The sequence below is a fragment of the Zea mays genome, chromosome 5 (assembly GCF_902167145.1).
Source record: "Zea mays cultivar B73 chromosome 5, Zm-B73-REFERENCE-NAM-5.0, whole genome shotgun sequence".
NCBI classification, from domain to species: Eukaryota; Viridiplantae; Streptophyta; class Magnoliopsida; order Poales; family Poaceae; genus Zea; species Zea mays.
In genome coordinates this window covers 183,424,442-183,568,620 of record NC_050100.1, presented here as the reverse complement: position 1 = coordinate 183,568,620, position 144,179 = coordinate 183,424,442, and the positions used below count along the sequence as shown (strand labels likewise).

General features: G+C 46.7%; 3 protein-coding genes, 3 long non-coding RNA genes, 1 other non-coding gene and 3 pseudogenes across 9 annotated transcripts; 6 read left to right on the top strand and 4 right to left on the bottom strand.

The window, feature by feature from the left end:
• Window positions 1-36,385: 36,385 nt before the first annotated feature.
• LOC103627369 (uncharacterized) lies at window positions 36,386-37,597 on the bottom strand. The gene is made up of 3 exons (XR_002262064.1): window positions 37,483-37,597; window positions 36,595-36,649; window positions 36,386-36,484 (listed from the first exon to the last, which is right to left on the bottom strand). It is a non-coding gene; the product is annotated as an uncharacterized lncRNA (long non-coding RNA).
• Window positions 37,598-38,607: 1,010 nt separating this feature from the next.
• LOC109939149 (uncharacterized) lies at window positions 38,608-43,791 on the bottom strand. Its single transcript, XR_002262474.1, has 2 exons — window positions 43,720-43,791; window positions 38,608-39,124 (listed from the first exon to the last, which is right to left on the bottom strand). It is a non-coding gene; the product is annotated as an uncharacterized lncRNA (long non-coding RNA).
• Window positions 43,792-44,213: 422 nt separating this feature from the next.
• LOC103627367 (uncharacterized) lies at window positions 44,214-45,019 on the bottom strand. Its single transcript, XR_002262473.2, has 3 exons — window positions 44,895-45,019; window positions 44,660-44,781; window positions 44,214-44,549 (listed from the first exon to the last, which is right to left on the bottom strand). It is a non-coding gene; the product is annotated as an uncharacterized lncRNA (long non-coding RNA).
• Window positions 45,020-51,393: 6,374 nt separating this feature from the next.
• Window positions 51,394-55,541, top strand: LOC103627366 (ARM-repeat/Tetratricopeptide repeat (TPR)-like protein). 2 transcript variants are annotated; one of them, XM_008647661.2, is made up of 4 exons: window positions 51,394-51,933; window positions 52,819-53,854; window positions 54,070-54,943; window positions 55,130-55,541. In XM_008647661.2, the coding sequence occupies exons 2-3, from the start codon at window positions 52,886-52,888 to the stop codon at window positions 54,934-54,936; spliced, it is 1,836 nt and encodes a 611-aa protein (XP_008645883.1). In that variant the 5' UTR covers window positions 51,394-51,933; window positions 52,819-52,885; the 3' UTR covers window positions 54,937-54,943; window positions 55,130-55,541. The 2 variants fall into 2 exon arrangements, with proteins under 2 accessions (XP_008645883.1, XP_020394169.1); XM_020538580.2 differs by having other exon boundaries at window positions 51,471-53,854.
• A 572-nt stretch (window positions 55,542-56,113) lies between these two features.
• Window positions 56,114-63,494, top strand: LOC103627365 (DUF3336 - patatin - DnaJ superfamily pseudogene; annotated as a pseudogene). The gene is made up of 8 exons (NR_161176.1): window positions 56,114-56,802; window positions 57,364-58,227; window positions 58,565-58,708; window positions 58,824-61,342; window positions 61,413-61,532; window positions 61,773-62,149; window positions 62,262-62,460; window positions 63,062-63,494. The product of NR_161176.1 is annotated as a DUF3336 - patatin - DnaJ superfamily pseudogene (transcript).
• A 1,369-nt stretch (window positions 63,495-64,863) lies between these two features.
• LOC100277951 (uncharacterized) lies at window positions 64,864-65,708 on the top strand. Its single transcript, NM_001366020.1, has 2 exons — window positions 64,864-65,181; window positions 65,310-65,708. Exons 1-2 carry the CDS (start codon window positions 64,952-64,954, stop codon window positions 65,437-65,439), a joined length of 360 nt encoding a protein of 119 aa, NP_001352949.1. The 5' UTR covers window positions 64,864-64,951; the 3' UTR covers window positions 65,440-65,708.
• Window positions 65,709-72,270: 6,562 nt separating this feature from the next.
• On the bottom strand, window positions 72,271-72,467 carry LOC111589461 (U2 spliceosomal RNA). Its single transcript, XR_004849868.1, has one exon. It is a non-coding gene; the product is annotated as a U2 spliceosomal RNA (small nuclear RNA).
• A 53-nt stretch (window positions 72,468-72,520) lies between these two features.
• Window positions 72,521-121,294, top strand: LOC103628734 (UDP-glycosyltransferase 73B5-like; annotated as a pseudogene).
• Window positions 121,295-124,365: 3,071 nt separating this feature from the next.
• LOC100273588 (uncharacterized) lies at window positions 124,366-126,823 on the top strand. Its single transcript, NM_001148005.2, has 2 exons — window positions 124,366-124,782; window positions 124,874-126,823. Exons 1-2 carry the CDS (start codon window positions 124,458-124,460, stop codon window positions 126,289-126,291), a joined length of 1,743 nt encoding a protein of 580 aa, NP_001141477.2. The 5' UTR covers window positions 124,366-124,457; the 3' UTR covers window positions 126,292-126,823.
• Window positions 126,824-127,502: 679 nt separating this feature from the next.
• On the top strand, window positions 127,503-131,414 carry LOC103628733 (uncharacterized; annotated as a pseudogene).
• Window positions 131,415-144,179: the final 12,765 nt, after the last annotated feature.

Below are 144,179 nucleotides of genomic sequence, written 5' to 3'. Positions count from 1 at the left end.
ATCATAGCAAATCTTCCAAGTTCGCCCTCCACCAACTCCATTTTGGTGAGCAAGGTAGCGTCATTTCCCTCATGAGAGATCTTGAGGGTATCCCAGATTTGCTTGGCGTTGTCCAAGCCACTCACTTTGTTATATTCATCCCTGCACAATGAAGCTAGGAGAACAGTAGTAGCTTGTGCATTCTTATGGATTTGCTCATTAATGAATACAGGACTATCCGAACTATTAAAGTGCATTCCACTATCTACAATCTCCCATATACTAGGATGGAGAGAAAATAGGTGACTACGCATTTTGTGGCTCCAAAATCCGTAGTCCTCCCCATCAAAGTGTGGGGGCTTGCCGAGTGGAATGGAAAGCAAATGTGAATTTGAACTTTGCGGAATACGCGAATAATCAAAAGAAAAGTTTGAGTTAACCATCTTTTGTTTGTCGTGGTCGTCGTCCTTTTGGGAAGAAGAGGACTCATCGCTGTCGTAGTAGACGATCTCCTTGATGCGTCTTGTCTTCTTCTTCTTCCCATCTTTTCGCTTGTGGCCCGAGCCCGAGTCATTGGACTTGTCATCCCTTGGCTCGTTGACGAAGGACTCCTTCTCCTTGTCGTTGATCACAATTCCCTTCCCCTTAGGATCCATCTCTTCGGGCGGTTAGTCCCTTTCTTGAAGAGAACGGCTTTGATACCAATTGAGAGCACCTAGAGGGGGGGGTGAATAGGTGATCCTGAATAAACTTAAACTTATAGCCACAAAACTTGATTAGGCGTTAGCACAGTTTATGCCAAGTGGCTAGAGAGAACTCAAAACACGATAACCACAAGAAAGCGATCACAGAGTTGACACAGTGGTTATCCCGTGGTTCGGCCAAGTACAAAACTTGCCTACTCCACGTTGTGGCGTCCCAACGGACGAGAGTTGCACTCAACTCCTCTCAAGTGATCCAATGATCAACTTGAATACCACGGTGTTTTTTCTTTCCTTTGATCTTTTCCCGTTTGCGAGGAATCTCCACAACTTGGAGTCTCTCGCCCTTACAATTGAGTTCACAAAGAAATACGGAGTAAGGTGGGAATGAGCAACGCACACAAGACTCGAAAATCAGAGTAACAACACGCACACAAGTCGCAACAAGAGCTCGCACTGCAACACAAAGAGTTCACAACTCCACAAGAGCTCTATATGCTATCACAATGAAACGAATGCGTGAGATTGATGTCTTGGTGCTTAGAAGAGTTGTAGGAATGCTTGGTGTACTCCTCCATGCGCCTAGGGGTCCCTTTTATAGCCCCAAGGCAGCTAGGAGCCGTTGAGAACACAACTGGAAGGCTATCCTTGCCTTCTGTCGTCGGGCGCACCGGACAGTCCGGTGCACACCGGACACTGTCCGGTGCCCGATTTGTTTCCATAATAGGCGCAGCCGACCGTTGCAGACCGTTGCAGATCTGGAGCACCGGACAGTCCGGTGCTTCCTTCCGACCGTTGGCTCGGCCACGTGTCGCGCGCCGATCGCGCGGCCGACCGTTGGCCCGGCCGACCGTTGGCTCACCGGACAGTCCGGTGCACACCGGACAGTCCGGTGAATTTTAGCCGAAGTCGCCGGAGAAAAACCCGAGAGCGGCCTCTTCGGCCGAGGCGGCCTGGCGCACCGGACACTGTCCGGTGCACCACCGGACAGTCCGGTGCCCTAGACCGAAGCAGCTCCTTGGCTGCACACAGCCAAGTCTTCTCTTCTCTTCTTCTTTCTGTTTCTAACACTTAGACAAATATATTAGTACACAAAACCAATGTACTAAGACTTAGAAACATACCTTTGCTCTAGATTTGCACTTTGTTCATCCATTGCATAAATTCACATTTAAGCACTTGAGTTGGCACTCAATCACCAAAATACTTAGAAATGGCCCAAGGGCACATTTCCCTTTCACTTCTCCAATCGCCATGGTTCGTATAGCGGCCGTCGGAACATCTTCTTCATCTACATCATCACAGTCAACAACTTGCTCTCTTGGAGAGCCATTAGTCTCATCAAATACAACGTTGCTAGAGACTTCAACCAAACCCGATGATTTGTTGAAGACTCTATACGCCTTTGTATTTGAGTCATAACCTAACAAAAACCCTTCTACAGCTTTGGGAGCAAACTTAGAATTTCTACCCTTCTTTACTAGAATGTAGCACTTGCTCCCAAATACACGAAAGTAAGATACATTGGGTTTGTTACCGGTTAGTAGCTCATACGAAGTCTTCTTGAGGAGGCGATGAAGGTAGATCCTGTTGATGGCGTGGCAAGCCGTGTTCACGGCTTCCGACCAGAAACACTCGGGGGTCTTGAATTCTCCAAGCATTGTCCTCGCCATATCGATTAGCGTCCTGTTCTTCCTCTCTACCACACCATTTTGCTGTGGTGTGTAGGGAGCGGAGAACTCGTGCTTGATTCCTTCCTCCTCAAGGAACTCCTCCACTTGAAGATTCTTGAACTCGGACCCGTTGTCACTCCTTATCTTCTTCACCTTGAGCTCAAACTCATTTTGAGCTCTCCTTAGGAAGCGCTTGTGGGTCCCTTGGGTTTCAGACTTATCCTGCAAAAAGAACACCCAAGTGAAGCGGGAAAAGTCATCAACAATAACTAGACCATACTTACTTCCCCCTATGCTCAGATAGGCGACGGGTCCGAAGAGGTCCATATGCAGCAGCTCCAGGGGTCTTGAAGTGGTCATCACATTCTTGCTGTGATGCGCTCCTCCCACCTGTTTACCTGCTTGACAAGCTGCACAAGGTCTATCTTTTTCGAATTGTACGTTAGTCAAACCTATCACGTGTTCTCCCTTTAGAAGCTTGTGAAGGTTCTTCATCCCCACATGTGCTAAGCGGCGATGCCACAGCCAGCCCATGCTAGTCTTAGCAATTAAGCATGCATCTAGACTGGCCTCTTCTTTTGCAAAATCAACTAAGTAGAGCTTGTCGTCTAATACACCCTTAAAAGCTAGTGAACCATCACTTCTTCTAAAGACAGACACATCTACATTTGTAAATAGACAGTTATATCCCATATGACATAATTGACTAACAGATAGCAAATTATATTCAAGACCCTCCACTAAAAACACATTAGAGATAGAATGCTCATTGGAGATTGCAATTTTACCTAGCCCTTTTACCTTGCCTTGATTCCCATCACCGAATATAATTGAATCTTGGGAATCCTTATTCTTGACGTAGGAGGTGAACATCTTCTTATCCCCCGTCATATGGTTTGTGCATCCGCTGTCGATAATCCAGCTTGAACCCCCGGATGCATAAACCTGCAAGGCAAATTTAGGCTTGGGACTTATGTACCCAACTCTTGTTGGGTCCTACAAGGTTAGTCACAATTGTCTTAGGGACCCAAATGCAAGTTTTATCACCCTTGCATTTTGCCCCTAATTTCCTAGCAATCACCTTTCTATCCTTTCTACAAATTGCAAAGGAAGCATTCAAAGCATGATATATTGTAGAAGGTTCATTTACTTTCCTAGGAACATTAACAACATTTCTCCTAGGCATATTATGAACAGCATTTCTCCTACCAACATTTCTATCATGCACATAAGAAGAGCTAGAAGCAAACATGGCATGAGAATCAAAGGCATTATATGCATTACAACTCCTATAAGCATTTCTAGGTTGTCTTCTATCATAGTACATAAAGGCATGGTTCTTTTGCACACTACTAGCCATAGGGGCCTTCCCTTTCTCCTTGGCGGAGATGGGAGCCTTATGGCTTGTCAAGTTCTTGGCTTCCCTTTTGTAGCCAAGTCCATCCTTAATTGAGGAATGTCTACCAATCGTATAGGCATCCCTTGCAAATTTTAATTTATCAAATTTGCTTTTGCTAGTCTTAAGTTGGGCATTAAGACTAGACACTTCATCATTCAATTTAGAAATTGAAACTAGGTGTTCACTACAAGCATCAACATTAAAATCTTTACACCTAGTGCAAATCATAACATGTTCTACACAAGAGTTAGATTTACTAGCCACTTCTAGTTTAGCATTTAAATCATTATTAACACCTTTTAAAGTAGCAATGGTTTTATGACAAGAAGATAATTCACTAGAAAGCACTTCATTTCTTTTAACTTCTAAAGCATAAGATTTTTGAGCCTCTACAAATTTGTCATGCTCTTCATATAAAAGATCCTCTTGTTTTTCTAAGAGTCTATCCTTTTCATTCAAGGCATCAATCAATTCATTAATCTTTTCTATTTTAGTTCTATCCAATCCCTTGAACAAACTAGAGTAATCTATTTCTTCATCACTGGACTCATCATCACTAGAAGAATCATAAGTGACATTGTTTTGATTGCATACCTTCTTCTCCCTTGCCATAAGGCATGTGTGACGCTCGTTGGGGAAGAGGAATGACTTGTTGAAGGCGGTGGCGGCGAGTCCTTCATTGTCAGAGTCGGAGGAGGAGCAATCCGAATCCCATTCCTTTCCGATATGTGCCTCGCCCTTGGCCTTCTTGTAATGCTTCTTCTTCTCCCTTTTGTTCCCCTTTTCCTGGTCACTTTCATTATCGGGACAGTTAGCAATGAAATGACCAATCTTACCACATTTGAAGCACGAGCGCTTCTCCTTTGTCTTGGTCTTGCTTGGTTGTCCCTTGCGACCTTTAAGCGCCGTCTTGAAGCGCTTAATGATGAGGGCCATCTCCTCATTATTTAGCCCGGCCGCCTCAACTTGCGCCACCTTGCTTGGTAGCGCCTCCTTGCTCCTCGTTGCCTTGAGAGCAAGGGGTTGCGGGTCGTTGATCGGACCATTCAAGGCGTCGTCCACGTATCTTGCCTCCTTGATCATCATTCGCCCGCTAACGAATTTCCCAAGTATTTCTTCGGGCGACATCTTGGTGTACCTAGGATTTTCACGAATATTGTTCACCAAATGAGGATCAAGAACAGTAAAGGACCTTAGCATTAGGCGGACGACGTCGTGATCCGTCCATCGCGTGCTTCCGTAGCTCCTTATTTTGTTGATAAGGGTCTTGAGCCGGTTGTATGTTTGAGTTGGCTCCTCGCCCCTTATCATTGCGAACCGTCCAAGTTCGCCCTCCACCAACTCCATCTTGGTGAGTAAGGTGACATCGTTCCCCTCATGAGAGATCTTGAGGGTGTCCCAGATCTGCTTGGCATTGTCCAAGCCGCTCACCTTATGGTACTCGTCCCTACACAAAGAGGCTAGCAACACAGTAGTAGCTTGTGCATTTTTATGAATCTGTTCATTAATAAACATGGGACTATCCGTACTATCAAAGTGCATTCCACTTTCTACAATCTCCCATATGCTAGGATGGAGAGAGAACAAGTGACTACGCATTTTGTGACTCCAAAATCCGTAGTCTTCTCCATCAAAATGAGGAGGTTTACCAAGTGGAATAGATAATAAATGAGCATTAGTACTTTGAGGAATACGAGAGTAATCAAAAGAAAAGTTCGAATTGACCGGTTTCTTTCTCTCGTATTCGTTGTGGTCGTCGTCCTTTTGGGAGGAAGTAGACTCATCGCTGTCGTAGTAGACGATCTCCTTGATGCGTCTTGTCTTCTTCTTCTTCCCATCTTTGCGTCTGTGGCCCGAGCCCGAGTCGTTGGACTTGTCATCCCTTGGCTCGTTGACGAAGGACTCCTTCTCCTTGTCGTTGATCACGATTCCCTTCCCTTTAGGATCCATCTCTTCGGGCGGTTAGTCCCTTTGTGAAGAGAACGGCTCCGATACCAATTGAGAGCACCTAGAGGGGGGGGGTGAATAGGTGATCCTGTGAAAACTTAAACTTATAGCCACAAAAACTTGTTAAGTGTTAGCACAATAATTGCCAAGTGGCTAGAGAGGAGTCTCAACAAAACACAATACCACAAGAGATCAAACACAGAGATGACACAGTGGTTTATCCCGTGGTTCGGCCAAGACCAACGCTTGCCTACTCCACGTTGTGGCGTCCCAATGGACGAGGGTTGCAATCAACCCCTCTCAAGCGGTCCAAAGACCAACTTGAATACCACGGTGTTTTGCTTTGCCTTTCAATATCCCGTTTGCGAGGAATCTCCACAACTTGGAGCCTCTCGCCCTTACACTTAAGATTCACAAAGAAATACGGAGTAAGGAAGAAACTAGCAACGCACACAAGACTCAAAATCAGAGCAACAGCACGCACACAAGTCGCAACAAGAGCTCGCAACACAACTCAATGAGTTCACAACTCAACAAGAGCTCTAGATGCTATCACAATGAACCAAATGCGTGGAATCGATGTCTTGGTGCTTAGGAATGTTGTAGGAATGCTTGGTGTTCTCCTCCATGCGCCTAGGGGTCCCTTTTATAGCCCCAAGGCAGCTAGGAGCCGTTGAGAACAAATCCAGAAGGCCATCCTTGCCTTCTGTCGTCGGGCGCACCGGACAGTCCGGTGCACACCGGACACTGTCCGGTGCCCGATCTCCTTCCTAAAATGGCGCAGCCGACCGTTGCAGATCTGGGAGCCGTTGGCGCACCGGACATGTCCGATGCACACCGGACAGTCCGGTGCCCCCTTCCGACCGTTGGCTCGGCCACGTGTCCCGCGCAGATCGCGCGGCCGACCGTTGGCCCGGCCGACCGTTGGCTCACCGGACAGTCCGGTGTACACCGGACAGTCCAGTGAATTTTAGCCGTACGCCGTCGGCGAATTCCCGAGAGCAGCTACTTCGCCCGAGGCAACCAGGCGCACCGGACACTGTCCGGTGCACCACCGGACACTGTCCGGTGCTCCAGACCGAAACAGCCTCTTGGCTGTACACAGCCAACTCTTCTCTTCTCTTCTTCTTTCTGTTTCTGATACTTAGACAAGTATATTAGTACACAAAACCAATGTACTAAGACTTAGAGACATACCTTTGCTCTTGATTTGCACTTTGTCCATCCATGGGCATAGATTTACATTTAAACACTTGTGTTGGCACTCAATCACCAAAATACTTAGAAATGGCCCAAGGGCACATTTCCCTTTCAACCTTCGGTCCACTCACTTCCCTTTCGGGATCCAAACCTTCTTGGTGCTTTTCATGGTTGAAATTATCTCCTTTGGCACCCAGATGCGTTTGGCCCCCTTTCCTTTGTTGGCTTGCTTGTTGGCCTTGATTGCTATCACCTTTCCGTTCTTTTTCTTCTTGATCAAATATGGTGTAGCATCCTTTTTGTTCACCTTTTTTATGTAGGTGTTGGAGATTTTGCTTGTTGGCTTTTGCTTGAGCTTTCGCCTTTGTTTATCCCCGATCATCGCCTTGCATTGGAAAGACTTGTGGCCTTCCATGTGGCATAGTCTACAAATCACAGTTTCTCCCTCCATAGGCTTGTTCACTCCCGCAGTGGTGTTATCCTGTGAAGGTCGGATTTGTTTGGCTTTGCCTTTCTTGTCATACAAAGCCTTGCCAAGGCGAGCCACTTCTTGCTTTAATTGTTCATTTTCCTTTGCAACCTCATCCGAACATGTCTTTACAACAATATTCTCAACAACGACTTGGTTGCAGGGGTTAGAATCATCAATTAAATCAAAGCAGGAAGTAGAAGCATCTTTCTTAATTATTTCAGGTATTTCAACTAAAGATGCTGCTGGGGTGCTACCAATATTTTCTAGCTTAGTAGTTAGCTCATTATTGTGTATGCTAAGAATTTCCATTTTCTCTAGCAAATTTTCAATAGCTTCTTGGGAGCTAGCTAACTTAGCCTTAAGTTTTTCATTCTTTTTAATAAGGCTATCATCGGTAGCAGTGGATGGAGCACTAGATTCTAATAGCTCAATTTTAGTTGACAGCTCACTATTTAAGTTTGCAAAAGTTTCAAATTTTTCTAGCAAACCTTTGTAATCATTTTGAGAGCTAACCAACTTATTTTTCAAAGTTTTAAGTTGAGCTTTTTGCTTAGTGCAAACATCCTGGAAAAATTCTACGGCTTCCGCAAGCTCATCTAGAGAGGGCTTTCCCTCACCTTCATCATTACTACTACTTTCATCACTAGAGGATGGAATGCTTTTGTTACCTCTTGCCATAAGGCATTTGTGTGATGACCGTGATGATCGTGACGAGGACCGGTGGCTGCGTGTCCTTGGAGGTTCATCTTCACTTGAAGAATCATCCCAAGTTCTAACACTTGTTAGCGCCTTGCCTTTGCTCCTCTCCTTTTTGGGTTTGGCCATATTTGGACAGTTGTCCCTGAAGTGACCCTTCTCCCCACATGCGAAGCATCCTCTCTTCCTTTGCTTTTTCCTGTCAATGTTAAAGAGAAGATCCTCGACCTGCAGGGGCACACCCATTAGATTAATCTTGCGGATCATCCCCGTTACCTTTCCGACGCGTCGGATCGTTTCTTCGTCCTCGGAGGATGATGTGCATGGTTGATTATCTTCATCATCATCACTTTCTTCTTCTTCCTCTTCTTCACTTGAGGAACTTGGAGTGGGAGCCTTCTTTTTGCCCTTCCTTTCATCACATGCAAAAGCATATAGTCTTGAGGAAGTTGGCTCCTCTCCCCGACTCATTTTTCGCGACATCTCAAAGGCCGCGATTTTCCCAATCACAATGGTCGGGGTCATGTTGCTTAAGTCCTCCATGTTGTGAAGGATGGTGATGATGCTCCCATATCTTTGTTGTGGTAGCAGGGAGATAATCTTCCTCACAATGTCCGCATCACCTAGCTTATTAATGCCAATAGAATTGAGCTCATTGATAATTAGATTCAAGCGAGAATACATGTCTCTAACAAGCTCATCATCTTTCATAGCAAAAGAATTATACTCATTTAAGACTAGGCAATGTTTTTGCTCACGGACATTGGATGTGCCGTCATGGAGCTCATGCAATTTTAGCCAAATCTCATTAGCAGTTTTCAGGGTAAATACTTGATTGAAAATATCCATGCTAAGAGATTCATACAAGCAATTTTTGGCTCTAGCATTTAAATGAATTTCTTTTTCTTCACTCGTGGTGGGTTTCTCGGGATTCTTGAGGGGTTTCATCCCGTCACGAGTGACTCTCCAAACACCTAGATCAACGGCCTCTAGGTAACAAGCCATTCTAGCACTATAATATGGGAAGTTAGTGTCGTCGAAGTGTGGTGGCCTATGGGTATCCATCCCTTCCTCTAAAAAGCGTCGGCTCTTTTAGCGGTGAAGCTAAAGCGTTTCAAATGAGCCAAACCGGGTTCTGATACCACTTGTAGGAAACGGGTGACGCCTAAGAGGGGGGGGGGGGTTGAATTAGGACTTCCAAAACTTTTACTAAACTAGGCCACAATTAAATCCCTAGAGCAAAACCTTTGCAAGTAATCAAACTAGAGTGTGCAAACTAGGTTTTGTCTAAGTGTTGCTATCTCTACCGCAAAGGTTAAGTTTCAATCTACACTAAACAAGTATGACTACAAGATTGAAACTTAAATGCTTAATATAAATATGGAAAGTAAAGAGCTAGGTAGAGAAGCAAACTCTCGTGGATGACGCCGGTATTTTTACCGAGGTATCCGGAACCACGCAAGGTCCCGACTAATCCTCGTTGGTGCCCCTACGCAAAGGGAAGCCCACGCGAGGGCCAAGCACCTCGGTCGAGTAACTCCGTAGAGAGCCGTGGGCCTTCTCCACGCGCAAGTGGTGCTCCGCTTCCGTCTCCTCTCGGACGCTCCCCGCCGTCTCCACTATCGAGCTTCCGGCCAAAACGCCGCGGGCCTCGTTCCCTCCGGTACACGGTGGCGGCCGTGACACAAACGCGGTTGTCACGGTCTCGCAAGACTCTCGCCCCACTCGGTACAATTACAACGACTCACGCAAGAGCCGAGGGGTTGTGTGGTTTTACAAAACTCACTCAACTAACTAGGATTCACCTAGAGCAAGCGCTAATGCGGTCTAACTAACCTAAGCACTTCACAAAGCACCTACGCTAATCACTGAGTGATTCTATTAAGCAATTGGGTGTTTGAGCACTTGGAAATGTCTACAATATGCCTTGGTATGTTTCTTGGGCTCCCACACTTGAGAATGGCCGAATGGGGTGGTATTTATAGCCTCCACACCCCCAACTAGCCGTTGGACAGAAAGCAGCAGCTTTCTGTCGTCGGGTGCACCGGACAGTCCGGTGCACCACCAGACATTGCACAGTAGATGTCCGGTGCACGCCACGTCAGCCGACCGTTGGCGCCTGTAGCAGTCGACCGTTGGATCCGACCGTTGTCGTCTGCCCGTTGGCACACCGGACAGTCCGGTGCACACCGGACAGTCCGGTGCTACAGCCAGAGAGCGCCTGTCTTTGGCCTCTCTGCGCAGACTGTCCGGTGCCTCACCGGACAGTCCGGTGCACACCGGACACCAATGTCCGGTGCGCCACCAGGCGCTGGCTGACAGCCCTTATCTTGGATTTCTTCGCTGATTTCTTCGGACTTCTTTGTTCTTGAGTATTGGACTCCTATGCATCTTTTTATGTCTTCTTTTGAGGTGTTGCATCCTCATTGCCTTGGTCCAATTCTCTTCGCATCCTGTGAACTACAAACACAAACACTAGAAAACTTATTAGTTCACGGATTGTGTTGTTCATCAAACACCAAAACTCAATTAGCCAAATGGCCCGGGGTCCATTTTCCTTACACACATGTTGCACACAAATTAATGGTCTTTCAATATCCATCGATCATATATTAACATCATCAGTAACATAATGTTTGCAATACATCGAACTAGTCCATAGGTTGCAATATCACATTACATAACACAAAAGCTAGTATTACAATAACTCAATTCCTTCACGTTGTTGTACGCAACATACGCAACAAAAGCTCCAAAAGAAATGCAAGACCGAAGAACCATGTCCACGGTTGGTTGTAACATGATCTGATACTAACATTGTCCATTTCCTGAAAAAATATAACCATGTGTAAGAAACTTATGAATCAATTGCCGGGAACAAGAGGTACTGGTACATTGCAGTAACCAAAAAACTGAACTCCAAATGAAATAAAAAATGCAGCAACCATAGCCCATGATAAAATTTGAAAGTTCATAACTATAAAATGAAATTATAGCTTGCTTCATAGCACACACACCATAACTATAAACTGAAATTATAGCTTGCAGCATAGTAGCAGTACACAGCCATAGAGGATAGAGCATGATATAATACCAAAAGTGTAGCTCATAATTCAAAAAAAAAACATCCAGCAGGCAGCATCAATCATCCATAAACATTATAGCTTGTTGCACAGCACACACACAGAACCATAAGTCCATAACTCCATAAGACCATAGCCATAAGAGTATAAAGACCATAAGCTTGCTGTCTTGCTGCACACACACACTCGGCACTTCAGTTCAGTCTGCACTCAGCAATCAGACCTTCAGAAGTTCAGATCACCTGTCCTGTCCACACTCACACGCCATTCTGCATAACACACACACTCACAGTCTCACACTGCATAACACACACACACACTCACACGCCAGATCACCTGTCTTGTCCACAAGACAGCACACCAGATCACCAATTCACCAGCATTGCATAACACACAGTCACACTCACATAGTCACACGCCAAATCCATTACTGCTTGCTGACTTGATCCACTCCAATGCTCCTTGCTGGTTGCCTGACTTTTTATTGCAGGATCTTTTTATTGCAAAAATAAATAAAAGTTGTAGTAGTAGTAGAGTCAAATACTAAGATGATTCCAACTTCCAAGTGGTACACAGTAGTAGTAGAGTCAAAGTTACCAAGCTAGGGCCATTAAGAGTAGTAGAGTCAAATACCTAGCTTGGCGTTTTATTTGCTGAAGCTTGGCAAACAGATATGGTTAAAAGCAGATATGGTTATTTGCTAACTTATTTGCATGACTGTACTACTATTTTGAAAACGCCAAACCATATCTGCCTATATCTGTTTGGCGTTCAAATAAGCTTAGCAAATAAGTCAGCAAAGAAAACACCATGGAGATATGGTTAGTAGTAGTAGAGTCAAAGATCCGGTTCTACACTATATCAGGAAAGAAAATGCCAAACAGATATGGTTAAAAACAGCAAATAAGTCACCAAGCTAGGGCCATTAAGAGTAGTAGTAGAGTCAAATACCTGAAATGTTAGGTGATGTGTTAGGTGTTGCTGATGCCTTGTTGATGACCTTCAGCTATCAAAGTTAGGATCCGTCAGCAGCTACTCATTAATCAAAAAAGAAAGATATCAAAGTTTCGTTTATTACTTTCTTGTATGGCCATGCAAGCGACATCATGTAAGCAGTAGCCATAGTTTGCATATCATCGTAGGGACGAGCCAACACTGCATCTCTTTTCAGGACACAAGTCACAACAACTTCACAAAATTGCCTTCCAATGGGCAGATCTGCAACTATGGTACTCGGATTAGTTGAAACTATTATTCCTTTGGCCACAGGTTGATCCGATCTCAACAAAGCATATAATATGGCTTCTCTTCCAACCTGATACAAGCGATAAACACAAAATTAGAAGCATGATAAGGATAATACTGGTTAGAAGGATGAAAGTATTACCAAAGAATTATGTTTAGAATGAGAAGCATCATTAGTGCCTGGTGCAGTGCTTGGTGCAATTGTGTCCTCATCATTACAATCTGAAAGGATCACGATGCCCAAGAGGGGGGTGAATTGGGCTTTTCTAAAAATCAACACTAATTAAAACCTAAGCAAGAGCTAAACAAGAGCCCAACTTCACCCCAACAACTAGCACTAAGAAAATAATACTAGAAATGTAACAAAGCTAAGATAATACTTCAAATACTTGCTAAACAAATACACAATGTAAAGTGCTTAAATTAAGTGCGGAATGTAAAGCAAAGTTTAGAAGGCTCCTCCAATTTTTTCCGAGGTATCGAAGAGTCGGCACTCTCCACTAGTCCTTGTTGGAGCACCCGCGCAAGGGTATCGCTCCCCCTTGATCCTCGCAAGAACCAAGTGCTCACTACGAGATGATCCTTTGCCACTCCGGCGCGGTGGATCCCTCGAGACCGCTTACAAACTTGAGCCGGGTCACCAACAAGATCTTCACGGTGATCACCGAGCTCCCAACGCCACCAAGCCGTCTAGGTGATGCCGATCACCAAGAGTAACAAGCCATAGACTTTCGCTTGACCAAGAGAAGCCTAATGCAAGTGGTGTGTGCTCTAGGTGGCTCTCACTAGCGCTAATGAGGAACAAGCGCGGATTATGATTCTCTAATCTCCTCACTAGGCTTTTGGTGCTTGCAATGCTCTACCAAAGTGCTGGAATAAATGTGGAGTGCAAGACATTGAATATGGTGGGTGGAGGGGGTATAAATAGCCCTCACCCACCAACTAGCCGTTACAGGCAATGTGCTGCGCGATGGCGCACCGGACAGTCCGGTGCGCCACCGGTGCGCCAACGGTGCGCCACCGGTGCGCCAACGGTCACTTCCAACGGCTAGTTCTGACACAGAGCCGTTGGACTCATGGTGCACCGGACAGTGAACAGTCCACTGTCCGGTGCACACCGGACAGTCCGGTGCGGTGTCCGGTGTGCCACTAAAATTCATCTCCGAAGGCTGCGCTCTCGGGTTTCTGCGACTGGGAAAACTCTGCTGAGGACCAGCCTGGCCCCACCTGGCAGAGGGTGCACCGGACAGTCCGGTGCCCCAAAGCCAGAAACCCTACCTCTTGTTTTTCAGCTGATTTTCAAATCGGTTTTCGCTCTAACTTGTGTGTGAGTTCTAGAGTGACACCTAGCACTGTATATGAGTGTGATTGTGCACCAACACTACACTAGAACTCTCTTGGTCAAACTACTCATCGACAACCCCTCTTTATAGTACGGCTAAAAGAGAATAAAAGACCTAACTAAATCGCGAGTGTCCACATCTCCTTGACACTCGGACTCCGTAGACCTTCACCTTTTGTTCCGTCGTTTTAGCCGTCGCTTCGAGTTCTTATCTCCGGGATTGCTTTCACATTGTAGTGCTTTTACCTGTCATGCGACCTAACTTACCATTTGTCTCTGCAAAACACACGTTAGTCACATATAATATTACGTTGTCATTAATCACTAAAACCAACCAGGGGCCTAGATGCTTTCAATCTCCCCCTTTTTGGTGATTGATGACAACCCTACAAGTTTTGTGAGAGTAGTTTGTTTTGAAGATTCTGTCAATAGAAAGAATGATTAGTTATACTCAGTAATCTTTGACAGAAGGAATGTGTACCATAATAATAAGAGTGAGCGCATACACATCATAAGATTCTTGTTAATATAAAAGTGAAGTCAAATTAATGAAACAAGAGCTAGAAGACTGGTGATAAAATATAAGGTGAAAATATAATACACACAGTCAATCATACGCAACGAGAGTATATAACGAGTTTGTGAGCCAAAAACACATCAAGCTAGTACAGAGAGTAGCAGGCACACATATTACATCAAAATGACTCTGACTCTCTACTAACTCTCTAACTCCCCCTAGCTCTCACAACTCATATCTCTCCCCCTTTGGCGTCAAACACCAAAAGGGACCTGAACCTAAACACCTGAAGCAGGAGGAGGCGGCGGGGGCGCATCCGGTCGAGGTCGAGGTAGCAGAGCGAACGCCGACGGAGGGTCAGAGTCAATCTCGGATCCAGGATCTGCGGTAGAAGCTGGAGCTGGTACTGACTCGGACAGAGGCCGCGCTGCAGGAGCTACCGGAGCAGAAGCGGTCACAGATACTGCCACAGCGGTAGTGGTAACAGCAGATGCTGGTGGCACTGGCGGCTGCGGACAAACAGAGCTGAGAACCGGAGAAGTGAACGCCAAAGTGACCGGCCGGAGCGGAGAGGTACCAACAGGGGGGGCCAGACAAAATCGATGGCACCACTGGAGCGTGAAGCGGAGGAGTGAGTGGAGGAGCGAGACCGGGAGGCGAGACGACGAGCACGGAAAGCAATCTGATCTGATGGAACATCCGGCTGATCTCCAAGTGCTGCCTGCGCAGCGGCTGCTGCAGCTGCTGCTGCTGCACGAGCCTCTCTGTCCGAACGCCGCTTCTTGCGGCCTTCCTGCTGCTCCAAAAAGACAGTCTTGCCCTTCACCTGCCTGAAGGGGCGACGAGGGTCCTCGTCATCGCCACCCCCTGACGCTGACGCATTCTTCGTGCGCGGCATCCTGAACTAATGTCTGCAAATGAGATAGAGAGACTAAGCACAGAGCAAAAGTGACCGATAGATTTAGCAAAGAGTGAGATGTCTATCTGGAAAGCTCACACGAGAGGTGACGATCCAGGCAGGACGGGAGACGGCACACGGTCACACAAGGTCACTAAAATGACAGAAGAGGTGAGCACGTATTAGTCACATAGTCATAAGCATATGAAATGTGAATAAATACATACACAGAGAGATATGGCACGGAACGGGACGATCAAGAAGTCAAATAGTGACATAGGATGATTGGAATTTGAATTGAGGCATGAAACGATATGGGATTGAGCCGATACTTCACGAATAGGTTTATATAGGTCAATATGAGTGAAGTGTGTGCTTGGTTTGAATTTAGGCGAAGAAATAGGGTTTTGGGCACTCGGCTCGGAAACGATCGCGCAAAACGGGAATTTTGGTGAAATTTAAGCCTGGGATCTCAGATTGGCGTGAAATTTGGCAAGTAGGTTACTGGAAGTGTGGTCAAGGTGCCTGAAAAATTTGGGTTCAATTGGAGCAAGTTTGGCTGGTTTGGGCATTTCACCGAGCACATGGTGTGCGGGGAGTTAGGGTTTTAGGAATATGGCCATTTGAGGTAGGAATACCCTCCCGAAGGAGCCAAGGACCTGCAGGGATATGAAATAGGGACAAGAGAACACAATCCACCAACTGGATGCATGGGATTTCACAGAAATTTGAAACGGGTACACAGGGGTGGTGCACAGCCAAAGAGACAGAGAGGAAGGGAGAGGGGAACTTAGGGGGAAGAGGTGAGCCTTCTCACCGAGAGGGAGAGGGCGAGCCCGGACACACGATCGCCGGAGCACGGAGGTCGCCGAAGAGAGGAGGTCGTCGGCGGGCGCTGGGAAATCGCCAGAGACAGAGGAGGAGACAGAGCGCGCGGCCAGGAAAAGAATGCCTCTGGCCCGGTCGGGCTGGAGGCCTTTTTTTAAAACGCGAGATGGGCGCACCGGACAGTCTACAGTGCCTGTCCGGTGCACACCGGACAGCGCACAGTAGCTGTCCGGTGAACCACCGGACACCGCACAGAGAAAATGGATTTTAGCGCGCGGCTGCCGGTGCACCGGACATTGCACAGTGCAGTGTCCGGTGCACACCGGACTGTCCGGTGAGCCCAGACAGAGGGGAGTTTGGAAAATTTTGAATTTTTCTATCTAACTCCTAACCAAACCAAATCCCAACTTATAATCACACAAAATAACACTTGTTGGGACAGGTATTGGCACCCTCATATACTTTTCAAAATATTTTGCCATAGGCTAGATAATTTTTAGAGAAAATAGGCAAATGGTGAAATTTGCATTTGGACTTGCACTAGGGGTTATCAAGAGTGATTTGAGTTTTGAATACTCCCCCTAAGTGCAGTACCTCATGCATATTTCAAGAACCAATAATTGCATGAAAAGTAAGAATTTAAGTGTTAAAAGCTTAAAAACTAAGACTTGTCAGGTTTGACCCGAGTTAAGCTTTTTCACTCGCTTTATTGGCGGTTATCTCAACTAGGTTAGACAAGTCCTAGATGCAATACAAGGAATTTAAATATGCAATGCACGCTTGACAACACCATTTGACATTTCACATAAAATTTCTGAGATCAAGAATATTTAGTTCATTTCTCAACATGCAAAAGCGGGTCTTATCAAGTGGCTTAGTGAAAATATCCGCTAATTGATCTTCCGACCTCACTCCTTCTAAAATGATATCTCCTTTAGCAACATGATCTCTAAGGAAGTGATGACGGATATCAATGTGCTTGGTGCGAGAGTGTTGTACAGGATTATTAGCAATTTTAACAGCACTCTCATTATCACACAACAAAGGTACCTTTTCAAGGACTACGCCATAGTCTAGAAGAGTTTGTTTCATATATAAAATCTGTGTGCAACAAGCACCTGCGGCAATGTATTCCGCTTCGGCAGTTGACAAGGCAACACTATTTTGCTTTTTGGATGTCCATGAAACTAGTGATCTACCAAGCAGATGGCATCCCCCAAAAGTACTTTTCCTATCAATTTTGCAACCGGCATAATCCGAATCGGAATAGCCAATTAAATCAAAAGTAGCTCCTTTGGGATACCACAGACCAACGCTTGTGGTGTGCCTGAGATACCTAAGAATCCTCTTAACAGCGCGAAGATGAGCTTTCTTAGGATTAGATTGGAATCTAGTACACATGCAAACACTGAACATAATATCGGGCCTAGATGCGGTAAGGTACAATAAACTACCAATCATAGAACGGTAGAGAGTTTGATTAACCGGGTTACCTCCCTCATCTAAGTCGAGATGTCCATTTGTAGGCATGGGGGTCTTGATTGGTTTGCACTTCTCCATGTTGAATCTTTTCAACAAGTCTTTGGTATACTTCTCTTGTGAGAGAAAGTTACCATCTTTCATTTGCTTGACTTGGAAGCCGAGGAAGTATGTTAGCTCACCAATCATTGACATCTCGAACTCCTTCGACATCAACTCACCAAATTCCTTGCAATGATAGTCATTTGTCGAGCCAAAGATTATATCATCAACATATACTTGACAAATGAAAATATCACCGTTATGTTTCTTTGTGAAGAGAGTTGTGTCGACGGTCCCGATTTTGAAGCCCTTTTCGATGAGGAAGTCGCGAAGACGATCATACCAAGCCCTTGGAGCTTGCTTTAGCCCATAAAGCGCCTTGGACAACCTGTAAGCATGGTTAGGATATCTAGGGTCTTCAAATCCAGGCGGTTGCTCAACATATACAAGTTCATTTATGAAGCCATTTAAAAATGCACTTTTTACATCCATTTGATAAAGTTTTATATCATAGCATGATGCATATGCAAGTAGGATACGGATGGCTTCCAGTCGAGCAACCGGTGCAAAGGTCTCTCCAAAATCTAAGCCTTCAACTTGAGAGAATCCCTTTGCAACAAGTCTTGCCTTGTTTCTTACAATCACACCTTGATCATCTTGTTTGTTTCTGAACACCCACTTTGTTCCAATGATTCTTGCATCTTGTGGGGTTTTCTCCAGGGTCCAAACTTCGTTGCGGGTGAAGTTGTTAAGTTCTTCATGCATGGCATTCACCCAGTCCGGATCCTGTAGCGCCTCATCTATACAAGTAGGCTCAACACAAGAAACAAAAGAGTGATGTTCAATAAAATTAGCATGTTTATGTGATCGAGTAATAACCCCTTGTGAAGGACTCCCGATGATTTGGTTTTGAGGATGAGCTTGAAGTAGTGATGAGTTCCTCCTGTCAACCACTTGGGAAGAAGATCCTGGAGCATCAACATCTTCGGCTTGTACCCTTGCTTGTTCATGAGAGACAAATGTATCTTCATTTGCATGCCTCTCATCTTTTTCATCATCTTGTGGTACATTTGATGAAGAAGGCTTGTCAATGATTTGCACCTCTTCTTCATCTTCTTTTGGTTTGATAGCTCCAATAGGCATGTTCTTCATTGCTTCCCTAAGTGGCTCATCACCTACATCATCAAGATTTTCAAGTGCTCCTTGGGAGCCATTAGTCTCATCAAATTCCACATCATATGTTTCTTCTACCACGCCAGTGGCATGGTTGAATACTCGATATGCTTTGGACTTTAATGAATAACCCAAAAGAAAACCAATATCACAACGTCTTTGAAACTTCCCTAGATGATGGCGTTTTTTGTAGATGTAGCATTTGCACCCAAACACCCGGAAGAAAGAGACGTCTGGCTTTTTCCCATTTAGCAGTTCATAAGGAGTCTTTGCAAGTAGCCGGTGAGGAAATAGCCTGTTTGATGCATAGCAAGCAGTGTTGACAGCTTCGGCCCAAAACCTCTCCGGTGTGTTATACTCATCAATCATTGTTCTTGCAAGAGTGATCAAGGTCCTATTTTTCCTTTCAACAACTCCATTTTGTTGAGGTGTATATGTGGCAGATACTTCATGCTTGATCCCAATTTCATCACAGTACTCATGAATGTTGGTGTTGTCAAATTCTTTGCCATTGTCACTTCTAATCTTCTTAATCTTGCAATCAAATTCATTTTGTGCTTTCTTGGCAAACTTCTTGAATATAGATGCAACTTCAGATTTGTCATGGAGAAAGAACACCCAAGTGTATCTTGAGAAGTCATCAACAATCACTAGACAGTAGAGGTTGCCACCGGCACTGACATAATTTGTAGGTCCAAATAAATCCATATGAAGTAGTTCCAGTGGCCTTGATGTTGACATGAAAGCTTTAGTGGGATGTGTATTAGCAACCTGCTTTCCAGCTTGACATGCACTGCATGGCTTGTCTTTTTCAAATACCACATCCTTTAATCCTCTAACCATATCTTTCTTTAATACCTTCTTGAGTGTGCTCATCCCAACATGTGCAAGCCTCCTATGCCAAAGCCAACCAAGAGAAGCTTTGGTGAAGAGGCAAGTTCTTAAGTCTGCATCTTCTGAAGTGAAATCCACTAAGTAGAGGTTGTTGTATCTAAATCCCTTGAATACCATTGATTCATCATCCATTTTTGTTACAATAACCTCTGATGGAGTGAATAAGCATTGAAGTCCAAGTTCACAGAGTTGTCCCACTGATAATAAATTGAAGCTCAAAGGTGCAACTAAGAGAACATTTGATATTGATAAGTCATTTGAGATTGCCACCTTGCCAAGTCCTTGCACTTTTCCTTTTGAGTTGTCTCCAAATGTGATTTTATCTTGACCATCAACATTCTCATCTAATGAGGTGAACATCCGTGGGTTGCCTGTCATATGTTGTGTGCATCCACTGTCAATAACCCAATGGCTCCCACCGGTCTTGTAGTTCACCTACATTCACAGACAATTCAAGCTTGAGTTTTGAGAGCCCTATATTGCATAGGACCAGTGACTCTCTCAATTAAGGACTTTGCCACCCAGATTTGTCTAGGTCTATTCTTATTTGGTGGACCTAGGAATGTAACCTTAATCTTTCCATTTGCAACCTTTCTTAGAACATAGTGAGCATTGAAAGCAAATGGTCTTGAGTGCTTAGGCAAGGGAGTTGGTGGTTTAGCTTTGCAGTTGTGGGCAAAATGACCTTCATTTCCACACTCAAAGCATTTGATAGGCTTGTGAGTCTGCTTTGGCTTGTATTGAGTGATGGCTTTCTTTTGCACAAAAGCATTGTATCCAATACCACTCTTGTTATTTTTCATAACAGTGTTCATAAGCAGCTCATTTTGGAGGTATTGACCCTTGTTGAACTTTTGCACACTTGTTGCAAGATGTTCATTTTCACTTTTTAGTTTCTTGACCTCATTCTTAAGCCTTTGATTATCCACTGCCAACTCATTGTTGAAATCATTGTTCTCAATAGCAACTTTTCCTCTAGTAGTTGCATCAGTCAAATAATTCTTCAATTTTTGGTTGTCTAAAGTCAGGACTTCAACTTTTTCAGTCAATTCAACATGTAGACTAGTTTGCTCTTCTTGAATCAAATCATCACATGAGGTTGCTACATCAAGCTTAACAACAGGGTTAATAGCCTCATGTGTTTTGCAAGATAAAAGTTCATTTTCAACAAGAAGATTGTCATGATCAAATTTAATTTGAGTATAGTCTTCCTTGATCTTAACTAGTCTATTTTGCAACTCCCTATTAGCTTCATTTAATTTGTCATATTTCTCCTTAGCATCTTTTAGGGAGTTTGTGAGCTCATTTACAGTTGATGACATAGTTTTATTTTCTTCTTTTATTTCATCACTAGCCTTTATAACTATGTCATACTTGGCATTTAAAGATTCATTTTCATTTTTCAGCCTATCACATTTAGCTTTTGACTTTCTAATGATTTGAGTATATTCTTTAAGTAAGTCAGCTAACTCATCATATGAAGGTGAAGCAAATTCTTCATCACTATCACTATCACTATCATCATCAATATTAATATCATTTTGTACCTTTCGTTCACCCCTAGCCATGAGGCATAGGTGAGAAGTGGATGATGGCGATGGTGGTGGTGAAGAGAAGTCCCCGGCGATGGCCGCAACTTTTTCATCATCCTCTTCTTCACTTGAAGAAGATCCACTTGATGATTCGATGTCGGTGAGCCAATCGCCAACAATATAGGCCTTTCCATTCTTCTTCTTGTGGAACCTCTTTTGCTTCCCATCCTTCCTCTTGAAAAATTTCTTTTCCTTCTTTTCATCATCGTTGTCATCTTCCTTCTTGCCCTTGAACTTGTTCTTCTTGGGCTTGTTGCATTGATGAGCAAGATGACCAAGCTCTCCACAGTTGTAGCAGTCCATCTCAGAAATAGGCTTTCTTTTGTTGGAAAAGAACTTCTTCTTTCTTGAATCAAATTTGATACCTTCTCTATTTAGCTTTTTCAACATCTTGGTGGTCTTCCTTACCATCAAGGCAATGTTTGCATCAAGGTCATCATCACTTGAGGACTCTTCCTCAACTTGTATTTTTGCTTTTCCTTTTCTTTCATGATTTGCTTTGAGAGCCAAATCCTTTCTTTTGGAAGATGATTCTTCTTTGTTGATGTGCATGTACATTTCATGGGCATTGATCTTTCCCAAAATTTGTGTAGGTGTGGTAACTGAAAGATCCATTTGATGTAGCACAGTGACAATGTGTCCATATTTGTCTATTGGGAGGACACTGAGAATCTTCCTCACAACATCCGGTTGTGAGATTTGAGTAAGCCCCAATCCATTGACTTCCTCTACAAGAATATTAAGTCGTGAGTACATAGCGTTTGCATTTTCATTAGCAAGCATTTCAAAAGAATTTAACTTTCGCATAGCTATGTGATATCTTTCCTCACGTTCACTTCTAGTTCCTTCGTGTAGAGCACAAATGTCCATCCACAAATCATGAGCATTTTTATGATTCCGAACTCTATTGAACACATCTTTGCAAAGGCCTCTAAAAAGGGTGTTTTTGGCCTTCGCATTCCATTTCTCATAATTGAACTCATCACCTACAAGATTTGTGGGATCTCTAGGTTGGGGAAACCCTTGTGTGGCGGCTTTATAGACACCAATGTCTATAGCCTCTAAGTATGCTTCCATACGAATTTTCCAATAAGGAAAATCGTCACCATCAAAAACGGGAGGAGGTCCATCCCCACCGGACATCGTAACTCTAGCGGTTAAGCTAATCTATGAGCAACAAGGCTTTGATACCAATTGAAAGGATCACGATGCCCAAGAGGGGGGGTGAATTGGGCTTTTCTAAAAATCAACACTAATTAAAACCTAAGCAAGAGCTAAACAAGAGCCCAACTTCACCCCAACAACTAGCACTAAGAAAATAATACTAGAAATGTAACAAAGCTAAGATAATACTTCAAATACTTGCTAAACAAATACACAATGTAAAGTGCTTAAATTAAGTGCGGAATGTAAAGCAAAGTTTAGAAGACTCCTCCAATTTTTTCCGAGGTATCGAAGAGTCGGCACTCTCCACTAGTCCTCGTTGGAGCACCCGCGCAAGGGTATCGCTCCCCCTTGATCCTCGCAAGAACCAAGTGCTCACTACGAGATGATCCTTTGCCACTCCGGCGCGGTGGATCCCTCGAGACCGCTTACAAACTTGAGCCGGGTCACCAACAAGATCTTCACGGTGATCACCGAGCTCCCAACGCCACCAAGCCGTCTAGGTGATGCCGATCACCAAGAGTAACAAGCCATAGACTTTCGCTTGACCAAGAGAAGCCTAATGCAAGTGGTGTGTGCTCTAGGTGGCTCTCACTAGCGCTAATGAGGAACAAGCGCGGATTATGATTCTCTAATCTCCTCACTAGGCTTTTGGTGCTTGCAATGCTCTACCAAAGTGCTGGAATAAATGTGGAGTGCAAGACATTGAATATGGTGGGTGGAGGGGGTATAAATAGCCCTCACCCACCAACTAGCCGTTACAGGCAATGTGCTGCGCGATGGCGCACCGGACAGTCCGGTGCGCCACCGGTGCGCCAACGGTGCGCCACCGGTGCGCCAACGGTCACTTCCAACGGCTAGTTCTGACACAGAGCCGTTGGACTCATGGTGCACCGGACAGTGAACAGTCCACTGTCCGGTGCACACCGGACAGTCCGGTGCGGTGTCCGGCGTGCCACTAAAATTCATCTCCGAAGGCTGCGCTCTCGGGTTTCTGCGACTGGGAAAACTCTGCTGAGGACCAGCCTGGCCCCACCTGGCAGAGGGTGCACCGGACAGTCCGGTGCACACCGGACAGTCCGGTGCCCCAAAGCCAGAAACCCTACCTCTTGTTTTTCAGCTGATTTTCAAATCGGTTTTCGCTCTAACTTGTGTGTGAGTTCTAGAGTGACACCTAGCACTGTATATGAGTGTGATTGTGCACCAACACTACACTAGAACTCTCTTGGTCAAACTACTCATCGACAACCCCTCTTTATAGTACGGCTAAAAGAGAATAAAAGACCTAACTAAATCGCGAGTGTCCACATCTCCTTGACACTCGGACTCCGTAGACCTTCACCTTTTGTTCCGTCGTTTTAGCCGTCGCTTCGAGTTCTTATCTCCGGGATTGCTTTCACATTGTAGTGCTTTTACCTGTCATGCGACCTAACTTACCATTTGTCTCTGCAAAACACACGTTAGTCACATATAATATTACGTTGTCATTAATCACTAAAACCAACCAGGGGCCTAGATGCTTTCACAATCGTCATCTCCATATGCATTATCTTCATCACCATGTTCTAACCTTGAATTCTGTTACAAACATTTGGTGAATTATGAGTAAATCGGAAGATAAACATTACTTTGTGTAACAACAAAGAAAATTTATACCACATTTTGACGTGATGTGGAACCATGCTGTGACATGGGCTCTTCACTTGCCCTGTCTAGTTGTGCCCTTTCCTCAATTTCTGCCTGCAATTGAAGTATGCGTTTTTCTAGAGCAGCCTTGTCCTTTTCAGCTTTGGTACGAGCCAGAATCTCCATTTGTAGTCTTGTTGGTGCATAACCCTTCAACCCATGGGTGCCAATATCTTGAGGAGTTGGGCCTAAACCCACAACACGGATATATCCTTTTGGCTCTTTCTCTCCACAAACAAGAGCAAATGCATCACCTTCCTGAATTGTTCTCTCCTTTAACTCTGGATATACTTGGACAATATCTTTAAGTTTATTCTATGAAATAAACACATGTTATTTATTCTGTCTAAATAGTATTACTAACACTTAGGAAAAAGACTTACGATAATTGGCTCTGCCTGAATTGAAGGAACACCATTTTTTCTTGTATGGGTTTTGATAAAGTTTTCATCTCTTCGTGGGGGGCGTCCTAGTTTCATAGCCTAGAAATGGTTAAGACAAAAGTCTGAGTAGTACTAGACAGATTGCTCATATCAAAAAATCGGAGTTCGATAATTAGTACTACTGGACATATTGCACATACTACTAGACAAATTGCACATACCAAAAATATGAGTACAATAATTAGTAAGACAGATTAAACATACCAATTTATGCTCTGAACATGCAAAGCTCACACTACCAGATGTATGGAGCAATTGTACCTTTTGCCGGCTTACTTTTCCAGCTTTCGAACGAGCCTAGGACATAGCAGAAGTGTTTAAGAACTGAAAATATACATGTTGACAGCTACACTTTGCACATATAAAGATGTTTGTTACCTGAAATTCAGAAGTCAACCAATATTCATAGAGAAATTTCCAATCAGCGTCAGTAACCCTTTTATCTGGACATTCTTCAATTTCATCTAGAGACAAATCAGGATCAAAATGCAACTCCTTTATGGTTGACTTGAATTCTTTCCATTTTCTCCCAGCAGTACGCATAACCCAGTTTAAAGCAGCAGCATCAATATCAAAATATGACTTTATATCATCCCACAACTCATATTTCTTCTCAACATCAATAAGCCTCCAATCCTTGCAAGCAATTGATATTTTCTTTCTAACTTGACAGCCAATAACACTAGAAAGTTGCCTAGCATTTTCACCAATAGGTTGACCATAACCATTGAGTAAAATTTTTAGTTTTGGCATGTCAGGTGTCCTTGAGAATATGTCATCCTTCTTAGTTATGCCCCTTCCTTTCCTATTCTTTGTACCATTGTTTACATTAATGTTTTGATGACCTGAAGCAGTAATTGATTTAAGTCTATAGCCCATTATATATTAGTACTACTATTAAAGTAAAATGAAAACAATTACCTCCATAGTTATTGAGCAAGTCTCCATCTAGCTGCAAATCATCAAACACTCTTTCCTCCTCAATCTGAGCCCTATTTCTTTCAGGTCTTGGGCGCAAGTTTGGTCCTTCAATTCTTGCAGTATTTGTGTCATGAATTTTCTGCAAGCAAACAGTATTACTAAGAACTTGCTGCGCCATTATAGGGATGTTTAGAGCTGCCATTATAGGGATGTTTAGAGCTACCAACTTCCTAGGCTGCCATTACTAAGATTCTTGCAACATACCTTTTGTTTTTTCCTAGGCTGAACTTGCTGCGCCATTATAGGGATGTTTAGAGCTGCCAACTTCCTTTTGTTTTTTTCAATATTTTCAATCCTTTGCTGTGCATAAGCATTGCATGAGATAGAATTATTGTTTCCTCTTGCGCTTGACATTTTGTTTCCTGAGAAATTGATAATGAGATCAGTCACCATCTAAGTTTCGTCAAAATGATAAAATAAGCAAAATGATAAAATAAGCATAAAGGCAGTAATAACAAACTTACTTTCTAGACTTATTTCCCTGTTTTATTCCACTAACAATTACACCATCTATATCTGTTCTAGCACATGGAACTCGTCCAGCAACCACACTTACACACACATTTGGGTTTAGATCAGCCACCACCTCTGCAACATCATTAACATGACCTAGAATTTCATTTTCAGCATCTTGACTTCCATACAAATCTCGAGATTTTGGCTGAACAACAGCAACCCATTCAGTATCAATAGGATCAGCAACATAGAAAACTTGAGCTGCTTGTGATGCTAATATGAAAGGTTCATCTGATATGTTTTGACCAGTATTGAATAAATGTTTGAAATTAACTGTGGTGATCCCAAATTGATCTGTTCTAACCCATTTGTTGTGCACACGGTTATCAACCCAATCACACTTGAAAAGCATAACATTTCCGTTGTGGTGATAGTTCAATTCCAGAATTTCTTTTATGATACCATAGTAGATGATTTTATCTACTATTTGATTGTCATTATTTCCTCTTTCAAAACATGTTGTATCTGCAACTAGAGCTACACCACTACTTTGGACAGGCCTATTTTCATCATAGGACTGTGTATGGAAGGCAAACCCATTTACTGTGTAGCTGTTATACTGATGTGCAATCATCATTGGTCCCTTAGCTAAAATTTTGATCTCTTCTGGAGCTTCCTCACATATTTCTTCAACCTGATATTATTAGTACTTTAATAGAGTAAAAGCTTTCTTCTATCATATTCTAAATGTACAGGTTTGCTTACTACTTACATGCAACCTAAACCAGTCATGAAATGTTTTATGCTGCATGCGGTTGATCTCACGTTTGTTTCTAACACCAATTGAGGAGAGATAAAGAGCATGTTTGCTGAAAAGGACATAGTTGGAAAGGACACATTAGCATATTTGAAAAAGGACATAATTATGTGCTTGAGGAGAGAAAACTTACTCTAAGTATGGTTCTATATTAGCATAGTTGAACAGGACATATCTATGTGCTTGCAGCCATGTCTTGTAATCAAGATTGACAATACACTTGCCTGCCAATCCTCGACCAATATTTTGAAAGAAAGGAGTTGTAACAACATTCTTTGTTTGGAGTCTAACATGATTTCTAACTCTATGGTTAAATTGAGCCTCATCTTGTAAATACCGAGAACAAAATGTGAGAGCCTCATCAAACATATAACCCTCCATAATTGATCCTTCCGGGTGACATTTTGTATGAACATGGCCCTTACATTTTTTTTAAGAAACCTATACATATATACAACAACACTCATCAAATAATTAAATATATAGGCAGTTGTTTTCTATGTTGCAATATTCATAAGAAAATTACCTCTCAACAGGCCACATGCTGCGAAAGTGAATTGGACCTGCCACCATCGCTTGGGCAGGAAGATGTACCATCAAATGTACATTAATAGTAAAAAATGATGGAGGGAAAATAGTCTCTAGAAGGCTCAAGATCTCAGCTATTTCAGACTGTAGCTTTTGCATGTCGCTTATTCGAATGATAGGGGAGTACAATTTCTTAAAGAAGTTGCTTAAACGAATCAAAACAGCACTGACTTCATTAGGGAGAACTCTCCTCACAGCAAGTGGCAGTAAGTCTTGTAGAAGAACGTGGCTACCATGGCTGTTAAGACCAATTATCTTTTTCTCGTTAACAAAAACATTACGTCGTATATCAGCTGCATAGCCATCAGGAAACTTGACCCCTTTTAATACTTGACAAAATAATTTCTTCTCAGCATGACTCATTGAGTAGGGTGCAGGAGGTAAATAAAATTGGTTATGTTCTAGTTCAACTGGATGAAGATCACTTCTAATTCCTAAATCTTGAAGATCCAAGTGAGCATTCAAATCATCCTTAGATTTTCCAGCAATGTCCAATAAAGTGTTAATTATGTTGTCACATACATTCTTCTCTATGTGCATGGCATCAAAATTATATCGGACCATCAAATCCTTCCAATATGGAAGGATGAACCAAATAGTTCTCCTTTTCAAAAAGACTAATGGTTCACCGTCCTTACGTTTCTGATATTTTGTGGGCTTACGAGATGGGTCCTTGCCATAAACTGTTTTTAGATCTTTGGTGCATTCCAAAATTTCCTCTCCTAAAAGAGGAACAGGTGTCGGACTTAGCTCTTCGCCACCAAATGAATCAACATCAAACCTAAATGGGTGTTCTGGATGCAAGAACCTGCGGTGTCCCATGTAACAAGACTTGCAACCATTTCCAAGTCTAAGGGAATAGAGCAAGGAGTGGCAGTCGGGACACGCTGCTTCACCAGATGTGACAAATCCGGATACACTACCTAGACCAGGGAAATCAGTGATGGTCCAAAGTATTGCAGCACGCAATTGAAAGTATTCACCCTTCGAAGCATCATAAGTTCTCACACCATTAACAAACATATCAAGTAGGTCATAAACAAGTGGCTGAAAATATACATCCATATCACTTCCAGCAGAAGATCGGCCAGGAATCAGCACAGACAAGATAAAATTTGTATCCTTCATGCACATTGAAGGTGGAAAGTTGAATGGAATCAGAATGCCTGGCCAAATACTATAACTAAGTTTCATAGTCCTATAGGGATTGAAACCATCGGTAGCAAATGCTAGACTGATATTTCGGCTATCAGCAGCAAATTCGGGATGTTTTTTATCAAAATCCTTCCATAGGGGGGAATCTGCAGGATGCCTAAGCAAACCATCATTTATTCGATGTTCATCATGCCACCTTGTGAGACTTGCAGTTTTGGAGGACACAAATAATCTTTGAAGTCTTTTCTTGATAGGAAAGTAACGAAGAACTTTCTTAGGAATTTTGTACTCACGCTTTCCGTCCAAACTCATCTTTTCTGATTTCCAGCGTGAAACATTACATTTCGGACATGAATTAGAGTTTTCATGCTCCTTCCAGTAAAGAATGCAATCGTTCTCGCATGCATGGATAGAAGTGTACCCAACTCCCACTGATTTCACTAATTTCTTAGCTTCATGAAAGTTTCTAGGAAGTGCTGAACCCTTAGGCAACGCATCAACAAGTAGATCAACCAACAAATTAAAACTTCTATCCGTCCATCCTCCAAGAAGTTTTATGTGAAGTAAACGAACTAGAAATCGTAGCTTTGAGTACTTATTGCAACCTGGGTACAATTCTTGACTGTTGTCTGCTGCTAGCCTGTAGTAAACGGGTGACGCCTAAGAGGGGGGGGGTGAATTAGGACTTCTAAAACTTTTACTAAACTTGGCCACAATTAAATTCCTAGAGCAAAACCTGTGCAAGAATCAAAATTAGAATGTGCAAACTAGGTTTTGTCTAAGTGTTGCTATCTCTACCGCAAAGGCTAAGTTTCAATCTACACTAAATAAGTATGACAACAAGATTGAAACTTAAATGCTTAATATAAATGCGGAATGTAAAGAGCTAAGAAGAGAAGCAAACTCTCGTGGATGACGCCGGTATTTTTACCGAGGTATCCGGAACCGCGCAAGGTCCCGACTAATCCTCGTTGGTGCCCCTACGCAAAGGGAAGCCCACGCGAGGGCCAAGCACCTCGGTCGAGTAACTCCGTAGAGAGCCGCGGGCCTTCTCCACGCGCAAGTGGTGCTCCGCTTCCGGCTCCTCTCGGACGCTCCCCGCCGTCTCCACTATCGAGCTTCCGGCCGAAACGCCGCGGGCCTCGTTCCCTCCGGTACACGGTGGCGGCCGTGACACAAACACGGTTGTCACGGTCTCGCAAGACTCTCGCCCCACTCGGTACAATTACAACGGCTCGCGCAAGAGCCGAGGGGTTGTGAGGTTTATCTAAACTCACTCAACTAACTAGGATTCACCTAGAGCAAGCGCTAAAGCGGTCTAACTAACCTAAGCACTTCGCAAAGCACCTACGCTAATCACCGAGTGATTCTATTAAGCACTTGGGTGTTTGAGCACTTGGAAATATGCACTATGTGTATTGGAATGTTGCTTGGGCTCTCACACTTGAGAATGGCCGGTTGGGGTGTTATTTATAGCCTCCACACCCTCAACTAGTCGTTGGACAGAAAGCAGCAGCTTTCTGTCGTCGGGTGCACCGGACAGTCCGGTGCACCACCGGACACTGAACAGTAGATGTCCGGTGCGCCTATGTCAGCCGACCGTTGGCGTCTGTAGCAGTCGACCGTTGGATCCGACCGTTGGATTCGACCGTTGCCATCTGCCCGTTGGCACACCGGACAGTCCGGTGCACACCGGACAGTTCGGTGCTACAGCCCGAGAGCGCCTGCCTGCGGCCTCTCTGCGCAGACCGTCCGGTTGTCCCACCGGACAGTCCGGTGCACACCGGACAGGTACTGTGCACTGTCCGGTGCGCCACCAGGCGCTGGCTGACAGCCCTCTTCTCAGGTTTCTTTGCTGATTTCTATGGGCTTCTTTTGTTCTTGAGTCTTGGACTTCTATGCATCTTTTTATGTCTTCATTTGAGGTGTTGCATCCTCATTGCCTTGGTCCAATCCTCTTCGCATCCTGTGAACTACAAACACAAACACTAGAAACCTTATTAGTTCACGGATTGTGTTGTTCATCAAACACCAAAACTCAATTAGCCAAAAGGCCCGGGGTCCATTTTCCTTACAATCTCCCCCTTTTTGGTGATTGATGACAACACAACCAAAGCAAGCAAATAATACAAGTATTTGAATTAAAAAGTGCAATCTACTTGCTAGAATGCATGATTGTCCCCACAATGTGACATTATGGACTTAAGCCTCCCCCTAACTCCATAATTCACTTACTTCCTATTTTTGGACCAAATAACCAAAACCACTTGAAAAGTCATTTGTAGATATAAAATTTTAAATTGGTGGTGTTTGGTGTTTGGTGTTTGGTGTTTGATATAGTTTTCATTGCTTTGGCCCCTAAACTTCTCCCCCTTTGGCATCAACCACCGAAAAGGAAGACATTAAAAGCATGTAGGAAGTAAATAAAAGCTTGCCCTCAACAAATGATATCACTAGAAGTATATTAAATTAAGCCATGAAGGATACCACTTGTAGATCATGAAAGATACCATGAGTAGGAGTTCCTCAAAAGATTATTTCTCCTAAATGAGTATTCTCCTTTGGAAAGATTTTTTCTCCCCCTTTAGAGATGAAGAAATACTCCCCCTGACAGAGATCCTCTACTTAGGAAAAAGCATGTGAAAATTAGAGGTGCAAGACATGATTTGAAAAGACTGACTTCCCTTATGCATAGGTAACAGAATATGAGTTAACTACTTATGCATTTTTAGCAACATGGAAGCATATGATATGAAATATAGTCTAATCAAATATTGGAGAAGACATGTAAATGATACTGAAAGTAGTCTCAAAAGATACCAATTGAAGATCAATGGCGAGCTTGAGAGACATGAGAGTTCTTGGAGATTTTGCAGTGGAAGATTGTTGTCTTTCTCAGGGGACTTCATTTTCCTTACAATGAGACTATCACATGAAATAGACTTGAAAATGTGTTAGTCTCAAAGTGTTAGATTATAGAGTAACCTCCCCCTAAAGGTGTGCATACAAGTTTTGAATACTTGTAGGAGACATGCACTCTGATTTGATATCAAGAGGGGCAAATTATCCATAATCCTAACTTTGGCACATATAAGTTAAATGATACACTTGTAGAAATCAAAAATTTTCAATTTATGCATCATTTACTATGGAGTGATATAAAAGCAATGTGCCATTCTTAACTAAACATTTTGAGCCATGTAGGTTTGCTTAAGAGTATGAATTAAGAACAAGCAATCCTACCATATGATTTACCTAGTATGCATGATTTTAGACAAAAGTACATAACAAATGTAATACTAGGCAAGAAAGGTAAACTAGATAAAAGGTAAATAGATACGCATATCTAAAGATGAAGAATACAATAAAACTAGTTACCTTAGTCATGGGTGGGAAATTTGAGTCCAAAATTTTCACTAACCCACTTGGCAATTAACTTGATCCAATATGATGTATCCCATGATATACATCCCAAATTTGCCAAGTCTCCAAATTTCCCGAAGACCTTTGGTTCACTCACTTCCCTTTCGGGATCCAAACCTTCTTGGTGCTTTTCATGGTTGAAATTATCTCTTTTGGCACCCAGATGCGTTTGGCCCCCTTTCCTTTGTTGGCTTGCTTGTTGGCCTTGATTGCTATCACCTTTCCATTCTTTTTCTTCTTGATCAAATATGGTGTAGCGTCCTTTTTGTTCACCTTTTTGATGTAGGTGCTGGAGATTTTGCTTGATGGCTTTTGCTTGAGCTTTTGCCTTTGTTTATCCCCGGTCATCGCCTTGCATTGGAAAGACTTGTGGCCTTCCTTGTGGCATATCCTACAAATCACAGTTTCTCCCTCCATAGGCTTGTTCACTCCCGCAGTGGTGTTATCCTGTGGAGGTTGGATTTGTTTGGCTTTGCCTTTCTTGTCATACAAAGCCTTGCCAAGGCGAGCCACTTCTTGCTTTAATTGTTCATTTTCCTTTGCAACCTCATCCGTACATGTCTCTATAACAATATTCTCAACAGCGACTTGGTTGCAGGTGTTAGAATCATCAATTAAATCAAAGCAGGAAGTAGAAGCATCTTTCTTAATTATTTCAGATATTTCAACTAAAGATGCTGCTGGGGTGCTACCAATGCTTTCTAGCTTAGTAGTTAGCTCATTATTGTGTATGCTAAGAATTTCCATTTTCTCTAGCAAATTTTCAATAGCTTCTTGGGAGCTAGCTAACTTAGCCTTAAGTTTTTCATTCTTTTTAATAAGGCTATCATCGGTAGCAGTGGATGGAGCACTAGATTCTAACAGCTCAATTTTAGTTGATAGCTCACTATTTAAGTTTGCAAAAGTTTCAAATTTTTCTAGCAAACCTTTGTAATCATTTTGAGAGCTAACCAACTTATTTTTCAAATTTTTAAGTTGAGCTTTTTGCTTAGTGCAAACATCCTGAAAAAATTCTACGGCTTCTGCAAGCTCATCTAGAGAGGCCTTTCCCTCACCTTCATCATCACTACTACTTTCATCACTAGAGGATGGAATGCTTTTGTTACCTCTTGCCATAAGGCATTTGTGTGATGTCCGTGATGATCGTGACGAGGACCGGTGGCTGCGCGTCCTTGGAGATTCATCTTCACTTGAAGAGTCATCCCAAGTTCTAACACTTGTGAGCGCCTTGCCTTTGCTCCTCTCCTTTTTGGGTTTGGCCATATTTGGACAGTTGTCCCTGAAGTGGCCCTTCTCCCCACATGCGAAGCATCCTCTCTTCCTTTGCTTTTTCCTGTCAATGTTAAAGAGAAGATCCTCGACCTGCAGGGGCACACCCATTAGATTAATCTTGCGGATCATCCTCATTACCTTTCCGACGCGTCGGATTGTTTCTTCGTCCTCGGAGGATGATGTGCATGGTTGATTATCTTCATCATCATCACTTTCTTCTTCTTCTTCCTCTTCTTCGCTTGAGGAACTTGGAGTGGGAGCCTTCTTTTTGCCCTTCCTTTCATCACATGCAAAAGCATATGGCTTTGAGGAAGTTGGCTCCTCTCCCCGACTCATTTTTCGCGACATCTCAAAGGCCGCGATTTTCCCAATCACAATGGTCGGGGTCATGTTGCTCAAGTCCTCCATGTTGTGAAGGATGGTGATGATGCTCCCATATTTTTGTTGTGGTAGCAGGGAGATAATCTTCCTCACAATGTCCGCATCACCTAGCTTATTAATGCCAATAGAGTTGAGCTCATTGATTATTAGATTCAAACGAGAATACATGTCTCTAACAAGCTCATCATCTTTCATAGCAAAAGAATTATACTCATTTAAGACTAGGCAATGTTTTTGCTCACGGACATTGGATGTGCCGTCATGGAGCTCATGCAATTTTAGCCAAATCTCATTAGCAGTTTTCAGAGTAAATACTTGATTGAAAATATCCATGCTAAGAGATTCACACAAGCAATTTTTGGCTCTAGCATTTAAATGGATTTCTTTTTCCTCACTCGTGGTGGGTTTCTCGGGATTCTTGAGGGGTTTCATCCCGTCACGAGTGACTCTCCAAACACCTAGATCAACGGCCTCTAGGTAGCAAGCCATTCTAGCACTATAATATGGGAAGTTAGTGCCGTCGAAGTGTGGTGGCCTATGGGTATCCATCCCTTCCTCTAAAAAGCGTCGGCTCTTTTAGCGGTGAAGCTAAAACGTTTCAAATGAGCCAAACCGGCTCTGATACCAATTGTAGTAAACGGGTGACGCCTAAGAGGGGGGGGTGAATTAGGACTTCTAAAACTTTTACTAAACTTGGCCACAATTAAATTCCTAGAGCAAAACCTGTGCAAGAATCAAAATTAGAATGTGCAAACTAGGTTTTGTCTAAGTGTTGCTATCTCTACCGCAAAGGCTAAGTTTCAATCTACACTAAATAAGTATGACAACAAGATTGAAACTTAAATGCTTAATATAAATGCGGAATGTAAAGAGCTAAGAAGAGAAGCAAACTCTCGTGGATGACGCCGGTATTTTTACCGAGGTATCCGGAACCGCGCAAGGTCCCGACTAATCCTCGTTGGTGCCCCTACGCAAAGGGAAGCCCACGCGAGGGCCAAGCACCTCGGTCGAGTAACTCCGTAGAGAGCCGCGGGCCTTCTCCACGCGCAAGTGGTGCTCCGCTTCCGGCTCCTCTCGGACGCTCCCCGCCGTCTCCACTATCGAGCTTCCGGCCGAAACGCCGCGGGCCTCGTTCCCTCCGGTACACGGTGGCGGCCGTGACACAAACACGGTTGTCACGGTCTCGCAAGACTCTCGCCCCACTCGGTACAATTACAACGGCTCGCGCAAGAGCCGAGGGGTTGTGAGGTTTATCTAAACTCACTCAACTAACTAGGATTCACCTAGAGCAAGCGCTAAAGTGGTCTAACTAACCTAAGCACTTCGCAAAGCACCTACGCTAATCACCGAGTGATTCTATTAAGCACTTGGGTGTTTGAGCACTTGGAAATATGCACTATGTGTATTGGAATGTTGCTTGGGCTCTCACACTTGAGAATGGCCGGTTGGGGTGTTATTTATAGCCTCCACACCCTCAACTAGCCGTTGGACAGAAAGCAGCAGCTTTCTGTCGTCGGGTGCACCGGACAGTCCGGTGCACCACCGGACACTGAACAGTAGATGTCCGGTGCGCCTATGTCAGCCGACCGTTGGCGTCTGTAGCAGTCGACCGTTGGATCCGACCGTTGCCGTCTGCCCGTTGGCACACCGGACAGTCCGGTGCACACCGGACAGTTCGGTGCTACAGCCCGAGAGCGCCTGCCTGCGGCCTCTCTGCGCAGACCGTCCGGTTGTCCCACCGGACAGTCCGGTGCACACCGGACAGGTACTGTGCACTGTCCGGTGCGCCACCAGGCGCTGGCTGACAGCCCTCTTCTCAGGTTTCTTTGCTGATTTCTATGGGCTTCTTTTGTTCTTGAGTCTTGGACTTCTATGCATCTTTTTATGTCTTCATTTGAGGTGTTGCATCCTCATTGCCTTGGTCCAATCCTCTTCGCATCCTGTGAACTACAAACACAAACACTAGAAACCTTATTAGTTCACGGATTGTGTTGTTCATCAAACACCAAAACTCAATTAGCCAAAAGGCCCGGGGTCCATTTTCCTTACATAGCCTACGAATGGTAGCTACATCTTTATCAAATGGATCAAAAGACTCATCATCTTCCATATCTCCTCTATCATCTAAACCACATGCTAAATCCTTAATCAACTCAGATATGTCATCTTCTTCGTCATGCACCTCAATAAACTCAGGGACATCACCATTTTCATTGTTCAATACAGAGGAACTAGCTTCTCCATGTAAGGTCCATGTTCTATACCCTTTTAAAAATCCATCACAAATCAAGTGTTCTCGAACTTCACTAGCCTCCCGCCAAAATGAGTTGACACACTTCCTACAAGGGCATAAAATCTTGCTTCCTACCGCTGAATTTTTTAATGCAAAAGCTAGAAAACTATTCACCCCTTGTGTATAGGCCTTTGTCTCCCTACATGCAATTTCTATGATAAATATCAAGATAACCACGTAGCACATTTTTTTAGTTATTGTGAAAAAAAAGTTGTATTGTACCTAGCCACATTGTCGATCCACGATTTATCCATGTGTGTTATTACAGATATGATAGAGCTTCTAAGAACATATAACAAGCATAAAAACTTTGCTGCATACACTCAAAGATAATGAACAAACACACAATTGAACCGGAAACAAGGTAAATTAGTTGAACTTACCTTACAGTAGAGCTCGACAATCTCCTAGTTGTTTTTGGATTTTCTGAACTACAACACCTTCCTTTCCTTGCTGCCCCTGCCGTACCAAAGATTTGTAGGATCTTGTGTTTATTATCAGCTATTCTTATGAACTTTGCTGCATACACTCAAAGATAATGAACAAACACACAATTGAACCGGAAACAAGGTAAATTAGTTGAACTTACCTTACACTAGAGCTCGACAATCTCCTAGTTGTTTTTGGATTTTCTGAACTACAACACCTTCCTTTCCTTGCTGCCCCTGCCGTACCAAAGATTTGTAGGATCTTGTGTTTATTATCAGCTATTCTTATGCTAACATATCAGCTACATAACAAGAAGAAGGAAAAAACAAGTTTGCAGTGAACTCACACGAATCTGTTTTGCTAGGCTTAATATTGCAAGAACCTTGAACCAACTTTTAATCCTGCATGCAAGAAAGAACAAAAATGTTGAATACATGCTAGAGAAAAAAATGTTGCAAGCTAGAGAAAAAAATGCAGCCATCATGAACTGAAGGTTATAAGCTAGAGAAAAAATGTTGAATCCAACACATACATTGATCCTGGTACCATCATGAACTGAAGGTTACAAGCTAGACTAGAGGGAAAAATACAGCCAGTAGTGCATCAGTAATCTTGCTCATGTTATCATCATTAAGCTTAAGGAAGAACATATGCAACTATCCTCATGATCCTTCAATCACTGCCTTACATTTCGTGTTGCATCAGTGGCAATCAAAACCAGTAGTGCGTGCTCAGTACTTTTACACTACCAACCAGTAGTGGCAAACATGAAACTAATAAGCATGACCTACTGGAACTTATACTCATTGCAAGAAATTACATTAGTGTTCAACGTCTGGTAGTCTGGTTCATTGCCTGGCCATGCTGGTTCAGTTCTAAGACCATGAAGGCTGAAGGCCAGGACAATGTCCATCTCTCTAGGCGATATATGAAATCCTCAGGTCAGGTGGAAGTGCAACGCACAGCCTTCTTGGCTTTGGCTCAGACTAAGCTTAGAACACGTACTGCCATAAAGATGAAGCTTGTTTCTTAAGGTAGCAGTTTTGCATTTTAAAACAGATCATGCCCATAAGGCATCAAGCAAAATGTTGAATTACAAAAAGAAGAAAACTATTTAAGAAGCCTAACATTTAAGTTGTGCAAGCTCTTCCTATGTTAGTAGATCAGCAAGATAAAAGATCAGAGTAATTGCTACATAACTACAAGAAGGGAATAAAGTTTGTTGTGGACTCACACAAATCTCTGTTTTGTTAGGCTTAATCCTGCAAGGACCTAGAACAACCTTTAAATCCTGCAGATAAGAAAGAACAAAAATGTTAAATCAATGCTCCAAGATAAACACAAATTTGAGAGAGGAAATCGCTAGGGAATTGCCATAGACGAGTTCAGTGATGCTCCAGCATGAATTCCCCCAAGGAAAATTTCTTCAATCACACTCAAATCCTACGAACAGAAATTCCCCCAAAGTTTACCAAAAAACAGAAAAAAAAAACAGGAAGGGAAATCACGATTCCACAGACAAATGACAGCAAAGGCCGATCCAGGTAGACACCCCTACCTCCTCCTATCTTGCAGATCGGCACCGGCACCCTGTCCCTGTCCTTGACGAATCCTGGACCAACAGGTTTGGGTGAGGCAGCACAACTACCTGGGCAGCGCAAGAGGGTCGACGGGATGAGGCACTAAAAATTTTGTCTTCCCTGGGCAGCGTGTGCAATCCCTTGGCTGCCACAGCGTGGCTTTGAAGGAACAGGCGCCGCGATTTTGGAGGGGGCAGCGTGATGGAGGGGCGCGACACGATGGAGGTGGCGGCGGGATTATTGAGGCAGGCAGATCTATGGAGGGGGTGGCAGGATGGAGGACGGCGGCGGGATTTTGTGGCGCGCAGGCGGTGCTATGGAGGGGACGCGCGGGCGGCGCTGTGGAGGGGGCGTGCGGTGAATTGGGGGGAGTTTGGAGGTGGCGGCGGTGGGAGTTAGGAGAAGGGGGCGGGCGGCTGGATTTTGGAGGGGGCCGTCGCGGCGATTTGGTTGGGAGGAACGTAATAATTTGGCGGCACGCGGGTTTGGGTTGCGCCAATATATTTACCGACCGAACGAGCGATGTCTTTACCATTTTTACCGACGGATCTCCCAACGCTAAATATAAGAGATTTACCGACCGTCCCGCCGTTGCAAAAACTGGTATTACCAAACAACCATGTGTCGGCTGTTTTTACCGACCAACCTTTGGTAGCTAACAAAGGTCGGTAAAAAACCTCCGTGGTATAGTGTGTAGGCTTGAACATATTCTGTTATTTTTAATAAGGGGTGTTTGGGACTGCTTCACTTTACAAAAAATCAACTCAGCTTCACAAATCTTTAGCCAAACACTTCCAACTTCAATAAATTAGCTTCACTAAAAAAATGTGAAGTTAGGGTTGACTTCACGTTTTTTATAAAGCAATAAAAATGGTGCTTCACAAACACTACTTTCCAATACCCTCATAAATTTAGGGGATAATTACCCACCATGACCACCGATTACACAAAGAAAATGCATCATTCTTTTCACTTTTCCTCCAGTTCCCAAATGTAGCGCAGGCACAACCTTTCGTCTATCCCACAGCGCAACCTTTCGTCTCTCTTTCAAGCGTAGCCTTCCAATCTCCTCTTTCCATAGATCCACCTCTGAGATGTTCATGCCGCCAGGCACATCACAACGAATGACCTCACCAAAGACGTTGCAATCCACACAGCAATCCATGCCGCAACAGCAGGGCTCGTGGTTGGTGGCCTCGGCTCGTGTGGCATGGTGAGATTGATTGGCACGCTTGCAGTTGACCTCAACACCGATGATGGTCTTCCAATGATGATAGAAACTTCACGCGCACTTTTCTAAATAAAATTTCGTTTTAGTGAAGCTGAACCAATATGCAAGTCAAACACTTTCAAAAACTGTGTAATTTTGAAGTAGAGTAGCTCAACTCTAAAGTTTATGAAGCTGAGCAAGTTTTTGTGAATCTAAGCTATGCCAAACACCCTCCTAAATAAATTACAGAATTAATAAACTAATATATAATTAACTGATTACCTCTAATCTCTAAAGTATACATAGGAGTCAAGATAAAAAACACAAAGTAAATTTAAATTGGATATTCTGTGTTCCATTTAGCATTTTAGTTTTAAATATTGTTAAAGGATAAAAGGTTTTGATTTAATCGGTCGTATTGAACCGTACAATAACTGCAGCGGACCGCCTAAATGGGATATCTATGGATGTTATATTAATAGTTACACGAGATTTGTCTATCAAAGTTATCACGGAAATTTAGTCGCATGTTTAATAAGCTTCACATTGTTTGATGACAATGGTGAACATTTTTATGGGCTACCGTTGAAATGAAGTATTGTCGCTCGAGTAGAGGTTAAATTCTCGATTAAACCACATTATCGTGACAGACAACATTTCATTTGTTTGACATCAATGTAAGATAACATTTCTAAGCGTTTTGTTAAAAGATTAATTATTAAAAAATTATATGATCTTCCTACAGCCGTGTCTTTTTCTACTGAAATACTATTAGGGAGCCAACAACAAGGCCACGACAAATTGTTATGAGACAATTCAACACTTCAACAATTTGCTCCATGAAAAGCGTGTTTATAAGATGCACAATGTAGAGTTGTGAATTTTAGTTTCAACTTATAAGTGGTGTCATAGAATTATATTCCACCAAACAAAATGTCATGGAGTCATACAATGCTCCAGTTGAAATACCGATATTACCAAAACATATATTCTTGAACCTTGCAGATATTGCCGAGGTGCCAAACAAGACTTTATTTGGTAAAAATATATTAATTTCCTAAATTTTAAATATCTTTTACACAAAATTCGGTATTAATACATTTTCCATTATGATCTTGTAGACATTATGGTTATTGTAGTCCACTTAGATACAATTCATCGCACAATGTCGGGTTTATTCAGAAAGATTTTTATCATAGATAATAGGTTATTAATTATCGATAATATATTCAAATTAGTACTAATCTATTCGTCTCAAAATCAATGTCCTAGGTGATCTTTACATATCATTAAAGTTTAGGGAGACTTACTAAACAAAAATGTTCTTCGTTGGACGTTGGTTAAGAAGAATTATATCATAATAACTGAGACTATGTTTCAGCGCTTTAGTCTTGCAAAACATCAATCAATAATTTTTAGTTATAATGGTTAGTAACGATGATTTAAATGTATTATACTAGAATGACTCGAATCATCTTATTCAATTCGTTCTATCTCAACACCCATCATTTTAAACGTAAGTTTTTACAAAAAAACTACTTACATTAAATGTATATGCCACATTTCATAAAATGTATATGTCTTCACGATTTAATGAGATCAATAACATAGATTTTAATGTAAATAATTTTACCAAAAACTTAAATTCAAAATGATGGGTTTTATGATAAAACGAATTAAAGTGCATTGTTGTATGATCAGATGACTCGAGACACTCTACTATAACACATTTAAATCAACGTTACCGATCATTGTAAGCAAAAAAATAGAGACCGATGGGTTTGCAAGACGCAAGTATATATTGTACCTTGCCTTCTAAATCATCGAAACATAGTTCCAATTATTATATTGTAATTCTCCTTGGTCAATGTCCAGCGGAGTGTATTTTTGTTAGTAAGTCACCCAAACTTTAATGATATGTAAATGACACCTATATCTTTGATTTTGAGACGAATATATTAGTACTATTTTAAATATATTACATTTCACATCATACCGACAATTAATAGGATATATCTACCATCCATGATAACAATCTTCTTAAATGGACCCCACATTGTGGGGTAAATTGTATTTAAGTGGACTACAATACTCATAATGTCGACAAAACCATAATGAAAAATAAATTAATACTTATGTAGAAGACATTTAAAATTTTACTTCCTCTGGTGTCCTATTAGTTGTCGTTTAGTACAATGACATGATCTCCAAAATATAACTTTGACCAATAATTTTTTCTTAAATAAAAATAATCTCTTAATACATTTTTACTTTCATAAAAGTACTATTTAAGACTAATCGATGAAACATTAGGTTTCAAAACTAAAGAAGAAAATAAATACTTGTAGTCAAAATTTTATAAGTTTGACTCAAATCTTGTCTAAAACGACAACTAATAAAACACCGGAAGGAGTATGAGATTGATATATTGTTATCAAATAAAGTTCTATTTAGCACCTTGTCAATATCTGCAATGTTTAACAATATATGTTTTGAAAATGTCGGCATTTGAACTAGAGCAGTGTATGGCTCCACGACAGTTTGTTTGGTAGAATACAATTCTACGACACCACTTATATGTTAAAACTCAACTTCGCCTAGATTAAAACTGAAATCTACACTATGCATCTTGTAAACATACTTTTTATGAAGCAAATTGTTGAAGTGTTGGATTGTATAATAACAATTTGTCATGGTCTCTATCTTGTCTCCTTAATATTATTTTAGTAGAAAAAGACGTGGTTGTAGTGAGATCATATAAATTTTTAATGAAATAATCTTTTAATGAAACATATAGAAATGTTATCTTCCATTGATGTCAGATAAAATGAAATGTTGTCTATCACGATAATGTGGTTCAATAGAGAATTTTACCTCTACTAAAGCGAGAATATTGCACTTCTGCGACAGCACATAAAAATCTCCATCGTCGTCGTCAAACAAGGTGAAGCTATATTAAACATGTGACTAAATTCACGTGATAACTTTGATAGACAAATCTAGTGTAACTTTCTTGGTCTCTTCTATGTATGTGTATTCAGTTTTCAGTTTAAACAAGTATTCCAACATTGTGCACATGCAGATACGCCTTATCCAATTTCTTTAATTCTTCAAAAGCTAAAATATAAATTAAATGCAAATAAGTCGATGGATATTAATTGCTTTAACATGGTTATTCGAATGCTCGTATAAAATGATGTCTTGTTGTGGTTCAAAGACAAATTACAAAATCACTATATTGATCTACAATTCTGTGTAAAATGAAGTAATTATTTTGTAGCCATATAAATATGTTCATTATATCATTATTTTACTCACAAAAAATCGTCCATATCTGATTTCGATCGAGATTCTTGCCTTCGTGTGAAGCTAGGTCTCAACATGTTGAGAAAATTTATTTAAATGTTGGTGTGATATGGAGTAAGATATTTCAAATTGCAACCACGTAAATTGTACTACTTTGTCTTTTTGTAATCTTGTATTTTTATTCTCTTATTTGAACGGTTTGCTTAACTTGTAAATTATATTGTCTTATTCTTTCTTAGGTCACTTTAGACTACATGAACACTAGAAACGTCTATTTAATGGACTTCAGACATATACTGCCATGGTTTAATGATAATCATTCAAACATATTCATAAAATACATAGTACTACCAATAATATAAAAGTCGCCATGAAATTAGATAATTCTACATGGAATAGCAATATTTTTTTGTGTAGTATTGCATATTACCAACATAAGTTCCAAGAATGTTAGACTAATATTTTTTATATATTGAAGACAATTAATTCATTTTGTCTATATATATATATATATATATATATATCACAACATGTTATTTTAATTTGTAAGAATTTGACAGGCTTTCTTTTTATCAACTTTATGCTCTTGTGGGATGGTACTAGGTTATCTGTATTTCCACCGTGGGTAACTTCATTGTTCTAATACTTATTCAATATTATTCTTCTATAATTAATTGTTGTTACCTAAATTTAATGACATGTAATATCGAATGTGCACATACTATAAATATGTTGAAGGCTAAATTTTAGATATAATTGATGAAATACAAGGAGAATGAATATAAAGACAACATTCCAGAAGAAATACAAGAAATTATTAAATACACCAGGGTTGGTTTTCAGATATACAATAGATTTGTCGTAACGTTAGCACGATTTCAGAGTTTATGATAAAAACAAACATTTAGATTTTTTTTGCCCCTACTTGTTATTTCGATGCTTTTGGCATGATTTTTAATGTGTATTCAGTTCATTTCAATTAAGATTATTGCCTTTTAAATTTATCCTAGCTTTAGCACAGGTATATTACTATATAATTTATGCTGTCACACGAAAGAGCATTGTACTCACTTCTTATACTTTATTTTTTACTTAATATTCGCATTGTAGTATAATTTGATTTAAATCAGTTTAGTTATGTATTGGTTGTTGCTAAAAAAATTATGAAATATCTAGATCGATAATATATGTGGTATTCGTTTTTATATAATCATTTTTGCACTAACATTTTTTTATCAATATTAAGATACCTTGGTCGTTCTTTTTTGATGGATTGGAGTCATCCTCCCACCGAAGGCTTGAAGAGATAAACATCTTCCTCATCTCTGAGATCATGATGCACTTCGGCAAAAAAAAAAAGGCATTGTATGTTTACCATCGAGCCGATGCAGACACGCTGGCCGTAAATCAGCGATGAGGTTTCTTATCAAAAAGATCGGTGGTCTGCAGTATAATAATAGTAGTAATATTAATAACAATAATATAAAATGAAGGTCAATATATTTCAACTACAGATCGGAGCTAGCTTAATAATGAGCTAAATCAGTAAACAAACAAACTGCATGTCCATTTTCTGAATAAACGAATAGTACAATACTCCGTCAGTTCAAATTTATAAATTATTTGACTTTTTTATCCTAAGTTTGACCAGCTCATCTAATTTTTGTTGTGATATTGTTTAGCATATATAATATATTTTAAATGTGGCTTCCAATTTTTCATTTCTCGTAAAAAAAATGAATAGGATAAGCCAGTCAATCATGGTATAAAAAAGTCAAACCAATTATGATGTGAGATGAAGGAAGTAACTAACTAATATATTGACATTAGTTACTGATTGAGATGGGTAGGTTAGGGACCTGCCTGTTTTTTTGCTGGGATAGACCTCCAATGCTGTCACCGGGCTCTTGCGATCATGCTCTTTCCTCTCCTCAGTAGGCTTGGTCAAAGAATAAGGGAAGTACGTAGCTGAGACTGAGGGCATCAACACAAGCATCGCGTGAAGATCATGGACAGTAAATTCTTAGATCGAAGAGGATTAAGGTAAGTGATTAAATCCTCTTCTAATTATTTTTTACTAACAAGAAATTTATTTTGTTAGTAATTTAATTTCCTTCAATCCTTTTTAATCCAGTGCTAACCGAACAGTCCATTGCTAACCGACGTCTTGAGTAGTCATTCCAACTCTCCAACCTTATGTCAAGACTGCATGATGGGGGAAAATATAGAATATATAGGCTCCTCACAGTCCAGCTGCAGGGTCAAATAAACGAACCATAATATGGGAGGAAAGAGTAACAAAAGACGCTGTATACCCGGGCCAAAACGTTTTTCTTTCCGGTCGCCGAACCCCGAACACCATCCGCACGGTTCCGGATCTGGAGAACATAAGGAGGTACGCCGTCTTGGGAGCTGGACGACGGCAATGGCGGCCCGGCTGCCATGCGATGCGATGCCATGGATATCCTTATCATTCTTCGGTCACAGATGAACAGTAAAGTAAAACTGGCAAAGCGGACTGGTCAATAATTAACGATGAGGGAATCTCACCTGCGACGAGGGCTGGCTGTCGGATCCGCCACGGTCGCCGCCGCCGACGCCGACGACGACGAGAGCTAGGGTCTTGGTTTCCGCCGAGGAGGAACTGCAGGGCAGGATACCTCTGCGATCCGACTGTTAAGTAACCCTAGTTAGGGTTATGTGGGCAAATATCTGCTTTGCCCCTGAGGGGTCTCACATCTCTATATAAGGAACCTGTACACCCCTTCATATTACAGAGATCAGAAAGAGGCCAGAGGCCCAACCCTATATCCAGTGTCTCGTGTGTTTCCTCTGTCGTGCTTATGGGAAGGGAGACGGGTTCTCTACATCTTCTTGCGCCTCTACTGCTGACAGGAGGGAAGGGAGCGGATCTGGTGATCCGTGGTGACGTAGTTCTCAACACGTTATCAGCACGCTCTACCTCGACGTTGCTGTGGGATCAGATCTGCATCAACTCTTCATCAAGCCGGCAGGTCTCTGGCCTAAGCCGAACTGTCCTACGCGACAGGCTTCGATTTATCTCTACGCAAACGGTATGTCTTACTATGTAGATTCGATCTACTGTTTATCGCGATCGAGGACTGGCCATGGCGCACCTGTGCGTCGTTCGTCGATCTTCCTCCGAATTAAAAACGGTTGCGCTGTCCACTGCCTGTCCGAGACGGTAGGAAAACGGACTGCCGAAGCCCAACACGGTGTGTGACAGGGTCAGCCGGCGGGTACGGCTGCGCTGCGGTCATCACGATTCACGACGGAACGGCGATGCGCATCTGTCCAGCACGCGTATCTGCTGTGGACAGGAACCGCCGCACGGCTCCCTGTTTCTTTGGGCCGTGGGCGTCATCATCTTTTTTTTCCCGGATGATTTGCAAGGACTACGGCGGTGGCCTTGTCTTTGGTTTCTTTCTACGCTCGAGGCCCCCCCTGCACGCCTTGGTTTCGGCCTCTTCTTTTCGGATGCCTCTGGTCGCCGATGCGCAGTGCGGCAGGCTCTGTTTAGACATCGATTTTTTTTTCAGGTAGGTAGCTGTGACTATCGTGTCGCTAGATTTAACAGTGTTGCATGTCTGCTTGAGTGCCTGCATATCCGGTCAAGGCAGTTAGCTAATTTCTAAAACCCAGTCAAAGTTGCTTGTTGTGCGTTTATGAACAAGAAAAAAATTACTATTTTTTTTTCATAATATACATGCTGAATAAAAAAAAACTTGTGTACAATTTTTAATTTATGTACATACTCTATATTGTTTATTCTATTTATTTCCTGTAGCAAATAATAAATAGAATCAAACTATTCTTGCAATTTCTACTTTGATTAATTATTTCCCGCAGTAAATAATTAGTAGAAAATACATGCTTGAATATGGGGAAAATACCTTAATGACACGTGATCTGCTTATGCACATGCATTAATTTTATTATTTTTCTGCTTTTATTTCTCATAGTAGATAATTAGCAGAAATTATTAAAATGTGTGAAGGCTATAGTGCGCATACTCAAATCTTTCTAAATATTTGTGTTGCGTTAAGCTTTCGGACTCACGCCGAACGATTAAATTGTATAGTAGGTACTTGATCGCGTCAATCAAACTACGTTTTTAATCGGCTGAGTTATAACATTGGCTAAGTATTGGTTGCGCCCTGGCAACACGACACAGTATTTTGTGTCGTACGAACTTGGTTGTGTCATGTGATTGCTATGTCGCACTCTCATTTAATCGGACCGCTCCCGTTGAGTCGGACCGCAATCGCCAAGTCACGTATTTTTCGCATGCCCTGTAGGCACTGTCTGTCTGCCGTGATCATCGAGCCACAATTGCGCCTGTTGCACACGTTGCGTGGATTTATCGTGTACCCCAATTACCGAGCCATAATTGTGCCTGTTGCGCTTATTACGAAGGCTTGCTATATTGTCGTAGCCCTGATGGCCGCACACGCGTTGACGCCAGATACACTAGAGCTTGTACTCGCGTGGATTGTGGTGGGTTGTTCAAGGTCCTGAAGTCACATTATGTGCAACCTTCGTAAACAATTTTGTTTTCTCTCTATATTTTGTTTGATTGTGTTGTGTGGCATCGTATATTTATATATATCGCCAAGTGGCCATAACAACTATATTAAATCTGGGAAATTAAATCGAAATACAATGAAACACATATAAGTTAAATCTCTGCTCTCTCCTCGTGCATAAAGTTTTACCCGAAGTAACCTGAAGAAATTCAATATTAATGCATGAAAGCCTTTTTGGCACAGAAAACATCACAAATTGGGATTTTATTAGTAAGCAATAAGACCTTATCAGATGAATATATGTCAGAAATCTCAGTCATACATTGCTCAACCAGATGTTAGCACATTGCTCTCTTTGTCGCTGGATGACATGAAGCAAACTATGAGATAAAAGGACATGTAACCGCTAGCAACACGAAGTTGCAAGTATGCCAAGAGGTTATTCTGAGACATTTTTCACTATGCTGGTGTGAAAACCATAGTGTGTTCCCGTCGAACCACTTTACTCGTTCTATCTAGAACCTCTATGCTTGTGTCGCATACATCTCCCGGAATTGTAAATACTTATAGTCACTGAATTGACTCGGGATAGTCCTTTGACAAGTTCGGTATACACTGTAAGCTAAATGGTAAAGGTCAGTCCTGAATGGACACATACCTGGGGTTTAGGTAGTCGAACTACACTAAATTCCACCCATTGGCATGCTTACCATTATCTACCTCTGATCTACCAGAAGTGAGAAGAGTAGACAAATAACTATGAAATCCCACATCACCACAGAGCTTGAAGTGTAATTGGATATTAACATGTCCTTGGTCCTCGGAGCCAGAAGAGTCATATGTCTTGACCACTAGACTACTAGTGATGATAATTTGTGATAGAAATATGAAGATCTTGTAGAGTCTTGTTGTATCCTCTCTACTCCTGATAATTTCTTCGTATGAGAGCAGTAATATCTGTTGTTGAAGATGGATCCTAGACGGATACCAGTATTGTTTCGTTCTTGCCAAGCAGTTATCATCATTTGCTTCATCAAAAGCTGGTTATATGGTGATTTTCCCAGATAAAATAATTTCTTGGTCTTGTCTGTTCTATTCTAAAGCTTCTCTTTTTGCTGAACAATGAAGAGATCGAAATAATGCTTTATAGAACAAGTTGGTATATAATATGAGGAGAAATATTTGCCCTGCTGGTGACACCATAAATATTTGACTATTGTTATAAGTTCTCTCCCAAAATTATAATACCTAAAAAAATGTTGCATAACTTGAAACCCGATTTCAGACCGGTATGAGTAATTGGGTAAACAATGGGCAATGATAAAACGAGTTGGACTATACATCTCTGCATAACAAAAATATCTGCTTGGCAGCATTGGCCTGACGCCGTGCACTTTACTACCAATATAAACACACACATTTTTCCTATGTGCCTCAAAGCACAATACAACCAGTGAATGTCCTTGTGAGCGCTAGACCCTGATGGTCATTTTACTTGTTGATCTGAAGTCAACTAATGGCTCCAAACGACGTATGGTATTCATGAGCCCCTGAAGGACCCTTATGGATAAAATAGTGTTGTACATGTTAGTCTAAATCTTAATGATTGACTATGCATTTGGTAGTAATAACAATAAGTTTGCAGAATTGTAACCATGAAGCAACTTGTTGTTGCATGTCTCGCTGGATGTTGAGACTAACCCTTCATGTTGAAGGACAAATATGTAGTATTCATGCCACTACATTAATCTAAGTCCAAAGCTCACTGCATAAAACCCCTATCTGTAATGTGTGTAAGATTTCCCAAATAAATCACCACAATAGCATACATTGGCCACAACTGGATGATTGTGGTTGGGGATTTTATATGTATGCTTTTAGAACATCTCGGCATTAGGGGGAGGAATGCCCATATAGTGTAATGCCTCAATATTCTATTAAACGCACAAAAGTTAAACTGCACCTGTCGTTTGGTGTGTACTCCTGTGTATATGGAGTTTGCCAGAAATCGTTGAGGAGTAACCATATTGGTCTGAATGCTTCTACCTGATGTAGATGTGGATATACCCGGGATTAATATCATATCCACATTTGACTTATTGGCATTTGATCTATTCTCGGGGACGCCTGCGAATATGATCCATCAGCCTTAGTCAAAGCATATGTTTCTGATTGCAGATTCACGTGGTCTGTGATAACTCTCCTCCGATTAATTCACCCTGATGGTGATTTGCCTCACGAAGAGGTTCATCTTGATGATGAAATTCCTAGCAATGCGCGCAATATCATTGTGCTGGGAATACGGAACAATGAATCTTTCGTTTTGGGAAATGACGGAGATCATTATTAAATGTGGGAGACAAATATGTCGACACCTATCTTGCCCCTCTAGATTGCAAATGGATCCAAAACAAAGTCCTAGGCATGAGTGCTTTAAGCTCTCTTATCGGGTCATTGATAAATGCAATCGAGGCTGAACCAATAATCGCAAAATAAAAGTCGCGAGCTTGAAGTTCGGACATTTATGGGCACTATTGAAATAATGTGTGGTGAATGCGATGGTTTAAGTGGTCTTGTGAGAGACCCATCCCACGTATGTGTTGAATAAACACTGTTCCGCTATGTAATATATCTGGCAAATGGCATGAATTAAAATATGCAGTTAATAGGATTCTGAAGATCCGTCATGAGATCCTAGGAGGACTCATATATTTAAATTATAAATATGCAACATATAAATCTCATACCGAATAATACATTCCTGATGAATGATCACTCTCCTATGTAGGGAGAATATCTCGTAGTTGAGACTATCGTTCCCAGATGGAACCTATCCAGAAGAAACAAAGTCTGTGTTGAACACCAAAGTTTGATAATCCCTATAAAGGGATAAAGACCCATACAGACCCGAAAAGGAATAAGATGAGGTACCAAAGAACTTGAAGTTCACCGAATAAGCACATGTGCATTCCATGAGTTTTACTCATGGTATTTTCCACTTGATGTGGAATTACGGTATCCTCTAAAGCCCTGATGGCCGAAACCTATAAGGTTTAGGTGTTACTGGCAAAATATCCCCATTGTGCCAGAAAGACAGACTATAACGATGTATCTGATCGATGAAAAATCCCTGATGGATTACGATCTTAGATGAACTTTTGTTACACCATCATAGATGTTGCAATGGATGAACGCCTCGAGCGATGTGTCATATTTAGAATATGTACTATTGCAACTATATTATCCCCTAAGTCCTATTGAAGGATATGTTATTTGCTTTGCACAACTATGTATAAATTGTGGTGTAAGATAGAAAATGATAGCACCCCAACCTCTTTCATTCTCGTTATTCCAGATGAACAATGAGACATATATCTTGAAGAATATGCTTGAGTTATGAGGGATAAAGACTTTGACAGATGTCATCGTCAGGGGGAGCGAATGCTTATATTGATCACAACCGTGAGACAATAAATGTCATATTCTATGCCCTGAAGGCGTGAGCTTGATGATCAATATGTGAACATTTATGGAACTTTCTATCAAATATATAGATCTAGTCGATCGAACACCATCAATCAAAGTGGCTTATTTATATTGATACATGCACTTACCTCGTATATCCTAGAAGTGAGTAGAGGTAAAGTTCCTGAAATAGTCCTTGCAAGGATATGCAATCCGTTTGCTAAATCTTTATGTGCATATACTTCTAGAAGAAGATGTTTTGCCTTATTGATACGGTTTTGCAAGGATCAGGGGGAGCACATTTCTAAAAGTTAGCCCTTGTAGAAGATTCGATAGAATCTAGATCTCAGAGGATCGAAATCTGTCCCGATGACAGCTGTTGTACTCTTTTTCCCTTTGTGAGTTTTCTTGAAGTTTCTCACATGAGGTTTTTAACGAGGCAACAAAGTGCAAATGCAATTTGTATCACCATGCTCTCTTTCTCCATATTTTTCCCACTGGGTTTTTCGGAGTTTTAACGAGGCATGTGTTGGTCGCGGTATTCGCCCAAGGGGGAGTGTTAAGTAACCCTAGTTAGGGTTATGTGGGCAAATACCTGCTTTGCCCCTGAGGGGTCTCACATCTCTATATAAGGAACCTGTACACCCCTTCATATTACAGAGATCAGAAAGAGGCCAGAGGCCCAACCCTATATCCAGTGTCTCGTGTGTTTCCTCTGTCGTGCTTATGGGAAGGGAGACGGGTTCTCTACATCTTCTTGCGCCTCTACTGCTGACGGGAGGGAAGGGAGCGGATCTGGTGATCCGTGGTGACGTAGTTCTCAACACCGACGAGGAGCTAGGGTCCGTAGTCCTTCCTTATATATAGCCCCCAAGCCAATCCATGGCGCGGCCCGTTTCGTTTCGTGTCCGGTCAGCTAGATTTTGTTTGGGCCGGGTCTCCAGCCTTGCTCGGACGGGCCCATGGCCGTTTCGGGCGCCATGATTTTGATGTGATGGGATTCATCAAATCTTGGACGGATGGACCCTGCTGCCGGCCTGCCACCGCGTCGCGGTCGCGTCAGCGCCTGTCGGCGCCTCGGCGGCCCGACGCGAGTGCGGGTTGCGAGTGCAACACACGGGAGCAGCGTGACAGGGAGGTCCGCCGTCCGCGGCCTGGGTGTGTGGCGAGGCCCGTCCGTCACATGGCTGGACCGGACCAGACTGGTCGACCCCCTCGCGGCGAGATCGATCGTAGCCGTCGACGGGCGAGATGGAGCTGGGAGTCCGTCCGTCGCCATCATCGCGGACTGGCCCGGGGCCGTCGCCATCGCGCCCACGCACGCCCCTTCCTCCTTCCCCTCCGCCCAACTATGTTCCCCAAACCGCACGCGCGCGCTCGACTCCCCGCCGCTGTCGTCGTCGTGTTCGCGGAGGAGATCCACCGGGGTCGTCGTCAATCTCCCTCCTCCCTTGCTCCCGCAGCCTACCCCTCCACGCGTGCCCTCGCTAAACCCTAGCTTGGGCACTCCCCCCTGCCCCGGCGGCGCCACCACCGCGCCGCACCGACCGCGTGCGCTGACACGTTGGAATGCATTGGTAAGGTGCCATTTCGTTGTGCAGAGTCCAGACTACAGATTGATTAGCTGAGGTTCAGGTTGCGGCCAGGATCTTCAAATCTCCAGCTTGAAACCCCTCTCCGGCTATCCGATTAGAGTTTCTTTTCGTAGCTGCAAGTTCCAGCCACTCACTCAAGGCTTTCGAAATTTCAACCTGCGAGCTCAAGTTCATACTCTTGACAGTTCACTCTCCAGTTCATACTCTTGATCTTTTATAACTCTGGATGCAATTTGGAAGTGAGGGGTGCAGAATGAAAAGTTTAGAGTCTACCACTTGATTTTTTAAAGTCATCCTTTCTTGAGTGTTGAATCCACTTCCCAATTTTCATGTTCCTCAAACCAAATTGATTGAATTTCTGACTTTCTGTTTAGGTTGTGTTACTTTGTACAAAAGATTTTATTTCGAAAATTCCTATTTATTTAAGAACTTAAACATTGTTCATACAGTAGATAAACTGCACACAAAATAGTGTCCATCTGTTCACTAGTATCATCATTGAAGATGGTCTAAATAATTTATTTAATTAGACATCTTGTTATCATCTCCTGATATATGCATAGTCCTTTTTTATTTTGCCATGGTCATTCAGTCACTTAAGTCTCAACACTCTAGTGCTTGCTTGATTTTGCTGAAGTTGCTTGTTGTGCTCCATATCTGCTTCCCGATGGTTGCCAAGCACATGTACTTAGCACTTTTCAGTAGTCTGGCTTTCCCCAAGTTATCAGATTATTATAGGAAGAATGCATTTTATCAAATGGCATAGTTGTTTGCTTATTGTTGTAATTAGTTTCCTACATTGACAATGCGTCCAGTAGTCCTTTAACTTGTTCATTGGAGTTTTGCTCATGGTTTGTTCTGATGCAGTTTGAAGTGTGATCATTGAGGTTCTGGTTAAATAAGCTTCTAGAATCGAGTGACTCCCCTCCCATAAATGGATAAGATACAATCTGATTGCCCTTATCCGGGATGTTTCTTTTGTGTTATGAAAGAGGCGAACCCTAGTAAACGAAGAGCAAGTGTGCTAAAGTTTTTTAGGGAACTTCCTTCCCAAGATGACGATGGTCAAGTTCTCCCTGTCAGCGGTCTCTGGAACACAGCGATGGCTCACCCAAATGATCCCGAGTTCATCAACTTGGGCATATTTGAATGCATGGCAGCTCTTATATGGAAAGGGTTGAAAAATAGGCGTTGGCTTGCACATGATCAGAATATTTACGTCCCATATTATGCAGCTCACATAATTGGATCGTACACGATGAATATGGAGGAATTTGCAGAGTGTGCTGTTCGTGCTGGTGTAATACCTCCATTAGTCGAACTGTTAAGAGGTAGGTTGACATGGGTCGAGCAAAGAGTTGCTGTTAGAGCTTTGGGGCATTTGGCTACGTATCCTAGTACATTCCCTGCAGTTGCCGATAATGGGGAAGTACTTGAACTTGCCACTCAACTTGCTTCAAGCTCCCTTGAGATTGTGTACACTCACTTTTACCAGTTTGTGGATCGAAGACTTGACTACCATTGTGGCCTTCTTACTCGTGGCATGGGTGGTGTGGAAATGGAATCCCGCAAAGCTGAGGAATGGGCAAGTCAACTACAGTGCTGGTCATTGCAACTCATTAACTGCTTTGCATTTAAGCCTGAATTCCTCCATGATATTTGCAAGCCTGATTTTCTAGTCAAGTTACCTGGAATGTGGGGTGGACTTGTGAATGAGAACTCGCCTGCTGGTGTTGGTTTGCTAAGAACAATCTGCCAGAGCAAAGTTGGCCGAGGTGATGCTGCCAACATTCCTGGTACTATTGATGCTTTATGTAACATTGCTCGCTCTTCAGATGATTGGCAATACATGGCAGTTGATTGTCTGATCTGGTTAGTGCAGGATGCAAGTACTTGTCATAAGGTAAGATCTTGTGAAATACATTTTGCTTGCTCAAATTTGTACTCCCTAATTGGATGTTTGAATGTTTAAGGAGTAATCATGCAATGGTTTCCTCAAATAGCATTGTGCTAAAATGCATACATATTTTCTTTTGTTATTCAATTCCAATTCAATTGACGCTATCTGTTAGCTGTATTTTCTTTAGCTTTAGTCACTTATTTTTTCCCTTTGTGCAGGTTATAGACAAAGTTGCGCCAACACTGATAGATTTAGCAGATATTTCGACACTGGGTGATTATAAAAAGCTTGGTGACATGATTGTCACAGTCCTCCAAGAATGTATGCAACAAAGCGGGAACTCACGTGGCGCAATCAGTGATCAGACCAAAGCAGAAATCGATGAGCTCTTGAGATCCAAGCAAAGTTTGAAATTGGAAAAGAGTATGCCAAAGGAGGATCTTCATATAAAACAAGCTGCAGCACTGGTTGTCAAGTTGGAAGGCAACTCACTGTTCTCTTCAGGGAACATTGCAGGAGCTGCAGAGAAATACTCCGAAGCACTGGCACTATGTCCAATGAAATCTAAGAAAGAGCGGGTGGTTCTTTACAGCAACCGAGCTCAGTGCTACCTTCTCCTGCAGCAGCCATCGGCTGCCATAAGCGATGCTACTCGAGCGCTGTGCCTTCATAGCCCCGTGAATCGTCACGCCAAGAGCCTGTGGAGAAGAGCTCAGGCGTACGATATGCTCGGCTTTGCGAAGGAGAGCTTGCTGGATACGATCCTTTTCATAAACGAGTGTTCGCAGTCGAACGATCCTGACCTATCCCTGAAGCAGAACAAAGTCCCTGATTATGCCGAGCGGCTGGTGAAGAAGCAGATGCGCGCCGCTTGGCTGTTCAGGGAAGCAGCCCTGAAGCACGGGGGCGTCCGTCGCGCGGGGGATGCTAGCGACGCTGCGTTTGGCCAGGAGGCCGACGACTCCGAGTGGGAGACAGCTAGCGAAAGCGACGGCGAGAACGGTGCCGCCACGGGGGGAGAAGCAGACGGTGAGACTGGATGGAAGAATGGTGGCCGCCAGGAAGATTTCTGTGAGAAAAGCTGAGCAACAGGTCCGGACTGTTTACGTGCTATTACGCGAATACCTTTGCGACAAGAAACGCTAGTCCTCTTCGAAAAGATAGTTTCAGCCACTGACAGTTCCTTTTCTCTTTGCAAGATCCTTTGCTGTTTATGTTTCATATTTTTGCATGTAACATCCCTTAGCAATCTGTTTTTTTTTGTTTCTTCCTGTGCAGCCAAATGTGTATTCAGAGTCTCAAACTGAGCTGCTACAGAAGCAGATGCTGGGCCTTCTGCGGTCGGCACACTATGAAGCATCAAATCTTTCTAACGAAACGATCTGGTGACGTTTTTATTGTCCTCATCAAAGCAAGGGGGGCAGAGGCCCAATTAAATTAGTTATCCACGTCTTCTCGCTGGGTCAGTTGAGCTGTGCCTGTGACCATTCAATATTTCCTCTTTGATGCTGGTCCTCCTCTGGTGTTTGTAACATATTTTTGGTCAGTTTGTCAAGTCCCTGAAAGAACAGAACTGTGTGCATTGCTTGTTTTGTTTTATTGTTTTCTGAAGTTTGGTGAAGAGGCCGTAATCCTGGCGCTCTCCCCTTTCCATTTGACTTGTCTGGAACGTGAAGGCCACGTTTCCTTTCTTCAGGGTGTCGTACCTGGTTTTCTTGGTGTACTAATGTCAAGTAGGGGTAGGGGCTGTCTTAGGCTCTTACGATGAAACAGTGTGCTCCGGCCCTCTGGATAACAGCGCCACGTCGAAACAGTAAGGTAGCGGACCAAACGCTCCTTCGCTTTCACCTTTTTCAGCGCAGCAGCCAGCGGGCTGGAGGCCACTGGCCACCGCACCAGCTTCTGCTGCGGCATCCCCCGACCATTCTGCGCCCCACCCAATTCCGTAGCCCCGCCTGCTGTGCTTCTTGTCCTCCTCCCCCTACTAATTTCGTTTCTTCCTCCCACTCTACGCCCTGTACTCTCTTTTTTTTAAGGGTACATGGACACCACGAAATCACGCCACTACACACCAATTCACACTCTATTACACACTATACCTAGACCTTTAGTACATAGGAAATACGCAATGCCACTGAACACCCACACATGCGTATACTTTATACTTAGACCCTTAAATAAGTTGAGAGGTAAACATATAATATAGATTATTGAGTGGGTGATATAAACTATCTATAAGTAGGTTATTGGATACTTATCTCTACAACTATTAAGAGTCATCTGTAGACTGCCCCCGCTCTCCCTGCCTCCCGCGGATCCCGTCGCCCGCACGTACCCAGCCGGGATTCCCCGCCCAACGCTCGCGCCCGCAACCACCCAGCACGCGTGTGACCCGCAAATGCCGCTCCTTACGACCGCCGCATCCCCCGCCGCGAAACCTCCGCCGCGAAACCCCCGCCGCCCACACGCACGCCGGCCGTCGCGATGCATGCCCGCGCCAAGCACTCCCCCGCCGTCATCGTCTAGCCGCGGCACTGCGCGCCGCGCTGCCCGTCGCGGCGGCGTGGCTGCACCCGCGCGACAACACGCGCGGGATCCTGCTCGCCGTCTGCGACGTCGCGCTCCTGCTGCGCGGCCGACGCGGCAGGGCGGGGCTGCGGGCGAGGGTGCAGTCCGCCTACCGCTGCAAGTTCTGGCGGAACATGATGCGCGCCGCGCTCACCTACGAGGAGTGGGCGCACGCGGCGCGTATGCTGGAGCTCGAGGCCGCGCCGCGCCGGGCCAGCGACGCCGACCTCTACGACGAGGAGCTTGTCCGCAATAAGCTCCGCGAGCTCAGGCACCGGCGCCAGGAGGGATCGCTCAGGGACATCGTCTTCTGCATGCGTGCTGACCTGCTCAGGAACCTCGACAATATGTGCAACCCCGAACTGCACAAGGGGAGGCTGCAGGTACGTAATGCTCTGCCATCGCAAGGATCGAAAGAAATTTCGACGCACTGCTCTTTGAGACACCATATGGTTATGGTTTTGCTAGGATGGATGAAGGGGTGCGTCAATCTAAGCTAATTTTATTATGTACTTTCAGTATTGGACCACTCGTTTTAGCATAGCAGACTCGTGACTCTAATGGGGGGATGAACAACTCTCATCTGCACATATGTGGACTTGACTAGGCAGATTCCGCTCTTCATTACTGAATATGGAATAGGATTGAAAACTAGAACAAGTAACAGTAGTTATTTGTCATGATCCTTTTGAGTTATAATAAGTAATCACATATTCTATCAATTAAGATCTGCAAAACCTTTAGCCTACATTTTCTACAAGTGACAATGACAATTGCATTATGAATTTATTGCATCTTTGGCACTTCTTTTTGTCAGGATGTTGTGTTTGCACTTTGTAGTTGTTCTTTTATTCCACCCAGTGTTCAGGTGTTAGAGCTTGTAACACTATTGTAGCACTATGTTGGTAATTAACTTATTTTTTTGTAATGTTCTTGCTCGCCAGGTGCCTAGACTCATAAAGGAATACATTGAGGAAGTATCTACTCAACTGAAAATGGTTTGTGATTCTGATTCAGACGAGTTGCCTCTCGAAGAGAAACTCGCATTTATGCATGAGACAAGACATGCCTTTGGTAGAACAGCCTTGCTGCTAAGTGGAGGTGCTTCATTAGGATCCTTTCATGTGGGTGTTGTTAAAACCTTGGTAGAACATAAACTTCTGCCAAGGATAGTTTCAGGATCAAGTGTAGGCTCAATAATGTGTTCTATAGTAGCAACAAGATCATGGCCTGAGCTGGAGAGCTTTTTTGAAGAGTGGCATTCCCTGAAATTTTTTGACCAGATGGGTGGAATCTTTCCTGTGGTTAAAAGAATTTTGACGCATGGCGCTCTTCATGATATAAGACACTTGCAGGTGCTTTTGAGAAACCTTACCCGCAATCTGACATTTCAAGAAGCTTATGACATTACTGGTCGGATTCTTGTTGTCACTGTGTGTTCTCCAAGGAAGCATGAGCCGCCTCGATGCCTAAACTATTTAACGTCACCTCATGTTCTTATCTGGAGTGCAGTAACAGCTTCCTGCGCTTTTCCTGGACTTTTTGAGGCCCAAGAATTGATGGCAAAAGATAGATTTGGTCAAACCATTCCTTTCCATGCTCCATTCTTATTAGGCATGGAGGAACGAACTGTTGCTCCAACCCGCCGCTAGAGAGATGGGAGCTTAGAAAGCGATTTACCCATGAAGCAATTGAAGGAACTATTCAATGTGAATCATTTCATAGTAAGTCAAGCCAATCCTCACATAGCTCCACTATTGAGACTAAAGGAAATCATCAGGGCTTATGGAGGCAGCTTTGCTGCCAAGGTATGTCAAATAGTTTCTCCTTGTATTCTTTTTATTGAGTTTGGCTTATTTCCTCTTAGAATGCAGAAACACTTTTTATTGGACATGCTTCAGTCCATGTAAAACATGAATATATTTCTTCTTTTGCCTACAGTTGTCATATCATATGACATGCCTTCCAACACACCGGTAATGGTAGCATGTTAATGACTAAGTAGCATAACTTACCACTACACTGCTAGAATTATTTGCTGCAAATAATAGATGGATACTCTAGCCAGATAGTTCATTTTACCAAAATATCATCCGCAGGCATGTTATCATGCACTAATACGTGTTTATTATTTCTTGTATTTAGCTTGCTGAACTTGCCGAGATGGAAGTTAAACATAGGTGTAATCAAGTTCTGGAACTTGGATTTCCTTTAGGAGGATTAGCTAAACTATTTGCTTAAGATTGGGAAGGTGATGTTACAGTTGTTATGCCAGCCACTCTTGCGCAGGTGTGCAATGTTTCTTATTCTCTCCTTGCATGCAAATGTTCTTTTCACATTATTTAAATAAGGCCAATTATTGACACAGTAAACTTACACATTATATCTTTCCCACTATCAACAGTATTCCAAGATGATACAAAACCCGTCTTATGCTGAGCTTCAGAAGGCTGCAAATCAAGGTAGGAGATGCACTTGGGAAAAGTTATCAGCCATCAGGGCAAATTGTGCTATTGAGCTTGCACTGGATGAATGTGTTGCCCTCCTAAACCACTTGCGTAGGCTAAAGAGGAGTGCAGAAAGAGCATCCGCATCGCAAGGATATGGTCCAGTAATCAGGTTCTGCCCATCTAGGAGGATTCCATCCTGGAATCTCATAGCGAGAGAAAATTCAACTGGTTCTCTTGATGAAGAAATGCTGGAATCTCCTCATACAAATCATCAAGGACCTGGAGGAGTTGCTGGAACATCTACTAGAAATCGGTATTTTCAGAGAAATGCACACGAGAGCAGTGACAGTGAATCTGAGAGTATTGATTTACACTCTTGGACAAGAAATGGTGGCCCTCTTATGAGGACAGCCTCAGCCAATAAATTCATCAGCTTCGTTCAGAATCTTGAGATCGACACAGAATTCAGAACAATTCCATCGAGGGAAAACCTAACTGATCTTGTGACACCAAATGCTGGTAGCTTGGCAGCTCATGCAGTGAATAGAGAAGCAACCGATAGGAGCTTGGACATTTCAGCTTTAGATATCCATGATACCGCTACCCCTAGATCGACATTTGGCCGTTCAACAAGCATCGTTGTTTCTGAAGGTGACTTGTTGCAGCCTGAAAAGATTGAAAATGGTATTTTGTTTAATGTTGTAAGGAGGGATACTCTGCTGAGGAGGTCCTTCGTTGACGATGACATGACTAGGTCCGCTTGGGACATTGTGCAGTCGTTTGCTCCCAGGGAACAGGGAAGTGAACCGGGAGAGCGTGTGGACACTCGTTGCAATTCGGACACAGAGGAAGAGAGTGAGGCTGAGGATGGGGTGGCAGCTGTGGAGAGCGAGCTGAAAGAGTTGAGGATAGGAGAGACCTTCGAGGGGCTCACTGGAACTTCTTCATTGTCAACGACAAATGATGATGATGCGTCCAGTACAACCACGGAGGCCATGTTCATCATCTCACTGAATGGCAAGTTCAAGCGTAAGATTAAGTCATGGATGCGTGGTGCTCTTCTGGGAAGCGGCTCATTTGGGATGGTGTACGAGGGGATCAGTGAGTAAGTGCCAGTGCTTTTGAATATTACTTTGAGCTCAAATTGTTTGCATAGTTACTTTGTTACTCATCAGACACCGCAAAATATACGGCATCCTTTGGTCTAATATGGCATATTTATAAGTTGTCCTGTTATTCAAACTTAGTCCAAATAGCCCTTTGTAACAAGCTTGAACAGCTCTTCCATCTGGCGCCTGAGTTTTCCTCCAGTAATGTTTTAGGTAGTGACGAGGACGTTATATTTTCGCAATTTATTTAGTGTATATGTAGTGAATCGAACTAAGATTTCATAGCTTGGCAAGGAAATTGGAATATGGGTCATAAAGTTTTCACATTGTGGAATGAATATTTTTTATTTATAGAGAGCACACCTCAAATTGGCACATTAAAAAAGATGAAGGTGTGGTTAACAATAGGTTCTTTAGTAACCTCTTTTATGTGCAAAGCACTAAGAATGCACTGACCGACATATCAAAATATGCCAACCAGATTGGGAATTCGTTTTTTTAATGTAGTAGTATAAGCATATGCCAACCAGAGCAAATGGACTTTAGTGATGTCGCCTGCTGAAGCAAACAACATAACCCATCTTTTAAATATAAGTTAGTGTGGGTGAAATGTAGGAACCTATATCTTTTAAATCAGCTCCTGAGGGCAATGTATGCAGTACTTGATATGGTCTCAATTGCCTTTTAACGGATACAAGCATATATACATTGTAGCTTCATTGATTCACATTGTCTCGCTTGATTTATAATGCAAAATTATTGGTCGAAACCAAAAAAAATCTAGGATGTCCGTCTTGGAGCTTTGCGAATTGTACTGGTAATAAAAACCTCACCAGTCGCCTCCTCGAGGCGGTGCTACATGGTTGGTCTGTATGATGTGCTGGTATTTCAGCCCATTTTTGTTGAATAACTGTTTTTATTTACCAGCAGAAAATAAATTATTGCTTATATATGGCTCTCACGTCTGAACTCATTCGGCAGGTCATCAAAGGATTGAAGCCAATAGAGCGTTGTTTGCTCCTAAAGTTTGTGGCGAGGTTTTGGTCTTAGTAGTCTTTGCTTTCAGTTTAGAGATGATCTGTCTACCGCACTTAAATATTGGCGTTGTAGTCATTTGTTGTTAGCTGATTCCACTACCACACATGGAATTGCTAAGGTTTTAAAATCAACTCAAATTTAGGCAATAAAGAAAAGATTATCGGGTTGGTTTTGTATAGCTGAGCATCACTACAACTGACAGTGAATTATTTTTGTGGTACAAGTTAAATTTCTCACGTACTAAATATTTGTGTTGCAGTCAACCAACTGATAAACCATTCAGGACTGAACACATGAGGCGTCTTGAATTTGCCTTCTGGTTCAAGGTAAAACTCTTCAAATTTTTCTACATTTATGAATGCACTCTCGCTAATAGTTATGTTGTGATTCCACCAGGTAAGCACGCCACCGCGACGTAGCGGTGGGAGGAGGAGCAGGATAGGGAGAAGCGAGACCCACAAGCGCTGGCTTCGACGAGAGCTGGGCATAACCAATGATGTCACGTCGCTTTTGCAGGTATCTGACCATAATTTGCTCGATTTGGTTGTGCAACGAGATCATGATTGGATTTTTTTTCTTTTTTGTGCCTGTTTGATTTCTGGTCTCCTTTTGTTTTGTTTCTTAAATTAATAATTATAGTGATCGCAAAGCAAGCAGGAAACTGTATAAAAAGGATACATGTGTTGCAGGAATTGCATTGATATGCTTAATCTTAGCAGAATATAAGAGGAATTCGTTCTTGATGATTTGATTTAGAGGTTGAAGAGTGGTGGAGGAACTTGGAAGCAACTCATGAGCCATGTATGAGCCATGGTTATTCTGGTTGGCTAGACTGATTGATGGTGATGAATTGCAATGAAAATTCCAAGTCTGGAGCTTCGTCGAGGTGTGCTGGTTGTCAAGGTTCTGGCTTCAAGGTCCAAATCCGGCAGTTGGGACATGGAATGATTCAGCAAATGCAACATCCTTGCAATGAGTGCAAGGGTTCTGGAGAGACCATCAGCGATAAGGATAGATGCCCACAATGCAAAGGTGTTAAAGTTGTGCCAGAGAAGAAAGTTCTTGAAGTGGTAGTTCAGAAAGGTATGCAGAACGGGCAGAAGATCACATTCCCTGGCGAAGCTGATGAAGCGGTAATGACTCCTTAGTCCTCCGTTCTAAAGTTATTCCTTTGGCACAAACTAAACTTCTGTTCTAACTAATGTGTGCAACCTTGGGTTCTAACTACCTTGTGCTCGTGTGCAGCCTGATACTGCCACTGGAGATATCATCTTTGTTCTCCAGTAGAAGGAGCATCCCAAGTTCAAGAGAAAGGGTGATGACCTCTTCTATGAGCACACACTGACCTTGACTGAATCTCTGTGTGGCTTCCAGTTTGTTCTGACTCACTTGGATAACAGGCAGCTGCTGATCAAATCGAACCCTGGCAAAGTTGTGAACCCTGGCGAAGTTGTGAAGCCTGGTGAGGAATCCGATTCATTGTGTTCAGGGCTGCTTGTGGTTTGAATTTGACAGTATTTGTGTTTGTGCCAGTGATCAGCCGGCTACACTACCACCTGAACCGGTTGCATTGCATAGACTCTTCTGAGTTTAACAAGTAGGTGTTGGTAATTCGTCAGGGGCGTTTAGTTATTGACAATGGGGGATTTGGCTGCATTTTGTTACCTTTTGGTATATGTACTGATTATATTATTTATTGGTCTATACAACCAATGGGGTACTAAACTATATTGCTGATTGTTAATATGTGATCTGTGATGATTTTTGCCAAGTGAGCACCTGATTTTTTTATGCAATCAATTTTAGGTGTGTAGACAACCTATTTTTTAGTTGATATAGATGGTGTTGATTTGTTAGTTAAAGCTATTGTCTTTGATGGTCACACTTTTATTGAAAATCTGCAATTCCTTTTATGTTGTAACAAAATTTAATATCTAAAAATGTTGTTGGTGTCTTGGTGGTACCATGTCAGTTGTCAACAGTCCAATTTCATTCTCATGGCTTTGATTCTGACGTATGATTATGTTTATTTTAAATTTGTGCAGATTCTTTCAAGGCAATCAACGATGAAGGCATGCCCATGTATCAGAGGCCCTTCATGAAGGGCAAGCTGTACATCCACTTCTCGGTGGAGTTCCCGGACTCGTTGAGCCCGGAGCAGTGCAAGGCCCTGGAGGCTATTCCCCCGCCCAAGCCAGTATCACAGTACACTGACATGGAGCTGGACGAGTGCGAGGAGACGATGCCCTACGACGTGAACATCGAAGAGGAGATGCAGAGGCGGCAGCAGCAGCACCAGGAGGCCTACGACGAGGATGATGATGTGCCAGGCGGGTGGGCAGAGGGTGCAGTGCGCCCAGCAGTAGGCAGCTTGCGGCAAATTTGCTGTTTCGCTTTGGGCGACTATTGAGTTTACTCGCTTGTATTGGTCTGATGATACTTCGGTTACAAGAGTGCAATATTACTAAGGATTAGTTCCTATATAATGGCACATTGGCACTAACATTGTTATGCATTTTAATGCACCCGTAGCAACGCACGGGCATAGACCTAGTATAATCTATAAGCTAGATTAATCTTGGAAAGAAACAAACTGGACCTAAAGCTCAGTTCTCTCTATGCCCTACTGTCTAAGACTGTCTCAAGCAGCTTAGGGCATGTACATCTCTGAGACACAAGTTTGGTTTTCAAAGTATTAGAGACGAGTAAAAGATTACATGATACAACCATAAGATCCTAGATCATCAATACAGCTAAGAGGGACAACCTATATGGAAAATTGTGAAGAGACGTTATTTTTTTTCACTTAGCTCGTTAGAGACCACGTATTAAATGAAGTTGTACATGCTCTTATAAATCCTCATATTCAAACTTCACTCTACGAACAGTAGCATATTATACAGAATAATTCAAAATAATGTTTTGGATAAGCATATAGATAAACTGCAGAACACGGTATAAGTGAAATCAGGTGCGTTTCTAATGTTTTGGGAAGTCCTGGTTATAATTATGAGGTCAGTTTTTGCTTTACGTACCTTTTGCTACGTAATATATCTTTTGTAGGCAAATTAAGATAGCAGTTGTCAGATATTTTTTTTTTCGTTTCATGTAAATGTTGTTGGTTATTGTTGGCCTCCGATTCCCCCGTAAGCCTTATGCTGGTCACATGGCTTTGCCACCAGAAGCGTACGGTTGGTCAGAAGCATTCCAAAAGACGCCAGAGGACTCGTCCTGATTGGAGTACTGCATACGGACGAGTGTCCCCCCGGCGTCAGAAGCATTGAACCAAGCATGCATGCATGCGAGGGCAGGAAGCACGGCCGGACACAGCACATGCGGGCGCAGTGGATCCGTACGCCACACCACAAACGACGACGGAGTCCTGTCACCTACACGTGGAGGGAGGAGAGGGCCTGAACGCAGGGCAGTGGGGCATGCATATGGCAGCGCCGCGGGCCGCAGCCTCCATTGCTGTTGCTGCTCGGTGCATCAATGCGTTGCATGGCTATGAATGGATGATGCGAACGCTTGGACCATCTGGAACACAGTCTGGGCCGAGTGTGTAGCCATGGGGCTCCACCGTGATTAGCTGTTGAGATTACTAATGGAACAGCGTGGACAGTCCCAATGGAGTACTCGTACGTGGATACTGGCTAGGCGTGTTAGGGTTACATTGGCGAACTCACTCTCCAATCAATATCTGCCTGCTAACCCTGCTCGGCGTTGTATTAAGCGCAACGCAACACTACGTTGCCACGCACGCACGCACGCCCGCACGCCCTCCTCTTTTCCTCCTCTATATAATCACCTGCAGGTGGTCTTCAAAGAAAAGAATAAGAAGAAAAACAGGCGCAATATAGCATCCTGCATCCAATCCACAGTAGCCGCGGCTACTAGCTAGCTAGTCTGCTCCACGCTGCAGGGCTTTTAGCTTAATGGCCGGGCTAAGCGTTCTCCTGGAGAACCACAGCAAGAGCTACACCGGGAAGGCGGCGGCGGCGCAGATCATCAGCAAGGCCACCCTCGTGACGACGACCCACGGCCCCAACCACCACCAGCAGCAGCGGAAGATCCCTGTCTCTGCGGCGGCTGCGGGCTCCTTCCTGCAGCGCTGCTGCCTGTGCCACAAAGAGCTTGCCGAGGGCATGGACATCTACATGTACAAGTAGGCGGCTACATACTGCGATCTACTGACCCGTCGTCCGCGCCGCCTCACGCGAGCCTCTCTGTCTGTGTACTCCTAATATATACCTGTGCCCTGACTGGCGGTGTATGTGATCTGCATGCATGCAGAGGCGACCGGGCGTTCTGCAGCGAGGAGTGCCGGTGCCGGCAGATCTTCATGGACGAGGACGCCACCACCGTGCGCGGCAGGCGGCCAGTCAAGACAAGACAAGGATGGGAACGTGAATGGGAGACGTAGCTTAGGTGGTGCACCAGATGACCAGATCTTCTTCATGGAAACATGGATGGGGAGACGGAGACAAGACAAGGATGAAGATGATGAACACAGTGTGGAAGTGTCTGCCAGCTCATCCCCCGTGGGGTCCGTCGCATGCGCAGCACACTAGTAGTACGTGCGTGGCATCTTGCTGGACCCACTGGATAAGATGGCCGCACGACTTGGAGCCGCTCTTTGGGCCCCACCTCATGAATTGGATCAGGATCCGACCGAGTAATTAGCGGGCCGCATCTTCGCTTCTTTTCCTTTTTTTTGTCACGTCAAATCTGTTGAGAACTACGTCACCACGGATCACCAGATCCGCTCCCTTCCCTCCCGTCAGCAGTAGAGGCGCAAGAAGCTGTAGAGTACTCGTCTCCCTTCCCATTAGCACGACAGAGGAAACACAATAGACACGATGTAGGGTTGGGCCTCTGGCCTCTTTCTCTTCTCTGTATTATGAGGGGGTGTACAGGTTCCTTATATAGAGGTGTGAGACCCATCAGGGGCAAAGCAGGTATTTGCCCACATAACCCTAACTAGGGTTACTTAACACTCCCCCTTGGGCGAATACCGCGACCAACACATGCCTCGTTAAAACTCCGAAAAACCCAGTGGGAAAAATATGGAGAAAGAGTGCATGGTGATACAAATTGCATTTGCACTTTGTTGCCTCGTTAAAAACCTCATGTGAGAAACTTCAAGAAAACTCACCAAGGGAAAAAGAGTACAACTGCTGTCATCGGGACAGATTTCGATCCTCTGGGATCTAGATTCTATCGAATCTTCTACAAGGGCTAGCTTTAGAAATGTGCTCCCCCTGATCCTTGCAAAACTGTATCAATAAGGCAAAACATCTTCTTCTAGAAGTGTATGCACATAAAGATTTAACAAACAGATTGCATATCCTTGTAAGGACTATTTTAGGAACTTTACCTCTACTCACTTCTAGGATATACGAGGTAAGTGCACGTATCAACATAAATAAGCCACCTTGACTGATGGTGTTCGATCGGCTGGATCTTTATATTTGATAGAAACTTCCATAAATGTTTACATATTGATCATCAAGTTGATGCCTTCAGGCATAGAATATGACATTTATTGTCTCACGATTGTGATCAATATAAGCATTCGCTCCCCCTGACGATGACATCCGTCAAAGTCGTTATCCCTCATAACTCAAGCATATTCTTCAAGATATATGTCTCATTGTTCATCTGGAATAACGAGAATAGATGAGGTTGGGGTGCTATCATTTTCTATCTTACACCACAATTTATACATAGTTGTGCAAAGCAAATAACATGTCCTTCAGTAGGACTTAGGGGATAATATAGTTGCAATAGTACATATTCTAAATATGACACATCGCTCCAGGCGTTCATCCATCGCAACATCTATGATGGTGTAACAAAGTCCATCAAAGATCGTAATCCATCAGGGATTTTTCATCGATCAGATACATCGTTATAGTCTGTCATTCTGGCATAATGGGGATATTTTTGCCAGTAACACCTAAACCTTATAGGTTTCTGCCATCGGGGCTTTAGAGGATACCGTAATTCCACATCAAGTGGAAAATACCATGAGTAAAACTCGTGGAATGCACATGTGCTTATTCGGTGAACTTCAAGTCCTTTGGTACCTCATCTTATTCCTTTTCGGGTCTGTATGGGTCTTTATCCCTTTATAGGGATTATCAAACTTTGGTGTTCAACATAGACTTTATTTCTTCTGGAAAGGTTCCATCAAGGAACTATAATCTCATCTAGGAGATATTCTCTCTACATAGAAGAGTGTTAATTCGTCAGGAATGTATTATTCGGTATGAGATTTATATGTTGCATATTTATAATTCAAAGATATGGATCCTCCTAGGATCTCATGACGGATCTTCAGAATCCTATTAACTGCATAATTTAATTCATGCCATTTGCCAGATATATTACATAGCGGAACAGTGTTTATTCAACACATACGTGGGATGGGTCTCTCACAAGACCACTTGAACCATCGCATTCACCACACATTATTTCAATAGTGCCCATAAATATCCGAACTTCAAGCTCGTGACTTTCATTTTGCGATTATTGGTTCAGCCTCGATTGCATTTATCAATGACCCGATAAGAGAGCTTAAAGCACTCATGCCTAGGACTTTGTTTTGGATCCATTTGCAATCTAGAGGGGCAAGATAGGTGTCGACATATTTGTCTCCCACATTTAATAATGATCTTCGTCATTTCCCAAAACGAAAGATTCATTGTTCCGTATTCCCAGCACAATGATATTGCGCGCATTGCTAGGAACTTCATCATCAAGATGAACCTCTTCGTGAGGCAAATCACCATCAGGGTGAATTAATCGGAGGAGAGTTATCACAGACCACGTGAATCTGCAATCAGAAACATATGCTTTGACTAAGGCTGATGGATCATATTCGCAGGCGTCCCCGAGAATAGATCAAATGCTAATAAGTCAAATGTGGATATGATATTAATCCCGGGTATATCCACATCTACATCAGGTAGAAGCATTCAAACCAATATGGTTAATCCTCAACGATTTCTGGCAAACTCCATATACATAGGAGTACACACTAAACGACAAGTTTAGTTTGGCTTTTGTGCGTTTTATAGAATATTGAGGCATTACACTATATGGGCATTCCTCCCCCTAATGTCGAGATGTTCTAAAAGCATACAGATAAAATCCCCAACCACAATCATCCAGTTGTGGCTAATGTATGCTATTGTGATGATTTATTTGGGAAAATTTACGCACATTACAGATAGGGGTTTTATGCAGTGAGCATTGGACTTAGATTAATGTAGTGGCATGAATACTACATCTTTTTCCTTCAACATGAAGGGTTAGTCTCAACATCCAGTGAGACACGCAACAACAAGTTGCTTCGTGGTTACAATTCTGCAAACTTATTGTTTTTATTACCAAATACACAGTCAATCATTAAGATTTAGACTAACATGCACAACACTATTTTATCCATAAGGGTCCTTCAGGGGCTAATGCATACCATTCGTCGTTTGGAGCCATTAGTTGACTTCAGGTCAACAAGTAAAATGACCATCAAAGTTTAGCTCTCACAAGGACATTCACTGGTTGCATTGTGCTTTGAGGCACATAGGAAATGTGTGTTTATATTGGTAGTAAAGTGCACGGCATCAGGCCAATGCTGTCAAGCAAAGATTTTTATATGCAGAGATGTATAGTCCAGCTTATTTTATTATTGCCAATGGTTTACCCAATTACTCATACCGTTCTGAAATTGGGTATCGATTTATGCAACATTTCTAGGTATAATAATTTTGAGAGAGAACTTATAACAATAGTTAATTATTTGTGGTGTTGCCAGCAGGGCAAACATTTCTCCTCATATTATATACCAAATTGTTCTATATAGCATTATTTCGATCTCTTCATTGTTCAGCAAAAAGAGAAGCTTTGGAATAGAACATACAAGGCCAAGAATTCATTTTATCTGGGAAAATCACCATATAACTAGCTTTTGATGAAGCAAATGATGATAACTGCTTGGCAAGAATGAAAATAGGACTGGTGTCCGCCAGGATCCATCTTCAACAACAGATAGTACTGCTCTTGTATGAAGAAATCATCAGGAGTAGAGAGGATACAACAGGTCTCTACAAGATCTTCATATTTCTATCACAAATTATCATCACTAGTAGTCTAGTGGTCAAGACATATGGCTCTTCTGGCTCCGAGGACCAAGAATATGTTAATGTCTAATTTAGCTACAAGCTTTGTGGTGATGTGGGATTTCATAGTTATTTGTCTACTCTTCTCACTTCTGGTAGATCGGAGGTAGATAATGGTAAGCATGCCAAAGAGTGGAATTCAGTGTAGTTCGGCTACATAAACCCCAGGTATGTGTCCATTCAGGACCGACCTTTACCATTTATTTTACAGTGTATACCAAATTTGTCAAAGGACTATCCCGAGTCAATTGACTATAAGTATTAACAATTCCGAGAGATGTATGCGACACAAGCATAGAGGTTCTTGATAGAACGAGTAAAGTGGTTCGACGGGAACACACTATGGTTTTCACACCAACATAGTGAAAATTTTCTCAGAATAACCTCTCGGTATACTCGCAACTTCGTGTTGCTGGCGATTACATGTCCTTTTATCTCATAGTTTGCTTCATGTCATTTAGCGACAAAGAGAGCAATGTGCTAACATCTGGTTGAGCAATATATAGCTGAGATTTATAATCTTAAATTATTTGGTAAGGCCTTTTGCTTACTAATAGAATCCCAATTTGTGATGTCTTCTATGCCAAAAAGGCTTTCATGCATTATATTATATATCTTCGGGTTACTTCGGGTAAAACTTTATGCATGAGGAGAGAGCAAAGAATTAACTTATCTGTGTTTCATTGTATTTCAATTTAATTTCCCAGATTTCCAAGCACTATTGAGCTTGATATAGTTGTTATGGCCACTTGGCGATATATAAATATATAATGCCACACAACACAGTCAAATAAAATATAGAGCCAAACAAAATTGTTTACGAAGGTTGCGCATAATATGACTTTAGGGTCTTGAACAACCCACCACAATCCACGCGAGTACAAGCTTCAGCGTCTGGTGTCAACGCGTGTGCGGCCATCAGGGCTACGACAACACAACAAGCCTTCGTAATAAGCGCAACAGGCACAATTATGGCTCAATAGTCGGGGTACACGATAAGTCCACGCAACGTGCGCGACAGGCACAATTGTGGCTTAATGATCACGGCAGACAGATAGTACCTACAGGGCATACGAAAAATACACGACACAGTGATGCAGTTCGACTCAACGGGAGTTGTCCGAATAAACGAGAGTGCTACATAGCAATCACATGATGGAACCAAGTTCGTACGACACAATTACTGCGTCGTGTTGCTAGGGCGCAGCCAATGCATAGCCGATGTCATAACTCAGTCGATTCATAATGGAGCCTGATCGACATGTCCGAGTACCCACTATACAATTTAATCGCTCAACGTGAGTCCAAAAGCTCAACATAATATAAATATTTAGAGCGATATAAGTATGCACAATATAGACTTTTCTGCTAGATATCTTCTAGAAAAATTTTCTGCTAAATATCTTATACGAGAAATAAAAGCAGAAAAAACACCAAAATTATTATATGAGCATAACACATCAGGTGTAAAAAAACATTTTCCATATTCAAACATGTACTAATTATTTACTACGGGAAATAATTAATTAAAGTAGAAATTGTAACATAAAACATGCTTTATTCTACTTGTTATTTACAACAGGAAATAAATAGAATAAATAACATGGAGCATGTTGTAAATTAAAATTATACCAAATTTTCTTAACCCAATAGAAATTTAAATGAAAAAATTATGTGCTCCTACGTGATTTCCATGTTCCAAGCCACTTTGTTAGGATCTTTAACTAACACATGCAAATTTCACACAATATTCTAATCGTTGCCCCCAACTAGTTGGGACGACTGCATGGGTACTGAGTGCATGCACGCATGCAACAGATCCTGCTACGGTGCTACCCGTCACTTTTTTCTTTTCGTCTGCAACCACTGCCATGACTGCGGCCATGCAAGTGCATGCATGCATCTTTTTCGCTTTGACTCAACTACCTCTCTCTCCGCGCTCATGACGGCGAGTAACCAGGTACTGCATGTCCTTCAGGGAATGCCCAACTGCTGCAACGCACGCGGTCAAAGTGGCTTTGCATGGTCAACGAAATGCAACGGTTCGTGGTTGGCCGACGAGGCCATAGGCAAGCTACAGGCCAGCAGTGACGGCGGCTGTGGTAGGTGCTGTCCTTTTTTTCTTCCGATATACAGATCACAAATCGTAGAAAGATATACCGGAGCATGCGGATGAGCCACTACCGTAGCGATGGCAAGTTCGTCGCACACAAATCGTAGCCCGTGCACAGCAGCAGATAAAGAACAGTAAACATACCGTTCAATTGCGTAGAGGGAGAATCGAAGCCTGTCGCGTAGGACAGTTCGGCTAGGCCGGAGACCTGCCGGATTGACGGAGAGTTGATGCAGATCTGATCCAGCAGCAACGTCGAGGTAGAGCGTGCTGATAACGTGTTGAGAACTACGTCACCACGGATCACCAGATCCGCTCCCTTCCCTCCCGTCAGCAGTAGAGGCGCAAGAAGCTGTAGAGTACCCGTCTCCCTTCCCATTAGCACGACAGAGGAAACACAATAGACACGATGTAGGGTTGGGCCTCTGGCCTCTTTCTCTTCTCTGTATTATGAGGGGGTGTACAGGTTCCTTATATAGAGGTGTGAGACCCATCAGGGGCAAAGCAGGTATTTGCCCACATAACCCTAACTAGGGTTACTTAACAAAATCCACTCCCCTTGAAATGCAGATTACCTCACGCACGCAAACCTTAACCGCATTCGTCAACGCAACGGTGGATCACTGAGCACAGCAGTGAGCGGAGTTGATCCCGTATGGGCGCGCGGCGGTATCTGCTGGAAATGATTTTGTTTTATTTCTATATAGTGAGCGGAGTTGCTGTACTCCAGTCCTCTATTGATTCTCCATCATGCCTCATAGCATATAAAGCAAAAAAAAAAAAAAAAAAAAATACAAGACGTGCGAGTACATCGCACTGCTTTCTTAAGAAGGCCAATACCAGACATGGGCTTGAGTTGTTCAACCAGACAGTTCAACTCCAAACCACCAAAGGCCCACAGCTGGAGTTAAAAACTTGATATTGATTTGGTCGGGGTGAAAACTTAACATTGATTTGGTTTGGGTGCGCCGGGCTACGCCAGAAGTGCAACGGCAGAGCGACGCTTAAGGGCAGCAGTGGCAAGCCACTATATCAAACTCTTCGCCATAAAAAATAAATTTAATATCGAAGTAAGCATATAGCTCACATATCAGATATTAAACTGATAAGAACAGATACTACACTTGGTCTTAGCCAAAAGGCCGAGAAAGGTATAAATTGCACTAATCCCGTGCGCCTCATTTTATAGATCCCACCCTCCGCCTTCTGCTCTCGACAGCCGATATGGTTCTAACGTTTTGCCAATTTCCCACCGAACGCGGCTGCTGCAGACGGGGTCTGGTAAACCTGAGAGAGGCAAAACCGGGCCTTGTTTTTTCTGTTGCGCTTCCCGTAGCATATGAAACGTGGGCAGCCAGGCTATTGAGGCCGTCCGTCTCTAACGCAGAGTGGAGTTTGAATAAGGCTACGGCGTACGGGGATGGCTAAGCTGCTAGCCTCACTTCTAAAGTCACGGACGCCGCCGAAGCGCATCGATTCGCCGACCGCCTGTTTGTTCCCCTCGTCGCCGCAGCACGCCGCCGGCCGACGGTCTGGCTGCTCCGATGGGCTCTCCCACACGGCCGCGGAGGACTACCGGTGTCACTCTCCTGAATCCTGATGCTGCTGTTCCTGTTGCCTGTGAGTCCTCGATATCTCATTTTTTTAAGTTTTCGCATGTGGTGCTAGAGATTCTTGTTGTCTTTGAATGGATCCTATTCTATGTGATGCATTTGGTGGCTCCGATTGTTTTTGCTATGTAGATTTAGTTAGTCTTGGAGCTAGAAGTTTAAACTGTAGCAAGAGGCAGTTAGAGATGGCTGACTACCTGTGCGCGCTTTATGACTTCATTTGGAGTTATTGTTGACATTTTGCGAAGTTTTATAATTCATAACGCAGATAACAGGTTTGGAAAGGAGCTGTTGGATGAGCTATGATCGTATCGAGTGAAAGCTCTTTTGTATATGCTGTATCAAGTTAAGTTGTACTGTGTCAGTTTTTGCTTACCTTACTGTCATATAGCTGGTTCCAGACGCTACTCCCGGTTGTTAGTATGACTGATGAGCAATGCAGGACATATTGGTTGTATATATCTATACTTCTATACTAAGACTGTAAGGGTTAGTCTACCGCTCTTTGTTCTGCCTTCTGTTAATCTGGATCATCCGTCCTATGGCTGCTACCTGAACCGTGCATCCTATGCCACTATCCCACCATATAGGATCTGTATTCTGTTGGACGCGATTTTAAACCCCGGATTTGAAAACCGGTCTTCAGGAGAAGGAATGGGAGTCGGTTGAAGATGCCTTACAAATAGGAGAGATATACTAACAGAATACCTGCAGCTACTACGCAAGCTTGCAACCCTAACATGGCAACCGCCGCCACCACCAACGGTGCCCTTGACCGTCGCCACAGCCAACACAGTTAGGGCTAACGGCGCCTCCGCCACGGCCTACGGCTCTCCCGCGTCCCACCATGGCGCGAACGGTCCCAGCAACGGCGTTCCTGTGTCAAGGTCAGGCCGCGACCACGTCGTCAGCTTCCCTTTCATGGCGAAGGGCCACATGCTCCCGTTGCTCCACTTCGCCACGACACTCTCGGCGCAACACGGGAGGCTCCGTGTGACCCTGGTCACCACCCCGGGCAACGTGGCCTTCGCCCGGAACCGTCTGCCCGCGTCGGTGGGCCTCGTCGCGCTCCCGTTTCCGTCGTTCCCGCCGCTGTCGTAGGGCGTCGAGTGTTGGAACTTGCTCTCCTGAGCAAGCAGATCCAACGGGAGAGTGGAGAGAGTGTATGCAAGGTTTAATGATGAAAGGCAATAGCTCTGTTAATCTGGTCTCTCAAGGGCACTGTACGGGGGTATTTATATGTACCTGAGCGTCGAGCGTCCCAAGACAAGGACGGTTATGCCCTCGGGTACCCGGATTATCCCAGAATATTCCTATAAAGGAGGGTTACAGACCGTTATTATAGAAAAGCTATTACAAATGAGGCCCGTAACTTGCCTGTCCACGCGGGGCCCGTTACAGTGGGCTGAATTCCACGTGGGCCTCCGGGCGAGATGAGAGACGCGGGACCGGCGGACTTCGTCGTGGTCTGGCCTTCGTCTTGCGATGGAGAGGACGAAGGGCGACTGCGCCGGCCGTCACGCGTTCGTTGATGTGGCGACGCGACGAAGGCTTCGCGCGAAGGGTAGAGTCTTCACCTTCGCCCTAACATTTGCCCTCTGAGGGACCAGTTCGACTGAGTCATCTGGTGCCGAAGACGTCGCTAGATGGTGGAGACGCTGCCCTCGCTCGAAGTGGTCCCGCGGGGGTTTTTGAGGTGACCGTTGATGGGATGTGGCACTGTTGGACTGCGGGTTTCCCGAAGCGTCACGCCATGTGTATAAAAAGAGGCGGCGCGGCGTGGGTTGGCTCTCACCCTTGCTTGCGCCGGAAAACCCTAATCTTTTTGAAACCGCTCTCTCGCTCGCCTGCCCTCCTTCTGCATCAGAGATCTGGCCCGCGTCAAGCAAACCGCACGCCGTCGCCGACGATACGTAGCGATGTCGTCTTCTTCCTCGTCTGCTGCAAACAGGCCGCCGGCCGATTCGTCATCCGAAGATACCTTGAGCGATTTGGCGGCGGCGGAGTTACAGCTGGGCCATATGGTGGAGTTCAGCGTTTTGAGGATTTCCTTGGTTCGCGTGCAGGATATGCAGCAGTTGGGGTATTTTGGGAACGACGTTGGGTGTGTCTCGGGGGGCGGAAGAGGTTCCCGAGCCCAAGGGCGAGTTAGTCGTGTTTGAGGCATTCTTCACCGCCGCCCGACGTTGGCCCTGGCGAAGTATGTCTGGGCGGCGACTTCGTACGACGGTCAGCCTTCCGTAGAGGTCTTCGCCAAGAATTACTATTTGCATTGGCAAAAAAGAAAGATTGGAAACAAGATTGTACAGTTTGGATCGTGCACATTCACACCGAGGACCAGAAAGACTTCGGTGGAAGTCGTAGAGTTAGTTCCCTGTGCTCGCAATAACTGGGGCAACTGGTGGGATTACTGGTTTTATGTTTCCGGGAGCAAAGTCGAAGACCTCCCAAGGCTCCCTGCGGCCGTGATGTGCTCCCATTGTTATGTGGCGTTCCTACAATTTGAGGTGGCGGAGGATGACGAGGACGAAGGGGCCCTCCGATGCGCTGCCCGCATGAGCAGTGGGCGTGATTTGGTTGAAGAGTTCATTGGTTATGGAGTGTGGCCCCTGGCGCATGGCTGGGTGCTGGGCGAAGTATGCCCTCGCCAGATGCCTACTTTGGGCCAGCAGCTGGTGCGAAGTCCGGCCTTTTCTTTGGATCTGCGCGGTCGAGACCCGACCGTGTTCGTTCGTGAAGTGGAGGATGGGGCGGTGAGGATTGTGGGGCAGTATGCGCCGAGGACAGAGGGTCTGCGGAGTTGGGATATCCGAGGGTCCAATGTTCGCTTGAATCGGGTCTTCGAATTAAACCGTTTGCCATACGATTGTTATCCTGGAGATGACGCTGCTGCGGCTGCTGACCGCCGCGGGAAAAAACCAGTGGCCGTGGCTGAGGAAGGCCCTTCGCGGGAGGCTGCCCCAGCCACTAAGAAGAGGAAAATAGGTACTGCAGTGGGGGTTTTGGGGTCTCTGATCATTTTGCTATGGAGTTGATGGGGACTTGCGCGGCCCTTGGGGGAAGGATGTCTTCGCCCGAGCTCCGGGAGTCTTCGACGCGAATGCTGAAGGTTACCCGGGGGTCGATGTCCAAGGAACGTTCCGATCCCCCACACAACCGGCGAAGACATATTTACGTCTCGTATGGCTCGTGAGTTGAAGATTTTTCCTTATGGACGGAATATTGCTGTTGTTGTATCGGCAATGATGGAGAAAGATCGTCAAGATGCGGCGCGGAAGCGCCGGGCGATCACTAGGGTCGGGGACCCTTTCCGCGAGGCGAAGAAGGCGCGGGGAGGCGCGAAGTCTGCCGCCCCTGGCAGTAGCAAACCACCGCCGGCTGCGAAGCCGACCGCCCCCGGGCCTAGCAAGTCTTCGTCAGGTGCGAGGGCTGCTGCTTCTGGTGCGGGCAAGCTGCCCTCGGTCGAGCCCGCGAAGGAGCGAAGGCCACCGTCGCCGGCGCGCACTGACGTGGCGGCGACGCGTGTTGCCGATTTTGACACGGACATCTACGTGGGGGATTATCTCGTTGATAAGTTTTTCTTTCTTTCTTTTTCTTTTTCTTCTTTTTTTGTTTTTTTATTTTTTTATGGGGACTGGGTCTTAAACAAGATCATGGTGCAGGGTCGGATGCGGGGTAGCTGGCTGTTGTCCCGACTCCGGTGGTGGCCACTTCGCCGACGGTGGCGGTTGGTGCGAAGGGTGCTTCACAGGACCCGTGGTCCAACTTCTGAGCGAGCGGCGAGATTTCGTCGGCCGCCGCCGCTAAAGATGTGGCGGGCTCTGTGTCCTAGCAGCTGAGGCATGCGTCGCAGCAGCTGAAGCATGTAAGTCGTGTTGGACTTCAATAGTTCATTGTTCTTATGTGGTTGCGAATCTCATGGGTTTTTTGTGGCAGGCGGCCGCCTTCGCCGACCATGTGTGCATCGGATGCTCTGACTTCGGAGTTTGCTACTGAAATCGAGCGTCTTCGGGCGCAGCATACAGATGTTGTTCGGCTGCGGAAAACAAAAGCCGCAGGCTGACGGAGAGGTTGGCTGCTGCGGAGGCCGAGAAGGGGGATCTCCGGTGTCAGCTGGCATAGGAGAGGAGGGATGCGAACAAGGCCATTGCCGATGCACAGGCTGCTCAAGCCGAGGCCAAACTTGCACGGGCGGAGGCCAGTCTCACCCGCCAACGCGCCGAGGAGCTGGAGGCGAGACTCAGCGGCCTGCGCAACCGCGTGGACGAAACTGAGGCCTCGACGCGTGCGGAGGTCGAGCGGACGCATGCGTAGCTCGTGGACGCGTACCGGGAGCTGGGTGCGTGGACCGCCGCCTTCGAAGCGCCCGGCCAAGAGGTGGGTCTCCGCTTCCTTGAGTGGCTACAGGAGGAGCTGGGGGTGCTCCCGACAATCGTGACGGGCCTCATGTCCTTTGCCTCCCTCGTCACCTACGAGGGGGTCGTGAATGCTTTGTCCCGCGAGGGGTGCGGGCACTTTGAGGTCTTCGACCAGTCAGACGAAGGCTTCGAACGTGAAATCTTCCAGGTCGAGGACCCGGTGCTGAAGCGGTCGGCGGGGGCGCTCTTCGACAGGATGTGGGGCCCTCACGGCCGAGAGACGGTCCGGGAGAGGTCCGACCGGGCGATTGATCAGGTAAAGGCTCATCTTGTGTGGTTATATGTGTGGGTATGTTTGGGTATGTGTGGTTTTGCTGAAGGAATGTGCTATTGTTGTAGATGGCGCACGACGAAGAGGTTGAGGATCTTGGCGATCTGGACAGCACGCTGCCCGACAGCATGCTGCCCGAGGCATTGGGGGTGGAGCTGGCGCTGCCATCCGATGCGAGCAAGGGCCCCTTGGCGACCCCCGCACCGACTGGAGTTGGCGAAGACCCCGCGCCAGCCCCTGCGCTGACGGGTGAAGGCGCCTCGAAGGCAATGGGCGAACCAGCTGCCGAAGACCCCGCGGCAGTGGCCGGGCCTTCACAGGTGGCGGAATAGGGTTTAGGGATTTTAAGTGTAAACTTTTGTCTCTATGATACTGAACCTCGGTTGCTGCGCAGGTTCCGATGTTTGGGCCTACGCAAGCAACCGCTGCTGACAATACTGATTTTGTGGCGGCCTCAACCGTAGTGCCTGTCGACGATAGTTTGTTTGGTTCTGTGTCTGAGTGTTTTGAGTCTGATGGTGAATCTGGGAGTTCGTTTCCTTGGACGGAGGAGTCCTTGGATGAAGGCTTGGATTATTTTGTTGCGTTGGATGTGGCTGCAGCGGAGACTTCGCCGTGTGTGGAGGGTGCAGGGGATCTTCCTAGTGCGAGTACTGGGTATAGGCGACGAAGGGTCGTGGGAAAACATAGTGTGGGTGAATTTTCGCGAAGTGGTAGGCACCGTCATATGGGGATGGAGCGTGGTCGTCTCCGAGTAGACCGGGTTGGTAAACAAGAATTGTTGTCCTCGCCGATTGGGGCGAGCATAGGCGAGGGGGATCTTCGGAAGCTTTTGAGGGTGAGGAATTGAGGATAATGCTATTCAATTACAGGGAGATGGGTATCATCCCGAAGGTTGAGCCAATGTAATATGTGATGCCCTCGCCGTGTGTATGTAATTGTAATTTGTATGGTAATGTGGCCTGTTGGCCGTATTCGTACGCCTGTGTTGGTCCGGTTGCGCCCGTCGGCGACTTTGCATGGAGTGTCTTTTTAATGAGACTTCGATTAACGTACTTGGTGTGCTATTCCGGCTGCACCCTTAGGCGACTTTTGCGCGGAGTATTTTTTTAAATAAAAGACTTTGATTAACACACTTGTTGTGCTATTCCGGTTGCACCCTTAGGCGACTTTTGCGCGGAGTGTCTTTTAAATAAAAGACTTCGATTAACGCACTTGTTGTGCTATTCCGGCTGCACCCTTAGGCGACTTTTGTGCAGAGTGTCTTTTGAATAAAAGACTTCGATTAACGCACTTGTTGTGCTATTCTGGCTGCACCCTGAGAGCACCTAGAGGGGGGGGGGTGAATAGGTGATCCTGTAAAAACTTAAACTTATAGCCACAAAAACTTGTTAAGTGTTAGCACAATGATTGCCAAGTGGCTAGAAAGGAGTCTCAGCAAAACACAATACCACAAGAGATCAAACACAGAGATGACACAGTGGTTTATCCCGTGGTTCGGCCAAGACCAACGCTTGCCTACTCCACGTTGTGGCGTCCCAACGGACGAGGGTTGCAATCAACCCCTCTCAAGCGGTCCAAAGACCAACTTGAATACCACGGTGTTTTGCTTTGCCTTTCAATATCCCGTTTGCGAGGAATCTCCACAACTTGGAGCCTCTCGCCCTTACACTTAAGATTCACAAAGAAATACGGAGTAAGGGAGAAACTAGCAACGCACACAAGACTCAAAATCAGAGCAACAGCACGCACACAAGTCGCAACAAGAGCTCGCAACACAACTCAATGAGTCCACAACTCAACAAGAGCTCTAGATGCTATCACAATGAACCAAATGCGTGGAATTGATGTCTTGGTGCTTAGGAATGTTGTAGGAATGCTTGGTTGCCTCCTCCATGCGCCTAGGGGTCCCTTTTATAGCCCCAAGGCAACTAGGAGCCGTTGAGAGCAAATCCAGAAGGCCAATGTTGCCTTCTGTCGTCGGGTGCACCGGACAGTCCGGTGCACACCGGACACTGTCCGGTGCCCGATTTCCTTCCTTAAACAGCGCAGTCGACCGTTGCAGATGCGGGAGCCGTTGGCGCACCGGACATGTCCGGTGCACACCGGACAGTCCGGTGCCCCCTTCCGACCGTTGGCTCGGCCACGTGTCCCGCGCAGATCGCGCGGCCGACCGTTGGCCCGGCCGACCGTTGGCTCACCGGACAGTCCGGTGCACACCGGACAGTCCGGTGAATTTTAGCCTTACGCCGTTAGCAAATTCCCGAGAGCGGCCTCTTCGGCCGAGGCAACCTGGCGCACCGGACACTGTCCGGTGCACCACCGGACAGTCCGGTGTCCCAGACCGAAACAGCCTCTTCGCTGTACACAGCCAACTCTCTTCTTTTCTTCTTCTTCCTGTTTCTAACACTTAGACAGGTATATTAGTACACAAAACCAATGTACTAAGACTTAGAAACATACCTTTGCTCTAGATTTGCACTTTGTTCATCCATGGGCATTGATTCACATTTAAGCACTTGTGTTGACACTCAATCACCAAAATACTTAGAAATGGCCCAAGGGCACATTTCCCTTTCAATCTCCCCCTTTTTGGTGATTTATGCCAACACAACATAAAGCAACTAGAAAAAGTGCAAAATCACTTCAAATAAAACTCAAATTGATTTTGATTCAATTTTGGCATATATGGATCATCCTTTGCCACCACTTGGTTTGTTTTTGCAAATCAACCTCAAAATCCTATCTCTAAGTCAAATCCACTTGTAGAGACATCAAGAGAGGTTTTCCAAAGAAAATTGATTCAAGATTCCAAAAACTCCCCCTATTTCTCATAATCAATACTTCTCCCTACAAGAAGTCAACTTTTGACAAGAGAGACAACAAAAGAGTTTTGAAAAAGCTCTATTCTACTATTTTCAAAGACTCTATTTTCAAAATTTCTCAAGTGGTAGCTAATCCATTTATCGCTTTGGCCTTTATTTTCTCCCCCTTTGGCATCAAGCACCAAAACGGGATCAATCTTGGCCCCTTTAACCCCATTGCCTCACCAAAATCTTCAATTAAGAGCAAATAGGCAATAAGAGTTTAAAGATGAACTTGGAATAAGTTACCCTCTCATCGGAGTGCAGTGGAAGTCTTTCACGGTCCAAGTCCACCTTTCCCTTTCAAACCTCCTTTGAGACTAAAACAGTCAAACTCAACCAAACAGTTAGTCTCAAAGGGTCAAGTTGTAACACATCTCCCCCTAAATATGTGCATTACTGGCACAAGGACTTGTGAGGTCCGGGGAGTGCTTGTACAACTTGAGCACCATAATAAGCAACACAATGCAGAATGAACATGATCAAAGGCATAAACACATGTATGCTACAATTCAATCCAAGTTCCGCGAATCTAAGACATTTAGCTCACTACGCAACCTGCAAAAGGTCTTCTCATCTAGAGGCTTGGTAAAGATATCGGCTAGCTGGTTTTCGGTGCTAACATGAAACACTTCGATATCTCCCTTTTGCTGGTGGTCTCTCAGAAAGTGATGCCGGATGTCTATGTGCTTTGTGCGGCTGTGTTCAACAGGATTTTCCGCCATGCGGATAGCACTCTCATTATCACATAGGAGTGGGACTTTGCTCAGATTGTAGCCAAAGTCCCGGAGGGTTTGCCTCATCCAAAGTAGTTGCGCGCAACACTGTCCTGCGGCAACATACTCGGCCTCAGCGGTGGATAGGGCAACGGAGGTTTGTTTCTTAGAGTTCCACGACACCAGGGACCTTCCTAAGAATTGGCACGTCCCTGATGTACTCTTCCTATCGACCTTACATCCAGCATAGTCGGAATCTGAGTATCCAACTAAGTCAAAGGTAGACCCCTTTGGATACCAGAGCCCGAAGCAAGGCGTAGCAACCAAATATCTAAGAATTCGCTTCACCGCCACTAAGTGACACTCCTTAGGATCGGATTGAAATCTAGCACACATGCATACGCTAAGCATAATATCCGGTCTACTAGCACATAAGTAAAGCAAAGAACCTATCATTGACCGGTATGCTTTTTGATCAACGGACTTACCTCCTTTGTTGAGGTCGGTGTGTCCGTCGGTCCCCATTGGAGTCTTTGCGGGCTTGGCGTCCTTCATCCCAAACCGCTTTAGCAGATCTTGCGTGTACTTTGTCTGGGAGATGAAGGTGCCGTCCTTGAGTTGCTTCACTTGAAACCCAAGGAAGTAGTTCAACTCGCCCATCATCGACATCTCGAATTTCTGCGTCATCACCCTGCTAAACTCTTCACAAGACTTTTGGTTAGTAGAACCAAATATTATGTCATCGACATAAATTTGGCACACAAACAAGTCACCATCACATGTCTTTGTAAAAAGAGTTGGATCGGCTTTCCCAACCTTGAAAGAATTAACAATTAGAAAGTCTCTAAGGCATTCATACCATGCTCTTGGGGCTTGCTTAAGTCCATAGAGCGCCTTAGAGAGCTTACACACGTGGTCGGGGTACCGTTCATCCTCGAAGCCAGGGGGTTGCTCTACGTACACCTCCTCCTTGATTGGCCCATTGAGGAAAGCGCTCTTCACATCCATTTGGTACAACCTGAAAGAATGGTGAGCGGCATATGCTAGCAAAATACGAATGGACTCTAGCCTAGCCACAGGAGCAAAAGTCTCCTCAAAGTCCAAACCTGCGACTTGGGCATAACCTTTTGCCACAAGTCGAGCCTTGTTCCTTGTCACCACCCCGTGCTCGATCTGTTTGTTGTGGAACACCCACTTGGTTCCCACAACATTTTGCTTGGGACGAGGCACCAGTGTCCAAACTTCATTGCGCTTGAAGTTGTTGAGCTCCTCCTGCATGGCCAACACCCAGTCCGGATCTAGCAAGGCCTCCTCTACCCTGAAAGGCTCAATAGAAGAGACAAAGGAGTAATGCTCACAAAAATTAACTAATCGAGATCGAGTAGTTACTCCCTTGCTAATATCTCCCAGAATTTGGTCAACGGGATGATCCCTTTGAATCATCGCTCGAACTTGGGTTGGAGGTGCCGGTTGCGCTTCTTCCTCCATCACTTGATCATCTTGTGCTCCCCCTTGATCAAGCGCCTCCACTTGAGGTATCTGTTCGTCATCTTCGGTTGGAGGATGCACCATAGTTGAGGAAGATGGTTGATCTCATTCATCTTGTTCCTGTGGCCGCACTTCTCCAATCGCCATGGTTCGTATAGCGGCCGTCGGAACATCTTCTTCACCTACATCATCACAATCAACAACTTGCTCTCTTGGAGAGCCATTAGTCTCATCAAATACAACGTCGCTAGAGACTTCAACCAAACCCGATGATTTGTTGAAGACTCTATACGCCTTTGTATTTGAGTCATAACCTAACAAAAACCCTTCTACAGCTTTGGGAGCAAACTTAGAATTTCTACCCTTCTTCACTAGAATGTAGCACTTGCTCCCAAATACACGAAAGTAAGATACATTGGGTTTGTTACCGGTTAGTAGCTCATACGAAGTCTTCTTGAGGAGGCGATGAAGGTAGACCCTGTTGATGGCGTGGCAAGCCGTGTTCACGGCTTCCGACCAGAAACACTCGGGGGTCTTAAATTCTCCAAGCATTGTCCTCGCCATATCGATTAGCGTCCTGTTCTTCCTCTCTACCACACCATTTTGCTGTGGTGTTGTTGGAACTCGCTCTCAGCAGCAAGAAGGCCAACAAGGGTGAACAGTGGTGACAACAGGGTTACGTGCACGGGGGCAATAGCTCTGTTGATCTGGCCTCTCACGGGCACTGTGCGGGGGTATTTATAGGTATCTGAGTGCCCAGCGTCTTGTGTTAAGGACGCATGTGCCCTCAGACACCTATTTTATCCCCAGAATATTCCCATAAAGCAGGGTTACAAACCGTAATTACAAGTATTCCTTTACAAGTTAGGCCCGTAATACAGAGGCGGCCACGCGGGGCCCGTTACAATGGGCCAGATCACACGTGGGCCTTGGGACTGAACGAGGACGCGCCGTGGCGGGACGTCGCCGCAGGCCTTCGTCAAAGTGCCGAGTCCTGCGAAGGGTGTCCCTGCCCGCTTTGTCTCCGTCGAACCAGCGGCTGCAGCGAAGGCCTCGAGCGAAGGGTGGCGTCTTTGCCTTCGCCCCAACATTTGCCCTCCGAGGGACCAGTTCGACAAAGTCACCTGGTGCCGAAGACGTCGCTAGATGGCGGAGACGCTGCCCTCGCTCGAAGTGGTTCCGCGGGGGTTTTTGATGTGACCGTTGATGGACGTCGTACTGTTGGATTGCGGGTTTCCCGAAGCGTCGCGGCCTGTCGGATTGCGGGTTTCCCGAAGAGCCGCGCCCTGCCTATAAAAGGGGGCGGGGGCGGCGCTGTTTGAACTCTGCCTTCCGCGCTCCGTAAAACCCTAGTCGCCCGCCGTCTTGCTGCTCCTTTTCCTCCGCTGCTCCCTTTGCTCGCCGGCGTTCTGGCTCGAGTGAAGCAGACCGCCCGCCGCCGACGACGGTACGTAGCAATGCCATCCTCTTCTTCCTCCGCCGACGCCGCGTCGCCGGCCGCCGCCTCGTCTGAGGAGACGTTGAGTAACGTGGAGGTGGAGGAGTTGCGCGCCGGCGACTCTGTTGAATTTGGTGTGTCACGGATGACGTCAGCCCGTATTGAAGATATGCAGCGGTTGGGCTACTTTGGTGGCGGGGTCGCCCGTGCTCCGGGGACGGAGGAAGTCCCCGAGCCGGAGGGCGAGTTGGTTGTTTTCGAGGCGTTCTTCGTCGCCGGACTCCGCTTGCCTGCGCATCGTTTTGTCAGCGAAGTCCTGCGTAGATTCAGCGTTCAAATACATCAGCTGACACCGAACGCCATAGTGGCGCTGGCGAAGTATGTCTGGGCGACGACTTCGTACGGCGGACAGCCGTCAGTTGAAGTTTTTGCGAAGAATTATTGTTTGCATTGGCAGAAAAGGATGGTTGAGGACGGAGTTGCCCAGTTCGGGTCATGCACATTCACGCCGAAGACCGGCAAGACCACAATGCCAGTAGTGGAGTTGGTCCCGTGCGCCCGCAACAAGTGGGGCAATTGGAATGAATTTTGGTTTTATGTTGCTGAGGCTACTGTCGATGGCCATAAAGGGCTCCCCGTGTCAGAAATGTGCTCTCACTATTACTCTGCGTATCCGCCTTATGAGGTAGCAGAAGATGACACAGACGAAGGGGCCCTTCGGTGCGCCGCCGGTCAGAGCAGCGGTCGAGATTTAGTTGAAGAGTTCGTGGCGTACGGGGTCTGGCCCTTGGCGCACGGCTGGGCGCTGGGCGAAGTATGCCCTCGCCAGATGCCCTTTCACGGAGGAAGGGTGGTGCGAAGTCCTGCCTTCGCACTGAATTTGCGAAACCGTGACCCAGCCGCCTTTGTGCGTGATGCGGAGGGCTTGGCGGTGCGGCTCGTGGGGCGCTACGTGCCGAGGACGGAAGGCCAGCGCAGCTTTGACATCCGCGGGTCAAATGAACGTTTGAACAGGGTCTTCGAATTAAATCAGCTGCCGTACGACGGTTACCCTGGTCAAGACGAAGCGGACCGCCGTGGGAAGAAACCGGCGGTGGAGACTGGAGGCGACCCTGCGTTGGAGGCCGCCGCCTCCTCGAAAAAGAGAAAATTAGGTACTGCGATGGGAAGACTTGGGGTGTCTGATAGTTTCGCTAGAGAGTTAATGAGGACGTGTGCGGCCCCGGGGGAGAGGATGTCTTCGCCCGAGCTCCGGGAGTCTTCGGCTCGGATGCTGAGGGTTACCGGGGGTTGTTGGCCTAAAGACATTCCTATCCCCTGCGCGGCTGAGGAGGACTGTTTTACATCTCGTATGGTTCATCGGTGGAGAGTTTTTCCTTATGGGCGAAATATCGGTCATGTTGTGTGGGCAGTGATGGACAAGGATCGCCAAGGGGCGGCGCGAAAACGCCAGGCGACTGTGAGGGTTCACGAAGCTCGGCCGAAAAGGCTGCGGGGAACGGCGAAGGCGGAGGCCTCCGGCGGAGGCAAGCCGCCGCTGCCGGCGAAGGTGGGCGCCTCTGCGCCTGGCAAGGCGCCGGAGGTGACGGTGGGCGCCGGAGGCCCCAGGCTGACGAAGGTGGTGCCGTCAGTCAGCGGAGTGGCGGAGGCTGCGAAGGCGGCCCGAACGTTACCGCCGCCCGGTAAACGCGTTGCCGACTTCGGCACCGAGATTAATGTGGAGGATTATCTTGGGGGTAAGTCTATATAAATAAATATATGCACACATTTTTTTTTAATTTGTTGACGCGTTGCAGGGTCGGACGAGGGCCCGCTCGCTCTAGTTATGCCTGGCGCGGCGATCGCGACGGCTGCGCCAGCGCCGAAGGCGGGGGGAGAGGCCCTTGGCGCCGGAGGCGAGGTGTCTGCCCTCGCACTGGTCAGGGACGAGGCGGGCGTGGCGACCCGCCGGCTGAAGGGAGCGACGGAGGCGTTGAGTCGAGCGGCGGAGGCGCTGAGTCAGGTCCGCCGAGCTATTCCCTCTCCGCCCGCCGAGATATACACACACATTTTTTTTACGTAACGGCCTTACGTGTGTTCTGCAGGTGGCTGACTTCACCAGCCGCACCGCGTCGGGGGCTCTTACGGCAGCTTTGTCTGCCGAGGTCGAGAGACTTCGGACGCAACATGCTGACGCTGTCCGTGAGAAGTCGGCCTCCGACAGCAAGTGCCGCAAACTGGCGGAGAAGGTGGCCGCCCTGGAGAAGGAGAAGGCTGACTTCCGGCGCCAGCTGGCGGGGGAGAGGAGGGAGGCCAACGAAGCCATCGCTAAAGAGCAGGCTGCTCAGGCGGAGGCCAGGCTGGCGCGGGCGGAAGGCAATATCGCCAAGGAGCTCGCCGGAGAGCTGCAGCGGCGGCTTACTGCCCTGGAGAGCCGCACGGAGGGGGTCGAGGCCGCGATGCGAGCGGAGGCCGAACGGACGCGCACGCAGCTCATGACTACATATCGCGAGCTGGGTGTGCGGACGGGTGACTTCGAGGTGCCGGAGCGAGAGGCCGGACTTCGCTGTCTGGAATGGGTGCAGGAGGAACTGCAGGAGCTCTCCACTGTCTTGGCGGGGTTGATGTCGTTCACCTCCTTGGTCACCTGCGAGGCAGCGATGAACGCGCTCTCTCGCGAAGGCTACCGGCACTTTGAGGCCCTCGACCAGGCAGATGAGGATTTTGGGCGAGATATCTTTGAGGTCGAAGACCCCGTGGTGAAGGAATCCGGCGGGGCCCTCTATGACCGGATGTGGGGTTCATACGGTCGTGAGGTGGTTCGGGCGCGGGCCGAGGCTGCGAGGGCTCAGGTAACGTTGTCGTTTGCTCGGCGTTTTCTGGATGCGGTCTGTGCGTGTGTTTGCTGAATTTTTGTGCGTTTTGTCTTAGGCGGAGCGCGGCGAGCGGGTGGACGACTTCGGGGCGCTGAACAGCGCGCCGCCTGACCCGGAGACGACCCCTGCGGAGGCCGCGACTGGAGTCGCCCCGGGACCGGCCCCGGAGACCGCGGAAGATGCACCAGGCGCCCCTGCACCTGCTGCGACCGGCGAAGACCTTCCCCCAAAGGTGGCCGAAGGCGCGCCCGATGCCCCCGCAGCTGCTGTGCCGAGCGCTGAAGATCCAGCGGAGGTGGGGGCGGAGGCAGCGGCGGAGGCCTCGGCGGAGGCTCCCACGGCGGCAGGGCCTTCGCAGGTGGCATAGGTGGTGTTTAGGGTTGAGGAATTTTTGGATGTTGTACTGAATTTTGGTTGCTGCGCAGGTTCAAGATTTTGGGCCTGCGCACGCAACCGCTACTACTGAGTTTTTGGCGGCTTCGACCGCGGAAGATGGAAATGAATATGGTGGGTCTGTTTCTGAGTTTTTTGATTTTACTGACTCTGGGAGCTCAGTTGAGTGGACTGAGGAATCTTCGGAGGGGGACTTGGATTATTTTGCGGCCTTGGACGTGGCTGCGGCGGAGGCTGCGTCACATGCTGCGGACGCGCCAGACGTGCCCGGTCCTAGCACCGGGCACCGGCGGCGAAGGGCGGTTGCAAAGCGTAGGATTAGTGCGGAGGAAGGGGCCCGGCTTCGCGTTAGCAGGGCTGGTCGGCAGGAGCTGCTGTCTTTGCCGGCCGCCGCTGGTGCAGGGGAAGGGGAGCTGCGAAGCCTTTTTGCGGGTGAGGAGCTTAGGATAATGTTGTTTAATTATAGAGAGATGTGGATTATTCCTAAGGTTGAGCCGATGTAGGGCGCGGTGCCCTCGCTTGTGTATGTGTAAGGGCTTGTAAAATGGAGTTGTGTGCCCTCGCGTGCCTGTGCCTGCGAGGGCTGTGTACTTTGTCTGGTGTGATTGGTTATGCTGTGCCAGCATGATTGTAATTGGTCTTGGTGTCGTTTCCGCTTTTGTTGTACTGGGTCGGCTGCGCCCTTAGGCGGCTCTTGCGCGAAGTCTTTGCGATAGGCTTCGGATTTTTGCGCGCTTGTGCTTAGTCCGGCTGCACCCTTAGGCGACTTCTGCGCGGATAGTCTTCGCGATAGACTTCGGATTTTTGCGCACTTGTTGTGCTTAGTCCGGCTGCACCCTTAGGCGACTTCTGCGCGGATAGTCTTCGCGATAGACTTCGGATTTTTGCGCACTTGTTGTGCTAAGTCCGGCTGCACCCTTAGGCGACTTCTGCGCGGATAGTCTTCGCGATAGACTTCGGATTTTTGCGCACTTGTTGTGCTAAGTCCGGCTGCACCCTTAGGCGACTTCTGCGCGGATAGTCTTCGCGATAGACTTCGGATTTTTGCGCACTTGTTGTGCTAAGTCCGGCTGCACCCTTAGGCGACTTCTGCGCGGATAGTCTTTGCGATAGACTTCGGATTTTTGCGCACTTGTTGTGCTAAGTCCGGCTGCACCCTTAGGCGACTTCTGCGCGGATAGTCTTCGCGATAGACTTCGGATTTTTGCGCACTTGTTGTGCTTAGTCCGGCTGCACCCTTAGGCGACTTCTGCGCGGATTGGTCGCACGCGAGGGTGGCTAGCGCTTAGCCTCGCGGTGACTTCGAATTGGTCGAATGCCGAAGACCGTTGTTGCGGTCTTTTTTCGACACATGCTTTTGCGGGGGATTTTTCTCACATATATTACATGGCTCCGCCTCGTTAAAAACCTCACCCCCCGGGAGGAAAAGAGTGCGGGCCGGTACAAGATTGTTTGCGGCGAATTACAAGGGCGAAATCAGCCCTAAATGGGTCAAACAAAAAATTTGCGAAGGTTGTCGACGTTCCAGGAGTGCTCTAGGTCCTCGCCGTTTGGCGTTGTGAGCCTGTAAGCACTGGGGGAAGCTTTTGACTTGACTATGAAGGGGCCCTCCCACTTGGGCTCCAATTTGCCCTTGGACTCCGTCCGAGCTGTTCGGATGAGTACGAGGTCCCCCTCGCTGAACTCCCTCGGGATGACTGCGCGGTCGCGCCATACTTTGGTCTGGGCCTGATATTTGTTTAGGGCCTGTAGGGCGAAGACCCGGTCTCCGTCAATGAGATCTTTTGAAGTTGGCTCATCCACGTCGGGGACGGCTGACGGAACTGTACGCGGGGACCCATGCTTTATTTCTTGCGGGGTCATTGCCTCCGATCCGTATAGAAGGCGGAAAGGAGTGAACCCGGTCGCTCTGCACTCGGTTGTGTTTAGCGCCCAGACTGCCTCTGGTAATAAATCGGTCCACCTGCCTTTTCTTTCATCGAGGAGCATCTTTTTGACAGCTGTGAATATTTTCCCATTGGCGCGCTCCACGACCCCGTTGGACTGCGGATGATAGACTGAAGCGAAGGCAAGCTTGGTGCCGATGGAAAAACAAAAATCCTTGAAATCTTGGCTGTCGAACTGTTTGCCGTTGTCGACTGTTAGCTCGGACGGTACTCCGAAGCGGCAAACGATGTTCTGCCAGAAGAATTTTTGGGCAGTCTTTGATGTGATTGTGGAAACAGCCCTCGCTTCAATCCATTTGGTGAAGTATTCGACAGATACGAAGGCGAACTTAAGGTTCCCCTGAGCGGTGGGCAGGGGCCCGACGATGTCCAGGCCCCAGCGCTGGAGAGGCCATGTATGGGCAATCAGCTTTGTATATTGCGAGGGGTTGCCTGACCGAGGGGAGAACTTCTGGCAGGCTTCGCAGGACCTCGTGACCCGATTTGCGGCGCAGATCATTGCGGGCCAGTAAAACCCTTGACGGATCACCTTGGCAGCCAGGGCCCTTGGCCCTGCGTGCGAGCCGCACGTGCCACTGTGGACTTCGCGTAGGATCTGCATGCCTTCGGTTTCGGTGACGCATTTGAGCATTGGCAGACTGACCCCTTTCTTGTACAGTTGGCCCTCGATCAGAGCGAAGTCCCGGCTTCGATGTCTGAGGCGCTTTGCCTCACTGACGTCGGCTGGATGATAGTACCCCTGTAGGAACAGGGTTATTGGTGCCCTCCAGTCTTCTGTCATGATTAGGTTGACTATACGGTGGCCTTCGCTATCATTAGTTATCTGGAGCCCTTCGGGGCTCCGGACAGCTGGAGTGCCGATGGTGTGAAAAAACACGTCGGAGGGCAGGGGCTCGCCCCTGGCGGCGGCCTTGGCTAAGGCATCGGCCTCCTCGTTCTTGGCCCTATCCACATGCTGTAGGGTGAATCCCTTGAATTGTCTCTCGAGACTTCGGATAGCCGCGAGGTACTGCATGAGGGCGGGGTCTTTTGCTGCATAGTCTTTCTCGACCTGACCGACAACTATCTTGGAGTCTGTTTTGATGATACATGTGGTGACTCCGAGGGCCCTTAGCTTGCGGAGGCCGAGGATGACTGCTTCATACTCTGCTATGTTGTTTGTACATTTGTCGGATTCCAGAGCGAAGCTGAGGCGTGCTGCATATCTGTGTTTGACTCCGGCTGGCGAGGTGATGACTGCAGCGACGCCTGCCCCCGCATGACACCATGCACCGTCACAATGGATAGTCCAGACCTTTTCTGTGGATGGGTCCGGCTGCGTTACTGGCCCAGTCCAGTCGACGACGAAGTCTGCCAGGACTTGCGACTTGATAGCTGTTCTGGGCTCGAAGCTGATGTGGTAGCCGGAGAGTTCGGCTGCCCACTTGGCAATCCTCACTGATGCCTCCGGGTTCCTGAATAGTTCGCCGAGCCCCCTGTCTGAGGTGACTCGGACCTTGAATGCTTCAAAGTAATGACGCAGCTTGCGCGAGGACATAACAACTGCGTAGGCTATCTTCTCCAGCTCTGTCATGTTGCATTTGGACGGTGTCAGGACTTCGGAGACATAGTAGACAGGGCACTGTCTGACTGCGCCCTCGACTGTCTGCTCCTGTACCAGTGCCGCGCTGACTGCGTGCGGCGAAGCCGCGACATAGAGCAATAAGGGGAGCGAGGAGTCGGGGCTCGTGAGGATGGCCAGCTCCGACAGGTACTGTTTTAGTGAGGCGAAGGCCGCTGCTTGCTCCGGTCCCCAAGCGAAGTCCTTCGCGCCGCGGAGTGTTTTGAGGAAGGGGAGACTTCGCTCGGCGGACCTGGAGATGAATCTGTTGAGAGCTGCCATCCTGCCTGTCAGGCGCTGGACGTCCCTGGCGGACTGCGGAGGCGACATATCGACGATGGCCTGGATCTTGGTTGGGTTGGCCTCGATGCCGCGGCGGGACACTAGGTAGCCCAATATCTTGCCCTGGCGAACACCGAAAATGCACTTTTCCGGGTTTAGGCGGAGTCGTGCATCTCGCATGTTCGCGAATGTCTCTGCTAGGTCGGCGAGATGGTCCTCCTTATTCTTGCTGGCGACGACGATGTCGTCCACATATGTGAATATGTTTCTGCCGACCTGCCCCTCGAGCACTGTTTTGGTGAGTCTGGAGAAGGTGGACCCGACATTCTTGAGACCCTCCGGCATTCTGACAAAGCAATAAGTGCCGAAGGGTGTTATAAAGCTGGTGCTAGCCTTGTCTTCCTCCTTCATGTATATCTGGTGATAGCCGGAGAAGCAGTCGAGGAGGGACATGACCTCGCATCCGGCCGCGCTATCGACTATTTTGTCGATCCGCGGCAACGGGAAATTGTCCTTTGGGCAGGCCTTATTGAGACTGGTGAAGTCTATGCACATGCGCCATTTTCCGCTTTTTTTCTGCACCATCACAACATTGGAGAGCCACGTGGGGTAAGCCACCGGCTCGATGAATTTAGCCTCCAGGAGGCGATGCACCTCCGCCTTGGCGGCCTCTGTCTTTTCGTCTGACATTTTGCGAAGCTTCTGCTTTTTGGGTCGCACCGAAGGGTCAATGCCCAAGCTGTGCTCAATTATGGCTCGGCTGACTCCGACCAGATCGAGGGCAGACCAGGCGAAGACATCTTTATTCTTGGCCAGGCAGCAGAGAAGTTTCTCTTCTTCAAGTGAGGTGAGGTCTTCGCTGATAGTTACTGTCTGCTTGGGTGTGGCCTGATCGAGGGGGACAGTCTTGGTCCCGTCTTGGCACTGCAACTGTGCCTTGTCGTGCTTCTTGTCGGTTGGGCTGGCCGGCGCGGGGACCTCGCGCTGGGTCGTGAGACAGTGTACGTTTCTCTGACCGGGCACGAAGTCCCGCTCAATGTTGCGCGCCGTCTGCTGGTTGCCGTAGACTGTGATGGCGCCTAGCGGGCCTGGTATCTTCATACATAGGTACAACCCGTGGATGGCAGCTTCGAACTTGTTGATGGAGCCCCGGCCCATGATGGCGTTGTATGGATATACCATGTCGACAATGTCGAAGGTTACTTGCTCACTTCGGGCATTGGGCGCTACACCGAAGGAGAGGGGCAACTCTATCTTGCCAACTGGAAAGGTGCCCTTGCCGCCGAAACCATACAACGGGTTGTCCGAAGGCTTCAGCAAGCTGTGGCTTATACCCATGCGGTCGAAGGCGTGGAGGAAGATGATGTCCGCCTGACTGCCGTTGTCGACTAGGACTTTGTGTAAGTCCCAGCCTGCCACGCTGCAATTGATGACCATAGCGTCGATGTGGGGGGCGCTGCGCAGGTCGACGTCTCGTGCGTCGAAGGTTAGCGGTATGTGGGACCACTTCGTCTGCACGACTGGGCCAGTGACGGCGACATGGTTGATGCTGCGGTAGTGGTCCCGCTTCTGCCGCTTGGTGTCGAAGTCAGTGCTAGACCCCCCTGTTATCATGTGAATGACTCCGCGATATGGTTGATCGGCGAAGTCTTCCTGCTTTGGGGCATGGGGGATGTTCTGATGTTGCTGGTGTGGTGGTGGGGGTGGAGGAGGTACGATTTGTACTTCCTGATGGTGTTGGTAAGCGTGGTGCGGTGGATGCGGAGCGGGAGCGTGAATATATGGTGGAGGGGGTGGCTGGTAATTATGCGCGACAATTCTGGGGTTGTCGGCTGGCTGCGCCCGCGCCATTCTGTCTCTGGTGGCCTTCGTCTCGGGGCAGTCTTTGGTCTGGTGGGCGCAGTCTTCGCCGTGGAAAAGGCAATAGAATCGGCGCGGCGGCTGTTGCGCCCGCCCTCGACCCCTGCCGCGAGTTCCGTTTCCGCGGCCCTAGGGGGGATATTCCTGGCGGCGAGGGGGATCAGCAGCAGGTTGTTGGTTGACGATGTTGTGCACTTGCTGTTGACTGCGGCCATCTCGACCGGAGTCTGGTTGCGGAGTCCTCGTCCAGGTGCGGCTGGACTGCGGGGCATCTTTGGGCTTCCGCTGTGACTCAACCTTGCGCTGGTGGAGCTCTTCGGATTTGGCATATTTTTCGAAGAGCTGATATAGCTCCTGCAAGCTCTTTGGTGGATCTCTGATACAATGGCTGTAGAGGACGCCAGCCCGAAGGCCATTGATGGCGTAGTGGATGGCGATCTGATCGTCGACAGAGGGCAGCTGTGACTTGAGTGTTAAGAACTTGCGGTAATACTCACGCAGAGTCTCTTTTTCCAGCTGTTTGCAAAGCGAGAGCTCGGCCAAAGCGTCGGTGTCTGGACGGTAGCCTTGGAAGTTGAGGAGGAACTTGTCCCTGAGACTTCTCCACGAATCAATGGACAGCGGAGGCAATCTGGTGAACCAGGTGAGTGCTGGGCCCTCTAGTGCGATGATGAAAGACTTCGCCATTGTGGCGTCGTCTCCTCCGGCTGATGCAACGGCGACTTGATAACTCATGATGTACTGCGCCGGGTCGGTGCTGCCGTTGTACTTGGGGTATGCCCCCGCTCGAAAGTTAGCTGGCCAAGGCGTCACTTGTAGGTGTGGCGCCAGGGGACTTCGCTCGTCGAGGTAGTTGACTCCTTGGAATGGCGCGCCGTGCTGGGAGACGTAGTCATGCTGGGGGAAACGCGGGTTCTCCGGCTGCGCCCGGTGCTGCAGGGGTGGGCCATGCTGCCGGCCGAGGTGGCCTTCGCGCGTGTCCTCCGGTTGTGTGCGCTGTTGGAGGGGTGGCTCTTGCTGTAGACCGAGGTGGCCTTCGCGCTGCATCAGCGCGATCTCGCGCTCGAGGTCTTGGGCTTTCTGCTCCTCGTCGCGTATCATTTGCCGCACTTTGGCTAATGCGGACACACGCTGGCGCTTGGCCTCCAGTATCTCTTTCTGCCTCTGGAGATTGCGGTTCCTGAGGCGCAGGGCGCGCAGCTGCAGCTGTTCTTCTGTTGAGACGCCGAGGACCTCACCGTCCTCGGTGAGGTCCGTGCCTTCCAGTGGGGCGAAGCCTGGGGGCGGCTGTGACTGTCCTTCGGTTCCGCAGGTGCGGAAGGTGTCGTCTTCGCCGGTGTGGGGAACATTGTCTTCAGTGGGCTCTTGGTGGGTGGATTGGGTGAGGACGAGGGCCTTGCCCTTTCTTGCGGCCAGCAGTGCTGCCTTCGCAGCCTCGTCAGCCTTAGGGTTAGCTCTCTTGGGTGCCATCGCGGGTGGTTTTATCGTAGCACGAACGGTGGGCGCCAAATGTTGGAACTCGCTCTCAACAGCAAGAAGGCCAACAAGGGTGAACAGTGGTGACAACAGGGTTACGTGCACGGGGGCAATAGCTCTGTTGATCTGGCCTCTCACGGGCACTGTGCGGGGGTATTTATAGGTATCTGAGTGCCCAGCGTCTTGTGTTAAGGACGCATGTGCCCTCAGACACCTATTTTATCCCCTGAATATTCCCATAAAGCAGGGTTACAAACCGTAATTACAAGTATTCCTTTACAAGTTAGGCCCGTAATACAGAGGCGGCCACGCGGGGCCCGTTACAATGGGCCAGATCACACGTGGGCCTTGGGACTGAACGAGGACGCGCCGTGGCGGGACGTCGCCGCAGGCCTTCGTCAAAGTGCCGAGTCCTGCGAAGGGTGTCCCTGCCCGCTTTGTCTCCGTCGAACCAGCGGCTGCAGCGAAGGCCTCGAGCGAAGGGTGGCGTCTTTGCCTTCGCCCCAACAGGTGTGTAGGGAGCGGAGAACTCGTGCTTGATCCCTTCCTCCTCAAGGAACTCCTCTACTTGAAGGTTCTTGAACTTGGACCCATTGTCGCTCCTTATCTTCTTCACCTTGAGCTCAAACTCATTTTGAGCTCTCCTGAGGAAGCGCTTGAGGGTCCCTTGGGTTTCAGACTTATCCTGCAAAAAGAACACCCAAGTGAAGCGGGAAAAGTCATCAACAATAACTAGACCATACTTACTCCCTCCTATGCTCAGATAGGCGACAGGTCCGAAGAGGTCCATATGTAGCAGCTCCAGGGGTCTTGAAGTGGTCATCACATTCTTGCTGTGATGTGCTCCTCCCACTTGTTTACCTGCTTGACAAGCTGCACAAGGTCTATCTTTTTCGAAATGCACGTTAGTTAAACCTATCACATGTTCTCCCTTTAGAAGCTTGTGAAGGTTCTTCATCCCCACATGTGCTAAGCGGCGATGCCACAACCAGCCCATGCTAGTCTTAGCTATTAAGCATGCATCTAGACCGGCTTCTTCTTTTGCAAAATCAACTAAATAAAGTTTGCCGTCTAATACACCCTTAAAAGCTAGTGAACCATCACTTCTTCTAAAGACAGACACATCTACATTTGTAAATAGACAGTTATATCCCATATGACATAATTGACTAACAGATAGCAAATTATATCCAAGACTCTCTACTAAAAATACATTAGAGATAGAATGCTCATTAGAAATTGCAATTTTACCTAACCCTTTTACCTTGCCTTGATTCCCATCACCGAATATAATTGAATCTTGGGAATCCTTATTCTTGACGTAGGAAGTGAACATCTTCTTCTCCCCCGTCATATGGTTTGTGCATCCGCTGTCGATAATCCAGCTTGAACCCCCGGATGCATAAACCTGCAAGGCAAATTTAGGCTTGGGACTTAGGTACCCAACTCTTGTTGGGTCCTACAAGGTTAGTGCAAATTTCCTTAGGGACCCAAATGCAAGTTTTGTCTCCCTTGCATTTTGCCCCTAACTTCCTAGCAACTATTTTCCTATCCTTTCTACAAATAGCAAAGGAAGCATTTAAAGCACAATAAATTGTAGAAGGTTCATTTACTACTTTCCTAGGAGCATGAATAGTATTCTTTCTAGGCACGTGATGAATAGCATTTCTCCTAGTCATACTTCTACCATGCATATAGGAAGAACTAGAAGCAGTCATAGCATAAGAATCATAAGCATGTGAATCAAAAGCATCATAACTTCTAAAAGCATTTCTAGAATTTTTCCTATCATGATACAAAAAGGCATGGTTCTTTTTAGCACTAGTAGCCATAGGGGCCTTCCCTTTCTCCTTAGCGGGAATGGGAGCCTTATGGCTTGTTAAGTTCTTGGCTTCCCTTTTGAAGCCAAGTCCATCCTTAATTGAGGGGTGTCTACCAATCGTGTAGGCATCCCTTGCAAATTTTAGTTTATTGAAATCATTCTTGCTAGTCTTAAGTTGGGTATTAAGACTAGCCAATTCCTCAGTTAGTTTGGAAATTGAAACTAAATGATCACTACAGGCATCAACATTGAAATCTTTACACCTAGTGCAAATCTTAACATGTTCTACACAGGATGTTGATTTACTAGATTTTTCTAGTTTAGCATTTAAATCATCATTTATGCTCTTTAAACTGGCAATTGAATCATGACATGTAGACAACTCACAAGAAAGCATTTCATTTCTCTTAATCTCTAATGCAAGTGATTTTTGTGCTTCTACAAACTTGTCATGTTCTTCATACAACAAATCCTCTTGCTTTTCTAAAAGCACATTCTTATCATTCAAGGCATCAATCAATTCATTGATTTTGTCTATCTTAGATCTATCTAAGCCCTTGAATAAGCATGAATAGTCTATGTCATCATCATCACTAGACTCATTATCACTAGAAGAAGCATAAGTGGAGTCTCGAGTACTCACCTTCTTCTCCCTTGCCATAAGGCATGTGTGACGCTCGTTGGGGAAGAGGGATGACTTGTTGAAGGCGGTGGCGGCAAGTCCTTCATTGTCGGAGTTGGAGGAGCAATCCGAATCCCACTCCTTTCCGATGTGTGCCTCACCCTTGGCCTTCTTGTAATTCTTCTTCTTTTCCCTCTTGTTCCCCTGTTCCTGGTCACTATCGTTATCGGGGCAGTTAGCGATAAAATGACCAATCTTACCGCACTTGAAGCATGAGCGCTTCCCCTTTGTCTTGGTCTTGCTTGGCTGCCCCTTGTGACCTTTTAGCACCGTCTTGAAGCGTTTGATGATGAGAGCCATCTCTTCATCATTAAGTCCGGCCGCCTCAATTTGTGCCACCTTGCTAGGTAGCGCCTCCTTGCTTCTTGTTGCCTTGAGAGCAAGGGGTTGATGCTCGTTGATCGGTCCATTCAAGGCGTCGTCCACGTATCTTGCCTCCTTGATCATCATCCGCCCGCTTACGAATTTTCCGAGTACCTCCTCGGGCGTCATCTTCGTGTACCTGGGATTCTCACGAATATTGTTCACGAGATGAGGATCAAGAATGGTAAATGACCTTAGCATTAGGCGGACGACGTCGTGATCCGTCCATCGCGTGCTTCCATAGCTTCTTATTTTGTTGATAAGGGTCTTGAGCCGGTTGTATGTTTGGGTTGGCTCCTCGCCCCTTATCATTGCAAACCTTCCAAGCTCGCCCTCCACCAACTCCATTTTAGTGAGCATGGTGATGTCGTTCCCCTCGTGAGAAATCTTGAGGGTGTCCCATATCTGCTTGGCATTGTCCAAGCCGCTCACCTTATTGTACTCGTCCCTGCACAAAGAGGCTAGCAACACAGTAGTAGCTTGTGCATTTTTATGAATTTGTTCATTAATAAACATAGGGCTATCCGAGCTATCAAATTTCATTCCATTCTCTACAATCTCCCATATGCTTGGATGGAGAGAGAATAAATGACTACGCATTTTGTGACTCCAAAATCCGTAGTCCTCCCCATCAAAGTGTGGAGGTTTGCCAAGAGGAATGGAAAGCAAATGCGAATTCGAACTATGTGGAATACGAGAATAATCAAATGAAAAATTCGAATTGACCGTCTTCCTGTAGTCGTTGTCGTCGTCCTTTTGAGAAGAAGAGGATTCGTCGCTGTCGTAGTAGACGATCTCCTTGATGCGCCTTGTCTTCTTCTTCTTCCCATCTTTGCGCTTGTGGCCCGAGCCAGAGTCGTTGGATTTGTCATCTTTTGGCTCGTTGACGAAGGACTCCTTTTCCTTGTCGTTGATCACGATTCCCTTCCCCTTAGGATCCATCTCTTCGGGCGATTAGTCCCTTTCTTGAAGAGAACGGCTCTGATACCAATTGAGAGCACCTAGAGGGGGGGGGGGGTGAATAGGTGATCCTGTAAAAACTTAAACTTATAGCCACAAAAACTTGTTAAGTGTTAGCACAATGATTGCCAAGTGGCTAGAAAGGAGTCTCAGCAAAACACAATACCACAAGAGATCAAACACAGAGATGACACAGTGGTTTATCCCGTGGTTCGGCCAAGACCAACGCTTGCCTACTCCACGTTGTGGCGTCCCAACGGACGAGGGTTGCAATCAACCCCTCTCAAGCGGTCCAAAGACCAACTTGAATACCACGGTGTTTTGCTTTGCCTTTCAATATCCCGTTTGCGAGGAATCTCCACAACTTGGAGCCTCTCGCCCTTACACTTAAGATTCACAAAGAAATACGGAGTAAGGGAGAAACTAGCAACGCACACAAGACTCAAAATCAGAGCAACAGCACGCACACAAGTCGCAACAAGAGCTCGCAACACAACTCAATGAGTCCACAACTCAACAAGAGCTCTAGATGCTATCACAATGAACCAAATGCGTGGAATTGATGTCTTGGTGCTTAGGAATGTTGTAGGAATGCTTGGTTGCCTCCTCCATGCGCCTAGGGGTCCCTTTTATAGCCCCAAGGCAACTAGGAGCCGTTGAGAGCAAATCCAGAAGGCCAATGTTGCCTTCTGTCGTCGGGTGCACCGGACAGTCCGGTGCACACCGGACACTGTCCGGTGCCCGATTTCCTTCCTTAAACAGCGCAGTCGACCGTTGCAGATGCGGGAGCCGTTGGCGCACCGGACATGTCCGGTGCACACCGGACAGTCCGGTGCCCCCTTCCGACCGTTGGCTCGGCCACGTGTCCCGCGCAGATCGCGCGGCCGACCGTTGGCCCGGCCGACCGTTGGCTCACCGGACAGTCCGGTGCACACCGGACAGTCCGGTGAATTTTAGCCTTACGCCGTTAGCAAATTCCCAAGAGCGGCCTCTTCGGCCGAGGCAACCTGGCGCACCGGACACTGTCCGGTGCACCACCGGACAGTCCGGTGTCCCAGACCGAAACAGCCTCTTCGCTGTACACAGCCAACTCTCTTCTTTTCTTCTTCTTCCTGTTTCTAACACTTAGACAAGTATATTAGTACACAAAACCAATGTACTAAGACTTAGAAACATACCTTTGCTCTAGATTTGCACTTTGTTCATCCATGGGCATTGATTCACATTTAAGCACTTGTGTTGACACTCAATCACCAAAATACTTAGAAATGGCCCAAGGGCACATTTCCCTTTCACACCCTTAGGCGACTTTTGCGCGGAGTGTCTTTCAAATAAAAGACTTTGATTAACGCACTTGTTGTGCTATTCCGGCTGCACCCTTAGGCGACTTTTGTGTGGAGTGTCGCACACGAGGGTAGTCTATGCTGCCTCTCACGGTGACTTCGGAGTGGTCGAATGTAGAAGACCGTCGATGCGGTCTTTTTTCGACATGGTGTATCTGAGTTTTTGTTTTTTTGCGGGTGCTTTTGCAGGTATATTACATGGCTCCGCCTCGTTAAAAACCTCACCCCCGGGATGAAAAGAGTGCGGGCCGAGAACAATATTGTTTGGTGGATTACAAGGGCGCGTAGGCCCTGAGGTTTAAACAAAAAATTTGTGTAGATTGTCGATGTTCCAGGAGTGCTCTAAGTCTTCGCCAGTGGGTGTTGATAGCCTGTATGCGCTGGGGGATGCCTTCGACTTGACGATGAATGGACCCTCCCATTTTGGCTCCAGCTTACCCCGTGACTCTGTCCGGGTGGTCCGGACGAGTACGAGGTCTCCTGTGTTAAACTCTCTTGGGACGACCGCGTTGTTGCGCCAGGCCTTGGTTTGAGACTGGTATTTGTTGAGGGCCTGCAGGGCGAAGACACGGTCTCCGTCGATGAGGTCTTTAGACGTTGGTTCGTCGACGTCGGGGATTGCTGATGTGTTTGTTCGGGGCAACCCATGCTTTATTTCCTGCGGCGTCATGGCCTCCGATCCATGTAACAAACGAAAAGGTGTGAATCCGGTTGCCCGGCATTCGGTCATGTTTAGGGCCCAGACTACTTCAGGTAGTTGGTCGGCCCATTTACCCTTCTTGTCGTCGAGAAGTCTTTTTTTATAGCAGTGAAAATCTTGCCGTTGGCACGCTCGACGACGCCGTTGGATTGCGGGTGGTACACCGAGGCGAAGGCAAGCTTGGTGCCGATGGAGAGGCAGAAATCCCTGAAGTCCTGGCTGTCAAACTATTTGCCGTTGTCGACTGTGAGCTCGGACGAGACTCTGAATCGGCAAACAATGTTTTGCCAGAAGAACTTCTGGGCAGTCTTCGACGTTATTGTGGATACTGCCCTGGCCTCGATCCACTTGGTAAAGTATTCGACGGCGATGAAGGTGAACTTGAGGTTCCTTTGAGCCGTAGGTAGTGGCCCGACAATATCCAGCCCCCAGCGTTGAAGTGGCCATGTGTGGGCAATCAGCTTGGTGAACTGCGAAGGGTTGCCCGAGCGGGGAGAAAACTTCTGGCAAGCTTCGCACGACCTCGTGACTCGATTCGCGGTGCAGATTATAGCGGGCCAGTAAAATCCTTGATGGATCACCTTGGCAGCGAGGGCCCTGGGCCCTGAGTGGGAGCCGCAAGTTCCGCTGTGGACTTCGCGCAGGATCTGAATGCCTTCGGTTTTGGTGACGCATTTTAGCATGGGTTGACTGATCCCCTTATTGTATAGCTGGTCCCCGACTAGTATGAAGTCCCTGCTTCGGTGCTTGAGGCGCTTAGCCTCATTGATGTCACTCGGGTGGTAGTATCCTTGCAGAAATAGTGTTATTGGGGCCCACCAATCTTCAGTCATAATGAGGTTGACGATGCGGTGGCCTTTGGCGTCGTTGGTTACTTGTAATCCCTTTGGGTTGCAGACGGCTGGTGTGCCAATGACGTGGTAAAACACGTCGGAGGGCAGGGTATCGCCTCTGGCTGCTACCTTAACCAACGCGTCGGCCTCTTCGTTCCTGGCGCGATCCACATGCTGTAAGGTGAAGCCCTTGAATTGTCTCTCGAGACTGCGAACAGCCGTGAGATACTGCATGAGTGCGGGGTCTTTCGCTAAATATTCTTTTTCGACCTGGCTAGCAACGACTTTGGAGTCTATCTTGACTATGCAGGTGGTGACACCGAGTGCTCTCAGCTTGCGAAGGCCCAGGATGACGACTTCGTACTCTGCTACGTTGTTGGTGTATCTGTCGGACTCCAGAGCGAAGCTAAGGCGTGCTGCGTATATGTGCTTGACACCTGTGGGTGATGTGATAATTGCAGTCGCGCCTACCCCCACATGGCACCATGCGCCGTCACAGTGGATGATCCACACCTTCTATGAGGGCTCTTCTTGCTGCCGTGTCGGCCCTGTCCAGTCGACGATGAAGTCTGCCAAGACTTGCGACTTGATTGTTGTCCTAGGCTCGAAGGTGATATGGTACCCGGATAGTTCGACTGCCCATTTGGCGATTCGGACGGACGCCTCCGGGTTTTTGAACAGTTCGCCCAATCCCCTGTCCGAGGTGACCCGCACCTTAAACGCCTCGAAATAGTGGTGCAACTTGCGCGATGCCATGACGACTGCGTAGGAAATTTTTTCTAATTTCGTCATGTTGCACTTGGAAGTCGTGAGGACTTCGGAGACGTAGTAGACTGGACACTGCCGGGTCGTGCCCTCCCTGTCTTGCTCTTGGACTAACGCTGCGCTGACTGCATGTGGCGAGGCTGCAACGTAGAGCAGCAGAGGCAGCGAGGAGTCGGGGCTGGTAAGAATTGCCAATTCTGACAGGTGCTGCTTGAGTGATGCGAAGGTTGCCGCTTGTTCTGGTCCCCATGCGAAGTCTTTTGCACCGCGCAGTGTCTTGAGGAAAGGTAGACTCCACTCTGCAGACTTGGAAATGAATCTATTAAGGGCGGCTAATCTGTCGGTCAGACGTTGGACGTCCCTGGTTGACTGCGGAGGTGTCATGTTGATGATTGCTTGAATCTTGGTCGGGTTGGCCTCGATCCCGCAGTGCGACACCAAGTAGCCCGGTATCTTCCCCTGGCGAACACCAAAGACGCACTTCTCGGGGTTGAGGTGAAGTCGTGCGTCCCGCATGTTTGCAAATGTCTCTGCGAGGTCAGCCAGGTGGTCTTCTTTATTTCTGCTGGCGACAACGATGTCGTCCACGTACGTGAAAATGTTGCGGCCCACCTGGCTCTCGAGCACCGTCTTGGTGAGGCGAGAGAAGGTTGAGCTAGCGTTCTTGAGTCCCTCCGGCTTCCTGATGAAGTAGTACGTGCCGAAGGGGTGTGATGAAACTGGTGTTGGCCTTGTCTTCCTCCTTCATATATATCTGGTGGTAGCCGAAGAAACAGTCAAGAAGCGACATGACTTCGCATCCGGCTGCACTATCTACTATCTTGTCGATCCGCGGTAGCGGGAAATTGTCCTTGGGACAGGCCTTATTGAGGCTGGTGAAGTCAATGCACATGCGCCACTTGCCACTTTTCTTTTGTACCATGACTACGTTGGCGAGCCACGTGGGGTATGCAATTGGTTCAATGAAATTGGCCTCCAGCAGGCGGTGCACTTCGGCTTTGGCGGCTTCCGTCTTTTCATCGGACATTTTGCATAGCCGCTGCTTTTTGGGGCACACCGAAGGGTCGATGCCCAGACTGTGCTCGATGACGATGTGGCTGACTCCGACCAGGTCGAGGGCAGACCAGGTGAAGACATCCTTGTTTCTGGAGAGACAGGAGATGAGTTTCTCCTTGTCATACGAAGTCAGGTCTTCGCTTATTACAAGCGTTTGCTTGGGCGTTGCCGGGTCGAGGGGAACTGTCTTCGTACAGTCGTTGCTCTGCAGCTGTGCTTTTACTTTTTCGCCGGTGGTTGGGTGGGTCGCCTCGGAGACTTCGCACTGTGTTGTAAGGCAGTGCACGTTTTGTTGACCTGGAATGAAGTCTCTCTCAATGTTGCGCGCAGTCTGCTGGTTACCGTAAACCGTTATCACCCCTTGCGGGCCCGGGATTTTCATGTAGAGGTACAAGCCGTGAATGGCTGCTTCAAATTTGTTGATGGAGCCCTGACCCATTATGGCGTTGTAGGGGTAGACCATGTCGACGATGTCAAAGGTGATCTGTTCACTTCGTGCATTGGGCGCTACGCCGAATGACAGGGGTAGCTCTATCTTGCCCACGGGGAAAGTGCCCTTGCCGCCGAAGCCATATAGGGGGTTGTCCGAAGGCTTGAGTAAGTTGTGGCTGATGCCCATGCGGTCGAAGGCGTGCAGGAAGATGATGTTCGCTTGGCTACCGTTGTTAACTAGGACTTTGTGCAGGTCCTAGCCTGCCACACTGCAGTTGATTACCATGGCGTCGACGTGGGGTGCGCTGCGCAGATCAATATCTCTGGCGTCGAAGGTTAGTGGCATATGTGACCACTTCGTTTGTACGACTGGGCCGGTGAGGGCAACGTGGTTGACGCTTTGGTAGTGATCCCTCTTTTGCCGCTTCGTTTTGAAGTCAACGCTGGACCCTCCGGTGATCATGTGAATGACTCCACGATACGGCTGATCGGCGAAATCTTCTTGTTTTGGTGCTTGGGGTGATTTTGGTGGTGTGGATTTGGTTGATGCAGAGGCGGGAGTGGGGGTGGTACGACTTGTACCTCCTGGTGGTGCTGATATGCGTGGTTGGGTAGATGCTGGGCGTGGCTGTGGTTGTATGGTTGTGGATGGTGGTGTTGATATGTGTGCGCGACAACTCTTTGGTTGTCAGTGGGTTGTGCTCGAGACATCCTGTCCCTGGTGGCCTTCGTTTTCGGGCAATCCCTCGTTGGGTGCGCGCAGTCTTCGCCATGAAACAGGCAGTAATATCTGCGCGGTTGCTGCGCCCGTCCCCGGCCCCGGTCACGCGTGCCATTGCCGCGACCCTGGGGGGGATAATCTTGACGGCGAGCGGCCTCGCCGGCTGTCACACCCGGTTTTGGAAGGCCAACCGAATGCGAACTATGTACGTGCCAGGATCAGAACTCACGTACACAGCGATTACATAAATGAACATCATCACACAATGCTCGAATAATAACATAAAAGAGTACTTATTACATCATAGAGTCATAGACATCCACATAGTCATTGTCTTAACAAGTAAATCAAAGTGCTAAACGAAACGCAGTAACGATAAGGCCTTCACAGGCAGCTGACTGGGGGTTGCCGCCAACCCACACCTAGAATTCATCGTAGTCTTGGAACTCCTGGAAGTCTCCTTCCACGGCTTCGCCTTCTCCTGAGCAGTGGTTACAATGCGGACAACCTGGTGTTTTGTGGTAAAGCAAGGATGAGTACACATCAACGTACTCAGCAAATGTCCCGTTTGGCTGAGGTGGACTAGCTTTATGTGGGGTTAGGCTCAAGCAGTTGCTTTTAGTTGGTCAGGTACTTATCATTAGTAGAAGCCAGATTTTAGCATTAACCAACCCGTAAACCATTTCCTCATCGAGGAACATCATCATCATAGTCGAACCAAAACCATATCATAACCATTGTATCTCGAACCATCTGTATCTCTAATCAAAGAGGATCCCAAGGCTGCTCTTAACCGTGAGCACGGCTGATATACCAGTTTCACTACCCTCTGCAGAGGTTGCACACTTTACCCATGAGTCATGATTCCCTTTCTACCCGGGGAGAGCTAATCCCCATTGACCACTACCTAGGTGGTCCGGCAGGGCATCACTACGTAGCTTTTACAAAGATTCCCTAGAGATCGTAGCTGCCCGTTAGGTTTCTCCAGTTTGATAAACACAGTACCCCTCCCCGCAGGAGAGTGACTAACAAAGAGCAAAACGAAAGAACCTCGGCACTCAGCCTCGGCAGAGCAAGCACTGTGCCTGGACCCCATTGACGGCACGACGGCTAAGCAACTACACCTCTAGTTCATCCAATTAATCAGCTAAGGGCATCCCATTTCACCCTCATGGTTGCACTGTTATCCCGGGTGGTCTCTCAACGAACCAGTCCTTACGGAGAGGTACTCAGGAAACAGCCTGAGCCCCCTAGAGTATCACAAGATCATCAACATCAACAGGATGACAGTATCATAAATAGCCACATCATGTTCATTGATTATGTTAAAGCAATAGCAAAGTGCTAACCATAATAGCCCAATAGGTCATCAAGGACAAAGTAAAGTGTAAAGCTAGTCAATCCTTAGGTTTCAAGTGAGTAATGCGGGGTAGTAAGTTATAAATGAATAGGACATAGTGGGACAGAGGACACTTGCCTTCACCAAACTGCTGATCAGGGACTTCCTCTGCAACTGCCTCGGGAAACACAGACTGCTCGTTGTCTACGCAAAGCAATCATTCACACTATGCACTTGGGAAAATAACAAACAGAAAACAATATACCAAACATATGCAGCAGAGAGGGGTCACAAGTTCATAACAGAAAAGGGATAGGCACTCTAGTGTTCCCTAGGTCTGGGGTAGAGGACTACACAAAGTGATTTACTATCTACTAATCAGATCTAAGTCAGGGGTGGGATTAAATAATTATCTGGTTTAAGTTCCTAAACTTAAGTGTTTAAGTCCATAAACTTAAGTAATCCAACTATTATTAAAGTCTACTCATTTCCAATTATCTTAAATAAGGTTTCAATAGTCTTAATCCTATCCTAGTGATTAGCTATTAATTAATACATGGAAACAGCAGGGAAACATTGCATAAACAGATAGATAATAATATTATGAACATTTTGCAATTTGAAGCACCTAATTTGGAGTTCATATGACAAAGTTATGAATTTTACAAGTTTAGGGGTTAAAATTATACCCTAAGGACTTATTTTGAATTAAATAAAAGGGCCAGGGACTTAACTGCGAGAAACCAGGGACGGCGGGCGCAATTTCCAGAAAACAGGGGGGCTCTTTAAGAACATGCGCGGGCGAAGGGGTATCGGGCGCCTACAGCCGTTGGATCTCAGATCTACGGCCAGGATTAGATCCTGCGGGCGGGCGCGCGGGCGCGCGGCGGCGGGAGCGGCTGACAGGCGGGGCCGGGCGGACAGCGCGGGCGCGGGCGACTGGCAAGCGGGACCGGGCGGGCAGAGCGCGCGGGCGGACTGATGGGCGGGGCCGGGCGGACAGCGCGGGCGCGAGCGGGCAGAGAGACGGGGTGAGGGGGCAGTGGGCCTGGGCCGCTGGATCGCTGGCGGACGGCCATGATTAGGTCCGGGCGAGTTGAATCAGGGCCGCCCGATCTGGGTTGAACGGCGGAGATCAGATGGGCGGCCTGGGTCTTCCCTACGGCTAGCTGGGGCGGCGGCGCTCGTCCCCGCGGCGGAGGGCTTGCCGGAGACGAGGGGCACGGGCGACTGGCGGGGCTCTGGGGCAATCCGAGTGGTCGGGGAGGGCGCGGGGAGTTCTCCGGTAGGGTCTGGGTCGGGGCAGAGGCACCGGAGGGGGGCGATTCACGGCGGGGCGGCTCGGCGGCGGGGCTACTCTACTCCGGCGAGCAATCAAACGTAGCAGAGAGCAAAACAAAGGGCGATAGGGGCGGGAGAGGTCCGTTACCTCAAGGCGGGCTCCGGGGACTCCTCGGCGGCGACGGAGACGCGACGGGGACCCGGGTCGACGGTGGCGGCTGCACGGCGGACGACGGGTGAGCGCGGGCAGAGAGAAATAGGGAGGGGGAGAGGGAATTGGGGCGCGTTCCGAGTTGCGGGCGTCGGGGCGGAGCTCACCGGGGCTAAGGGCGCGGCGGAGCTCCAACGGCGACGAAGAACCAAGCTCGGGACGGCGGGGTTATGGCGGCGGTGCTCTGCGTGCGCGCAGCGAGGGGGGGAGAGAGGGTCTACTGGGCGCAAATGGGGGGAGAGGGTGAGGGCGAGTGGGCTCGGGGCACAAGTGGCCGAGGGCGAGGTGGGGCGAGTTCCACGCGCGACGTGGGCGCGGGGGAGGTGGGCGCGAGCAGCTCGGCGGCGGTTACGCGGGGACGACGGGGCTGACAGCCCGGGCCCGCGACGCAGAGAGAGAGAAGAAAGCGGGTGCGGGCGCGAGAGAAGCGGGGCTGACGGGTTGGGCCCACGGGCAGAGAGAGAGCGAGGGAGCGGGCGCGCGCGGGGAAGGCGGGCGCCGACGGGTAGGGCCGGACGAGCAGTGAGAGAGGGAGGCGGGTGCGCGGAAGGCGGGCGCGCCGACAGGCCGGGCCCGCTGCGCAGAGAGAGAAGGGGGGGAGAGGCGCGCGCGGGGTGGGCCGACTGGGCCGAAAGGCCGAGGAGGGCGGGTAAGTGGGCTGCTTTGCCTTTTCCTTTTATTCTGAATTGTTTTTCCCTTTTCTTTTATTTATTCTATTTGATTCAAATTCAAATGAGCCCCAAATTCAAATTAGACCTTTTGAGAATTATGCACCAAACAAACGTGAAATCTAGGGTTCAACATGATGCAACAATTCATACTCCACTAGGGTTTAACATAATAAACTATGGTTACAAGTAAAATAAGCACTTAGCTCCTATAGAAATGAGAGAGAAAAGAATTAGGAAGGATGAGAAAAGGAAGTAACACCTGAATTTGTGAATATGAGCAAAGAAATTTTATACCCCCAAATTCAGGGTGTTACAAACCTATCCCCCTTAAAAGAATCTCGCCCCGAGATTCAAGGTTGGTCAGCAAAGAGTTCAGGGTATTTGGCCTTCAGGTCATCTTCTCGTTCCCAGGTTGCTTCTTCCTCAGAGTGGTGACCCCATCTGACTTTGCACATTCTGATGGTATTCCTCCGGGTGACTCTGTCTGCAAACTCCAGAATCTGCGTTGGCTTCTCTATGTATGTCAGATCTTCCTGGACTTCCAAACCTTCCACTGGCAACTGTTCTTCTGGTACTCGCAGACATTTCTTCAATTGTGACACATGGAACACATTGTGCACTGCTGACAAACTCTCTGGTAGGTCGAGCTGGTAGGCCACTTCTCCACGCTTGGCTTGAATCTGATATGGTCCGACGTACCGGGGTGCTAGCTTGCCTTTGACTCCGAACCTTCTGACTCCCCTGATAGGTGACACCTTCAGATAGACGTAGTCTCCCACTTCAAAACTCAGTTCCCTTCTCCTTCTGTCCGCATAGCTTCGCTGCCTTAACTGGGCTGTCTTCAGGTTCTCCCGAACCATTCTGATATTCTCTTCGGCTTCAAGCAAGATGTCGGGGCCAAACACCTGTCTCTCTCCAGGCTGGTCCCAGTGCAGCGGAGTCCTACAACTCCGTCCATAGAGTGCCTGAAACGGTGACATCTTCAAGCTGGCCTGGTAACTATTGTTGTAGGAGAATTCTGCATAAGGTAACCTTTTGTCCCATCCTGACTTGTCTTGCAACGCACAGGCTCTCAACATATCTTCTAGGATCTGGTTAGTTCTTTCAGTCTGACCGTCTGTCTGCGGGTGATAAGCTGAGCTGAAGTTCAAATGGGTGCCCAAAGCTTCTTGTAGCTGCTGCCAAAAATGAGATGTGAACTGCGTTCCTCGATCTGACACTATCTTCTTCGGCACACCATGAAGGCAGACTATTCGTGACATGTATAACTCAGCTAACGTTGCTCCGGTGTATGTCGTCTTCACAGGTATGAAGTGTGCCACCTTTGTTAAGCGGTCCACAACCACCCAGATGGAATCGTAGCCGGCCCGGGTACGAGGTAGGCCAACTATGAAATCCATCCCGATCTCATCCCACTTCCACTGAGGAATCCGCAATGGCTGCAACAATCCGGCAGGCCTCTGATGCTCCGCTTTGGTTCTCTGACAGCTATCACAGATGGCGACATATTCTGCGATCTCCCTTTTCATACCATACCACCAAAACCTCCTTTTTAAGTCCTGGTACATCTTCTCACTCCCTGGGTGTATGGAGTAGGCTGTCTCATGAGCTTCCTTGAGGATCAGTTCCAGAATAGGTTTGAGGTCGGGAACACACAATCGGTCCTTGAACCAGATTACTCCTTCTTCATCCTCTCGAAAGTCTTTGCCTCTTCCTTCTAGGATCAGCTGCCGGATCTTGTTGATGTTTTCATCATCCTTCTGCCCTTCTTTGATCTCCCGCTCTAGGGTGGGCTCTAATTCCACTGTCACTCCTTGCGTACTATTCAGGAAACCGAGGCTCAGTCTGTCAAACTCCTTGGCTAACTCATACGGCATTGGGTGCGAGGCCAACATATTGACTTGACTTTTCCTGCTCAGAGCATCTGCAACAACATTGGCTTTGCCCGGATGGTAATGTATCTCCAACTCATAGTCTTTGATCAATTCCAACCATCTTCGCTGCCTCATGTTTAACTCTGACTGGGTGAATATGTACTTCAGACTCTTATGATCTGTGTAGATGTCGCACTTCTGCCCATACAGGTAATGTCTCCAGGTCTTCAAAGCATGAACCACTGCTGCCAATTCCAGGTCATGTGTGGGGTAATTCTTCTCATGGATCTTCAGCTGTCGAGATGAGTATGCTACAACTCTCCCTTCTTGCATCAGCACACATCCCAATCCGGTGTACGAAGCATCGCAATATACTGAGAATGACTTGTGGACATCAGGCAGGACTAACACAGGAGCTGTAGTCAATCTATTCTTCAGTTCTTCAAATGCTTCCTGACACTTTTGGGTCCACTTAAACTCAACTTTCTTCGCTAGCAACGCTGTCATTGGTCTAGCAATCTTCGAGAAACCTTCAATGAAACGCCTATAATACCCAGCCATTCCAATGAAGCTCTTGATCCCACGAACATCTTTCGGTGCTTTCCAGTTCAGGATATCTGCTACTTTCTTTGGATCCACTGCCAACCCATCTTGGTTTATGATGTGACCCAGAAATAAGACTTCATGAATCCAGAACTCGCACTTGCCCAGCTTGGCATACAACTGATGCTCTCGAAGTCTTTGCAATACCATCTTCAAATGCTCTACATGATCTTCCTCACTTTGAGAGTATATGAGAATGTCATCGATGAACACTACCACAAACTTGTCCAGATAATCCATGAACACACTGTTCATCAGGTACATAAAGAAGGCTGGCGCATTTGTCAAACCAAAGGACATAACTGTGAACTCATATAACCCATACTTGGTGATGAATGCTGTCTTCGGTATATCCGAGGGTCGGATTCTGAGTTGATGATAACCAGATCTCAGATCTATCTTCGAGAATACGCTGGCACCTCTGAGCTGGTCGAACAAATCTTCTATCCTTGGCAGGGGGTACTTGTTCTTGACAGTGACTTCATTCAAGGCTCTGTAGTCTATGCACATCCTTTTGGTACCATCTTTCTTCTCTACAAACAACACTGGAGCGGCCCAAGGCGAGGTGCTTGGCCTGATGTAACCCTTCTCTAACATCTCATCTATCTGCTTCTTGAGTTCTACCAGTTCTGGTCCAGACACTCGATAGGCTCTTTTTGAAATGGGGGCGGTACCAGGGATAAGCTCTATGGCAAATTCGACTTTTCTCTCGGGTGGCATGCCCGTTAGCTCCTCGGGAAACACATCCGGAAAGTCCGACACAACCTTGATAGTCTCGAGCGGGTTGGGCTCCTTACTATCAACTGAAATCTGATGACAGACTCCCTCCTCTGACTTAGGCATCCTTAGCTCGGCCACTACCTCCTCTCCTGACGGGGACTTCAATGTTATGGTCCTCTTGTCACAACTAACATTTGCTTCATACTTCATTAACCAGTTCATCCCTAGAATAACATCTATCCCAGGGGTGTCTATTACTATTAAGTCACTGGGGAATCCTATCCCCCTTATTTCCACCATTATGTTTGAACATATTTTATCTGTTTGCACCTTGCCACCAACCGAATTAATCCTCATGGGTGGCATCATTGCCTCTACTGAGATGTTATGCAATTCTACCCATGTTGCAGTGACAAATGAATGAGTTGCACCAGTATCAAATAGCACTTTCGCGGGATGAGATTCGACTGAGAACATACCTACTGCCACGTCTGGTGCATCCTGGATCGCTTCGGCTTCCAAGTGGTTCACCTTTCCACGGTTGTACGCTTGGCTACGATTGCCTGCTGCCGGCTGCAGTACACCTTGCCTTGCTGGGGCATTGGGGTTGGTTTGCTGCTGAGCCGTCTTCTTTGGGCACTGCATCGCCCAGTGGCCTTGATCTCCACAGTGGAAGCATCCTCTGCCTCCTCCTTGTGCTGGGGCTGCTTGGTTGCTCTGATTCGCTGCTGGGGCAGGAAGGCGAGGTGCCTGGTTGTTCTGCTTCTGATACTGATTACCTCCCTGCTGGTTGTGCTGACGATACTGCTGCTGCTGCTGCGGGTACTGTCTCTGAAACTGCTGCTGATGCGGACGCTGATTCTGATTCTGATATCCCTGTGGGTGACTAGGTCTGCCTTGCTGAGATGAACTGCCTGAGAAACGTGGACGGCTGGTGCCTCCGGACTGGGGTCCATTCATCTTGCGCTTCCGATCTTCCATATCCTTACGCTTCTTCTCAGTCATAACTGCCCTATCGATCAGATGCTGGAAGGTGGGGAAGGTGTGATTCATCAGCTGGTAATGCAGGGGATCCACCAAACCTCTCATGAACCTGTACTGCCTCTTGGCATCAGTGTTGACATCCTCGGGTGCATAACGAGATAGCTGCAGAAACTTGTCTCTGTACTCACTAACAGACAGGGGTCCCTGCTTCAGAGCCAGAAACTCCTCCTTCTTCACGATCATCAGTCCCTCTGGCACATGGTACCGACGGAAACTCTCGCTGAATTCCTCCCAAGTGATGGCTTCGGGGTCAGCATGTGTGGCGAGGTAGGACTCCCACCAGGACTGGGCTGCTCCCCTCAGCTGGCGGGGACCATACAGAACCTTCTCCCTGTCGTCGCATTGGGCGGTGCGCAGTTCCCTCTCCACTGCGCGCAACCAGTCTTCTGCATCCATGGGGTCAGCAGAATGGGCGAAGGTAGGAGGATGCCCTCTCATGAACTCACCACGCTTATCTCGTGGCATCTGGGGCATCTGCACTTGCAATTGGGGTTGGGGTTGCTGTTGAGCCTGCTGCATGGCTGCCAGAGTCTGCCCAATGGCCTGCACTGCCTGGGTCTGCATCAAGAACATCTGCTCCACTGACATCGGGGGTGGTGGGGGAGGCTGCCTCTGATTTTCCTCCTGCTGGTCATGCTGCTCCAGCTGAGCACGCCTGTTGCATCGGCGCCTGTTGTCAGACATCTGTGGAAGACATTCACACATCAGCATTGATCTCACAATCTTTCAGCATAAGAAAAGAGAATACAGAATTCTTCATGACACTGAGTGAACAAAAGAGCTTCATTGATCCTCATTCATGATTCAACACAGCTTCTCAGATAAGAAAGGAAAGTAAGAGTAAATGGCTTCCCAACTAAACAACTGACTTCATTAATATTACTAGCTAAGCCAAACTGCAGGGGAAACCCACATGTTGGCTACAGTCATTACAAAGATCCAAATCCAGCACAAGTTCATCATAACAAGCATGAAAGCAACTGATAAGCAAACTAAACTAAACAGAAGCAGCTGATAAGCAAACTAAACTGACTACCTAAGACTGAGACATCTGACTTAAGAATTATTACAAAATCCGACGCTAACGATCTACGGATCCAGATCTATCCTGGTCTTACAGACAGGGGAACCATAAGTGTGGTGACCACGTGGCGGTGAGCGGTATGGGTGCTGAGTCCCAACAGGTGCGGGAGAACCACCCTCCTGGTGATGGCGCTCTGCCAGCTCAGCACGCAACTCCGCAATCTCCGTTCGAGCCCTGCTTAGCTCGTCCAGAGAGTGATCCAGCTCCGTGTTAAGCACTGCGACTAGGTTGACTGTGCTGCTCAACCTAGGGTTAGCCTCACCAACAGGTGAAACAACCACACTCTCTGTGCTGCCAGTAGGGCGGCGGGGGTAGTACCGAAGGTTAAGACCGTCGGCCACGCCACCGAACAAAGAACAGTACTGAGAGAGTGCACGTCGTGCTGCATCCTGCATAGCCGCCTCTGCAGTGTCCCTCTCGGAGATGGAATAGTGCTCCGAAACGGCCTCCGCACCACGGAGGTCATCCTCCGGACGGCGAACTAGGTAGGTAGCCTCCCAGCGGTCCGGGTACCTCCCGCGACTGTGCTGGTAGACTACGCAACGATACTCGATCGACCAGGTGTGCCGGTCGAAAGCCTGGCGCAGCAAGGTGTCGAGTGCGTCGTGGAAGTGACAACCGCGAGCGGCGTCACGGGTGATGGGTCGGGCGACCCATCCTTCCGCCTCCTGCGGCTCAGAGGACTCCGTGCTGTGGTCTGAGTCGTCGTCGTCGGGGTCTCCTCCAGAACCTCCTCCTGAAGCTCCTCCAACAGCCAGGGCGTCCCGCGGTGGTGCAGGGGGCGCCTCCAGCTGGGCAACAGAGGAACGGGGCCTCACGGACTCCACCTCTCGCTGGGGTGGGGAGGAAGAGCCCTGCTGCTCTCTGTGCTGGCGCCGGCGTTCCTGCTCCTCACGCAAGCGGTGGTGCAGCCTCTCCAGGTGACTCGACTGTCCGGACACGGTGCGGTGCAGAGGACGCTCCGCAAGTCGAGACAGCAGGAAAGGAATCACCGACTTACGTGCAGTGTGTCTAAGACGAGCCATCTACAAAAGACACCGTAAGCACAAGAGTAAGAGCAGAACTAATATGACAAGTGAATAAACCAAAGATAGAATAAGATAAAAATTTTAACAAGGTATAGTATAGATAGATAGTAAAACATAGGGTTGGTCGAGGTGACCGACTTTTGAAGTAACAACAGAGGTCAAGGTGAGAGGGAAGGTCAATAGTCCTTAGTACGACCAGTGCTACTCTAGGTCAGCGGTCCTACAGTCAGCACGGCTTTGATACCACTTATGTCACACCCGGTTTTGGAAGGCCAACCGAATGCGAACTATGTACGTGCCAGGATCAGAACTCACGTACACAGCGATTACATAAATGAACATCATCACACAATGCTCGAATAATAACATAAAAGAGTACTTATTACATCATAGAGTCATAGACATCCACATAGTCATTGTCTTAACAAGTAAATCAAAGTGCTAAACGAAACGCAGTAACGATAAGGCCTTCACAGGCAGCTGACTGGGGGTTGCCGCCAACCCACACCTAGAATTCATCGTAGTCTTGGAACTCCTGGAAGTCTCCTTCCACGGCTTCGCCTTCTCCTGAGCAGTGGTTACAATGCGGACAACCTGGTGTTTTGTGGTAAAGCAAGGATGAGTACACATCAACGTACTCAGCAAATGTCCCGTTTGGCTGAGGTGGACTAGCTTTATGTGGGGTTAGGCTCAAGCAGTTGCTTTTAGTTGGTCAGGTACTTATCATTAGTAGAAGCCAGATTTTAGCATTAACCAACCCGTAAACCATTTCCTCATCGAGGAACATCATCATCATAGTCGAACCAAAACCATATCATAACCATTGTATCTCGAACCATCTGTATCTCTAATCAAAGAGGATCCCAAGGCTGCTCTTAACCGTGAGCACGGCTGATATACCAGTTTCACTACCCTCTGCAGAGGTTGCACACTTTACCCATGAGTCATGATTCCCTTTCTACCCGGGGAGAGCTAATCCCCATTGACCACTACCTAGGTGGTCCGGCAGGGCATCACTACGTAGCTTTTACAAAGATTCCCTAGAGATCGTAGCTGCCCGTTAGGTTTCTCCAGTTTGATAAACACAGTACCCCTCCCCGCAGGAGAGTGACTAACAAAGAGCAAAACGAAAGAACCTCGGCACTCAGCCTCGGCAGAGCAAGCACTGTGCCTGGACCCCATTGACGGCACGACGGCTAAGCAACTACACCTCTAGTTCATCCAATTAATCAGCTAAGGGCATCCCATTTCACCCTCATGGTTGCACTGTTATCCCGGGTGGTCTCTCAACGAACCAGTCCTTACGGAGAGGTACTCAGGAAACAGCCTGAGCCCCCTAGAGTATCACAAGATCATCAACATCAACAGGATGACAGTATCATAAATAGCCACATCATGTTCATTGATTATGTTAAAGCAATAGCAAAGTGCTAACCATAATAGCCCAATAGGTCATCAAGGACAAAGTAAAGTGTAAAGCTAGTCAATCCTTAGGTTTCAAGTGAGTAATGCGGGGTAGTAAGTTATAAATGAATAGGACATAGTGGGACAGAGGACACTTGCCTTCACCAAACTGCTGATCAGGGACTTCCTCTGCAACTGCCTCGGGAAACACAGACTGCTCGTTGTCTACGCAAAGCAATCATTCACACTATGCACTTGGGAAAATAACAAACAGAAAACAATATACCAAACATATGCAGCAGAGAGGGGTCACAAGTTCATAACAGAAAAGGGATAGGCACTCTAGTGTTCCCTAGGTCTGGGGTAGAGGACTACACAAAGTGATTTACTATCTACTAATCAGATCTAAGTCAGGGGTGGGATTAAATAATTATCTGGTTTAAGTTCCTAAACTTAAGTGTTTAAGTCCATAAACTTAAGTAATCCAACTATTATTAAAGTCTACTCATTTCCAATTATCTTAAATAAGGTTTCAATAGTCTTAATCCTATCCTAGTGATTAGCTATTAATTAATACATGGAAACAGCAGGGAAACATTGCATAAACAGATAGATAATAATATTATGAACATTTTGCAATTTGAAGCACCTAATTTGGAGTTCATATGACAAAGTTATGAATTTTACAAGTTTAGGGGTTAAAATTATACCCTAAGGACTTATTTTGAATTAAATAAAAGGGCCAGGGACTTAACTGCGAGAAACCAGGGACGGCGGGCGCAATTTCCAGAAAACAGGGGGCTCTTTAAGAACATGCGCGGGCGAAGGGGTATCGGGCGCCTACAGCCGTTGGATCTCAGATCTACGGCCAGGATTAGATCCTGCGGGCGGGCGCGCGGCGGCGGGAGCGGCTGACAGGCGGGGCCGGGCGGACAGCGCAGGCGCGGGCGACTGGCAAGCGGGACCGGGCGGGCAGAGCGCGCGGGCGGACTGACGGGCGGGGCCGGGCGGACAGCGCGGGCGCGCGGGCGAGCTGACAAGTGGGGCCTAGCGGACAGAGAGACGGGGTGAGGGGGCAGTGGGCCTGGGCCGCTGGATCGCTGGCGGACGGCCATGATTAGGTCCGGGCGAGTTGAATCAGGGCCGCCCGATCTGGGTTGAACGGCGGAGATCGGATGGGCGGCCTGGGTCTTCCCTACGGCTAGCTGGGGCGGCGGCGCTCGTCCCCGCGGCGGAGGGCTTGCCGGAGACGAGGGGCACGGGCGACTGGCGGGGCTCTGGGGCAATCCAAGTGGTCGGGGAGGGCGCGGGGAGTTCTCCGGTAGGGTCTGGGTCGGGGCAGAGGCACCGGAGGGGGGCGATTCACGGCGGGGCGGCTCGGCGGCGGGGCTACTCTACTCCGGCGAGCAATCAAACGCAGCAGAGAGCAAAACAAAGGGCGATAGGGGCGGGAGAGGTCCGTTACCTCAAGGCGGGCTCCGGGGACTCCTCGGCGGCGACGGAGACGCGACGGGGACCCGGGTCGACGGTGGCGGCTGCACGGCGGACGACGGGTGAGCGCGGGCAGAGAGAAATAGGGAGGGGGAGAGGGAATTGGGGCGCGTTCCGAGTTGCGGGCGTCGGGGCGGAGCTCACCGGGGCTAAGGGCGCGGCGGAGCTCCAACGGCGACGAAGAACCGAGCTCGGGACGACGGGGTTATGGCGGCGGTGCTCTGCGTGCGCGCAGCGAGGGGGGGGGGGGGAGAGAGGGTCTACTGGGCGCAAATGGGGGGAGAGGGTGAGGGCGAGTGGGCTCGGGGCACAAGTGGCCGAGGGCGAGGTGGGGCGAGTTCCACGCGCGACGTGGGCGCGGGGGAGGTGGGCGCGAGCAGCTCGGCGGCGGTTACGCGGGGACGACGGGGCTGACAGCCCGGGCCCGCGACGCAGAGAGAGAGAGAAGAAAGCGGGTGCGGGCGCGAGAGAAGCGGGGCTGACGGGTTGGGCCCACGGGCAGAGAGAGAGCGAGGGAGCGGGCGCGCGCGGGGAAGGCGGGCGCCGACGGGTAGGGCCAGACGAGCAGTGAGAGAGGGAGGCGGGTGCGCGGAAGGCGGGCACGCTGCGCAGAGAGAGAAGGGGGGGGGGGGAGAGGCGCGCGCGGGGTGGGCCGACTGGGCCGAAAGGCCGAGGAGGGCGGGTAAGTGGGCTGCTTTGCCTTTTCCTTTTATTCTGAATTGTTTTTCCCTTTTCTTTTATTTATTCTATTTGATTCAAATTCAAATGAGCCCCAAATTCAAATTAGACCTTTTGAGAATTATGCACCAAACAAACGTGAAATCTAGGGTTCAACATGATGCAACAATTCATACTCCACTAGGGTTTAACATAATAAACTATGGTTACAAGTAAAATAAGCACTTAGCTCCTATAGAAATGAATTGTTGGCTATGTTGTGCACCTGCTGCTGACTGCGGCTGTCCCGCCCAGAGTCTGGCTGCAGAGGCCTTGTCCAGGTTCGGCTGGACTGCGGAGGGTCTTTGGGCTTTCTCTGAGACTCGACCTTGCGCTGATGGAGCTCTTCAGATATGGCATACTTCTTGAATAGCTGATAGAGCTCTTGGAGATTTTTGGGTGGGTCCCTGATGCAGTGACTGTATAGGACGCCAGCCCGAAGGCCACTGATGGCGTAGTGTATGGCAATTTGGTCGTCAACCGAAGGCAGTTGTGACTTGAGAGTCAGGAACTTGCGGTAGTACTCCCATAGGGTTTCCTTCTCTTGCTGTTTGCAGAGTGATAGCTCGACCAAAGCATCGGTGTCGGGTCGGTACCCTTGGAAGTTGAGCAGAAACTTGTCTCGGAGTCCTTTCCAGGAGTCGATGGACAGTGGGGGCAACCTGGTGTACCAGGTCAAGGCCGGACCCTCGAGGGCGATGATGAAAGACTTAGCCATTGTGGCATCGTCTCCTCTGGATGATGCGACGGTGACTTGATAGCTCATGATGTATTGTGCTGGGTCGGTGCTGCCGTTGTACTTGGGGTAGGTCTCTGCCCTGAAGTTGACGGGCCATGGTGACACTTGGAGTTGCGGAGCCAGGGGGCTTTGCTCATCAAGGTAGTTGATGCCCTGAAAAGCTGCAGCGTGCGGGATGAAGGGTCCCCGCTGGGGGAATGAATAAGTCTCCGACTGGCGCGCGCTGTTGGAGGGGCGGGCCATGCTGCAGATCGCGTTGGCCTTCGCGCTGCATGAGCGCAATCTCTTGCTCGAGTTCCCGGGCCCTCTGCTCCTCGTCTTGTATCATCTGGCGCACCTTGGCTTGCACGGTGACACGTTGGCGCTTGGCCTCAAAAATTTCTTTCTGCTTTTAGAGGTTGCGGTTCTTGATGCGCAGGGCTCGTAGCTATAGCTGTTCTTCGGCTAAGACGCCGATGACTTCGTCGTCCTCTGTTGCGTCCTCACCCTCTAGTGGAGCGAAGCCTGGGGTGGCGCTTGTGGTTGTCCTCCGGAGCTGCAGGTGCGTAGGGTGCCTTCGAGAGTGGGTTGTTCGTTGCGCTGTCTCTTGCTGAGAGCTTCGTCTTCACAGGCTTCTTGGGGGTGTTATCTGCGAGGGCCTTGCCCTTTTTCTCGGCTAGCAGTGTTGCCTTCACTGCTTCGTCGACGGATGGGGCTGCCTTCGAACTAGCTCTCTTGGGTGCCATCGCGGGTGGTTTGTTCGTAGCACGAACGGTGGGCGCCAAATGTTGGAACTTGCTCTCCTGGGCAAGCAGATCAAACGAGAGAGTGGAGAGAGTGTATGCAAGGTTTAATGATGAAAGACAATAGCTCTGTTAATCTGGCCTCTCAAGGGTCCCGAGTACCCGAGCGTCGAGCGTCCCAAGACAAGGACGATTATGCCCTCGGGTACCCGGATTATCCCAGAATATTCCCATAAAGGAGGGTTACAGACCGTCATTACAGAAAAGCTATTACAGATGAGGCCCGTAACTTGCCTGTCCACGCGAGGCCCGTTACAGTGGGCCGAATTCCACGTGGGCCTCCGGGCGAGATGAGAGACACGGGACCGGTGGACTTCGTCGTGGTTTGGCCTTCGTCTTGCGATGGAGAGGACGAAGGGCGACCGCGCCGGCCGTCACGCTTTCGTTGATGTGGCGACGCGACGAAGGCTTCGCGCGAAGGGTAGCGTCTTCGCCTTCGCCCCAACATCGAGTCCACCGACGCCCTCCCGTGCCCATCGCTGCACCTGACGTTCATGCAGGCGACGGGGCTCCTGCGCGAGCCGTTGGCCGAGTTCCTGGCGTCGCTCCCATCCCCGCCGCTCGTCTCCGACTTCTTCCTCGGGTTCACAAACCGCGTGGCGACCGAAGCCGGCGTCTGCCGCATTGTGTTCAATGGTATGTCCTTTTTCGCCTCGGCGATCTGCAAAGCGCTCGCCGTGAGCCCACCGGTCATCTTCGAGCTCGGGACCATGATCTAGGTGCCCGGCATGCCGGAGCACGTGGTGGTCAGGGCGAAGGAGGTTCCCGATGGGGTCACCAAGAGGGCCGACCCCGATAACCCGTTCACGCGCTTCTTCATGGACGAGATCGGTGATTCGGACGTGCGCAGCTAGGGAGTCCTCAGCAACAACCTCGACACGCTCGACGCGGCCTACGTGCCGGCCTTGGAGTCGTTCTACGAGGCGGCCACCCGTGCCTGGCTCATGGGCCCGCTGTTCATGGCCACCGGCGACATGCCGAACAACGAGAAGAAGGAGCAAGACCCTAAGGGCTATCTCTCGTGGCTCGACGAGAGGGCGGCGCATCCGGGGTCGATGGTGTACGTCTCGTCCGGGACGCAGGCCCACATCATGAACGCGTAGCTGGACGAGCCGGTGCACGGGCTGGTGCAGTCCGGCCATCCCTTCCTTTGGGCCGTCCGATCTGACACGTGGTCACCGCCGATGGACGTGGGGCCCAACAACCGGATCGTTCGTGGATGGGTCCCGCAGAGAAGTATTCTGGCCCACAAGGCAGTTGGTGGGTTCATGAGCCATTGCGGGTGGAACTTTGTGATGGAGAGCCTTGCCGCCGGGAAGGCTGGCGCTGACGTCGTCGGGATCGCGGAAGTGGAGGAGAAGGTTCGGGAGCTGATGGACGTTGAATGCAAGGCGGCAAAGTGGATGCTAGAGAGGGCCGCGTGGGCGCAGCAAGTAGCCAAGTCAGCGGTGAGCCACAGTGGAACCTCGGCCACGACTTTGCTCAAGCTTGTGGAAGAGCTACAGGAGACCTATGATGATGGGGTCGTAGGCAAATGTGCGAATATTGTTTAGAATGATCTTTCCAGTAATTCTGTTAAGCTGGTGTTTAGAATGATCTTGCCAGTACTTCTCTTAGGCCTAGCTACGTATGTGTCGTTAGCGTCTATGGTGTCTTCTCAAAACACAAATCAATCGAGTCTTAGCAGGTGTTTTGATAATTGATCATAAATAAAAATCAACAACATAAAATTAGGATTCCTGAATTGACATGTATGTCTGCTCCAAATGTTACAATCTTACCAGTGTTGGCAAGTTTTTTTTCCTTCTGTGAGTATCAATGTGTGCAGATTCTGACAGCTCCATCGGTGTTGAAGCCAGGTCACAGAAAGAACCACGACCTTTGGGCCCTTGAATTGAGTTCAAGCATGAGGGAGGATTGTGAGTGTTTGATTTTAATGTTGCTGGATTCTTGGATACAAATTGTGTGGTATACAAAGATTGGACTACCAGAATGGATAATAGAATTTGAAGTGTAGCCAACTTTATTTTGATTGTTCATATATAGAGTAATACTCCTCCGCCCAAATTAAAATTTGTTTTAAACATTTGATATGTGTTTTGTATATCTGTTTAGATTTATCATCATCTATTTGAATATAGACATTGTTGGAAGCCTTCTTCTCCGCCGAAGGTCCTCAAGGCAAGAACACTTTTGGCAAGATAATACGAAGGCTCACCGAAACTATCATCAACCTTGGCTTTGTTCCTCAAGTCTAAGACTTTGTGTACAAGCAATGTTGCGGAATGCCGAAGCTCAATAGCTTCGGCTCGGACCAAGCAAAGAAATAAAAGACTAAATAGACCTTATTAGCTTTAGTTGCTTGTAAATCTATATCTATACTACTATATTAAGGCTACAAGGGGGTAGAATGCCTCCCCTTGTTCTCCCTTCTGTTAATCTGGACCGTCCGTCCTATGGCTTCTACCCAGACCGTCCATCCTATGCCCCTATCCCGCCTGCGTGCATCGCCCCCAAATCCCCTCGGTCGTCTCCCCCTCCGGAACACGGGCAGCGTGGCACGGCACGTGGTGGGGACGACTTCTTGATGCCGGTGAGAGTGGTGCTGACGAGGAGGTCGAGCTGGCCGTAGAAGTTCCATGGCGATGGCCCGCCACGCGCGCTTGGCCTCCTGCAGACGGTGGTGGTGGCAGCCAAGTGGTACAATGTGCAGATCCTGGTGGATGAGAACGAGGGGGAGGAGTCCATCTTCTGCAGGTTCCTGCGGGAGGTGATGCGCGCCGACGTGCTGTAGGAGATCAAGCGCCGCCGGAGGTACGAGAGCAAGACGGACGAGAAGAAGCGCAAGGCGCGCGAGGCCGGACGCCGCAACCGTCGTAGGTACGAACATGGTTGCGCTTCCCTTGATGCTGCATAGACCAATCGTTCTACTCCGTAGAATTGATAGGGTAGTTGTATGGCTCTATTCAGGATGCCTACGAGTTCGCGGAAGCCAAACTGTCTATCAGTTCTCTGAAAGTTGATGAAATCCATTAAATAAAACTGAAAAACACTAACCAACAAACTACAGTAGATATTGGAACTCAAGTATCCTGCATCAAGCTGTTTCTTTCCAGTGATCTGTTTTCGGTATGTTGAGCGTTTTCAATTTCACGACCAAGTTACATAGTAATGGACGAACCCTATACAAAACCTCTGTATACTTAAATTCTCACTACCAACACTCAGGTCGGCAAAAACAGATAGAAACTCCTTTGTAACACCTGATGATGCGCCTCTTCTTCATCTTACAACTCCTAACACTAACACCTCCACCCAACGAGTTGAATTCCTGATGTCAGCGCCTGCTAAGCTCTAGCAGACTAGGGGTCTACTTGTTTCGTCTTTTTTCTGAATACGGATGCGGAGAGAAGCTAGCCACCAGAAGATTCTGAATATCATGGGTATTAAGTGAGGAGTTCACAGGGTATCTTCAACTTTATTTTCAATCTTATCTTTTGTTTCAAACTCCACTCTATAAACAATGTCTTCGTGTCATCTACAGTTCTGCGTCCCCCTATCTGTTGGAGACATTCTTATGATCTAGAAATTGACAGTTTCCTACTTTTATGACGACGATCGTTTTTTGTGTTCATGTTGGTTTTGAACTGTTTTCACCAAAACGATTCTTATAAAAATAGACTGAAAAGATAGACGTTTGACGGTCCACAACACCTTCTAGGAAGCTAGAAATAAGCCCAAGAAAACACCCTAGTGTTGTTTCTATGGACTCCAGCTTCTGTACCGTCTATCTTTTGGCGGTGATTTTCCTTGCACGGAATGGTTCACGCTTCTCTCATCGTTCTACCAACCATCCCTATCAGCTCAGCTCCCTTGAAATTACTGGAAAGATAGGGATGGTTGAGAAGTTTTTTTATCCTTTAGTATTCAGAAAAATGACGAAGCAAGCGTTTTAATTTTTTTGACGATTTTTTATCCTTTAGTAGTCTCCCCTAGCAATCATCAACTTTAAAATTATTATATAGTCTCTTGCCACTACATATATGCTTGTTACTGGTTACCCCCTGCAGCCAAACACATACACACTAAAAGTAATAATAGAGCCTCTTCTGAATTTAAGTAAGAGCATATTCCTGCATATCCTTCTGCTTTGCTTTTTTCTTATTGCATAAAACTCTTGTCCATCTCCAAAGAAGAAATTAACTTAACATGGGAAAATCATTTGGTTCTAATTAACCTAGCTGCCAAATCATCTCTGCTAAATCAACTAGCCAAGTTTTCAAAAGCTATTATTTATGTACAACACTGCCTTTTGTCATTCGCCCTACCCCATGCGCACACACACTGAAAGTAAACCTCTTCTGAAGTTAAGTTAGAGCATATTGGAGACACCATATACCCCACAAATGAATTTGAACATGGACTGCTTTGGACAAGATCAAGTAAATACCATCAATGTTCATAATAGTAGTAAACTAAACTGGAAAGCAAAGAACTATTTTGCAACAAAGATTTTTCAGTCATCTGAATAGATATATAGATAGTGTTTCAACATTCCCTCACCAAACAAATGCTTAGATAAAATCAATGCATGCAGTGACTCACGATGAAACGATGCGTCCAACCAATTAGAGGGACAATGATGTTTGTCGTTCTGTATATATGTTTCATACTAATTTTTTACTCCCGTAGCAACGCACGGACATAGACCTAGTAATAAATAAAGGAGATAGAGTTTTGGATGTACATTATATGCATTTTTTCCCTTCCTTGAGCACACACATGTATAAAAAAACCAATTGTCATGGATAAATTCCCTAATAAATAATGAAATAAAATGAAAATAATAGTAAAATAAAATATTGCATCATGCTGGGACTTTTGTTTGTGCACTTGAATTGTGTGTGAAACTCATGAACAATTCATAAATTAAATACCAAAATTCGAAATTGTGAAAGAAATTCAAACAGAAATAAGAAAAACAAGAGAAAATGCCTGTTGGGCCTCAACTTTGTTTCTCGGCCCACCAACGAATTACACCCGCGGCGGCCCAACTCCCGCTCTCGCGCAGCCTGGCGCTGACAGGCCGGACCCGCGCATCAGTCGCACCCTCCCGCGCCGCGTTTTCTTTCCCGGTCACTAACTGGTGGGCTCCGCTCGCCGAGGGCGTTCACAGTCACCGTTGCGTGGGACCCAGGCGTCAGCCCGCCTTCTCCGCCAGGGCCGTTGCAATGGCGCCCGGCTCGGGCGTAACCACCCGCCGATGCTGGATCTCGCCGAGGATCCGGCGCCGCGGACTTCTTCCCCCTCGCATCTCTGTGCTATAAGACCGCCTTCACCAGCCGCCGAACTACCACTTCTCTGCCTTCGTGAACCACCGCGAGAGAGAGAGTCGAGATCCGTCGCTGCCGTGCGAACCTTGGGCTCAATCGATTGGGTCAGTGGGGTTCGGCAACGCTCGAGAGAACCGGCCGTTGTATCAACGGGCGAAGTGGTGATCGGAGCGCGTGGCGATTTCATGCCGGAGTCGGAGCTCCGCCGCGGATTCCGCTGCGCCCCGCGGGCAGACTACTTCGCAGCTGTCGCTGGTGAGAAAACCCTTTCCAACTGTTTGTCGCATTCTCCCCTACGTGCAGTTCGTTCGTATCGGGGATTTGAACGTTCCTGTGTCAAGGTCAGGCCGCGACCACGTCGTCATCTTCCCTTTCATGGCGAAGGGCCACATGCTCCCGCTGCTCCACTTCGCCACGGCACTCTCGGCGCAACACGGCAGGCTCCGCGTGACCCTGGTCACCACCCCGGGCAACGTGGCCTTCGCCCGGAGCCGTCTGCCCGCGTCGGTGGGCCTCGTCGCGCTCCCGTTCCCGTCGTTCCCGCCGCTGCCGGAGGGCGTCGAGTCCACCGACGCCCTCCCGTGCCCGTCGCTGCACCTGACGTTCATGCAGGCGACGGGGCTCCTGCGCGGGCCGTTCGCCGAGTTCCTGGCGTCGCTCCCGTCCCCGCCGCTCGCGCTCGTCTCCGACTTCTTCCTCGGGTTCACGCGCCGCGTGGCGGCCGACGCCGGCGTCCGCCGCATCGTGTTCAACGGCATGTCCTGCTTCGCCTCGGCGATCTGCAAGGCGCTCGCTGCGAGCCCGCCGACCAGCTTCGAGCCCGGGACCATGATCCAGGTGCCCGGCATGCCGGAGCACGTGGCGGTCAGGGCGGAGGAGGTTCCCGATGGGGTCACCAAGAGGGCCGACCCCGACAACCCGTTCACGCGCTTCTTCATGGACGAGATCGGTGATTCGGACGTGCGCAGCTGGGGAGTCCTCAGCAACAGCCTCGACGCGCTCGACGCGGCCTACGTGTCGGCCTTGGAGTCATTCTACGAGACGGGCGCCCGTGCCTGGCTCGTGGGCCCGCTGTTCATGGCCGCCGGCGACATGCCGGACGGCGAGAAGAAGGAGCAAGACCCCGAGGGCTGTCTCTCGTGGCTCGACGAGAGGGCGGCGCATCCGGGGTCGGTGGTGTACATCTCGTTCGGGACGCAGGCCCACATCACGGACGTGCAGCTGGACGAGCTGGTGCACGGGCTGGTGCAGTCCGGCCATCCCTTCCTCTGGGCCGTCCGATCTGACACGTGGTCGCCGCCGGTGGACGTGGGGCCCAACAACCGGATCGTCCGTGGATGGGTTCCGCAGAGAAGTATTCTGGCCCATAAGGCAGTTGGTGGGTTCGTGAGCCATTGCGGGTGGAACTCTGTGATGGAGAGCCTCGCCGCCGGGAAGCCCATGCTGGCGTGGCCGATGATCGCGGAGCAGCACCTGAACGCAAGGCACGTGGCCAACATCTTAGGCGCCGGCGTCAGGATAGCCCTGAAGGTTGGCGCTGACGTCGTCGGGAGCGCGGAGGTGGAGGAGAAGGTTCGGGAGCTGATGGACGCTGAAAGCAAGGCGGCGAAGCGGATGCGGGAGAGGGCTGTGTGGGCGCAGCAAGCAGCCAAGTCAGCGGTGAGCCACGGTGGAACCTCGGCCATGGCTTTGCTCAAGCTTGTGGAAGAGCTACAGGAGACCTATGATGATGGGGTCGTAGGCAAATGTGCGAATAGTGTTTAGAATGATCTTTCCAGTAATTCTGTTAAGCTGGTGTTTAGAATGATCTTGCCTACTTCTGTTAGGCCTAGCTACGTATGTGTCATTAGCGTCTATGGTGTCTTCTCAAAACACAAATCAATCGACTCTTAGCAGGTGTTTTGATAATTGATCATAAATAAAAATCAACAACATAAAATCAGGATTCCTGAATTGACATATATGTCTGCTCCAAATGTTACAATCTTACCAGTGTTGACAAGTTTTTTTTCCTTCTGTGAGGATCAATGTTTACAGATTCTGACAGGTCCATCGGTGTTGAAGCCAGGTCACATAAAGAACCACGACCTTTGGGCCCTTGAATTGAGTTCAAGCATGAGGGAGGATTGTGAGTGTTTGATTTTAATGTTGTTGGATTCCTGGATACAAATTGTGTGGTATACAAAGATTGGACTACCTGAATGGACAATAGAATTTGAAGTGTAGCCAACTTTATTTTGATTGTCCCTATATAAAGTAATACTCCCCCGCCCCAAATTAAAATTTGTTTTAAACATTTGATATGTGTTTTGTATATGTGTTTAGATTTATCATCATCTATTTGAATATAGACATTGTTGGGAGCCTTCTTCTCCGCCGAAGGTTCTCAAGGCAAAAACACCTTCGGCAAGATAATACGAAGGCTCGCCGAAACTATCATCAACCTCGGCTTTGTTTCTCAAGACGAAGACTTTGTGTACAAGCAATGTTGCAGAATGTCGAAGCTCAATAGCTTCGGCTCGGACCAAGCAAAGAAATAAAAGACTAAATAGACCTTATTAGCTTTAGTTGCTTGTAAATCTATATCTATACTACTATATTAAGGCTGCAAGGGGTAGCCTGCCTCCCCTTGTTCCGTCTTCTGTTAATCTGGACCGTCCGTCCTATGGCTGCTACCCGGACCGTCCATCCTATGCCCCTATCCCGCCCGCGTGCGTCGCCCCCAGATCCCCCTCGGTCGTCTCCCCCTCCGAAACACGGGCAGCGCGGTACGCGGTGGGGACGACTTCTTGATGCCGGTGAGCGTGGGCCCGAAGAGGAGGTCAAGCTGGCCGTAGAAGTTCCACGACGATGGCCCACCGCGCGCGCTCGGCCTCCCGCCGACGGTGGTGGCGGCGGCCAAGGGGTACAATGTGCAGATCCTGGTGGACGAGAACGAGGGGGAGTCCATCTTCCGCAGGTTCCGGCGGGAGGTGATGCGCGCCGACGTGCTGCAGGAGATCAAGCGTCGCCGGAGGTACGAGAGCAAGACGGACGAGAAGAAGCGCGAGGCGCGCGAGGCCAGACGCCGCAACTGTCGCAGGTACGAACATGGCTGTGTTTCCCTTGATGCTGCATAGACCAATCGTTCTACTCCGTAGATTGGATAGGGTAGTCGTATGGCTCTATTCAGGATGCCTACGAGTTCGCGGAAGCCAAACTGTCTATCAGTTCTCTGAAAGTTGATGAAATCCATTAAATAAAACTGAAAAAAACACTAACAAACTACAATAGATATTGGAACTCAAGTATCCTGCATCAAGCTGTTTCTTTCGAGTGATATGTTTTTAGTATGTTGAGCGTTTTCAATTTCACGACCGGGTTACATAGTAATGGACGAACCCTATACAAAACCTATGTATACTTAAATTCTCACTACCAACACTCAAGTCGGCAAAATCAGATAGAAGCTCCTATGTAACACCTGATGATGCGCCTCTTCTTCATCTTGCAACTCCTAACACTAACACCTCCACCCAACGAGTTGAATTCCTGATGTCAGCGCCTGCTAAGCTCTAGCGGACTAGGGGTCCGCTTGTTTCGTCTTTTTTCTGAATGCGGATGCGGAGAGAATCTAGCCACCAGAAGATTCTGAATATCATGGGTATTAAGTGAGGAGTTCACAGGGCATCTTCAGCTTTATTTTCAATCTTATCTTTTATTTCAAACTCCACTCTATAAACAATGTCTCCGTGTCATCTACAGTTCTGCGTCCCCTATTTTACTCTATCTGTTGGAGACAGGATCTAGAAATTGATAGATTCCTACCTTTATGACGACAATCGATTTTGTGTTCACGTTGGTTTTGAACTGTTTTCACCAAAACAATTCTTATAAAAACAGACTGAAAAGATAGACGTTTGACGGTCCACAACACCTTCTAGGAAGCTAGAAATAAGCCCAAAAAAACACCCTAGTGTTGTTTCTACGGACTCCAGCTTCTGTACCGTCTAGCTTTTAGCGGTGATTTTCCTTGCACGAAATGGTTCACGCTTCTCTCATCGTTCTACCAACCATCCCTACCAGCTCAGCTCCCTTGAAATTACTGGAAAGATAGGGATGGTTGAGAAGTTTTTTATCCTTTAGTATTCGAAAAATGACGAAACAAGTGTTTTTAATTTTTCGACGATTTTTTATCCTTTAGTAGTCTCCCCTAGCAGTCATCTGCTTTAAAATAGTTATATAGTCTCTTGCCACTACATCTATGCTTGTTACTGGTTACCCCCTGCGCCCAAACACATACACACTGAAAGTAATAATAGAGCCTCTTCTGAATTTAAGTAAGAGCATATCCCTACATATCCTTCTGCTTTGCTTTTTTCTTATTGCATAAAACTCTTGTCCATCTCCAAAGAAGAAATTAACTTAACATGGGAAAATCATTTGGTTCTAATTAACCTAGCTGCCAAATCATCTCTGCTGAATCAGCTAGCCAAGTTTTCAAAAGCTATTATTTATGTACAACACTGCCTTTTGTCCTTCGCCCTACCCCATGCGCACACACACATACACACTGAAAGTAAACCTTTTCTGAAGTTAAGTTAGAGCATAACGGAGACACCATATACCCCACAACTCGGATTTGATCAAGTAAACTGGATCAAGTAAATATCATCAGTGTTCATAATAGTAGTAAACTAATCTGGAAAGCAAAGAACTATTTCGCAACAATGATTTTGCAGTCATCCGAATAGATATATAGATAGTGTTTCAACATTCCCTCACCAAACAAATGCTTAGATAAAATCAATGCATGCAGTGACTCACGATGAAATGGTGCGTCCAACCAATTAGACGGATAGTGATGTTTGTCGTTCCGTATATATGTTTCATACTAATTTTTTACTCTCGTGGCAACGCACGGGCATAGACCTAGTATGAATATTGTGGTTGAGTATTAAATTATTGCTCATTGTTAATATAGATGAGGTTATGAGCAATGCAGAATATATCGATTGGATTATTGCTCATTGTTAAGATAGATTGGACTTGTGATTTCTTGTTAGATGAACACCAGGGTACCGATACTCTTGATTCTTATCATACCTTATGTTGTCTATTTTTTTTCCTCCCCAGGACAACCAAAAGGTGTATGTGTTTCACCGGGTGGACGGTTCCCTGTCTTTTCATCTGAAGGCAAGCCTGCTGGAAGAGCACCTGAGGGCAAAGAGATCTAGCACTGTGTAGGATATTCCGTCAGAGTACATGTTGTGATGTGACACAGACATTTCCTGCTCTTGTCTCGGTGAGAAACCTTGCATTGACTGGTGAAGGCAGTCAAGAATGTATTCATTTGTGGGAATTGCTTGAGTGCTCCATATGTGATCCGAGAATAGGTATCAGGCCTGGACCTCCTGTTGTATGCACACCATTTTGTGATATGGTCTTCAAAGCTTGTTCGGAGTCATACTTCTCTGTAGATATGAAGACACAGGTAAACCCTCTGATTAGGAGACATGATTGAGACAAGTAGGTATTGATACCTAAAATATGTACTGACACACAAGTACAAGTGCTGCTGCTAGATTAATCTTGATAGTTTTTTAATGGTGGGATTATGCAGTAAACAATCATATTTTAGCCCATGGATGTTCTGTACATTCTGGATAGCTGCTGATTCTGCTGAAGTTTCCTTTTCCTGTGCTTAAATAATCCTTAGTAGCTAAGAGATTTTTAGCTTCAATATCTCATGGTCCTTTTTGTCGATTATGATTTCGTGGTTTGATTCTGAATATGCCCTTACTGCTATGTCAGGCCTTGTCTCCTTGTGGTTTAAGTGACATCCTTTGTGGCAAAGCACATAAATGGGTCTCTAAAATGGCACAGAGTTATGCCGTCTTGCTGGTTTCTCTGTTCAAGTTTCTGAGTCGAGCTCTGCTGGAGTTGATGACACTTTCTGCTATGGTGGGAAAGCAAGTTTGGATTCCATCTCTGATTCATGGACTTCTTCAAAAGATCGTCCAACATTAAGTGGTGTGGCTTCGTGGGACGCTCAAGATTTTCAGAGATGGGCAAGGGAAATGCCGGTCAGTGAAAGAGTTTTGTGGGCAATTGGAGGAATGGTTCTCACAGGCACAGCTGGCCTTATTTTTATCAGGCATCGCATATTCTTTTTCTCTTACACTTTATATATGCATAGATAGGTAAAAAAAACTAACTCAATTAGGTACTAAAGTATCTGCCTAAATAATTATTGTAGATCTGAGTATGTTTTATATTCTTGGAATACATACTGCATAAGCTAATTATATATGGTTGGTCTACATGAAAAGGACCTTCTTATCTTGTCCCTTTTTCAGTGTAATCTTGCAACTATCTGGCATGATGCCTTAAATTACTGCTAAGGCCTTGTTCGGTTATTCCCAGTACACATGGATTGGATGAGATTGGAAAAAATTCTTAAGAAGTTTGACTTGTTTAGGATTTAAACCCATCCAATCCCACTCAATCCACATGGATTGAGAGATAACCGAACAAGCCCTAAGATGGCACATTGAAATCTTGCACTTCATATGCCTTCTTTTCTATTGAACTTCAAACTCTCATTTATCTGTGCAGCAAAAGAAAGAGCTACGGCCATCGCCAGAAGCAAGCTGGTATTGTTTGCAATATGAGATTGAGAAGGCTGGATTCTAGAGTCAACTCACAACAAACAAAGGGGATCTAGGGAGGCATAGGCAACTTAGTGTAACTCATAGAGGATTCTTGGACTTGTGCTTCTACTTTTGTGATCAGTATATAATCAATCAACTGTGAACAATAGATTGTAGCCTGTGCTCTTCTCAGTGCTTAGATACACCAGCTACGACCTCCTTGTCACCATTCTGTAGAAGAGTCTGTAAGTTGTCACTGAGTATTCCTGAAATGCAGAACTTTACTTACGAGCTGTGATGAACTCATGTACGTATTGTTTGGAAATGACATGTTTTGCAGCCATTGATATCCGGCAACATGCCTACATGATTTGTGATCTTTGAGTTTATGGGCATTTTTGTTTTAGCTTTTTTTTGCTGATTCTAGCCACTAAAAGGTAATGCGGACTACTATCAAACGCTCAACTTTTCAGACCGCTTATCTGAGAATAACTTTGGTGAAAATCATCCAAAATCAACATGAACCCACAATCGACCAAGATATGAGGAATCCGTCGATGACTATATCATAAACCTTATGAACTACTTCATCTTCCTTCACACGTAATCCTCACAATACTCATATTCTCCCTACAACAAGATTCTTAGAAAAACTTGTTAGAAAGAAACGAAACAAACAAGCCCTATATAGGATAGTAGAGCATATGTATGTGTATATCTATGTGGAAAAAATCTCCACCTAATAAGATTTTCCTTTTTTCATTTCTCCACGTCCAAATTAAATTCCAAATTCATATTTTTTGAGATTGTTGAAGACATAGTAACTTATTGTATAAAAATTCAAAATTTTCATCATTATTTTATATTTAGTTTCGAAGTTATTATCTTATTTGATCTCTAACATATCAAAGTAATTATGAAAAAAGTATAATATATTTTTTTAGACCAAGTTATGACATTAGCTACTAACTAACAAAAATTGAACTGAAAAGTAAATTTGTACATAAATGGATAAAAATATAAATTTTATTAAAGGATAAATTGAACCAACTCAAATAAGTGGAGTAAAATAAATTTGGTGAGGGGTGTAATTTAGAGTTTTTTCATTAAAGGAAAGAACATAGTAACATTTGGGGGTCGATCTAAGGATTACGCTGAAGCTAACCAGGACATTCTCTTTCACAAGAGTTCGCTCCATGTAGAGTACGTGCGTAAAGGTGGATTAGGACTATTAGGCTAGAACTTCTACCATAATCATGAGGTGAGAGAAAGGTAGAAGGTCTTGATGATCAGTTGTGTTATAAGTTTGTAATATTATTTATTATTGTGTTCATTAATCGATGGATAATAAAAGAATGTAAATTACTACACACATTGTTGCTCGAACCTCTCTAAATGTACGCGTGCTGGCTCAGTCATGCCCAGGTTTAGCACAACTGCTGAGCTACACCTGCTCTCTCCTATTTTTTTTAATATTTTACGCACCATGATATTATTATACAATGATATTTGGCACGTCAGGTAGGGGTGGTGCTTTCTCTTAGGATTGTCATGTTTTACTATGCAACACGACTATAACGACGCCAACATGATCACCAGTTTAAGTAGTTGATTGTAACACATGATCTAGTAACTCAGACCGCGTGCCACGTCACAGGAGATATCGAATTTTCACACAGTCTTCTCCATTGCGACCTCTGACCAGTGGACATGTCTTGGTGGTCCCACATGCCACAACCCCCATTGGCCAGGCTTCTGCACGTCCGAACCACAGTGCACAACGCCTTGGGTGTACTATTTTGTATGCCCCCTCCAAAAACGGTTGTGCGTGGTTCTACACGATTGTCAAACCCGGTTTTAGAAGGTAAACGCATGCGAATCATGTACGTGCCAGGATCAGAAACTCATTGTTGGGGGTCTTCCTCTCCGCTGAATGTCCTCAAGACAAAGGTGTCATTGACAAAGAGATGTTGAGGATCTTCTTCCCTGTCGGAGGTCCTCAAGATGAACATGTCATCTAAGGGCATTAACAACGAATGCCAAAGCTACAGCCGAAGGACGATAGCTTTGGCTTAAGGTGGTGACGAAGGTCAAGTATTGTGCCAAAGTTGAAGAGGAAAAGACTAGTTAACCCCTGATGATTTATGTTATGATTATGTGTATGTGTAAAGGTCATAAATGTACTTCTACCTGCGCTGCGTCCCGTGTTTATAAATAGGTGAACAGTACAATACTATTCACTCTGGATTGTAATTGCTCTCGCGTCAACACCTTCGAGCAAAACAAAGGTATCACTGTAATATGAATTACATTCATATGTTCATCATAAAATAAATATATGAATTGATATACGAATGATTAATATTCATCATCTTTTTAAATGATTGCCCTTTTGTAAATGATGAAGGTTCGTCCTTCACGACCTTCGTCTGAAGATCATTATATCCGAAGGGAAATAATGCTTCAGAGGACGAAGGTCCTTAATCCTTAACAATTGTGTTGCCTTGTTCTTGATTCAATTTGAGAACAAGTGACCAACACTCACGTACACAATGATTACATAGTTGGACATCATCACACATTGCTCAAAATAATAGCGAAAATAGTACTTTATTACAACAAGATGTCCAAGACATCCACATAGTCATCAACTGAAGTCAAAATAATAATCATAATCAAAGTGCGAAAACGAAACATAGTATGATAAGGCCTCACAGATAGCTGATTGGGGGTTTGCCACTAAACTAATCTAGAACTCATCGAAGTCGAAGTCCTAAAACTCCTGAAAGTCCTACATGTTGCCTTCATCTTCTCCTGAGCATTGGTTGCAATGGGGACAACCTAAGGGGTTTTGTGTTTTAAAGCAAGGTTGAGTACACATCAACGTACTCAGCAAATGTCCTGTTTGACTAAAGTGGACTAGCTGTATGTGGAGTTAAGCTTAAAGCAGTTTGCTTTTAGTTGGTCAAATATTTGTTACTTGTAGAAAACCAAGTTTTTATCAACAATACCAAGTTATTACCCAAATGACACTCCCTCCAAGAGGAAATACTAAATACCATAAAGATAGTCATCATCATTAAGCATCATCATAAACGTTAACCAGAGTAACTCTAATCAAAAGAGCTCCCAAGGCTGCTCATAACCGCGAGCACGACAGATATACCAGTTGAAAGTCGCCTAGAGGGAGGTGAATAAGCGAAACCTGAAATTTATAAACTTAAACACACACTAAGGCCGAGGGTTAGCGGTAGAATTAAATCCAAGTGCAGAAGATTGTTCCTCTTGCCACGAATTGCTCAAATGATGCGGATGATGTTTTAGAGCAAACTCAAATCAATATTGGCAAGAAAACTTTAGAGAGAGGAAAGGGAGCAAAACAAATCAAGCGAGAGTCAAAGCGAGTGAACACGATGATTTGTTTTACCGAGGTTCAGTTCCAAAGAACCTAGTCCCCGTTGAGGAGGCCACAAAGGCCGGGTCTATTTCAACCCTTTCCCTCTCTCAAACGGTCACTTAGACCGAGTGAGCCTTCTCCTTAATCAATTGGTCACTAAGACCCCGCAAGGACCACCACACACTTAGGTGTCTCTTTCTAGCTTTACAAAGCACTTAGAAATAAGAATGGGAAGAAGAGAAGGCAATCCAAGCGACAAGAGCAACAAAAGAACACAAATTATCCTCTCACAAGCCCTTAAGTACTAGAGTTGATTTTTGGAACTTGGAGTGGATTGATTGCTTTGATTGTGTCTTGGAGTGTTGGACTTTGCTCTCGCAATGAATGAAAATTTCAGAATGCTTGGATGCCAATGAATGAGGTGGTTGGGGGGTATTTATAGCCCCCAACCACTTCCTAGCCGTTGGCAAAGTCTACTGGCGATGGGCACACCGTACAGTCCGGTGGCGCACCTGACAGTCACTGTTCACTGTCTGGTGCATGCCACGTCAGCGCGCCTGTTGGGGTTTGGAGCTATTGACCGTTGGAACCCTTTGTCTTTTTGCTACACCGGACAGTCCGGTGGCACACCGAACAGTCTAGTGACCTCTGACTTCTGCGCTCTGACTTTTGCGAGGCACTATTTGCCACTGTAGACTTTTGCAGTCGACCGTTGGCGCGCAGGGAGTCGTTGCTCCGCTGGCTCACCGGACAGTCCAGTGAATTATAGCGGAGCACGTCCAAGGAATTACCGAGAGTGGCCTGTTCGTTTGCTGGATGGCCTGGTGCACCGAACAGTGGCCTGGTGCACCGAACACTGTCCGATACGCTATTTTTCAGCACACTCTCAAGACTTGCTCCAAATAAATTTGAGTCCCCAACTTGGATTTTTTCTTGGTTTATGTTGAACCTTATGCACCTGAGATACATGACATCTTGATGGGTTTGCCATTATTCATTCCAAACTTCTTAAGTATATCTTGAATGTACTTAGTTTGGTTGATGAAGGTTGAAAGTCGCCTAGAGGGGGGGGGGGTGGATAGGCGAAACCTGAAAATTATAATTCTAAATACAAACTAGATCCCTTGATTAGTGGTTAGAACAAGATGCATAATTGGGAGTGTAAAACTAAGTCCTTTGCTAGTAAAGAGTGTTGCTTTCAAAGAATGCGGAATTAGCAAATCAATACAACTAATAAGTTTATGGAGTATATAGTAAGAGGACTTAGATAAAGAAGGAGAGATAACACAAGTTCTTTCTTGCAAGGCGTTGCTTCTTTAAATGAGAATTTAACTTGAAGCAACACGAAATAATATTAGCAAAGAATAGTGCAAGAGAACTTAGAGAGGGAGAAAACAAACAAATCAAAAGCAATAAGCACAAGAGACACGGGTGATTTGTTTTACCGAGGTTCGGCCCTTAAAGGCCTAGTCCCCGTTGAGGAGTCCACTAAGGACGGGTCTTTTTCAACCTTTTCCCTCTCTCCACCGATCACCAAGATCGGCGAGCTCTTCTTCTTCTTTGTCAACAAGAGACCGAAGTCTCCGCAAGGCCAACCACAAAGATAAGGGGCTCTTGCTAGCTTTACAATGAATGGGAGCCAAAACTCCACGCTCAAATGATCACAATAGGTAGCACACACTTTCTCTCAATAATTCTCACAAGGCACTATCACTAAACGCACACAAGTAGCTCTTTCTTGCTTGATCTCTCTTTTGTGGCACTTGTGAGGCTTTGATGTGTATAGAAGTGTTGCTCTAGTAGATAGGAGTGAATACCCAACTCTTGTGTATGAAATGGATCAATGAATGCTCTCATGAATGGGGCTGGTTGGGGTGGCTTTTATAGCCCTCAACCACCCATATAGCCACTGGGGCGCATCTGCCAGAAATTGCACTGGCGGACGGTCCACGGCTAGGGCCCGGACGGTCCGCGACCCTCCAATGGTCGATTTTGACATCTTCAACGAATACTTCTGACAGATCAACAGCTATCTGCCTCGGTGACACCATGCGGATGGTCCGCCCTTGGTCCCGGAAGGTCCACGCCAGCTCTATAATTCCTTTTGCTCAACTTGTCACCTTCGGGTTGTTCGGTTCTTCGCCGACCGGACGGTCCGTGCCTGAGGCCGGACAGTGCGTGCTTGGTCTCGGACAGTGCTTGCTTTTCTATCGGACGGTCCATAGTGTATACTTGCTTTTATGCAGTGTTCCTGTCCGAGGGTCACCTTGGTGTCGCGGACAGTCCGCCGCAAGGGCCCGGACGGACCGCGCTTAGTCTGTTTTTCCAAAAAGCTTCTCCTGTCCGGAATAATATACTGTATTTCGGATAGTCGATTTAGAATAGTTGTAGATGAACTTATGCACCTGTGAAATGATCAACTAGAGCAAACTAGTTAGTCCAATTATTTGTGTTGGGCATTTCAACCACCAAAATCATTTAGGAAAAGGTTTGACCCTATTTCCCTTTCAAAGGTGCCCTCTTGGAGTTGCTTGATTTGAAATCCAAGGAAATACTTCAACCCCCCCATCATAGACATCTCGAATTTCTGTATCATAATCCTACTAAACTCTTCACAAGATGACTTGTTAGTAGACCCAAATATAATATCATCAACATAAATTCGGCATATAAACAAGTCTTTTGCAATAGTTTTAGTGAAGAGAGTAGGGTCTGCCTTTCCGACTTTGAAGCCATTAGTGATAAGAAAGTCTCGCAGGCATTCATACCATGCTTTTGGGGCTTGCTTGAGCCCATAAATCGCCTTTGAGAGCTTATAGACATGGTTAGGATACTCATTATCTTCAAAGCCAGGAGGTTGCTCAACATAGACCTCTTCTTTGATAGGGCCATTGAGGAAGGCACTCTTCACATCCATTTGATATAACTTAAAGCCATGGTAAGTAGCATAGGCAAGTAATATACGAATTGACTCAAACCTAGCTACGGGTGCATAGGTTTCATAAAAATCCAAACCTTCGACTTGTGAATAACCTTTGGCCACAAGTCGAGCTTTGTTCCTTGTCACCACACCATGCTCATCTTGCTTGTTGTGGAATACCCACTTGGTACCTACAACATTTTGGTTAGTACATGGAACTAAATGCCATACCTCATTCCTCGTGAAGTTGTTGAGCTCCTCTTGCATTGCCACCACCCAATCCGGATCTCTTAGTGCATCCTCCACCCTGTATGGCTCAATAGAGGACACAAAAGAGTAATATTCACAGAAATGAGCAACTCGAGATCTAGTGGTTACCCCCTTGTGAATGTCACTAGGTATGGAGTTGACGGGGTGATCTCTTTGAATTGCTTGGTGGACTCTTGGGTATGGCGATCTTTGATCTCTAATTTCTTGATCATCTTCCTTGTCCTGATCTTCTTCATCTCCCCCTTGATCAATGTCCTCCTCCTGAGATGGCTCACCGTCTTGATCTTCATCCTCTTCTTCTTGAGCCTGATCCTCATCTTGAGTTGGTGGAGATGCTTGCATGGAAGATGATGGTGATCTTGTGCTTGTGGAGGCTCTTCAAATTCTTTTGGGCACACATCACCAATGGACATGTTCCTTAGCACGACGCATGGAGTCTCTTCATCATCTAATTCATCAAGATCAACTTGCTCTACTTGAGAGCCGTTAGTCTCATCAAACACAATATCCCAAGAAACTTCAACTAATCTAGCGGATTTGTTGAAGACTCTATATTCCCTTGTGTTTGAGTCATAACCGAGTAAAAAGCCTTCTACAGCTTTAGGAGCAACTATAGAACTTCTACCTCTCTTAATAAGAATAAAGCATTTGCTTCCAAAAACTCTAAAATATGAAACATTGGGCTTTTTACCAGTGAGGAGTTCCTATGATGTTTTCTTGAGCAATTTTACCCAAACCTTTGACCAAACCTTGATTTCCATCCCCGAATGTAATAGCTCTTTGGGGATCTTCATTTTTCTCATATGAGGGGAACATTCTTTTCTCCCCTGTCATGTGGTTTGTGCACTCGCTATCGATTATCCAACTTGATCCGCCGGATGCATAAACCTACAAAACAAATTTAGGCCTTGTTCTTAGGTACCCAATCGATCTTGGGTCCTTTGACATTAGAAACAAGCACCTTGGGTACCCAAACACAAGTTTTTGGACTCGTGTTTGCCCCCTACATATTTGGCAACTACCTTGCCTGATTTGTTAGTGAGCACATAAGAAGCATCAAAAGTCTTAAATGAAATAATATGCCCATTTGATGCATTAGGAATTTTCTTTTTAGTCATTTTAACATGAGTGGAATGCCTAGAGCTAGAGGCCTCATTCTTATACATAAAAGCATGATGAGAAATATTGTGAGGTTTTCTAGCATGAATTTTCCTAATCTTATGCTCAGGATAGTTTGTAGGATATAAAATGTAACCCTCTCTATCCTGAATGTGGGAGCCTTACCCTTAACAAAGTTAGACAATTTCTTGGGAGCATTAAGCTTGACATTGCTTTGGTTCCCTTGTTGGAAGCCAATGCCATCCTTAATGCCAAGGTGTCTTCTATTATAGAGCATGCTTCTAGCAAATTTAAATTTTTTATTTTCTAGCTCATGCTCGGCAATTTTAGCAGTTAATTTAGCTATGTGATCATTTTGTTGTTTAATCATGGCAAGTTGATCATCAATAGTTTCAACATTAATATCACTACATCTAGTGCAAATGGTGACATGCTCGACAGTAGATGTAGATAGTTTGCAAACATTCAATTCATCAATCTTAGCATTTAAACTAGCATTCTCATTTCTAAGACATGAAATTGAATCATTGCACATGCTAAGATCCTTAGACAAATTTTCACATTTTTCTACTTCTAGAGCATAAGCATTTTTCAATTTAACAAACTTTTTGTTTTCCTTAACGAGCAAGTCCTCTTGGAATTCCAAGAGGTCATCCTTCTCATTAATGGTTTCTATTAATTCATTCAGTTTTTCTTTTGGTCCATGTTAAGGTTGGCAAATAGAGAAATTAAATCATCTTCATTATCACTAGAGCTACCCTCATCATTGGATGTAGTATATTTAGGGGTGGCTCTAGAGTATACCTTCTTCTTCTTGCAGTCCTTAGCCATGAGACACTTGTGGCTGATGATGGGGAAGAGAAGTCCCTTATTGATGGCGATGTTGGCAGCGTCCTCGTCAGAGGAGGAGTCGGTGGAGCTCTCGTCGGAGTCCCATTCCCGCCCCATGTGTGCCTCGTCGCCCTTCTTCTTGTAGTATTTCTTCTTCTGCTTCTTCTTCCTCTTCTTGTCTTCGTCCCTATCACTTTCACTAGAGTACGAACATTTAGCAATAAAGTGACCGGACTTACCACACCGGTAGCGCACCCTTTTGGAGTGGGGCTTGTAGTCATTCCTCCTCCTTTGCTTGATGATTTGGCGAAAGCTCTTAATGATGAGAGCCATCTACTCGTTGTCGAGCTTGGAGGCGTCTGAAAGCATCTAGGCCCCTGGTTGGTTTTAGTGATTAATGACAACGTAATATTATATGTGACTAACATGTGTTTTGTAGAGACAAATGGTAAGTTAGGTCACATTACTGGTAGATGTACTACAACAGTGAAAACAATCCCGGAGATAAGAACTTGAAGCGACGGCTAAAGCGACGAAATAAAAAGTGAAGGTCTTCGTATTCTGAGTGTCAAGGAGTTGCGGACACTCGTTATATAGTTAGGTCTTTTATTTTGTTTTAGCCGTACTATAAAGAGGGGTTGTCGATGAGTAGTTTGACCAAGAGAGTTCTAGTGTAGTGTTGGTGCATATTCACACTCACATATAGTGCTAGGTGTCACTCTAGAACATACTCATGAGTTAGAACGAAAATCGATTTAAAAAATAGAAGAAAACTGAAACTAGGGTTTCTGGCTTTGGGGCACCGGACTGTCTGGTGCGCCCTCTATCAAGTGGGGCCATGTTGGCCCAGGGAAGGCCCTTCCCCTACGCAGAAACCCGAGAGCGCAGAGTTCGGAAGATGAATTTTAGTGGCACACCGAACAACGCATCAGACTGTTCGGTGTGCACCGGATAGTGACTGTTCATTGTCCGGTGTGCCATCTGCCCAACGGCTAGCTGCCAGGACTAGCCATTGGAGTCGACTGTTGGCGCACAGGTGGCGCATCGTTGGCGCACCGGACTATCCGGTGCGCCCATGCACAGCAGATTCCTGTAACAGCTAGTTAGTGGGTGAGGGCTATTTATACCCCTCCACCCACCATATTGATGGTCTTGCTACCCACATTTACTTCTACACATTGGTAGAGCATTGCAAGCACCACAAAGCCTAGTGAGGTGATTAGAGAATCTTAATCCTGCATTTGGACCTCATTAGCGCTAGCGAGAGCCACCTAGAGCACACACCGCATGCATTAGACTTCTCTTGGTCAAGTGAACGTCTACGACTTGTTACTCTTGGTGATCGGCATCACCTAGACAGCTTGGTGGCGTTGGGAGCTCGGTGATCACCTTGGAGATCTTGTTGGTGACCCGACTCAAGTTTGTAAGCGGTCGTGAGGGATCCACCGCGCCGGAGTGGCAAAGGATCATCTCATATTGAGCACTTGGTTCTTGCGAGGACCAAGGGGGAGCGATCCCCTTGCGCGGGTGCTCCAACGAGGACTAGGGGAGAGTGCCGACTCTTCGATACCTCGGGAAAAATTGGAGGAGTCTTCTAAACCTTGCTTTACATTACACACTTAATTCAAGCATTTTACATTGTGTATTTGTTTAGCAAGTATTTGAAGTATTGTCTTAGCATTGTTGTATTTCTAGTATTATTCTCTTATTGCTAGTTGTCAGGGTGAAGTTGGGCTCTTGCTTAGGTTATAATTAGTGTTGATTTTTGGAAAAGCCCAATTCACCCCCTCTTGGGCATTGTGATCCTTTCAATTGGTATCAGAGCCTTGTTGCTCTTAGATTAGCTTAACCGCTAGAGTAACGATGTTCGGTGGGGATGGCCTCCTCCCATTTTTGATGGTGACGATTTTCCATACTGGAAAATTCGTATGGAAGCTTATTTAGAGGCTATAGACATTGGTATCTACAAAGCCGCCACACAAGGTTTCCCCGAACCTAGAGATCCCACAAATCTTGTAGGAGAAGAGTTTAACTATGAGAAATGGAATGCTAAGGCCAAAAACACTCTTTTAGAGGCCTTTGCAAAGATGTGTTTAATAGAGTTAGAAACCATAGAAACGCTCATGATTTGTGGATGGACATATGTGCTCTACATGAAGGAATTAGAAGTGAGCGTGAGGAGAGATATCACATTGCTATGAGAAAATTAAATTCTTTTGAGATACTTACTAATGAAATTGCCAATGCTATGTACTCACGTCTCAATATTCTTGTAGAAGAAGTAAATGGCTTGGGGCTTACACAAATTTCACAACCGGATGTTGTGAGGAAGATTCTCAGTGTCCTCCCAATTGACAAATATGGACACATTGTCACAGTGCCGCATCAGATGGATCTTTCAGTTGCCACTCCTACACAAATATTGGGAAATATCAATGTTCATGAGATGTACATGCACATAATTGACAAGTGATAGTCGCCTAGAGGGGGGGTGAATAGGGCGAAACTGAAATTTACAAATATAAACACAACTACAAGCCGGGTTAGCGTTAGAAATATAAACGAGTCCGCGAGAGAGGGCGCAAAACAAATCGCAAGCGAATAATAAAGTGTGTGACACGCGGATTTGTTTTACCGAGGTTCGGTTCTTTCAAACCTACTCCCCGTTGAGGAGGCCACAAAGGCCGGGTCTCTTTCAACCCTTCCCTCTCTCAAACGGTCCCTCGGACCGAGTGAGCTTCTCTTCTCAAATCAAAGCCGGGAACAAAACTTCCCCGCAAGGGCCACCACACGATTGGTGCCTCTTGCCTTGCTTACAATGGAGTTTTGATCACAAGAACAAGTGAGAAAGAAAAGAAGCAATCCAAGCGCAAGAGCTCAAAAGAACACGGCAAATCTCTCTCGCTAATCACTAAAGCCTTGTGTGGAATTGGAGAGGATTTGATCTCTTTGTATGTGTCTAGAATTGAATGCCTAGCTCTTGTAAGTGGTTGAGAAGTGGAAAACTTGGATGCAATGAATGGTGGGGTGGTTGGGGTATTTATAGCCCCAACCACCAAAAGTGGCCGTTGGGAGGCTGTCTGCTCGATGGCGCACCGGACAGTCCGGTGCACACCGGACAGTCCGGTGCCCCCTGCCACGTCATCACTGCCGTTGGATTCTGACCGTTGGAGCTCCTGACTTGTGGGCCCGCCTGGGTGTCCGGTGCACACCGGACATCTACTGTTCCTTGTCCGGTGTGCCAGTATGGGCGCGCCTGACTTCTGTGCGCGCAGAGCGCGCATTAATTGCGCGGCAGAGAGCCGTTGGCGCGGAGATAGCCGTTGCTCCGGAGTCGCACCGGACAGTCCGGTGCACACCGGACAGTCCGGTGAATTTTAGCGGACTAGCCGTTGGAGTTTCCCGAAGCTGGCGAGTTCCTGAGGCCGCTTCTTCATGGCGCACCGGACACTGTCCGGTGTACACCGGACAGTCCGGTGAATTATAGCGCGAGTGCCTCTGGAAATTCCCGAAGGTGGCGAGTTTGTGTTGGAGTCCTCTGGTGCACCGGACATGTCTGGTGGTTCACCGGACAGTCCGGTGCTCCCAGACCAGAGGGCCTTCGGTTCCCACTTTGCTCCTTTGTTGAATCCAAAACTTGGTCTTTTTATTGGCTGAGTGTGAACCTTTTACACCTGTATAATCTATACACCTGGGCAAACTAGTTAGTCCAATTATTTGTGTTGGTCAATTCAACCACCAAAATTATTTAGGAACTAGGTGTAAGCCTAATTCCCTTTCAATCTCCCCCTTTTTGGTGATTGATGCCAACACAAACCAAAGCAAATATAGAAGTGCATAATTGAACTAGTTTGCATAATGTAAGAGTAAAGGTTGCTTGGAATTGAGCCAATATAAATACTTACAAGATATGCATGGATTGTTTCTTTCTTATATAACATTTTGGACCACGCTTGCACCACATGTTTTGTTTTTGCAAACTCTTTTGTAAATCTTTTTCAAGGTTCTTTTTGCAAATGGTCAAAGGTAAATGAATAGGATTTGCAAAGCATTTTCGAGATTTGAAATTTTCTCCCCCTGTTTCAAATGCTTCTTCTTTGACTTAACAAAACTCCCCCTAAATTAAATCCTCCTCTTAGTGTTCAAGAGGGTTTTGATGTAAGATTTTTGAAATCCCCCTTTTGAACATAATAGGATATCAATTGATAAATACTTTTTGGAAAACACTAAGTTTTTGAATTTGGTGGTGGTGCGGTCCTTTTGCTTTGGGCTCATACTTTCTCCCCCTTTTTGGCATGAATCGCCAAAAACGGAATCATTAGAGCCCTCGAAGTGCTTTTCTTCCCCTTTGGTCATAAATGAATGAGTTAAGATTATACCAAAGACGAAGTCCGGTCCTTTTGCTTGGGGCTTTTACTCTCTCCCCCAAAGACAAGGTCCTTTTCTTGGAGCGATGGCGAAGGATGAGTTACGGAGTGGAAGC

Excerpts from the sequence above, each read along its gene's own strand:
- LOC103627366 (XM_008647661.2), top strand. The coding sequence starts at position 52,886 with ATGGATAAGATACAATCTGATTGCCCTTATCCGGGATGTTTCTTTTGT. Across the intron at positions 53,855-54,069 it reads ATGCAAGTACTTGTCATAAG|GTTATAGACAAAGTTGCGCC; the intron begins GTAAGATCTTGT and ends CCCTTTGTGCAG.
- LOC100277951 (NM_001366020.1), top strand. The coding sequence starts at position 64,952 with ATGGCCGGGCTAAGCGTTCTCCTGGAGAACCACAGCAAGAGCTACACC. Across the intron at positions 65,182-65,309 it reads ATGGACATCTACATGTACAA|AGGCGACCGGGCGTTCTGCA; the intron begins GTAGGCGGCTAC and ends GCATGCATGCAG.
- LOC100273588 (NM_001148005.2), top strand. The coding sequence starts at position 124,458 with ATGCTGGATCTCGCCGAGGATCCGGCGCCGCGGACTTCTTCCCCCTCG. Across the intron at positions 124,783-124,873 it reads CTACTTCGCAGCTGTCGCTG|GCCGCGACCACGTCGTCATC; the intron begins GTGAGAAAACCC and ends TGTCAAGGTCAG.